General features: G+C 40.6%; 6 protein-coding genes and 1 long non-coding RNA gene across 20 annotated transcripts; 3 read left to right on the top strand and 4 right to left on the bottom strand.

Moving 5' to 3' along the window:
• Positions 1-4,125: 4,125 nt before the first annotated feature.
• On the bottom strand, positions 4,126-34,770 carry kdm4c (lysine (K)-specific demethylase 4C). Its single transcript, XM_082537472.1, is given in 23 exon segments — positions 4,126-5,234; positions 5,380-5,472; positions 7,226-7,345; positions 8,152-8,322; positions 10,755-10,949; positions 16,675-16,783; positions 16,906-16,961; positions 17,336-17,412; positions 18,803-19,046; positions 19,458-19,639; positions 20,772-20,883; positions 20,982-22,330; positions 22,333-23,004; positions 23,185-23,408; positions 24,012-24,205; positions 24,457-24,594; positions 24,868-24,971; positions 26,624-26,673; positions 29,702-29,895; positions 31,607-31,721; positions 32,462-32,637; positions 32,882-33,048; positions 34,642-34,770. Coding segments are annotated over 22 exon segments (4,887 nt in total). The 5' UTR covers positions 33,026-33,048; positions 34,642-34,770; the 3' UTR covers positions 4,126-5,066.
• ecpas (Ecm29 proteasome adaptor and scaffold) lies at positions 34,770-54,171 on the top strand. Of its 8 annotated transcripts, none has more exons than XM_082537465.1 (50): positions 34,770-34,854; positions 36,155-36,251; positions 36,976-37,106; positions 37,364-37,480; positions 37,793-37,911; positions 38,034-38,183; positions 38,301-38,478; positions 40,328-40,467; positions 40,694-40,772; positions 40,885-41,004; positions 41,169-41,254; positions 41,351-41,426; positions 41,518-41,567; positions 41,667-41,733; positions 41,878-42,000; positions 42,116-42,219; positions 42,408-42,531; positions 42,625-42,705; positions 42,841-43,057; positions 43,337-43,428; positions 43,608-43,742; positions 43,845-44,016; positions 44,238-44,410; positions 44,587-44,688; positions 44,956-45,094; positions 45,402-45,547; positions 45,783-45,837; positions 45,941-46,055; positions 47,695-47,763; positions 47,929-48,046; positions 48,128-48,295; positions 48,436-48,515; positions 48,670-48,775; positions 48,906-48,953; positions 49,037-49,155; positions 49,387-49,537; positions 49,623-49,688; positions 49,801-49,890; positions 50,036-50,102; positions 50,194-50,285; positions 50,375-50,441; positions 50,564-50,761; positions 50,991-51,202; positions 51,281-51,324; positions 51,409-51,601; positions 51,708-51,864; positions 52,213-52,318; positions 52,406-52,494; positions 52,580-52,651; positions 53,325-54,171. In XM_082537465.1, the coding sequence occupies exons 2-50, from the start codon at positions 36,230-36,232 to the stop codon at positions 53,462-53,464; spliced, it is 5,565 nt and encodes a 1,854-aa protein (XP_082393591.1). In that variant the 5' UTR covers positions 34,770-34,854; positions 36,155-36,229; the 3' UTR covers positions 53,465-54,171. The 8 variants fall into 8 exon arrangements, with proteins under 8 accessions (XP_082393591.1, XP_082393590.1, XP_082393594.1 ...); XM_082537464.1 differs by having other exon boundaries at positions 34,782-34,854; positions 36,152-36,251; XM_082537468.1 differs by lacking the exon at positions 34,770-34,854 and adding an exon at positions 35,626-35,715 and having other exon boundaries at positions 36,152-36,251; positions 44,956-45,079.
• A 562-nt stretch (positions 54,172-54,733) lies between these two features.
• Positions 54,734-64,327, bottom strand: smc2 (structural maintenance of chromosomes 2). The gene is made up of 25 exons (XM_082537473.1): positions 63,968-64,327; positions 63,248-63,397; positions 63,038-63,160; positions 62,908-62,946; positions 62,711-62,821; positions 62,573-62,617; positions 62,220-62,453; positions 61,883-62,032; positions 61,548-61,781; positions 61,236-61,395; positions 60,998-61,115; positions 59,601-59,739; positions 59,379-59,498; positions 59,029-59,233; positions 58,734-58,869; positions 58,380-58,504; positions 58,092-58,285; positions 57,796-57,939; positions 57,230-57,304; positions 56,898-57,017; positions 56,562-56,762; positions 56,360-56,476; positions 55,545-55,705; positions 55,312-55,459; positions 54,734-55,170 (listed from the first exon to the last, which is right to left on the bottom strand). Exons 1-25 carry the CDS (start codon positions 64,133-64,135, stop codon positions 54,994-54,996), a joined length of 3,594 nt encoding a protein of 1,197 aa, XP_082393599.1. The 5' UTR covers positions 64,136-64,327; the 3' UTR covers positions 54,734-54,993.
• A 235-nt stretch (positions 64,328-64,562) lies between these two features.
• LOC309708207 lies at positions 64,563-68,514 on the top strand. Its single transcript, XR_014277208.1, has 3 exons — positions 64,563-64,758; positions 65,027-65,176; positions 68,466-68,514. It is a non-coding gene; the product is annotated as an uncharacterized lncRNA (long non-coding RNA).
• exoc1l (exocyst complex component 1 like) lies at positions 65,589-80,725 on the bottom strand. The gene is made up of 4 exons (XM_082536017.1): positions 80,644-80,725; positions 68,391-68,513; positions 67,989-68,164; positions 65,589-66,894 (listed from the first exon to the last, which is right to left on the bottom strand). The coding sequence occupies exons 2-4, from the start codon at positions 68,509-68,511 to the stop codon at positions 66,625-66,627; spliced, it is 567 nt and encodes a 188-aa protein (XP_082392143.1). The 5' UTR covers positions 68,512-68,513; positions 80,644-80,725; the 3' UTR covers positions 65,589-66,624.
• A 65-nt stretch (positions 80,726-80,790) lies between these two features.
• clockb (clock circadian regulator b) lies at positions 80,791-97,772 on the top strand. 5 transcript variants are annotated; one of them, XM_082536015.1, is made up of 24 exons: positions 80,791-80,889; positions 82,723-82,814; positions 83,151-83,295; positions 83,590-83,678; positions 84,222-84,281; positions 84,586-84,734; positions 85,360-85,451; positions 85,654-85,743; positions 85,933-86,053; positions 86,399-86,512; positions 86,787-86,905; positions 87,018-87,100; positions 87,993-88,099; positions 88,204-88,351; positions 88,563-88,638; positions 88,982-89,126; positions 89,289-89,392; positions 90,919-91,047; positions 91,267-91,425; positions 92,079-92,279; positions 92,968-93,173; positions 93,287-93,419; positions 94,001-94,135; positions 94,403-97,772. In XM_082536015.1, the coding sequence occupies exons 4-24, from the start codon at positions 83,662-83,664 to the stop codon at positions 94,661-94,663; spliced, it is 2,649 nt and encodes an 882-aa protein (XP_082392141.1). In that variant the 5' UTR covers positions 80,791-80,889; positions 82,723-82,814; positions 83,151-83,295; positions 83,590-83,661; the 3' UTR covers positions 94,664-97,772. The 5 variants fall into 5 exon arrangements, with proteins under 5 accessions (XP_082392141.1, XP_082392139.1, XP_082392138.1 ...); XM_082536013.1 differs by having other exon boundaries at positions 80,801-80,929; positions 83,154-83,295; XM_082536012.1 differs by having other exon boundaries at positions 80,801-80,929.
• A 1,287-nt stretch (positions 97,773-99,059) lies between these two features.
• Positions 99,060-118,666, bottom strand: kitb (KIT proto-oncogene, receptor tyrosine kinase b). 3 transcript variants are annotated; one of them, XM_082536239.1, is made up of 21 exons: positions 118,406-118,664; positions 115,374-115,649; positions 115,005-115,289; positions 113,135-113,274; positions 111,827-111,995; positions 111,476-111,665; positions 111,267-111,382; positions 110,883-110,997; positions 109,827-110,014; positions 109,271-109,377; positions 108,425-108,551; positions 108,222-108,326; positions 107,187-107,297; positions 106,474-106,612; positions 106,315-106,382; positions 106,082-106,173; positions 103,770-103,892; positions 103,270-103,381; positions 102,956-103,055; positions 102,209-102,314; positions 99,060-102,044 (listed from the first exon to the last, which is right to left on the bottom strand). In XM_082536239.1, the coding sequence occupies exons 1-21, from the start codon at positions 118,458-118,460 to the stop codon at positions 101,901-101,903; spliced, it is 2,868 nt and encodes a 955-aa protein (XP_082392365.1). In that variant the 5' UTR covers positions 118,461-118,664; the 3' UTR covers positions 99,060-101,900. The 3 variants fall into 3 exon arrangements, with proteins under 3 accessions (XP_082392365.1, XP_082392366.1, XP_082392367.1); XM_082536240.1 differs by having other exon boundaries at positions 106,315-106,379; XM_082536241.1 differs by having other exon boundaries at positions 101,930-102,061; positions 118,406-118,666.
• Between the last annotated feature and the right edge of the window lie 3,230 nt (positions 118,667-121,896).

Below are 121,896 nucleotides of genomic sequence, written 5' to 3'. Positions count from 1 at the left end.
ATAATAATAATATAGTAATTAAATCACAATATTTTACAGCAGCTTAACTTATTCTGACTGCAGAGCTGAGTCTGGTGTACTAATATGGTCATTGTACAGACAGACAGCCTTTCATGCCACCCTCTGGTCATACCAAAAACATTTTACTCCCCAGTTAATGGAAAAATGTTCAGAATAGCAACATTTTTTCTCCTTTTTTCTCTCTTTTTTCATCTCCGTGCTTTAGATCCAGCAGTTTATCAGCAATAATGTGTTTGGATGTGCAATGAGCACTGCAGCCTCACGGGACTTTGTGCTATTCTTTTAGTCTTGTTAAAGTCATATTAGAAAACAGATTCAGGCAATAAGTGGAAAGAGCTGAAGCTGATGCTTATTCATGTCTGGCTCGTACTTCAGTATAGGCACAGAAAATAAATGAGCCTTTTTTTTTTCTGAGGGAACATTTGAGAGCTGTCTTTTGCTAAATCACCAATGTTTTAATGTTTGCCTATGCTATGAACTATCATCTCACTTCCCCTTGTTTGGCCTTTTACATCATTACACTTATCCCCGTGCTCTCTGTTTTGCCTCTTTTGTACTGGGTTTTGCCTTCAGAACTGCCTTAATTTTTTCTGTGTTGTTTAAACATTGTTCAACTGATAGGCAAAAGAAAATATGCCCCATCCCATTACACCCCAACTACCAGCCTGAACTGGATGGATACAAGATACAAGAAAGGATCCATACTTTCACATTGTTTGTTGCACCGTGCAAATTCGGACCCCAGTATCTGAATTTCAAGACAGAAACTCTGTAGACCTGGGAATATTCTTTTTATCATCTATTGTCCAACTTTGATGAGCTGGTGTGAGTTGTAGGTCAGTTTCCCGTTTTTGGCTGACAGGAGTGGCACCACATGTGGTCTTTGCTGCTGTAACAAAAACATGTTGTGCATTTGCAGATGTGCTTCTGCCTACCTTGGGCATTTATTTTAAGTTATTGTTGCCTTCCTATGAGCTCAAAGGTCATTCTCCTCTGGCCTCTAACACCAACAAGGCATTTTTCACCAAGAGAACGGCCATTTATTTTGTCTTTCATCTTCCTCTGACCATTCTCTCTAAACCCTGGAGACGGTTGTGTGGGAAAATCCCAGCAATTTATGAAATACTCAAACCAAGCAGTCTAGCTAAAATAAACTTCCATCTTTGTGAGAGGTTAAGCAAGTGCAAATAGAGGTCTGGCTTACCTAAATAACTCTGCCCATTATCCTGTCACACTTGATAGTGTGATAATAGAGGAAAAGTAATTCAGCACTTCCTGACTGACTGTGAAACGTATTGTAAAGAGAAAGCACTGAGTGCATAAATTTTATTAATGCATGTTACTGAAATTCCTAAATAAGTTATAGCCAGGGCTGGACTGGGACAAAAGATCGGCCCGGGTATTGACCAGACCACCAGGTATTATAGAAAAAAACCATAAAGCCTTTGAACAAAAACAAACGTTGTTGTGACAGTGATGTACACTGTCATGTTGATATATATGTATGATTTGTATACAGTGTATCATCTTCATGCTTCCCTCTCACCAGATATCCAAACCGATATCATGACCAGCAGCTTTTACAGCTGTGGCTCCAGCGAACATCAGCTGATATTAGAAAGTAATATTAAATAAATTCAAACAACAGCTGATCAGGATTAAACGTGCTGCTGTTGTTTAGCGCGACATCCGCTGGTTTCCTCTTTCTGGCGCAAAGTGGGCAATAAACAGACAAAAGAGACGATCAGCTGATCATTGATCAGTTTCATGATTGAAGTAGCAACAGGAGAGGGAGGGGAGAGAATGAGAGAAGAAGAGGCAGCTGTGCAGCAAAGACACAGAATAACTCCAGCTTTGTGTCTTTTATTGTTGGCTAATCCACCACCTTTCATTGTTTATACGTTACAAAAACAAGCAAACATAAAAATGAAAAATCACCATCGGCCCACCGGTATGCCCAATGGCCAGTCCAGCTGTGGTTATAGCTTAAAGTTTGAGCTGACCTGTGAGTTCTGACAGATTAGTTAGAACAATAAATAATCGAGTCATTAAGTGTGACAGATTGACATATGATGCACTAATTTTTTTTTTAAAGCTTTATAGTGACAACGACAACGATAACTGGCTTACAACTCAAACTATGCAAATAAGAAATGTATCTTCAATTAGATTTGAATTCTCTGTTCAAACCTTCAGTTTAACTTTTCCTCTTTATTCTCAAGAAGGATCCAAAAATTCTAATATAGCTGGCCAAAACATTAGACTCCTAACAAAGTCTACCCTGGTAAAAGGAGTAAACCTTTTCAATAGCACAGCACCCAGTGCATAACTTTGAATATTTACCAGCAGCTAAAAGGCCTGCTCGGATATGTTTTTGTCAAAGGTTTAGAAAAAAAGTCCTACAGGACTTGAAAGAACAGCAGGGGTAGCGTGATTGGGTATTATGGGCGCACAAAAGAACGGTGTTAAAAGGATGTTTAGCTCTCTTTTTTGGCATTTTTCATCAAAGCTGACTTGTCTTCTTGCTTTGGCTTCAGTATCACAAAGAGCCATCTGAAGCTGGCTGTGACGTGGTTTCCATGGGAGTACAAAGCTTTTTGAAGCCAGTTAAGATACCGCATGGATTTCACTTTCCGTTTGCTCTGCCAAGCTGCTGGGAACACTCTGCTCCTTATCGTTCAGTGTGAGGCGCCCTTATACAGTATGTACCTGCAAGGGCTGACCCCATAGTTCAGAGTATCCCAGATTAAACATATGTAACCGGTACTTCTGACTTGCACTTGAAGCTTTGGTTTCTAAAAGCATTTATGAAAACCTGAACACATCAGAAAAGTTTAATATTTAAACATAATTTACTGTTATATCTTTGAAAGCATAACAAATTTAAACCACTGTGCCAAGAGGTGAGAGCATGACAAAAATAATGGTTTGAAATAAATTCAGTGATATTACTGAAGACAATAATTGATCATGTGATGACTTCCTGACATCAGCCTCTTTTCATCTACTCTGCAGTTGTGTGAAAAAGAAAGTTTCACATGGTTCTTTGCAGTCATGTGCTGGAATTAAAAGGGTAAGTAGCAGCACTTAATTGACTGTCAGCAAGTGTGAGCACCTCTGCAAAGCAGAAGTTTGCGGATCAATCTGGACAGGTTATAATGCCATTTCCGAACAATTTCAAGATGATCATTCTACTAGGAAAAAGATTATTTCCAAATGGAAAACATTTGAGGCACTCGCCAGTCTTCCTGGGAATAAATCCCAAGGTCAGACAGTGCATTGCTCAGAAAAATTGCAAAAAACACCAGAAGTACATCTCAGAGTGTACAGCCCTCAGTTAGCAGTATAAAAGATTAAAGAAGTATGGCTTGTTTGGAAGGGATGCCAGGACAAGGCTTCTTCTCTTTAAGAAGAACACGGCAGCACAGCTTATGTTTGCAAAGTTGCATCTGGCTTGTTTTGAGTCACACGACCTGGGCACCCTGCAGTCTCCAAATTAACCATAAACTCCTCTGTATACCAAAGTATTCTAGAATCAAATGTGAGGCCAGCTGTCTGATAGTCTGGCCAGAAGTGGGTCATGCAATAGGGGAGGATGCCAAGCACAGCGGCAAATGTACAACAGAGTTGAAAGAAAAGAATCAAGGTGTTGCAGTCCAGAGCTCAGCCCAACTGAAATGCTGTGGTGGAACCTTAACAGAGCTGTCATAGACAAATGCACACAAACCTCAATGAAGTGAAGCAACACTGTAAAGAAGAGTGGACCAGAATTCCTCAACAACAATGTGAGAGACTGACAAAGTGATACAGGAAACAACTGCTGCAGGTTATTGTTGCTAAAGGTGCTTCTACACACATATGAATCAAGAGGTGGGCTTTTTATTTTTCCCCAACTGTAGATGATTTAATGTCAGTACCTAGTGGCAATGCCCACAAACCCGTAATCTATCACTAGTTTTAAAACCTTACATTGTATACTCTAATGCATATACTATTAAACACCCAGGGATTGTTTCAGTATTTGTGTTCATAATAGCTTTGAAAAGCTTTTCAGTGGCTCCTAAACTATCATTTCTTTTGGAGTTAAAATAACTGAAAACTGAATAGAAAAACATATGTAATGTTTTATTGTTTTCCTTACAGCAGTTAGCAATAGCTTAACTATAGCAAGCCAAAAATAAATACAAATTTTAAATAATTTCAACAATGTGTTTCATTCAAGAGGGCAACAGTAGCATTTCACGTTAATTGGACGAAAAGTCCAACACAAAGCTATGGCTTCCTGTCTGTTTTTCCCCACAGGAAGTTATGAGCACGTGGTCATTTTTCTTAATGCTTTTAAACTTGAAATTACACAATTCACATATGTATTTATTTATTTTTTATCTGTAAGGGAATTTTTTTTAAAAAAAAATGGGCAGAGAGGAAGCCATTCTTGCGTAACTGGACTCGGCCCGGCAGAAGCAGTTAAGAGACGATGCTGAACATGCAGTAAGACATGAGGAAAATACTACAGGCAAAGAACGTAAACATTGAAAATCAAAACTTAAAAGATCACCCAAAAGGCTACCGTATGTGGGCTAATTAGAAAAATCGCTTTTTGAAGTTTTCATGTACAAAGCAAAAAATGTTATTCCAAAAAAGGGTGATGTGACCATTATAAGTCACAATTAATTTCCCTGACGGTTGTGAGAGCATTAGGCAACTGAGGCAACAATGCCCTCTGTTAACCCATTCTGTAAGAGTCCAATCAAAATTCCTCCCCTGCCTGTTACACCATCCAGTCACTGATGTAAAATGTAGAAGCACACGCAAGTCAACATCCACCTAATCCACATCACCTCATTCAACCCCCCTTTACATCATTTCCTCAGAACTTTTCACAGGAAACTTGTGTGGGCAAGAGTTAAGATGTAAATAGCAATCCCCAAATCCCCAAAACTTACAAGCACACACACACACACACACACACACACAAACAAGCTCCCCTCTACATCCACTGTTAACTCAGTGCATTCATTTGTCATTGATGCTTCTCCATGACTTCATTTCCCTTTGTGGCTGCGTTGCTCCCATGTGCTTTTGGCAGTTGTACGGAGGCCTGGCAGGGCCACATAGTCTTTCTGGAAGCGTGAATTTGGCGTTCTCTGTCGTTTCCTCTCCCCCTGCGTGGTGAAGAAAGCATCCTGGAAACGCATGCTCGAGGCCGTTGACTAGAAAACAAGACATCAGAAAGCACCAATGAGTAATAGCAAAATGTTCCACATGGCATGAGAATATTCTGTTTGTTTATGCCAATGAAGTTTGAAACTTATGCTTTTAAAGTTTATGTGTAAATCTTGTAAATCTAATACTTACAAGTCTGCGCTTCACCTTTTTGGGGAGGTCTTCGTCTAAGGTGTAGACATCTTCTCTTTTGGCCAGCACCTGAGAGCCGTCTTCAAACTCCACCTGAGATAAGGTGAAACCAATCAGCAGCTATCCAAGAGGTTTTAAAGAAATGTGTTGCATTTATACAGTTTTCATGCACATGCACACTCAAAATCTTGCCACCAAATTTACTGAACATTTTTGCTTAAAAAAAAGCCAAAAAAACCCCCTCCTATTTACATTTAACTGTCTTCTAAATATTTTTTACTTAATCATCTTTGATACTGCAGTTACATATGGTGGTATCTGTAGGTTTGTTGCATTAATAATGCAGAACAGTCTAAGGAGCTGGGAAAGAAGGCAACTGGACTTCTTAAAGTTTCTTGAAGAAATTACACCTCTCATCCAAGAGGCTTCTTCAGATCTAAAACCCAATGCTGGAGTCTCCCCGGTATTTAAACCCTACTATTAATCATACGCCTTGTCACATGAGCCCAGGTGTCAAAATAGCATTTCCCTCATTGCCGAGCTTCAAAAATGCCGGTTTTGATTCTTGTGAAGGAGTCCGAGTTTGGATTCCAGCTCAGCTCAGCTGGAACTCTGGCCAAGCAGGTACTAAAAACACCTAATAGAAAATCCAAAAGAGAGCAGATGCTAGTGGCTTTTGGTTGCGGCAGATGGCCGCATCTCAGAGAGGCTGTTTCTGCTGGCATTTTCTTCCTGTTAAAATGAGTTTTTCCTTCCCACTGTCAACAAAGCGCTAGCTCAAAGGGAGTCATATGATTTTTGAGATTTTCTCTTTTCTTTGTATTATTGTAGGTCTTTACCTTACAATAAAAAGCACCCTCAGGCAACTGGTGCTATATAAATGAAATTGAATTTAAAATTGAATGTGGTGTCATAAGCCACCCCCTCTGCTCAATGATGGTCATTCACAGTGGGAGTCCAGTTGCTTTCTATCCAAGCTCCTTAGAGTACCATGACCTGGATAGCTGAGAACCTACACAGGCACTTATATAACACAGGCTTTTTTCTGTGTGTTTTTCAGGCTACCATTATTACAGACTATAAGAGGCCACAAAGAATTTCTTTCCCCTCACTTTAACAACATTTTTGCCAGAATGCACAAGTGTGCCGTTCCACCCCTTAGCTCTAATAAAAAAAGATCAAATAAAGACCATCTTCATGTTACCTCTGCTCTTTAAACATTAACGCTGGAGTTCTTGGAAAAAAGCAGGGGCTTCATCTCTAAAATACACCTTGACAATGGAAAGTTCTTGTCCAGCCATTTTTTCCCATCTTAATCTGACCTATATTAAACCGTCTTTGCGTCACAGGTGCATTTGTGCATAAGTAATGGTTAACGCCCAGCTCGCCTAAATAAAGCTTAAATGGAAGCTGCATGAGTCTTAGCTTAGTTAATATTTCAGTGAGTTTGAATAATGCAGATTGTCACCTCCTTCTCTTCTTCCGTCACTTTTCACTTGCTCACTCTCCGTCTTTTTCCCCCTCTCCCCATTTTCTATCTCTATGTCCAAACAGCTTTTGCTTCCTACGTCTGTCTTTTACCCTCCCGTCATCTTTAATCTCCTCTTGATCATCGTGACTTCAGCGCTTCCCTCAATCCCCCTGTCTTTTCTGTCCACACGTAGACCAGGGGACATTGACAACGTCAGCGTTGAGGGAGTTCAACAAATTTACTGCTATGCCGCTTTGACCTGCAACTATGCCTGAAAGTCTATTCAGCACAACGTGGCCATTTGTTTTTCTCTCCCATGCTCACTCACTGCTGCCGTGACTGAGTAGTTTACAGATGGATCGCATGTTCAGGTACCTGGTACATGTAGGAGACGTTGGATCCCAGGTATTTGGCACTGTAGAACAGCCCATCAGGCCATTTTACTTGAACAGCTTCCCCCACTTCAGGAGCACCCAGGTTCACACAATCTCTGCTCTGAAATACAAGAGAGTAGTAGATGGTCTGTAAGTGTCTAAGTGTTTCAAAACAATTTCAAAAAGACAGAAGAAGTCATTCAAAGTGGGTGTCAGGATAACTGCTAAAGAGAGTAATTCCCTTTGATATATTTACCTGCTAAAAAAAACTCAAGTGGACTGACAACAGCTTTTGCTATAGTCGAGAATTTGACAGTCGAGTGCTGTTGAGATCTAAACTCAAAGCTGCATACAAAACTTCTCAGCCCAAAATGGTTGAGACACTATGGTAATGTAAAGAGCAAATGGTTTTGTTTCAGTGTTCAGACAGCAGGACCTCGTGAATGCTTTGTGCTACCGTGACACACTGAATATCCCCGAGAAACTTGTTTTCTTGTCTTCTATGTAAGGGGCTTCAACACTAGACAATCAACAAGCTTTAAGGTGTACATAGCTTTTTAACAAAACAAGCACAAGGCTTCAAAACATACACATTCAGTTATTTTGGTGTAATATACAATATCTTTGGTAGCTAGCTGAGGCTCAGGACTGAATGCTCTTAACTTTAATGTGCTCTTAAATATAGAAACACACGTTTAGCTGTCAGTTTCCATACTCCCATCGAAACCCCTGGTGTGTGATATTGTATTTTTCTCTGAAAGGCCCTTTCAGAAACCCGCTGAAAGATTTACAATGAGAAACACTAGAGCATATTTTCAAAGGAGAAAAAGAAGTTCCTCTTAACGAGGGGGATTTAAACAACTGGTTTGACCTCATACAACTACGCAGTGACCTCTTGAGTGTGCGTCTAATTAAACATATCCTCACCACTATGTCCTCGGGGTACGTGTCATTAGAGAAAGAGCCATCATCAAACATGACCTCGTAGAACGTCTGGGAGGTGATCTGCGTGACCTTGGAGCTGTAGTAGCGCAGGTTCTTGTGTTTGGAGATCACCGTCTGGCCAAGTGAGATAGAAGCTTGGTTTGCTTGCTGCTTCTAGTGTAGACAGAGAGTAGCAATTAGACTAATGTATGGCAATACAGAGTAAAGTCAAACTAAATTCCACTGGGGTACAGCAATGTTATATAATAAGTGACAACTGAAATGTTCTGTTAGATTTATTTGCATTATAAAAGGCTCTGATACCCAAATCTCTGCTTTTAATACAATCAGGTTTATAGATCTGTCTCTCAAGTCATCTTGACAGCTTCTTGTACCGAGGTACAACTTTTACTTTTAATTAAGCTCAGTACGAACAGAGTATGGTTGTTATCTTTGCATTTAGAAGGGAAGAAATTGCACCATGCAAGTTAGTTGCAGCATAGTGAAGACAAACCTTAAATTAGTGTGAGTTTAAGTGTAAGTTGGGCATCAGCTCTAACAAGACCCCAAAGAAAACTTTTCTTCAGTACCAGCACAAAGAACTCATTTGTGAAAGTACATCCTTGACATTTTAGATACTGGCATTCACTCACACCACTGTGGCACAGTGCAAATGTATGCTGCGCTCACTTAAAGCGGGAACTTTCTAAAACAGCAATTAGTCTTCTAAACGAGCAGTTAATTCTGTACGGCTGTTCCAGTAGAATAACTGTTAAATAACTGAACTCAGTAATAATGATCTTTTGTGTCTTAAGCTGGTTTATCCATAAAAATAAAAAAAATGCCCAAAACTAAAACAAAAAACAAAAAACAAAACAAAAAACAAAAACCCAAAACAAAACAGACTTACTGCACACTTTTCTCCTCCTTTTCTAGCATAATGTTGCACTACTAACCGCACTGTCATGGACAATGTTTCAGTTTATACGTTTAATTCAGTTACCAGCATTATTATAGATGATGCAAGTGAACAAAGCAACGAGCTGAACTTGAACCTACAAGTGACTGCAGTAAATACTTAACGTCAAACTACATTAACTACCGCAATTCCCCCCAAAAACAAAAAATGCTGCTGGAACGCCGTTTAAAATGTGACTATAACCAGAATGATTTACCAAATGTCACGTGGCTCATGTTCACATACGGCTTCTTCTTGCATGATAGAGCTTTAGCGTGCATTTACAGATGGCCCAATGACTGTGTTCACAGACAATGATTTCTGACAGCAGTGTTTCCATGACAGAAACATTTCTGTTTTAAATGAAGTGCCATCTGAGGGACCAAACATCAGCGGCATCCAACATAATCTGATTTTTCAGCCCTGTCCATTGTCCACAGAGATCTCTCCAGATTCTTTAAATATTTTGTTATTATGAACTATAGAGGATTATTCTGTAATTGTTCCACAAATTATAAACATCGTTTTTAGCAATGCTCTTTTTATTCCCCATCATGCGGCTAACCAGCTGCCAATTGACGTAATTAGTTGCAAATTGTTCATCCAGCTCCTTCTTTTCAGCACCTTTTACTTTTCCAACCTTTTGTTGCCCCTTGCCCCAGTTTTAAGAGATTGTTTAGAGTGCTGCTGCTCTCAAATTCAAAATGAGCTGCTATTTTTCATGAAATATTACCATGTCTTAAGTTTTAACATTTCATATGTTTTCTTTATTCTATTGTGAACGAAATATAAACTTTTGAGTTTTTTTTTAAATCACTTCATTCTGTTTTTATTTACATTTTACACAGCATCCCAATTTTGGGGGAATTCCACAAGTTCAATTTTATTTGGGGTCAAATGAGAATATGTTGTGCAGAGCAGCAGTTTGTAAAGTGGGGACATTAGTTTACTATCTTACGCTTTATTTGTTTTAACTGAAACAAAATATTGAATGATTTATTATGAGCTTGTTTGTATTAAAATACAGAACATGTACATTAGAGAAGGAGGAGATCCCACGCTAACACAGTATAAAGTGTAAGGATTTTCCTGGTGTTGCAGAGACATTCACATCAGAAATAAAAGTAATCCATTGGATCTTCATCTTCTTTTATGCCAAGAGTAAATGAACATGCTTATGTTCATTCTTGCAGCCAACAACAGAACATTTGGTGTGCTTCATTAATAGAATATAGAGTTAGAGTTGGCAGAAAAAGGCTCTAGCAGGGAAATAGTAGTTGTTCATTCTTTGTTTGAGTGCAAACAAGCCACTGTGCACGCATCACGCCGATGTGTTGTTACACAGTGCCCTGTATAAGTTATGGAAGAAAGACTCGACTACAAACAAGGTGATTCAGGCAGTTCAGCTGTAGTATTTGCAACAGGTAAAACAGAGACAAAGGCATAACATAAAGGGGCCCCTTTAACAAGCTGTTTTCAATTATCTGGCGAGTAGTCATTTGTGCCACTTCCTTAATTACATTAACACAAATTATTAAGTGCTTATAATTGAGTCAGTTATTTCAAGCGTGTCAAAAACAATAATATGTCTATTTATTCCGGGCACTGGTTCAGATCAGCTGTAGCAAACACCTGTCCTATAACTTACAGCTGACGAACTCCGCGACTGGTGTCTATGGCAGGTGATTGACACAACATACGGCCAATCATCGGGCTCCATGATAACACCGGCAGCATGGGCACAGGTCACATGAAAGGAGGTGGGACACCGGCCACATGAGCACTGGATACAAGCCCCTGAGTGCCGCTTTCCCGCACAGCGTTTACGACAATAGATGCACTTCTGTAAACACATAAGGACCAGACCAAACTGTCAATAGGCCTGAATTAACTTAGGTTGCACACGAAAAGCTGGGAAAATGTTATTACTGCAAAGGAATTATAAAAACAATTGAGAGACGCCAAGAACCAAAAAATGGCCAGTGGTCTAGAACGATCAGCAGCTGCTTTTAGACAAACCAAAGGTGTTTTTAGACTGTATCCAGCTTGTTTTGTTTCAATATAACTAGATTTAAAATGCTGTCAAAGTGTTCTTCAAAAAACATTTTTTAAACAATAAGCATGTTCTTTAAGTACGTCTTTACCAAAATGTTTTCAAGCCTTACTGGAAATTATCCAAAACAATATACACAACGAATAAATAAAATCTCTAGCCTTATCGTTACAACAGGAGTATTTGTCCTCTATATCGTTATGGCTTGCGTTCTAAAGACACATAAAAACAACAGCTGGGCCGCCACTCTTGGCTTTTAGAATATATGGTCTTTTTAAAAGCATGTTGCTAACAGTTTAATAACACTAAAGTATGAATAAGATGGCCAAGCTCATCGTGACCAAGAAAACTTGATGGTTGCAGTGATTGCATTGAATTTTTTTGCTGTTGGAAACTGATTGCAAGTACATGTTGTGAAAAACTTGTTGCCCAGAGGTCAAGGATGCAACACCCTCAACTTGTGGACAACACAAGATAATTGCACAGGTCGCATTGTGGGAGGCAACAATCCCAGTACAGCTCAGACTGACTGCAATCACTCTCAGACAGATTAGCAAAGGATTCCAAAAAACTACCATCTAATTTATAATTGCAGATGGGGACTCAACTCAACTGGTTGCCAGCTGATTTATTTTCTAGTTATATTCTTATATAAAAGCAATGTCACTGAGTATCTTTATATCATTTTGCAAATTAATGTCACTATTTGTGAAAGAATTACTGAAACAGTGTCAAAACTGATGTTCTAGCTGGACTCTGAATTTAAATAGTTCATTTCTGTATATGTAGACAGCGACACATTTGCAACAGACAGCAATAGATTTGCGATTTTCACCAGTGTATCAGTAAAATGCTGTATTATCCATGACAGACTGGATGTAACAGCCATTCAGTCGCAGTCTGGCACCAGACTTACTCCATCTTCCTGTTGCTTTATCACCATCCTGACCAAAGTTACTTTGAAGAAATGAATGAAAAGACCAAAACAGCTCTGTGTTGCTTTATATTAACAAAGATTTCTTGATCAGTACCCAGGACAAGTAACATATCATCTATATAACAGTAGTTTCCAACAGCAGCTGCTGACTCATACTGGACCGTCATATCGGATATCTCCACGACACCACTTTTGGATCTTGGCACTGCTGACATCAGTTTGATGAACGATGAACAACGATCAAACTTTTTGGTTAATTAGTACATTTGTTGTTGTTGTTTTTATATAGAAAATCAAAAGACACTGATAGAAAACATGAAATACTGTGCTTCCAGAGATGAAAGGAGAAGTTGTGATGGACAGCAACATCCTACACACACTTAGAGTGGCTGAAGATATTATTTACACAAAGGGAAAATCATTTTACCCCAAGGGTAATAAATAAATAAAAATTCACACTGTAAATGGAAGCCCTTCAGTCGGATGTTCTCCTTTTTAAATTTCAAATGCAAACTACTGCACAATACACCTACTCCCAGTGACTGCCTTTATTGCTGTGGAGGAAACCTGACCTTACTCACTAAAGCACCCATGTCTGGTGTAAAATAAAAAAAATAAAATAAAGTAATTTAACATTTGCATTTCCACTCCAGACTTTAAAGGTTGGCTAGGAAAAACAGCAAATTAGTGACAAGTGAATCACCGCTCAGCTGTGCCGTGAACCTCTAACATAATTTAAAGCCAATATGTGCTCCAAAAAAATTATATCTGTGAAATCTGCTGTTATTGGATACGGTAGTGTAAACAAGTCATTGATAGCAGAAAATAAAATGAGAGACCCCAGTTTAATAGTCAACAGAAACATGTTATTGGACTGCTGCAATACAAAGAAACCCTCAACTTAAGCCAATCAGATGACATCATTTACGCTTTCCACAAATAAAAAGTGCTTCAATCTGTATGTTGTGGTATTTTCTTTCCTCGTTTAAGCTCTGTGAAGAGTACACAACTGCACACTGGCGAGCATAATACACATACACATCCTACACACAAACACTGCCATGCATCCATGCACAAACACACTTGAAGCGAAATTTTGTAAAAGACTATCTCTCGGGTTTCTGCACTAAACAGCCCATCAAGTCAGTTCCCTCTACTGTGGCATCTCTCGTCTGTCCTCTCCAACGAAAGGGAAAATATGACGACATGCCTCCCATTATAACCCCACTCGCTCCCTCTTCCTCTTTCACCTCCTTTGCATGCCTTCCATCTCACTCCATTTTCTCTAGTCTGCTCTTAATAAAACACCCATCTACGCTCTCTTCTTCGCTTCCCTGCCCTGGCTTCTGTCTTTGCAGCTTGGTTTCACATCTTACTGAAAGTAATTTATTCATTAATCTAATTCCCCGGAAATCCATGCTATAATATCGACATGTAATACGTCTATATGCAGACACGTTCCAGTGCCTCAGTGAGTTTAAGTGGGAATTAGCTGGTTTTTTAATATCTATTTCTATAAAAGGTTCCAAATTACCATATCATTGCTATATCTTGTGCATAATATTGTTGTTTACATATTGTTTAAACAGCACGTGTTGAAATATTAAGAAAATACAATATCAAAAGCACCTTATGACAGTTTAATTCCCCTGTGTATATTTCTATATAATAGGATGTGATGATGCCCAGAAACAAGAGAAGGCATCTGAGAGGTAAATAAGAAGGTGACGCTGCGCAAGTACGAACCTTTCTTAAAGTCTCTGTCCTTATCAGCTAAGCCACTGCCCTTTGTTCATTTATTTGAACAAATCAATAACTGATCTAATTAGTTGGCTCAGCGTTAATTAAATTTAACCTCTACAGCAGGGCTGGCTTCGTCTTTACAATTATCAGCTTAGCCCTCTTAATGCAGATATCAGTTGGGGATCAGTAGGTATTGTGTATAGTGAGAGACTACCCTCTTTTCCTCTTGTGAAGAAAACCAAAAGGCAATATAAATGCTGTTTTTAAAACGGGATGAAAATCCTACGTTTATCCTCCCCCACCCCCCTAATAATGAAGTTTCTTGTCCTTTCTGTTCCTGAGCTGAGGGAGAAGCAGTCAGTGCTTTTCTCGGTGACTAACTTGGCCTACATTTCGTAAAGCCTTTTCCCATACCTCCTACATTATGGACAGCACTGCACAGATGAACTGGCCCGACTGTCTAGTCCACTTATTGAGGCCAGCATAACAAGATTCTAGCTGGCATGCACTGTGTGCAAAATCTGTGTTCGTATTTCTGCAAATGAGCACTTATGTACATATATTGGCAGGGGAGGGGACAAAATAAAATAATGCCAATTAGATCACAAAGTAATATAAACATGTAAGAATAATTGTATGTTTTAATGCGTGTGTGAACTTCGCCAATTTCTCCCCTGTGACTTCTGCAGTGTGTATTCGGGTGCCTGTGTTGAGCCATGCGTTAAGAACATTCCCACAGTAAATTATGAATGTGTATGTGTGCACATCGGTGTGCGTGTGTTGTATGATAGTAAATTATGAATGTACTGAGCTGCTGCAGGGGCAACGGGTCCAATGCGAACTTCAGAACACGTGGCTCGGGGATTGAATCTACAAATGACAACGCAGACAAAACAGAAAGGTAGTCTGTACGCCATCCTCGAAACTTTGAGAGAAAGTCTGCATCACAGGCGCACACTTTCTACTGGTGTACATGTGAAGGACATATTGGTTATTCATGCACACTGTGTGATAAAGCATTTAACATCTAAAGCAAGGAAGTGCCACTTCCTCTAAAAGGAATTTAGGTCCTTCATATACTTATATTTTGGCCATCACGTAGGTCATGTCAGAGGCTTTTATGAGCACCCTGCCTCTTCCCCGTCTGGACTATAATTTTCATTTTGTTCAGATTTCAGCCTGCGGATATGGAAACTGACTTTGTGGTTTGTGCTTTCATATCCAAATGAGCTTAATTTCAATGTGGTGTGAGAAGATATGAACCATATCCCTGTAAATACCCTATGGGTAATGTCACTGTGTCCACAGAGTTAGCATCCCATTCAGTGTCAGTGCAGCAATATTCCTTGAACTATTTTTGGGTAAGCAGTCATGTATAAACCTAAATATGCTGGTTCCCTGTGGTGAAGTATGACATTTTAGTTATAACTGAAGTCTATTCACTCAGATGTCGTTTTCTGAGGGACTGATAACTAAACTCAAACTGGATATCATTGTGTTACGCTGAAAAGTCTTCTTACCATTTCTTTAATTTGGAAGTGGAGGTACTTCCAAATTTCCCCTGACTGCAACCTCCAGCAACCAGGTATAGAAAACACACCTTTCCCAAGTGACTGGTGGTTAGCAGGGGGTCACTGACGCGTTTCTAGGCTGGCATGGCCGAGGCTTTAGGAATCAATTTCAATGTAGCTGCCAGCAACCTCCAGCAACCATGTGCAATGTTATCAGGGAATACCTCTTTTTCCCTCATGACCAGAGGTTGCCAGATGGTTGCTGACAGGTCTCTAGGCCTTTGTATCCGAGGCCTATACTACCTTTTTCACAACCCTTCTTAGAAGCCCAGATCTGTCCAGTTCATCTGTGCATTTGCAGTTTGACTATGGACAAAAATGAACTTCATTTTATGTCGGGGGACAAATGAGATCTAGTTCTCTGGCTATGAGCTAGAAACCCCTGAGACCTGATTCATCTTCCTTTTTTTCTTCTAAATACCATTCATGGTGTTGTATATTCTTCCTTTTTTGTGACTGTGAAGGCATGGACTTTTACTGTAACATCCTCAGGCCATCGCAGCTGTGCTGTGCTGTAACGAAAGCTCAAAACAAGACTTCTAAAAACAGCAGCAGGGCTGGAAGTGGCGCATCACTGCATTCAAACACAACTTTGGAAGGGACAACGGCCAGTGTTAAATTGAGCATGGCTTTTAATTTTTGTTGTATAACTTTGTAATCTCAGCTCATATATATTAATGATGTATTCACATCATTGTTACTTTCAGCTCACGCAACCCATTTTGAACAATAAACTGATTTATTAATGTATCTTTTGTCATGAGCTGTTTTAAGGAGTCCTAAACTGTGATTTATTACATATGCTTCTAAGAAGAATTGAACTTATCCCATCTCTGTGATCCATCTTATGTGAGGATGTGCTTCTCCAACACTTTGCTTTCTGCTGACTTATCACAGTGCCTGCAGCAGAAAGCTAAGTATAGTGGCAACATGTCAGGTCTGCTGAGACGCACTGCAGCTCCCTCATTAAACAAACACATACACACTTAATAAATGCACAAGCACATGCACATGCACTCAGGGAGGCAGACATACACCTGCACACATATAGACAAACATCAGCACACAGAGTCTTACACACTTACACACACACACACACACAAACCCCCCCCACTCCCACCCACCAGTGGTTAATTATCTAGCTTTGATTGCGGGCATGTTCGTCTCACATTGTTAATTAGAACTGTGAACACTTCATTAATTAGACCAGGACAGTCCTCAAGGAGTGTGTGTGGTGTGCGGGTGTGTGTCTGTGTGTTCTCACCAGTTTATATCGCTGCATGGGGATCCTGCTGGTGTCGATGGGACTCCTCTTGGATTCATTGCTGAACCTCGCCTCTGGCAATGCTACTGCACACATCACGTGAGCCCATCTATACACACAAACAAATTAATACATTGTGATGATTAAGATACCCAGACAATTCACTTGGCTGAGCTCTAGAGATGAGGGATAAGTGTGCAGAGCTAATCGCAGAACAAAAGCTCGTCTCACTTGTCGTTTTGGGTTTTCTTTAGAGCGCCACCTCTGAGGTTGCAGAGACAGCATTCCTGGGAAAAGAGAAAAATGAGTGAGAAAGACGAAATGCAGATATTTTTCTTCTAGTCACCAAAATCTATACACGTGCCACAGAGGAAGATATTTCTGCTTATTAAATAGTCAGAAAGAAGAAAAAATTAGTTGTCTTTATTGTATACAGTGATCACACTGCAGTGTGTCAACTACCACATATGAATATGGTCATCTATATTTTTAAGATATTACTGACTGTTCTGACTAGGGTCAGATCTTTGGGTGAGCCATCATCATCAGCTATAACGTATAATCATTTTAACACTAGTTCACATTAAAATTTTAGGATAGCACTGCTATTCTCCTTATACACCACAGTCATACTTGAATCAAAGGTATAAAATTGTCTTACTGCTGTAAAGTTTCCCTCGGTACAGCGATCACATGACCATTGTTCACTGATGTCGTCTGCAGAAACACCGTAACAACCTAAAGTAAGAAGGGATGGATCAAAAATCTGTAGCAAAAATACTCACTGACTCCTCAAATGCTATTAAACTGTTGTGTCAATGGGTTGGGAGAGAAACAGCAGACTTGACAGTAAATGGCAAGATAATTTTATGTTATTAAGGAAACAAAATGTCACAACAAAAGACAGAGTTGGTGTACAATTCATCGTTGTTTACGAAGGCGTCCGTCTGTGTGGGTTTATCTCATATTAACGTGTGTCATAGCACGCTGTCATTTTAGACACTTCACAGCAGCAACTTTGCTTTTTGGTCTGAGTCCTTGCGTCCAAATGTTTTTCCAAAATAAAAAATGGCCTTGAACAGAAAAACACTGGGATTTCATTTAGTAAAACAAACGTGATCTTATTCAAAGCTGGCAGCTGATTACAATCCATGAGCTAGAGGCTTTAGACACGTAGGTTGGGAATTTTTATTTGAAAAAACACACTTGAAGTCTGTATATGTGTGCATGTCACTATTCTTTTCCTGCATTATCCATCAGAAAACCAAAAACAAAATCTAAGCCCACCTCTGTTTCCTTTCCAGAGTTCAAATAACAGAACGGGCAGAAAGCTACATCAACATGTACTTATTGTTGGGGCTCGAAACCGAACTTGTGGCTTTTTCATCAGTGTCAAATGACATACACTTCATCTCTAACTCCCACCCCACCAGACTTACAGACACACACACAATAAATGCACAACATCCTAGACCAAGCAGACTAAAAATATGGCAAAGTGAACGTTAGGAAGAGTGACTCAAACTGACTGAAAGCTGGGCATACTGCTGTCTAAGTCTTTTAAAAGTAGCTGCGTTTGCGCGCGCGTCTGTGTACGCGCGTGCGTAAGGCCGGCTGGAGGCTTAAGATATCGAAATGTGCATGATTGGGACAGAGATCCGTGTGAATGAGGGATTACGACAATGCACAATGTGTCGTGTCTGAGTAGCCTGGAAAAGAAAAGCTCCAGGGATTTTTTCTTCCCTTTTTTAAGAAAATGTGTGAGAGCTTGTTACTGGCTTGGGGATTTTGAACAGGAACTGTGTGTGGCGGAAACAGAGGATTCACCCCCAGTCTGACGAGGGAAATAAAATACTCCAAACCACAAAGAAAGGGGGGAGAAAGGGAAACAGAGAGAGGGTGGAACATACAGAAGAAATGAGTCAGGATTTAAACCCACTGACCCTCTAATAATGACATCAGTAACACAAGCACAACATGTGAAAATGAAGAATGTCGCCTGGTGGTAAGTGGTAAACAGATGGCATGAAGTTTAAAAACTATACACATCAGTTTGTATCTTCTACCCCCCTCCTCTCACACAAAAAAACTCAAATATATGTGCTACTGTTGCCTTGTGCATACATACTTGCATGGACCTGCAAGCAACAGCTCTGGCAGTAGAGCAGAGGGGAGGTGCCGTCTTCCTGCAGCAGTGGGTTAGTGGGAGTAGGGGGGCAATTCTCCTCCCGAAAAGAAAAGCAGATCTCTGGGATCAGGGGCTTGCTTCTCCTAAACCCTCCACCATGAGGTGAGGGACCCTCCATTGGAGATGAAGATTGGAAGGTGTCTTTAGCTACCATAGGCTTATTATCCTCTGCTTTGTCTTCCGCCTAGGGGAGGAAGAGACTGTAATTTTCATGTATAAAAACCTCTGACAGACGAAAAACTCAAAATTGTCTCTCCAGACTGAACTTTAACTACATTTAGAGCTGGAAATGTGCTGAAAAGCTGCAATTATCAGTAAAGCGGTTGGATTTTAAAAAAAAAAGAAAAAGAAAAAAAAAAGACATATGAGCTCAACACAGGATAAGAACCACTGACCAGTGCAATACTGAAACAACCTCTAATTGGAGTAGCAAAAATGCTAGCCAAATGAGGCAAATGATGTAAACACAGAATGAAATGTGATCTTTCAACATTCTCAAGAGAAGAAAGTTGCAATGCGCACTCAATTTACACCAGTGGAACTGTGCATGTTTTAAAGACAATCATCTCCCAATTTGTGCTGACCTCCCCTTTACCTGATAGTAGGGCATGAAAAGTGTGCACACTGCACAGTACGGCTGCATGGTGGCTGCATGAGCATTGTACTCCCTCTCTGTTGAGAAGCAGCTCTTTTTGTTCTGCCACAGGTAGACAAGCGGCTTTGCCCACGCTTCCATTTCCTGCCCCTCTTCTTCTGCCAAGCTTGCTTCAGGTGGCTCTAAATGGAGACGAAATAAAGCCTTACTTACTCTGTAATCACTCATCTATTCAAACGGTGGTTTCTTTTACTGGGGCGCGGACAATGATTCATGCAATTCCAACCACGAATCTCTTGCCTGGTAGTTTGTTAATTAAGCCTTTTCTGAATGTGAAATAATCATCTGGCCAGAATATCAAAAAACGCAACACAAAGTGAATTCTGCAGCATTTTCTGCACAGAATCGCTGCAGAAGTCAGAGCTAATCCAGCCGCTGTGGTGACAATTTCCTCCAGTGACTTTAAAAACATTTTCACGGAATAGACGCCTGTCAGTTTCCAAATTTACTCAAAAATAATTAAGCACTCTCATGATCATAAAACAGGCTTCTCACAGCCATGGTCATTTCTTACTCGCAGATAAACAACTACAACGGCTGCTGAATTATTCATCCTTTCTCACAACTACAGAGATGATAAATGTGACTGTGTGTGTATATGCACATTAGTGGTTGTTAATGGAGGCCCCCCTCCCCCCACCCCATTAAAACCATGAAAACAAATAGAATATCTATCACTAGATCATTTTACTGTGGTAGGCCCGAGAATTAAATGTGTTTGGTTTATGTGTGCATTGACGTCAAAAGAATCATTTCGGAGGGACATAAAATTTGAAAAATGAGGAGGGGAAGTATGGACCACAGGGTGGAATGGCTCACTGTGGAAAAACACAAATTTTACCTGAGTGTACTTTATATTTGTCAAGACTGTTGTTCATGCTGCTAACAGAGTCAGTTCTATTACTTCTGAGTATATTGTGTTAGAAATACAAACTTTTACAAAGTATGCGTTATTGTTTTTGGACTACAAAACGGATTAACATCTAAATGTTGTGATGATTGCATTCTTGTTCGCTCCAGTGCAACCAAAAAGAAGTCTAACGATCATGGGTTCTGGCCCGGTGCCACCCACCATGCAGTACTAACCACAACAGGAAATGTCCCTGGGTTTTTTATTGAAATAAGCTTGACTCTTGGCTTATACTGTGTGCATGTGTCGCTGTCTAAATGTCTTTTTTAAGGCTCAACCATAGCAATACCTTTCATCGAACTGTGTTAACTGTATATATGCGTGTGTTTTTTCAGTGTGCCCACCGTCGTCACTGGCAACCTGTTGTTTGACAGCAGTTGGTACAGCCCTTGCGGTGGGTTTCCTGAGTGGGTGACGCCAGCTCTTAGTGGTCCTCTTCATTGACAGGGCAGGATACTGGCATGGACAGGGATTGATTGAAGGTGTTAAACATTATTTTTTAGTTTCTGTAATGTGTAAACTATTATAATTGACTATTTAAAAAAAACACTCACAGCACAAACCTCCCCAGGTTCCAGGCCTGATTCATTGCACTTATAATTATTTGTATCATTTATTTCTTCTTCTTCATCATCATCGTCGTCATCAGAGGAGTCACTACTGCTCTCTCTCTTGGCACTGTGCTGCTCTGCCTCATCGTCATCAGATCCTCCTTCTTCCATATCAGACACCCTATCCTGTTCTCCATCTCCCGTTCTGAGAGGTGAAACAGCAGTATCCGAATGGAGTCTCTCCTCAGCTTCCCTTTGTCTCCCCAGCTCCCTGCATAGGGACAGCGCGTCAGCCCCATCATCTCTTTGCAACTCGTACTCTCCACAAAGCCCCAAAGGCTCCATAGCACCAACTGAAACTAGAGAAGTGGGCTCGAGTTGAGCCCAGGTGAGAGGCCCACTTTCTCCTTCCTGGTTTTCAGACTCACGTAGTTCTTGCTCAGGGTTTTCCAGGTCAGTGACCTCTTTGCACTGAGGTTCAGTCCACATGGTGTAAGGTAGAGGGTCGTGGGTAAAGTCAGAAGGGAGCTCTGGGTGCAGACTTTGGATGAGGACTGCAGGATTTTGGGAATTAAAGTTTTTCCAGATACTACTGGAAAATGTTTTAGGCTCTGTGTATGTGTGCTGGGGTGTACAAAAGGAAGAGGAGTATGTAGTGTGATGCTGTAGTTGTAATGCTGAGTGGCTGTCACTTTGAGTGCATAATGGAGGGGCAGGGGCTGGGATGTTTTTGTTCGAGGTACTGAATCCGCCTTGTCTTTGAAATGGATCTTTGGAATTATCTTTATTTGCAAACTCTTGTAAGTTGGGTTTCTGTTCTCTTTGAGGTGCAGTGCTCTGAACAAGCTGCCCAAGGGAGGCATTGTTCGGTGCAGTAAGATTTTCCAGCTTTGCGTGATCCTTGTCAGCAGCAACTGCAGGCATTATCATCATTTCATGGACACCACCAGATGTTATTTTGTGCATACCACTGGCAGTTAAATGAGCCGTTTTTCCTTCTGAACCAGACACCGCTGCCCCTTCACAATTATATGGGGAATTTAAATGCCAGTTGTTGGCATGTTCTCCTGTATGAAGTTCTGCTGACATCACTAAATCAGCCTCTTTCTCTTCTTGTCTGGCTCCATGTGAGGATGAAGAGCCAGTTGGCATCTCCCTTTGAAGCACAGGTGCAATCTGGTGACTACACGATCGAGATTTTGAAAAATCAGTCAGGCCATCATCAGCAGGCGTAAGCGAGGGCATCTCTTGGGTCAGTTCAGGTGGCAAAGGGCAAATTCCAACCTTATCTGCAGGCTCCGGAGTGAGTTGTGGCATATCCACTGCATTCCTCTGCAGGAGAGGGGGGGGAGATTTTCCTCAGTGTTACTTTTTAAAATGCGATTGTGTGTAGAAGGGGAGCTACATGATGTGCAGCTACCCCCCTCTACTGGCTCACTTTTTAGATCATAAAGTGCTTCTGTAGTGGAGTGTGGATTGATAGGCTTCAAATCAACAACTGCGTCCGTTCTCTCTGCTTTAAAGCTGTTGTTAGAGTAACTCTCTGTACCTGTGTCCATGCTGCAATCAGTGTTGAATATTTCACTTAAAGTGTCTTCTCTGCATACTGAAGCAGATGTGTGAGCTTTAGAAACAGGGGAACACAAGTTCACCACAGTCTCATCAGCAGTGCTTGTGTGGGAAGTTGAGTTGTGTTCACTGGCTTCCACAGGAGGCATCCTGATTGAGCAGTCTTTACGAGATGAGAGGTCTCTTTGTTCAGAAGTGGGACACCTTGGCTCGTTAATTCCTGGATCTGCCTGAGTAGCCTCGGGCCTTTGTCTGAGACTTTCAGCAGTTCTGCTTGTGAGACCTGGCCCTGAGAGGTATTGTGGGTCAATATGAGTGTCTGTTTCTGCCTTAAGGTCATCCTTCAAAGGTGAGGCAGGGGGACTATCGTGAGAGTCATGAGAGTGGTCTTTAGAAACCCCCAAACTTTTACTCTCTACACGATTTACCTTGACCACACACATCTGTCTGCAAGGACCTGTTGAGAATAAAAGAATGGCTGGCTAAAATATGAAAAAAAGTCACTGCCAAAAGTTTTTACAGACCTCACATGAAGGAGTTTACAAATATAAGAAACCAGGAACACAGACAGCTATGTACATAAAAAAAAATTAAGTAATATCTCAAATATCTTCTTTATCATCTGTCAGTTTCTTACCAGAGAGCTGAACAGAGTTTTGACTCTGGTTGTGCTTTGACTCAGCTTCCTTTTTCTTCTCTTTCTGCTCTTTTTTGCCGGTTGTCCCAGCCACAGACCTTCGTACCTTCGGGCTGGGAGGACCTGCCGAACTTTTCCTCTTGCTTTTCAGCGCTGAGGTGCCATCCAAGTCAACGGGCTCTTCTGTGGTCCTGAGGCGCTTGGAGCGCATACGAGAGTGGCTGCTGTCAGAAGGTGAAGAGATCAAAGAAGATTAAAACTCAAAACCCTGAACGAAACCGAAAAGCAATGAAAGCATTAAAAGCGAATGTAGAAAGATTTGCCTTTTGAGAGGGCAAATACTAGATCACCAATGACTGCACCAAAGCTACCAGTCGTTAAATTATCACAATCCAATGCATATATGCACTCTCTCTTTCCTACTCCAAATGAAGTGCCCACTACCACCATTAACCCTACTCGATGTAATAATGTGCCACAAGCTGTTTACGCATGAATTCAAGAGGACAATATTGGGTGAAGAATGTTGGGACATTGTCTGAAATTGTCAGCCACATTATCACTACTGAAAATAGCCCATTTGGCTAAGACAAGCGTGTAGCATGGATAGTATTTGCAGCAGACAGGACACACGCCACCGACGCTGTGAATGCTATCTGACATATGTACAATAAGACATTACACGGATTTTCTACTACTGAGCTGGAACGTTAGAAACTCACGTGTACCTCCTGTTGTTAATATCTAGAAAAGTTCAGGTTTTCAGTGAAGGTGTGAAAATAACTAAAGAAAAGAGAATAAACATTGCATGAATATAAACAAAGTACCCTTTGTTTCCAGAATTGGTCTTGCGGCGCCTCTGCAACCAGCTCTGCAGCTCTGGTGTTGTACTGGGAGTGGCAAGTGTGTGGTCAATTGACGTTGAATCTTTACCCAGCATCCAATTAGCATATCTGTCAGGCTGAAAACGCTTCACAAAAGGCTCCATTGATATCTTTACCATGTCTTTGCTACACGTGCACTACAGGAGGAAAAAAAAAAGAGATCTCTAGTTTAGATTTATATTAAAGAGATTTCTTTCAGCATAAGACTCCACAATAGACTCAAGGCTAAATAGCAAGATATTCGTTTTTTGTGATGATCTTTGGCCAAAACTTTACAACAACATTACCAAAAAACTTGGGATGCTATTCAAAATGTAAATAATTTAGATCTTAAATCCATATATTTGAGATCTAAATTATGATTATACTGAATTAAGTGCACTCTTACCTGTGTAGCAACCTTTCCATAGTCGATCCAACGTAAAGTGGCAAAGTTGGTTGACTCTGCACAGTTGAATCCATGATTGAACCCAGCATGGTAACCGTAAGGAAAGGTGATCATAAACTCTCCGGCTTCCTGAGTAATCTGGCAATTTGTCATATAAGAAGGAAAGAAAGAGGAGCAAAAGATTGGTTTATATGTGTGTATGTGAGTGATTGACCTTTAAATGTCCTCGTGGTTTAAAAAAAATAATAACACAGAAAAGAAATGAAAAGTTTAAAATAAACCACTGAGGATTTCTGCAACCAATAAAAATTAACACTGCCTATTTTAGAAGCAGCAAAAGCTGTTTTCAAACAGGTGGTAAATAAAGGAACTAAGACTGAGAGTAATTCTTCAAAGGGACAGAGAACCTACCTTATCAAAGGGAATACCATACTTCTTCAGTACAGAAGGGGAGATTAGAGTCATCTTATGACGAAGGAAAGCTTCACACCCCTTGATGCTACTGGGAAAAAAACCTGACAGAAACACACACATACACAAAAAAAACCATTAGAGAGACTTAATCTGTCAGAGAGAAAAAACAAAACAAAAACAGGTGAATGAAAAAGCCAAATCGAAAAGCTGTGTGAGAACTGGCTTATTATCGACTGCTACATTTTTAATATTTATCGAGTAGAGTGACATTTTTTTCCATAATGGAAACCAAAGATTATTTCAATTATTAGCTTATCTTAAACATAATTACTTTCCCTGATAAATGGTGAAAGAAATACAGCAGTATTCTGTTTAGAATGAATTCAACTACAGCCAGAAAAAACCCTAAAACATTGTACTTAAACTTAAACAACAGTCAGCAATTAATTTTGTATCTGTCAATTCACTGATGCATTGTGCAGTCACGTCAGTACCATCTATCCTAGAGAAAGAACTGCAATTATTTATGTTCTTTTTTTTTTTTTTACAATTTAGCATAGTGGACTGGACTCTCATATATAAGAAATTGGAAATGGCTGTCTGTAACAAAAAATTATTTTGGGTCATAAACCACTTTTGGATTTGCAGTTTCATGTGCAAACCATGGCTGTAATGTGCAAATACTAAATGACACAGTTTCTCTTAGAAAAGCTGTTCCAGCTGCAAAACAAACACATGCAATACATTCTACTAAAAGACAGTTTTTAGTTTTACTAACGTCCATGAAAATGCTGTATGGAGGTGTCTTGGGAATAGCAGGCTTTAACGGAACAATAAGACAAAAAGATCTCTGTCTCTGTTCATCCACTCAAAAAAGAAGATCATTGCAACAACCAGTACTTTGTTTACAGTGGTCTATATAGTCTGACAAAGCAAGGATGGTAAACTAGACAATGACTTCAAGTTTAATTATTCAGACACCATTTCAGCAGAAAAAAAAAGACTAACAGATTAAAATTGAGCTCATCTGATTTGTAAGGGTGACCTTAATACATACAATACAATCCAGGATACAATCCAGCTTTATAAGTCGCTGAGACCCCAAGCAACATCAGTACTCTCAACGATTTATGAAATAGATAAAGTGAGATATGCAGACAAAGAAAAACATAACAAAAACCATCAGTAATAATTAATTGGAAACTAATATTAAGTCATTTAAATGCCATACTGAAACCGAAATGTATAGGCATGGACATACGGCTAAACCAAATATTGTGTGGTTTTTCATTAAAACTATCCAACATTGGTTGGATTGGTTCAGAGATTTGTTTGAATGTCTTGATGTGACACATGAATAAACACAAAAAAACAAATGTAGGACAGGAGTATCTATCAGCAGCTTTCATTTTGTAATACAGCTTTCAGTTTAAAGGAGGCTGGAGAACCCTGAATTATATGTATTTGTCTTTCTTCTCAAATTAGTTGTCTTTCAACTTACTGAGCGAGCCAATCGGCATTTCGACTGCATTTTACATCTATTTTACATGGGCTTATGTGTTTATGGATTTGTCAGGTTACATCTCTTTGCAGCCAGAGTTCATTAGCATGCTACATCTAGGTTGTTCTCTCGAGCGCACTCAGATTAATTATGAAGTGGATGTTGTTGTTTAATGCAGACCTGCCTCTGTATGCTGCGATCACGATTCAATATTTGTTAAATTACCCAACCCAACTCCTTTTAATCTTTTACCTGTAGCCAGGCGCTCCAGTCTCTTCCCATGCTCGGGGGGGATGGCATACCTGTTAAAGACAGAGATATGGAGCAGAGAGTTATTTTTGACTGTGTATGAACATGCTCTGTTAATTATGTCTACGGGGCACCATGTGTTGACAGTTGCAAACAAACTTTCAATGAGCATTTGCAGTTTCAAGACTGCCATCAAGTGGTGGACAAGTGAAAAACTTCAGAAAGGTGGATCAAGCTTTTAATACACTGCACTGTTATTTTATATGTAATCTTAACAACAAACAGCATGATCCTATCATTAATCCCCCAGCTGTGCTCACACTCCTTTACAATTACCCATATTTTTCCAGCATATGTGACCATTTAAGGTTTGGTCTTCATATTATATTAAATCTTGGCCACTATAATATTTCAAAATTCAAGCCCAGTTATGTGTCCGATAAGGACACAGTAACCATCGGTGATTGCTGCTGAGTTATGAGTTTGCAGAATTTCAAGATGACCTTATTCTGTGTCTTCTCGTTCATGCTGCTGATGCAACCTGAATATATAATCTTCTCAAACTTCCCTGCAAGAAATCCATGAAGCGTGACAAGATTCCCTCTAGGTTTGACTAGGCATTCCATTTGACTAGTACCATCCACCCTCAGGTGTGTGGAATTTCTATCATCATACCACCTGTCAGTTTAACACGGCAATGAGAGACAGGGTGAGAAAAGGAAGCAAACCTCAGGTAGAGGTGACACGGGGAGTTTGGGAGAGGAGGGGGAGGGTATACAGGATTGAGAAGAGGTGAGAGAAGTGCATCTTTTAAGCTGCTCCCCTCCAGGGACAAGATGTCAACACATCAGTGAGATGAAAGAGTCTACGTCAGTGAGTGTGTGTGTATGAGAGAGTACTAGATGATAAGGGTATGCATGTGTGTGAATATTTGGTACACCAGGCTGCTCTTTCTGAGTGTGTATGACTGTTTCTGTGTGTCTGGCTGTGACACTGATCCCTGTGGGGTTGCAGGGCTCACTGCTCTAATGAGCAAAACTCCCTCCAGGGCAAGAGAGAGAAATGGAACAACCAAGCTGACAAAGAAATGAAAAGCAAACTTCATTCTGATCTACCTGCATTTCCACTTCTTCTTTACCTTTATTACTCTAGTCCTAACCTCCTAATGACTAAGCTCTGATAATTCCTTTCGCAAATACCAATCAGACCTGTGCAATAGGCACTCTGTGATGGATCATGATACCTTTCACTGCGGTCAATACAGTACGTCCTCTAAAATGAAGAAGATAGTTTGATGAATTGAAAAAAAGAAAAATCTGTTCATTAAGCTGGCTCAATGAAAGAGTAACAACAGAGAAAATTCCAGTAATTATATCCCCAGACCCCAATTAATCTGTAAGAAAAAAAATCAATGATGCTTGCTGGGATGCCACACTTTCAAAGTATAAGACAAAACCCTCCAACACGGACGATTTGGAGCTCTAATTGTCCGTACTAATGCAGTTCCGTTCAATTCAAAGACAATGAGAAATCTCAGGCTTAACAAACTACTACTACTAAGAGTTTATGGTTTTGATCTGTGTTAAGCGTTTGTGCTAACTGTGTACCGTATTGATTGACTTGCTAAAATGCCAAATTTCACCTTGGTCTGTTGTACATACAGGAAAGACAGCTTCCGAGAAGTCAATTTAAATGCTTGCACCCGTGGAGAATAGCACAGCTGCCACACATTCCCTGCCTGCACATGTAGCCTAATTGCTTCATCTGTTGTTCCTTTACAGCTCTCACCACTACTTAGAGACTCAACACTCATTTATTTCTTTGTGTGCCAAAAACAACCACAGGGAGAATCCTCTGAGGTCTCTATGCATTTGAATTGGCATGTAAATCAAATTAAACCTGTAACACTGTAAATACTTGCTATTTAAATCCACTTTGGACATGATAAAAGCTATTTTCCAGCTCTGCTAGAAATGTAAAGGATATGCATCTCCTCTATACTTTCTCAGCCTTAAAATAGTCCCCACTATGCCCTGTATTTGTTTAAACATGTCACATAAAATTGTTTCTTTGACTATTCACAAATCCACAAAACTTGAGTTAACTCTTTACCTTGAGAAAAAAAAAGTATAGACAATTATCTGCAAACCAGCCACTTTTCAGTGGAGGAAAACTTCCCTCTTTTTTTGTGAATAGTATTTATAATAGTGTCCTCTAACTTAAAGGAGAGACTTGTTAACAGAGTTGAAGTGTTCAATGTATTGTATTATTGCACAGCAGAATTCTCTATTCTTTTTGCATTTGGTTCCTCTACTGAAATCTAGAATTTGGCTTTCCAAACCATCTACCATCCACCTTCAACCACTTATCTGGGTTTGGGTTCATGGAGCAAGCAGTCTAAGCAGAGAAGCCAAGACCCCGCTCTATCTGGACAGCCTCCAGCTCATCCAGAGGGATGCTGAGATGCTTCCAAGACAGTTGAGAGATATCATCTCTCCAACCAGTCCTGGGTCTGCCCCAGGGCCTCCTCCAGGTAGGAAGTGCCTGAAACACCTCGCCTGTATCCTAATTAGATGCTTTCTCCTCAACTGGCTGCTTTTCAGTGTGGAAGAGTAAAGACTCCAAGTTCCTCCTGAATGACCAAGTGTCCTTACCCTGTCTCGAAAGTAACCCAGCCACCACTCAAAGGAAGCTCAGTGTAACCATGAGGTCATCCTTTTGTCTCACAAGACACAGCCCTTGGCCATAAGTGGAGGTAGGAACAAAGATCGACTGGAAAAAACCCCCAATTTGACTATTCTTTAATGATCAACGCCTTCTGTGCTCTGAACCTTGATTGCATTTATTATTTAAGGACTTCGATATAATGCTTTTAAAGGGCTGTAATCACCTTTAGCTTCAAATTTCTCATTTTTGTCTAATTTGTCTGCCTGGTTAATAGAAAAGAGAAAAAGGACTGATACAATCTGTGAAACATTGTTAGATTAGACCTTCTTGCTGTAGGAGTCAGATTATAACTCAGTGACGAATAGAAAACACAAAAATGATTCCATCTCCTACTAATCACTGTTCCTTACTCACCAAGATTTGGGCTCTCCAAAGTGAAGGTAGTTGATGCTGTAAAGGTCCATATCTTCGGTGTGCCAGGAGAAGGTAGTCTTCCACATACCAAAGTATAGATATGGAGTGTTGACACCCTGAATGGAAACACCGCAGTCCTCCTCTATAACATCCAGGATAGAGTTCAGGTGGGCAATGTTCCACTCATCCACATCCTAGAAAATGAGAAACAGGCTTTAGACCTGGGTTACAGATTGGTACCGCAGTTGATGATGGCATTTTAAATCCAATCACTATCAGCTCAGCTACACAAAGAGACAAGTGCGCTGTGTCGCTAAAGTGCTGCTCGACATGTTTTGACCTTCAGTTGTTCAAGCCAGCAATGAAGAAATGCTACTCAGGCTTCCAATCACTCTATATTAATAGAAACCGCACTATTCACTGATTTTACTGGGGGTCAACAATGCAGTGCAAAACTGGAGGATTTGTAATGACTATTGAAGTCCCTGTGTAGAAGATCCTTCTGATTACTTTCATTATTCTGGTGTATTTGTGTGCATGTAGAAATGTCAAACAGTTCCAATATTGATATACAGTAAAGTGTGAGTTGTTGGACAGTGACACGTTTAAAATGTCAATTTTCCCTTTGTACTCCACCACAGTGGATTTTAAATCAAGCAATCGAGATATGATCAAAGTGCAGACTTTCAGCTTTTATTTAACAAAACTATTTGCATTACCAAACTAGGAATTGCAGCTATTTGTATACATACTCCCTCATTTTTAAAGGCTCAGAACTAATCGGTGAAAAAAAGCTAACCATTATTAAATATAAGGATTGGTTTTAACACTTGGCCAAAAATCCTTTGGAGTCAATCATTGCCCGAAATCTTGATCTGACAGACGTCACCAAATACTGCGCTTCCTCCACTGAGGTGCTCTGCTGAGCCTTTACTACCTGTTTCTGGGTATTTCCGCATTCAGTTGTGTATTTAATAAGTGAAAAGCTGCTCTATTGTGCTGGGGTTAATTGACTTTCTTGTGCATTGAATGATGTCCCATTTCTTTCCATTGCTTTTGCAGTATGCTTTGTCATTATCCACGTGGACCATAGGCGTCAGCCTAATTACATTTGGCCCGCGAAGCCATACCAAATTACTATTAGAGCTGGCCTACTGGTATTATACAGCTAATATATATATTGTTTAGTATTAAGCTTTGCTTGTTCCATATTCAGTTTTTCAGCAAAACGTGTTTGAGTCCATAAGAAAAGATTCATTCTTATATCTGGAGGAATAAATATATTTCAATAAATATTAACGTTAGCCCGCGACTTTGTTCCAGTTTTGAATTTTGTCCCACTGTGTATTTGAGTTTGACACCCCTGACGTGTACTGTGAAGTGCTGTCTAATCAGCTTTGCAGTATTTGCCTGAATCTGTTTCTTCCTTTCTCAATACTCTTCTCTATCCATCATTGTGGTAAAAGTGAATTTTCATTTCATGTATCCAAATGATTTTTCCAGGACTGTTCTGGCTATTTTAGATGTTTTCTGTCAAAGTTTAATCCAGACTTCTTGTTTTTGAGTGTAACCAGTGATTTGCACCTTGTTGTAACTCTCTGTATTTCCATTCATGAAGGTAGACTTTGACACTTGTTTCACAAGTCACTAAATACATGTTCCACACTCATCAAGTTCAAATATTATCTGCTTCATTCGTCATGAAATAACAAAGGAACAGGCCATGAACCTGATCGTCAGTCAATTTAATTTTGTTATTATTTTGCTTATGATAAAACGAATTGTAAAAACTCAGCAGGGAATGTAATAAGAGAAAGCTAAACTAGAAAGGTTGGCTTTAGCATCAGCATGCATTTAAAAAAAAAAAAGAAGAAGCAAAAACAGAGAGAAGAAAGATCCATCTACCTCATCGTAGAGGCTGCCACTGACATCAGCACCATATATGGGTGAAACAAAAGTGAGGTTCTTCCAATACTTCCTCTCAAGGTCTTCATAATTCAGGTAGCGAGGCGTACAGTACCTGTGAGAAAAAGAAAGAAATTTCATTTGACATTAGACAGCGATCCTTGTACAAGTACTTTGCTGTGGTCTAAACCGGAGACGCAGAATCAGAGCTACTGACACCAACACCAAAGCAACTTATTTCTACTCTTAACTTTGTTTTAATAATATTTGCTATGCTTGTGTTTTTTCGCTAGATTTAGTATCCTATTTTTATTTTACTTTACTGATGTGAGCTTCTTTACATCATGCTTACTTCTCTATTCAGTTTTTACATAGTCTTTAATTTAAACATTTACCTTTTTTAAAAATTCACTTTTATTGTATTTTTGATTTTTATTTATGGCTTTTTGTATATTAAGCTTTTCACATTGCTTTCTATGGTATGTGCGTAATTTTTTACATATTGAGCTTCTTTGTTTGATTCGTGTTTATTTACTGCTCTTTCTGTTTACTTGACCTCCTTTTTATGTAATTTTAACCTTATTAAGCTTTCATTCATTTCATTTCATTCTCCTTTATTCTATTTTGTTAATGGTCATGTTTAATACTGTTTTGCCAGCTTGTGGTCAATTTCTCTTTATTAGTATAAGACAAAACCTTACAGGCCTTTTACAAAGGTTTGTAAATACTCAAACTCTGAAGAAATTGGGTTTTGGCTGTGACAACATCAAAATGAAACATTTGTGTGAAATTAAGAACTATTCCTCCTGATTATTAGAGTTAACGAAGCATGTAAACCAGTTAGTTAAAACTCACATGTCACTGTTGGCCAATCGTCTGAACTCCTGCACCGTCAGAGGTTTTTTCTGGATGTTGTATTGAATGAAGAGCCCTGATTGGCCAGCCACCATCTGCTGAATTGGAGCATCGATGACCAAATCATCTATGTCATCATAGGTGCGACGGGGCTTCCAGCCTTTAGGAGGAATTACCTGAAGGATAAACAGAGGAATCAAAAACAACGATGTAGGAAATTTATTCAAAAGAAAAAGTCAGTTCCTTGTGCATTTACATGTCACACTATACATCATTCTTCCTTTTCTTCTTTTGATTGACTAAATCCAACTTCGGTTCAAACTACGTATAAAATGTAAACCCACTCACTAAGATAAGGTAACAATATGATAAGTTTAAAAAAAAATAACTGTCCAAGGTCTGATTCAACTCACTACTTACCTTAGCCAGGCCTGCCCGATGTGCACCCTGAGACTCCATATAAACCAGATACTTGTTGAAGTCCTTGAACTCTTCCATAGTGGGCCTGAAGGTCATAATCTTGCAGGTGGGGTTTGCAGCGGTATGCACCTCTGCTCCCGCCATCCTGCCACCTTACCAGGTAAAACCTGAGGAGAAAGAAAAACAGAAGATATTGATGATGTTCCAACATTAATGTGAATTTTGTATGAATTTTAAAATTCACATAAAAAGTATGTCAAAATACTTTACCCCTATACTGTCTATGGTTAGTGAAAATGCAGGGTATTAGTTAGTTATTTAGAGTGAATTTCAAGAGTGGCGCAACAAGAGGACAGATGGTTTTGCACCCCCAGCACCAAGTCTTGTTACAAATGCAAAATACAATGCAAAATGCCATTTAACAATTGTTCACCTCCTATTTCACTTTTTCCACACTCATCACAATGATATATAATTTCAAACAGCTTCACTATAGTTATAATGTTAGAAATTCTTTAGTTTTTCTGACGATTGCAAAAAATACAAATCGCATTACTAGAAGATCTTGTGCTCATTAGCAGGGTAACTGACTTGCGTGTAACCGACAGGTTCGCCACTAGATGGAGATAGAGATTCGACAACTGTGGATGTGATCTAGTGATCCTTTTGCTCATGCCAACAACCCTTTTCAGATTTTTGTCCCTTCCACCCATCCCACTCCCAACTCTGAGGTTCCTGTGTATCCAGACAAAGGATCAACGGGTGAAGCTGTTGTGTTTGTTTGGCCTTATACTTCTTTATAAGGCTACTTCACTGCAATCTACATTATATGCGACCCAATTAGTGGTATGCAACCTAATTATGTAATAGGCAATCACAGGCTGGAGCAAGTTTTCTGGGAGGGGAGTTAAAAAATGCTTAAGCACAATGTTTACATCCTTACTCTTTGTCGGGGTGTTAAAACAATCGTTTTAAAACCCTGCATAACCTCTGTCTGGCATAATATATATATATATATATATATATATATATATAGGGATAAATATCTCCATTAAATCACAGCAGAATTGTACTTACGTATTAATAACACTGCATGAACGCTTCTGGCTTTGCTGATCTTTGTTGTCTGCCAACAAGCTAACTAGCCAACTAGCCTACGTTTTGTTAGGATGCCAAATAATGGCTGAACAAACAGCGCAGCTTGCTAGCTCGGCTGACTAGCTCGCTTATATTTAAATGATACCCACCGGCTTTAATTTAATGTGTGCTCGTGGGGCATTGCGGCTCAACAGTATTTGGTGCTAACAGTTAGAGAGGGCAAAGCATTACAAAGTGTTAAGTTAAGCCACCTATCGCGTTAGCTAACTTCTTACTGCACGAGTCAATGAGATTTAAATGCCCCTCACAAGAAGGCTGCACACAGGCCTGTAGCTACCCCCTTCGCCACTTTATGTAGTGCAGAACATTTCATCTAGCACTTCTCTACTGTTATGTGTTATGCAAGTTTAGCAACAGACCAACAAACAAAGCCAAAACATACACCGCGAGAAGTCCAGTGGCATGAGAGCGTGCCAACTTGTGTTTGTGGCAGTGCTAACGCTTAGCTGTTGATAGCTCGGCTAATTCTGCACAGGAGTCACGAAATGCACCCTGCTTTCACACAAACTGGCGCAAAGCTAGCTTCCTCTGCACAATTTTCGCCGGTATTTCACATCATGTCCGCATTAAAGTGTACAGGGTTTTGTTTTGTTTTGTTTTACCTTGATTTAGAAAGACTCGGGTCGTGTTGTTGTTTATCCCCTTCCTTGTTCGTACAGCTGATTCACATGACAGCTGCTGCTGATTCGTGCCGTGCAGAACGGCGGTGTCCCACACCGCCTCCACAGGCACGGCCGTGGTGCAGTAACCTATCCAGGCGCTGTGAGATCTGCGGATCGGGAGGCGAGCCCGTCAACTGGAACGCAGCCAGAGACGTAGGTAGTAAGTGCACCTGCATCCCCAGCGCTAAAAAGTCAAAAAGTGCTGGTCTAATATTTTGTCATTTCTATAGCTGTACCTTGAGGCCCAGAGGTGAAAGTTATTTTTGTTTTTAAAGCTATAAATAAATTTAAAAAAAATCTGGAGTTAATTGTGCAATTTGTAATATCAAGGGCTAAAACAATTAAGCTTAAGTTAAATCCCAAAGGATTTTTTAATAGTAGCTTAACTTAGCCGAGGCTCTTTTAGGCATCTGATGAAAATAAGTTTTGGGTTGCCTGGTTGTGAGAGGTTTGTTAGGTTGGGATTTAATGCTCCAGAATTAGTACGGAATTAGTCATTTATGAATAATTGTACAAAAAAAAGTTATTTCGTGTATCCCCTGGACTGAGGAGAGTAGACAATGAGATTTTGGTGGTGGAAGGAAAAGGTACAAGAACGCATTTGAAGGAAGAGGATGACAAAGAAAAAAGGGGCAGCAGTACTGGAACAAAAGCAAAGGACACAGCTTATAGTGAGTTGTATGCAAGGCTGGACACTAAAGAATAGAGAACTTGTACAGGTTGACTGGCAAAGAAGCTGGTTAGCGTGATTAAGGACAGAGCTGCTAATGAGTGTGCTAGGACGATGGAAGGAGGAGCTGATGGATGAAATGTGAGACATGCTATGATGTATGGTTTGGAGATGATGGTGCTGACAAAAAAAGAGATGGGTGGAGCTAAAGAGGTTAAGCATTTCAATGGAAGTGAGTAGATCAGAAGGACAACTCAAGTTGAGCAGTTTGGAGACAAAGTCAGAGAGGACATGTGCAGAGGAGCAATATATTTGACAAAGGATGCCGAATAACAAGGTGCCAGGTAGGAGGAAAAAAGGAAGACCACAGAGAAGATTCATGAATGTAATGAAGGGGACATGCAGACAGTTGGTGTGACAGAAAAGAATGCCAGTGATAGGGCGATACTGAGTCAAATGAGCAGCTGATGGGAGGAGCAGAAGAAGGGAAGAAGATTGAAGTACTACCTGTCCCCAATCTAATCAATAAAATCTGGAAAATTAATACTAATAATATCTATCTATCTATCTATCTATCTATCTATCTATCTATCTATCTATCTATCTATCTATCTATCTATCTATCTATCTATCTATCTATCTATCTATCTAGTTGTATTTGTCGTGAGAGCCTGTAGAATAAGAGCATGTAGGATCTGTGCTGCACAATTTAAATGTACAAAACTTCCTTGTGATTCCTTGTGTGTCATTTAATAATTTTTGGTGTCTGGGGTGATGAAGCAGTGGCTTAGGAGTGGCGTCGGTGGATGCAGTAACACTCTCTAAACTGTGGGGGTCGCTGATTGACTTTCTGCAAACATGGCTGCCCAGGATGAACTCAGTAAGTTTCTTTTTGGGTTATTGGCGATTCATATATTTTGTCAAATGTCGCACTCGTGGTTTCTAAAAACGTATCCAGGAAAATGCCTGATCCGCCCTGACAATTGGGGTGTTTTTTTGGTGTAACGCTAAAGCTTCTTGTAGTTAAAAACCAGGGGTAGGTGCGATAGCTAGCTACTAAGCTAACCAGAATGCTATCGTCAGGAGGCCGTTTGCCCAGTCATGGTCAAAAAGAAACTATCACGTAGGCTATTAATATATATCCATTTATGAAACTTTGAAAGTGCGCAGTAACTGCTAGGATATTCGGGGTATTGGGGATTTGACCTGCAGGATGTGACCTTAAGTGAAAAGCTAGTTGAATAATACAGAAACGATCAAATGCGTGAATAGTCTTGTCAGTTGTTGTAGCTAGCTGGGTGCTTGGTGAGCCATGCCAGGAGAAGGAAGGCAGGGCTGGGTGATGGTCGCACCAGCACAGCAGCTGACAGGACGAACTTATCAGCAGAACTGCAGCACCATGCCCGTGAGACCGTTTTAAGCATGCATGTTGCTCTATGTTAAACTGAAGGTCGTAGTCTTTGTGTTGCAGATACCTTACTACTGGGTGAGATACTTGAGTAGAAAGATATTGCGAAATTAGCCATGATGGGGCCAATAATTAGCGTGTGACAAATACCGCCTGGAAAATGAGTTAACAAGGGTGTTATATGTATTTTTGACAGATCAACTGGAACGTGTGTTCCTTCGCCTGGGCCATGCAGAGACAGATGAACAGCTGCAGGACATTATCTCCAAGTTCCTACCCCCTGTTCTCCTCAAGCTCTCCAGCGTTCAAGAGGGGGTGCGGAAGAAAGTAAGAAGGGTGTAGCCTGTCTCTGTTACTTAAGAGATTATAATGACTGCATTACAAGGGAGATGTGTTTATAAACTGCAGTATCATTACTTCAAAGTTCAGCCCAGAAAAAAATTATTTGAAGGTATAGCAGAGATATAGACTCAGTTCTCTAGATGCAAAGGTTCTTCAAGGGGCTTAGATCCCTTTTACTTTGTTTATGCATCTGTCTTATTTAACTACATAATAAAATGTGGAAACTGCGTATTCTCTGCTAGGTAATGGAGTTGTTGGTCCACCTGAATAAGAGGATAAAAAGCCGGCCTAAGATTCAACTTCCAGTAGAAACTTTGCTTGTGCAGTACCAAGACCCTGCAGCTGCCTCTTTCGTTACGGTAAGAATCTCATATTAGGATGTTTGCCATATAGTGGAGGATCTCGTGTTTGCCTTGTGGGCGTGATTGCCTTATGGGCCAATGAACATCGTTGGTAAGGTATCACACAGTTACCACATGGGATTTAATCAGATCAGTGTTTTTGTCCCTTTGTTTTGTTTTGTTTTAAAAACACAATTTAATACACATGATTGAATTGACGTTTATGTGGGGTTTTTTTTAAAATCTAGTTAGTGATCCTAGATTGACTTGTGTTTTTAAAAATTGGCCTATTATTGAGAGCAGAGTTTTGACGGTCACATTTATACGCAGAATTTCACCATCATCTACATTAAAATGGGCTACCCTCGTCTGGAGGTGGTAAAACAGTGTGAGCTAGCCCCGACCCTCATCACTGCCATGGAAGGAAAACCACAGCCACAGCAGGACAGGTAAGGGGATGTATCCAAACACCCATTTTGGATATGGTTGTGTGACATGTGTGTTAAGCAATCTTGAGATATCAGCTTATTATTTTTAATTTAATTTGTCTATACTCTATGTTCTCTCTTAGTCTGATGCACCTGCTGATCCCTACTCTTTACCACATAAAGTATCCTACTGACACCTCCAAGAGTGCTTCTCTGTTTAACCTAACTGAGCGGCCAAAGACAATGCACCTGCTGTTGGAGTTCATGTTAGATGTTTTACTGATGCCTTATGGGTGAGTTGACGATTCATAAGCGAATAAGGGTTGCAGACCTACCTCTGGTGAAATTAATTCCTTGCGAGAAGTATTTTTACCACAAATTGTTGACCTGTAGTGTCCTTCTCCTCCTAGGTTTGTGCTGAATGAATCTCCAACTCGCCCCGCTCCCTCCTCCTCCCAGGGTACTTCTGGAGATGGGACAGTGGCTGCGAGTAGTCAGGGTCTCCCACAGCCTCCTCCAGGGATGAGTGTTTATGCTGCCAAGAGGGTGATTGGAGAAGCCCAGTGGAATGCTGAACAGCTGGAGCAGGTATACAAACTGAACTGGGAGGATGAGAACTGGCTTTATATGTTTATCTGTTTGGAAAGGTAATATGCTCAGTGTTTGGGCAGGCCGGCCAAGTATATTTATGCCCATCTGAGTATGTTTGGTGACTTGTTTTTTAGGGGTGCAACGATACTCGTATAGATATTGAACCGTTCGATACAGTGCTTTTGGTTCGGTACGCATATGTATCGAACAATACAACATTTTTTATTTATTTTATCAACTTTTCTTCAGTGGATCTGCGTTCGACTACTCTGCCTAGGCTGCACTGTTGAGTGCAGTTCCACTGAGCGCAACGCAAGCTAGCAAGACAGAAGCTAAGCTTGCAACATGGCAACTGCCTCAACGCTACCTGAAATTGAACCTCCCCCACCCTCATTCAGATCTGGCGTTTGGAACTATCTTGGTTTTCATGTGAAGCATGACCTTGATGGTAAGCTTCACATGAAAACAAAAGTAAAACAGTATGTCAGATGTGCCAAGCAATGCTCAATTTGTGGGAACTAGTGCGTTAGCGCAGTTAGCTCGTTAACGTGTTGACGCCGTCCAGCCCCACGCACGGGGGGCGATCCGCGGTAACTCGTTAACGGAGATTTGCCGCGTTATGGCGTTAATGTCATTTTAACGAGATTAACGCTGACAGCACTAGTGGGAACACAACAAATATGACTGCACATTTACGCCGACATCATCCTAGTGCAAAGACAAGTGGAAGCAGACAAAAACAACAAGCATGCATGCTACAAACTTTACCCGAGTCATTTAGACAGCCGTTAGCACATGATTCTCCTTATGGGGACCTGATATGTTTAATATGCTGCTGAGAATATAGCCCAGAAGAAGCGTATAGTATAGCTTTTATTTTGGAAAGAGCCATTTCTCTGTAATAAACTCTCTTTTCCAAAGATGAGTGATTCCTCAATCAGATAGATTTATTTTGTTGTTTCAGCAACATTAAGTTTAAAAACTGTACTTTTGAGTTAAAATATATATTTATAATTTTAATAAATGACAAATTAAAAAGGCATGAACATTTTTTTTGTATCGAAAAAATATTGAACCGTGACACCAAAGTATCGAACCGAACCGTGAATTTTGTGTATCTTGCACCTGTATTGTTTTTGTCTGTCTGTGTGGATAGCTCAATGTCCTGTTGATTTGGTAGATTTGGTCCCCCTTGCCAATGTTTTGAAAGTTCAGTTGTTTACCAACTAATCTAGGCCATCCCAGTCTTTTGCTAGTCAGGTGACTTTAATGACAATCCTGAATATCATTCACTGTCATTCATTGGAATAGTGCCCAACTATACCATTGTGCACTGCAGTTAACAAAGACAATCCCTGGGTTTCATTGTAACTGAGTTTCATGTTCATCAAAACATGCAGTAGGTGGATAACTATACTGAGATCACAGATGATGCAGAGAATGACAAAAACGACCAGCTGCAGTTCAGCACTGTGCATTTGAAGTCCATCTGCAGGCGTAAAGAGTAACTGGAGATGATTATTGCTGTACACATGCAGTGCTTGTGCCTCCGCTTGTGGATGCATACAGGTTATCGGCACAAAAATATTCAAATCTGCGGGAAACACTGATATGGAGGGGGGTTTTTTGTAAGGCAAATCTTTGAATAGCTTCTAAACATTCAGGTTAGAATCAGTTATGTCTATAAATTTTCCACCTTCACCCCTAATTTGACTGTTTGGTATAATTTCTTCAGAGCAATTTCTTCTGTAATGTATATTTTTTAATATAAATGTGGACGGTGAAGCACCATGTGGCATGTTTACTATGACTAAATAGTTCCTTGTTGTGTACTTGGTTCCAACAGTGTAAACTGGGAATAGTGAAGTTCATTGAGGCAAAGCAAGTCCCAGAAGTGGAGACGGTGGTCCACCTGGTGGTGGCGTCAAGTGACACCAGACACAGTGTGGCCACTGCAGCTGATCTGGAGCTGAAGAGCAAACAAAGGTAGGCCATGAAACTTGATTTATGTCTGTGTTTGTATTTGCATCACCAAGTCCTCCACTTTTAAGTGCTCCTTTTGTCCGGTAGTTTATACAACTTAACAGTTTCCTAGATTTTGTAAAAATAATTTTTAAAAAGTCAGACTTTTTCAAGTATTTCTGAGGAGCTGAATAAACTGTCAAACTGTCATTCCTATCATTAGTAATGCACTTGTTTTGTAATGTTTCAGCATCATCGACTGGAACAATCCTCTAATTATCAACAAGATGTTCAAAGTGTATCTGGGGGATGTCCCTCTTAAAACAAAGGTTTGTCAACTCAAACTCAACATTTAAACTCTCTTTTTTTTAACATAACCTGTGAACATAAGTATTTTCTTGACCCGTAGAAATGTAAAATCCCTTTATATGTATACTGTAGGGGGGCGGCATGAAGCAAGAGCTGAAACATGAGCCAGTAAGCACAAGAGTTAAGCTGAAGATCCTGCCGCATCTTCTACGCTCACGTCTGGCTGCAGAGTGCTTTCCAGCTAATATCCAGGTACGATCTGTGATGCTTCTGGCCATGTTTTCTTTTTTTATTCAGTGTGAAGTTTGTTTTAGTATATCCAGATAACTCTGATATATGGGTATTTTTCAGGTACTGCCATGCAAAACAGTAAACTTTCCAGATTTTCTCACTAGTTTGCTTTCTGTCCTCTGTAGGTTGTTTATGACGGTCTGTTTGGGGCCAGCACAAACAACAAACTGCTGTCTCTCACCCTACAGTTTGTCCATCATATCTGCATGGTGTAAGTCTTTTCTTCGTCTTCCTACAGATACATCTGTCTTCATCAGTGTGTTTCAAGTAATTAAAAGCTGATTCTGTCTCTCTGATTTTTCATTAGATGCCCTGACACTAATAAGCCTTTAGGGCTAATGTTGCTTAATGGTCTTACCAAGCTCATCAATGAATACAAGGAGGTAAAATGCAAGACATAAATAATGTGAAGTTCATACAGGGTCGCGCACTTTAATTTGAAATATACTTACTGGGAAACACTTGTCTTTGCAGGATCCTAAGTTACTGTGTGTTGCTTACTCTGCTGTTGGAAAGCTGTCAAGGTATAAGGAAATAATGAACTATTTCTTTATTTAAACATTTCCAGTTTTGCATTGTATTTCAAATGATGTAATACAAAATATCCCGGTCCTCTGTTCTAGTCGTATGCCTCAGCTCTTCACAAAGGACATTGCACTTGTGCAGCAGTTCTTTGAGTCCATGTGTAAGGTAGGGGAAAGACGTTGCAGTGAAAACTGAGTACCAAGCAACTAATGCATTACAAGATATTGGCACTCACAGTCCATATAAAATTATTGCCTTAAACTCTATTCTTGTGCATCTGGTATTGAAATTTCTAAAATTCCTCTTCAGGAAGAAGCTGATGTCCGTCTAGCTATTCAGGAGGCTTTGTCTATGATGGTTGGAGCTTACGCTAACCTCCAAGGAGCACTGCTCAACCTAATGGAGGCCCTGGTGGCTGCATATATTGGAAAGGTGAGAGGCAGAACTGGTAGAATAAACTTTAATCTTGGTGGGTTTAATAAGTAGAAATGAGGCAAATCAAACACTCGTATAGTTCTTTGTTGTTTTTTGTTTTGTTTTGTAACAGCCGGAGGTGCAGGTTCGCCAGGTGGCCATGAAGTTTGCCAGCACGGTCTTTGCTCCTGATCATGTGCCATCAAGATACCTACTGCTGCTGGCTGCTGGAGACCCGTAAGTTTGAAAAACACAGTAATCTTTCGTGTGGTGGTAAATAAATGACAAGAACACACAGTAAACATTTTACTGGGTCATGAAATTATTGATAGTACAAAGAAGAAGCTTTGAGCTTAAACTAAAATGTGTCCTAGGTGTACTTACCTGCAGAAAAGCTTGAAGTGTCTTATTTTTCTGTGTTGTAGAAGAGAAGAGGTGTCTGGGGAGGCCCAGAGGGTGCTGAGGGCTTTCCATACCAAGAGCTCAGAGAAGGAGGGACCAAAACCTATGCCCTCCTTTCCTGATATGGTGGCTTATATCCAGGAGAAAGTGAGGCTCTGAGCATGTTCTCCAAGTTTCTCATGATGGTGTTTTTACTAAGACGTTTTAAATCTTAAATCTCTGCACTTTTGTCTTTATTAGGCCGCTCAGCGAATCAAGACTCCAGCTAAGTACATTGTGGGAACTTCCACAATTCCTTTCAACCCCTCTGCATTTGGCGAGGTAAATATGAATTTGTTATGACCTCACGGCATCTATTAATCGTGACACTGGCCCATCTTATAGTCTTATACCTCTTATACCTGTGCTAGATGCTTGTCTTCTAATCCGTCTCATTTCCGTTTCCTGTTGTCCCAGATCATGCTCTACCTGAGGATGTGTTTAGCCCACAGTGCCGGGGCCATGCCCATGTCCACACGCTTGTCAGACATGCAGGATGATGCCCCTGCCATTGGCCGCTATGTCCACACGCTGCTGTTTTCTGACTCTCAGCCCTCAGGGTCAAAGGGCTCTGAAGCAAATCCTGTACATGTCTACATGGATCTTCTGCAGCAGCTGCTCTCTGCTGTAGGAGGTGAGGAAGCACTTAGTTATTAAACAATCAAGCAGTTTTTGGAACTTTTTTTTTTTTTGCTCTGAAAATGTGCAGTGAATATTTAAGTAACCAAAAAATCTCTTGACTCTTAAAAATTGCAAGTATCTTCTGTTCAAGAAGACTGTCTCTTTGATAAAAGACTGCAAAATTCAGTTTGTGCTTCATGTAAATAAGTTGTGTTCCTTTAAGAATCCATGTACATTTCCAGGTATTTATGTTTGTCAGGAAATTGTACTTAATGTAATAATCTCTTAACAGGAATCCCTGTCATGTACTGTTTACTGGAGGTTGTGTCTGTGTGCCCGGAGAAACTGGCTCCCAGATTTGCTGATAAAATCGACTGGATTAAAGTGAGTATCATAAATATGTGGGATGTTAGTGCCAATATGGGTATTTACTATTTCACAAATGAGACAGATACCAGATAATCCAGCTGCTCAGCTGTGTTGTGATATTGTAAAACCATCAGCCTAGTGCACATTTTACAGATCTCATCGCTGTAATAGCAGATGTTTTTTTTCCCCCCCAGAGTCTGATGAACACAAACAAGGAGGACATGAGGGAGCTGGCAGCCCAGCTGTATGCTGTTGTGGTTTCGACTATGACTGGCAACGAGTTGCAGAAGGCCGTGCAGAACCTCGTCAAAATCACCAAAGACAACCACGTAATGCCACTTTGTTGCTACACAGCCGTTCGTAGCTTCATTTATTTTATAGCTGTGAAAATTTACCTTGCATTAATGTTTACTTGCTTTGTCAAATCACAGAGCCCTGAAACTCAGCATGGTGCCATCTTGGCTCTTGGCTATATGGTCGGAAGGAACATGAGCAGGAAAAAAGCTGCCATATCCATTGATTCGACAGAAAACATGGGGCAGCAAATGAACATCTCTTCCCAGGAAGATGATGAACTTGCTGCCATGGCAACAAAGACAATTGGTATGTAATTATTTCACATCAGCTTCATTCATTTACTGATTTGGTAACTGTTAGAGTACCAAAAACTGATGCTAAATTTTATTTTGCCTATACTGTAATGATTATACAGTATTTTTTTTTTAATTCCTTAGTTTTTAGTTGACAGTTTTAAAGTTTATATCATAAATAATGATTCGCTTCTTTGTATGCTGTTTGATCCATTTTTGTTCATGTTCGTCAAGGTTCCTTCCTGGACAACAGCAGTGCAATGCTGGCTATAGCAGCCTGTACAGCTCTGGGGGAAATTGGGCGTAATGGCCACCTGCTGATCCCTGCAGAGGGAGAGGGCTTGACTAAACTCTCTGTTGTAGAAAACCTGCTGGCCCGCATTCCCTCTGGCAAGGAGAGTACAAAGGTATTCTAGAAATCTAATCGAAAAAATGGCTACTGAGAGGCACTTTCCAGTGATCGTTACTGGCACACATTATATCAGTGGTTTATTTGCACTGTATAAATTAATGATATGTCGGGTCCTTAGATTTTCTTGCCTACTTTTTTATCTTGATCATCATGTTTGTGTCTTTGTTCCAGATGAAGGAACGAGCCATCATGACCTTGGGTTATCTGCCAGTGGGAGATGAAGATTTCCCTCATCAGAAGAAGCTGCTGCAGGGACTTATGGACTCTGTAGAGGTATGAAACATACTGATGGATAGTACATTTTTAAAAGACTAGGTTCAAATGAACAGGTGTAATTGGTAGCTTAAGGTTTGTTTGTTTTTTAACATTTTACTTTTTGAGGTCAGGGTAATGAATCGGGCTGTATTGAGGTGGTTATTTTTGCACAGATATGCTGGTATTGTCTCTAAACATTTCTACTTGAGCTGTCACTCGGCTTAACAACTCGTTGCTGGCAGCAGTACTCAAGTTTGTTTTTTTTACATTCTCAATCTTTCCAAGGCCAAGCAGGTGGAGCTACAATTCACAGTAGGAGAGGCCATAACAAGTGGTGCAGTAGGGACCAGTTCTGGAGCTGCCAGAGATCCATGGACCTGCACCGAGGACCATTACACTCCACCACAGAGTACATTTCTAAAATGTAGTCCCAGCTTGTATTGTGCTTTTAACATTTTTTTTTTATCTGTTAATGAATTTTGCCATTTCTGAAGTTCACACTACTCTGATTTGGTTCTCCAGTATAGTGGCACGCTTACTGTCGACTCTGCATGACCATATTCAGCTTTATACCAGCAGTCGTCCTAATGAAATCCATGGTTATCTTTTCTGTCTGACATTATTTTGAATTTTCTGAGCATAAATTCACCTGCAGCAGTCCATTTTTATCTAAAAGCTGAATGTTTTATCCACAAAAGTTTTAATTTCCACTTTTTCCTTTCTGCTGACAGATGTAAAAAACAATGATGTGGTTCCCTGGGTCCTTAACGCCATCCTGACCAAGTATATAACCAGCCAGAACCCCCACGTCCGGCAGGCAGCCTGCATCTGGCTGCTTTCCCTTGTCAAGAAGCTCAGCCAGCACAAGGAGATTACGGTGTGTATTTTTAACCCCAAAATTGAGACTCGGGGTGAAATGTAAATTAAAAACAGAATGCAATGATTTGCAGATCTTGTGAGACCGTAGAAAACATATCAGATGTTTGAAATGTGAAATTGTACCTTTCTGGGAAAAATATTCATGTGCCAAAGTCTTTAGTGTGCAAATTTAATTTCTTTATGCACGTATGTCAAATACCCGTAATTTTGTTTCTCTTCTTTAACTCTTACAGTCACATTTGAAAGAGATTCAGGGGGCCTTTATCTCTGTTCTCTCAGACCCTGACGGTAAGATCAGAGTCAAGTCTAAGTGAACTGTTTGATCAGCTCATTACTTGCTAGCTTTGTGCCTGTGCACTTCCTCACGCTTCACTCTTCCTCTTTCATTCAGAGTTGAGTCAGGATGTGGCATCTAAAGGCCTTGGTCTGGTCTATGAGATGGGGGGAGAGGGTGACCAGCAGGAACTGGTGTCCACTCTTGTTGAAACGCTCATGACTGGTAAAAGGTGAGTGGATGGTTGGGTTGAGTACAGATTCAACAGCTTCAAGCTTGTGCATGAATGAGGGAAAAATCTAGAAACAGGTTTATTGTTTTGAAACAAACTGTTAGACCGTAGTGCATGTTGAATGAGGTCCTCCACATACCCAGCTGAAAGCTAAAATGGTCTAAAGATACAGTTAATTTTATTTTTTTTACTGCAAGTGTTGATAAGTTTGTGTAAAGAATAAAAAATTAGAAGAAATGGGAATGGAATATTATGGACTCACAAAGATGCTGCTCAGTTTCCTGGGTTAACCCTTTAAAACCGATCGGAGCGGGCACGCTCCGTTTTGTGCAACTACTTTAAAATCCCGGTAGCTCTGCAACCATGTGAGCTAGCGCAATAATTTTTTTTTGCATATGAAACTGGAGGAGTTGTACTTACATCTTATGCCATCAGCTTGTCCTCGGTCACAGTTTCCTTCCACATAAAGCTTTGCAAAAACTGCATACAAAGCGCTTGCAGCAACAAAAACATAATATTCCAGAAACACGCCTTGCCGATCCGATCAGCTGTTCATAACACTTCCTACGTTGGAATAGACGTCAGCGCGAACTATCGCATGTCCGCCATGACCTGCCCGAAACCGGAAGTGACGTAATTTTTGCGGAAATGTAGTTTTTATTACCGTCAGGGCCTCATGAGCCTATACTGGTGTTTTTAAAAGTTATGTTTGACTTTATGACTTTCTGTGTTGTTTCTGGGATGCTTAGGACTCATATTGCACTGCTGGAAATATTTTATTTTGATATATATGCTGTTTTTGCACTATAATATTTATTTTCGTTTTTTCTGCAGTGTATAAAAATTGGTGTTTTTCAAAAATAAAACTATGAAGACACTCAAAATAAATTTCCTGTGTTAGGAAACTATTTTGTGCAACTTTTCTGTATTTACAGTTTTGAGGGATAAGCCTCTTAAATTTCTCTAACTAGAAATATATGTTAAAAAAAAAACAAAACGATTTTCAATTTTTTTGTAGTTTATTGCACTTTTTTACAATTTATGTAATTACTATGCACTTAATGCATACATATTATTAAAATTTAGGCTGTAATGGTTGTAATGATGTATAGCAACTTGAAATGCTCCCAAAAATGGCTCCACAGCATGTAAAAATATAATATAAGCTCTGGCGGGCTTTGTTCTATGGTAGGTCTTAAAGGGTTAAGACCTCTGAATGTATCTGTTTCACAGAGCTGACTGACTCGACTTGGATCATAAAGCAGTGGATTCACAAAATGTTTAAAAAAGAAGTCTAAAAATAAATAATTTAAATGGTCCATTAAGCACTGTGGGAGGACTAATGATTAGCTAATGTGCACCATGGGCAGGATGAACACATGCATCGAGCTTCTGTCAAATTTTGCGCTTTTAAAAATAGAACAAAAGCAATATATTGTTGTGGGTGTCCTTCAGTTTCCACCTAAAGTTGTGCTCGATCCAGGCAGGTTTGTTGGTCTCCAGTGGTTTGTCAGGGAAACTTGAAATTGTGATTGAAACCAGTGTTAAACTGAAGAAGGACAAAGATTGTAACAAGCTTACAATCGTGTCTTGCATTGGGCTAATTGTTAAATCATTATTTATTTTTTTTTGTAAACAGAGTGAGACATGCAGTCTCAGGGGATACAGAGGTGTTCCAAGGAGAAGGTTTGGGGAAAACACCTGATGGGTAAGGCATATCACCTCTACTGGCATTTTTAGCTCCTATTTCAGTGAAAGTGTAATAAATATATTCATGCTTTTTAAAATGTATTTAATCTTTGTGCTCAGTTTGCACACATTCACCCTTCTTGGCCTACTTCTGTACATAATCTGTATTCATGGTTTCTGGCAGTCACGGTTTGTCCACATACAAGGAGCTGTGTTCATTGGCCAGCGACCTGAACCAACCAGATCTTGTGTACAAATTTATGAACCTAGCCAATCATCATGCCATGTGGAACTCTCGCAAGGTATCATGTTTGTATTCACCAGTTTTTACATCCGTGACATCCATGCCCCTTCCAACCTGATCATGCCTATCCTCCTTTCAGGGAGCAGCTTTTGGTTTCCACATGATCGCAGCTAAAGCCGGGGAACAGCTGGCTCCATTCCTGCCTCAGATAATTCCTCGTCTGTACCGCTACCAGTTTGATCCCAACCTTAGCATTCGCCAGGCCATGACAAGCATCTGGGATGCTTTGGTCACTGATAAGACCCTGGTAAGAGCTGATTGTTGTACATTTGCATCCATTAAAAAAACAAACTACAAAACATTATTTGTCTTTAGAAAAAAAATGGTTGTAGACATAGTTGTTTAGTTACATGTGCCTGCTTGCTTGCTTGTTCTGATTTATTACAGGTGGATAAGTATCTCAAAGAGATCCTTCAGGATGTGATTTCTAATTTGACCAACAACGCCTGGCGAGTGCGAGAGTCCAGGTGCATGTACACTTATATTAAAAAAAAATAAGATCATCAGCCTTGGCTTTTGACTTTGTTAACTTGCATTAGAATGGATGCTTTGTTAATAATGTTTGCAGTTTGTTTAGAATAAGATTTAAAGGCTAAACGTTTATGTGAATTTTTCTTTCAGCTGCCTGGCCTTAAATGACCTGATTCGAGGCCGTCAGGCTGATGACCTTATTGATCACCTGGCAGAAATATGGGAGACCCTGTTTAGAGTCCTTGATGACATCAAGGTAGGAAGGAAGTGATCAGAGATCAGTGTTTCTTTCATTGATGTGGCACAAAGGTTTGAATTCGTTCACTGATGCATAACAAAAAAAATAAAATGTACATTATTACAAAGTAAAAAAAATTTCTGTTTAGGAGTCTGTGAGGAAGGCTGCAGACCTAACACTGAAAACACTCAGTAAGGTAAAGCTGTTTGCCACAACTTTGGCCTGTGTATGTGTTTGTGTGTACATGTGTGCTTGTCTGAGTACCTTTTCTCTCTCCAGGTGTGCACCCGTATGTGTGAGTCTACAGGCTCTGGAGCCCAGAGAACTGTGGCGGTGATTTTACCCACCCTACTGGAAAAAGGCATTGTTAGCAATGTCGCAGAGGTTCGCTCACTCAGGTAATATCTTGGTTTGGTTTTTCCTCTGTGGCAGTCTTTTAATGTAAACTTGTGCTTTAATTCTAGTTTTAATTCTAGTAAAATGTTTTAGTAGTAGTACCTTTCCGCTTTTCCAACATGGCACGATGCTAACTTTAATTCATCATTCGGTCATCACGTTACCAGGTCGTAATTTTTTGCTGTATAATTGTGTGTTCTGTTCTCTCAACAATCTCTTTTTTTCCAAATCAGTATCCAGACCCTGGTGAAGATCAGTAAGACTGCCGGTGCCAGACTAAGGCCCCATGCTTCCCGGTTAATCCCAGCTCTGTTGGAGTCCCTCAGCACTCTGGAGCCTCAGGTCCTCAACTACCTGAGTCTCCGAGCCACAGAGCAGGAAAAGGTAACCTCAGCACTCGCCTCCATAAAAAATCGAAGCCTATAAGTTTATTAAAAGTTGTCATGAGTTATTATTACTCTACTTCTAGAGTGCCATGGATGCTGCCAGACTAAGTGCTGCCAAATCCTCTCCAATGATGGAGACTGTTAACATGGTAAAAAACAAAACAACCTTACTAATTAATTAAGTAGATGTGTCACAAAGAGGTGCCTTATTTAAAGTGTTACAAAAGCATGTGACATATATTTTGCTGTCTTTGTATTCAGTGTCTGCAGCACCTGGATGTTGCTGTTCTGGGAGAACTGGTTCCCAGACTCTGTGAGCTGCTTAAGAGTGGAGTAGGTTTGGGCACCAAGGTAAAAAACACAGTTATTTAGCTTTCTTTGCATCATCATACCGATCTTTCGTACATTTGCCTTTTTTCCACACAGTGGCTCTTTCCTTTCTTTTCTTTTTTTTCTACCAAGGTGTTTACCTGCTACTCTTTGTCTCTCCTCACAGGGTGGCTGTGCTAGTGTAATTGTTTCCCTCACAGTGCAGTGTCCACAGGATCTGACCCCACACTCAGGTACAGGACAAGTTTGAATCTGTTCATCTAGTTTGTGTATTGGATGATGGAAGTGTGGTGTTAACTGTGATAACTGTTTTTGTTTCCTCAGGTAAACTTATGAGCTCCCTGCTGAATGGCATCCATGACAGAAGCACTGTAGTACAGAAAGCTTATGCCTTTGCTTTGGGACACCTGGTCAGGGTGAGCAGCAATTGTGATAAGTAATCTTGTTGATGATTTAGAAATAATGATTTGTTAAAGTCATAAGGACATCTGTTTTCTCCCATCAGTCAGCAAAAGACAGCAGTGTAGAAAAACTACTGCTGAAACTCAACACCTGGTACTTGGAGAAAGAAGGTGAGAAAGTAAAATATGTCTATATTTCTCCCAGCTGCTCTATATTTGAAAACACAAGAAGTTGGTTTACTAAATTCAGTGCTAGCTTTCAGACTCTGCTCTTTGTGTTTTCTTGCTCCCAGAGAATGTGTACAAGTCATCCTGTGCACTGACAGTACATGCAATCAGCCACTACAGTCCAGATGTGCTGAAAGGGCATGCGGGAGTGGCCCTGCCACTGGCTTTCCTGGGCATGCATCAGGCACCGGGTCCTGATGAGGACAAAGGAGAGAGCCATGATGCCACGCTGTGGTCTGAGGTGTGGCAGGAGAACGTTCCAGGTGAGGAAAATCCAGACAGCATTAATGAAAATTATGCATTACTGATTAATCTGCTGCAATACACTGAACATATAAAGGAAACAAAGCAAATCTTCCTGTTTTACAAGGTTTCTGTTTTACCAACGAATCCTTTCAGCTTCAGATGTGCTGTATATTTGTGATGGTGTCTTTTTGTGATGACATAAAGATTTAATTCTGTTTCCACTTCTTTAAACTTTTTTCTAATCAGGAAGCTTTGGAGGCATCAGACTGTACATGACCGAGCTGATTGCCATCACACAGAAAGCGCTGCAGTCCCAGTCCTGGAAGATGAAGGCTCAGGGTGCAGCTGCCATGGCAACTGTTGCCAAGGAACAGACAGGCTCACTGGTGGCGCCACACCTCGGCTTGGTGCTGACAGCTTTAATGCAGGGTCTATCTGGGCGCACGTGGGCTGGCAAGGTAATGATATGTAATATACCTGAAGAAAATAAGAAAGTGTTCATTTTATTTTTCTATTTTAAACTATTTTTGTTCCAGGAGGAGCTTTTGAAAGCCATTGGATCTGTAGTGTCCAAATGCAGGTAAAAAGTCTCTCACAGCCTTTTCTTTGTATGTTTTCTTCCAAGTACATCACAACATTTCTTGTCACACTTCTTCCATTTCAGCACAGAGCTACAGAAGCCTTGCAGCGGCCAGCCCACCATCTCTGAGGTGTTGGAGGTTGTGCTGAAGGAATGTCGTAAGGAGAATCTCGTGTACAAAATTGCTTCTCTGCGCTGTGCTGGGGACGTGCTCCACAGCAGCCAGGAGGACCGTTTCGCCGACATGGCAGAGATCCTTTTCTCTCTAATCAAGAAGGTTGAAACCTCCCTACTGCCTCTTGAATATGAATATTAAAATATTGATGCCATATTTTGCAAAAGTCTTTTAATGAACTCAACCTGTCTTAATAATTTTACAACAGAGCAGTCCAGAGAGTGGTGTTGGATCCCCAAGATCACTGGAAGACGACGACGACGATGATGATAAAGATGTGAAGGAGAAAGAGCTGCAGACCGAAGCTATTATTTGTGCTTTTGAGACTCTTGGAAAAGGTTGGCCAAGAAAGCCCGAGACTCAGAGTAAGTTTATTCTCACAAGAGACAAAACTGAACCCCAAATTTGTTTTGACATATTGTATATGGCATTTAAAGAAATGGGAATGTAGGACCAGCTCAAAAATGTTGTCCCCTTAATTGACACCATTCTTTCCCTTTGTCTACTTTTTAGACGTATTATAAGCCACTACATGTATCTTGGATTTTTAAGTTATCTGGCAGAACTTCCACAAATTTCTTACCACAGAATGGGCAAGAAATGTGTTTGAGCTGATTGAAAGATCTGCAAGTAATGTTCTCAACTGTGTGTGTGTGTGTGTGTGTGTGTGTGTGTGTGTGTGTGTGTGTGTGTGTGTGTGTGTGTGTGTGTAGCACGTTTCCAGGCAGAGGTGTGCAATCTGATGTGCGAGAAGCTTAAGCTGAGCACCTGGAAAGTGCAGCTGGCTGTTCTTCAGTCTATGAAGGCATACTTCCAGGGGTAAGCAGCGAAACAAAGAGAAGGTGTTCGACTGGCTGTGAAGAAAAAAAAATGATTAAAAGGCATTGAGCTGTTTTTTCGTTGCAGGTTACTGCTGCTAGAAAAGGGTAATGACGACTTGAATTCATTGTCAGAGATTCTCACAGAGACCTGTGCTGCTCTCACATATCCTTTAGGTAAGCCCTTCACTACGTCCTGGTACTTTGTTTTATAGTTTATACGCATGCGTTTCATGCCCAACTGTGCTGCTTTTCTATCCAGAAAACAAGAGTTACTCCTCTGTGAGGACCGAGGCCCTGTCAGTCGTGGATGTGATCGTCAAGAGAACTGGAGGTAAATATCGATTCCTGCTTATATACAAGCATGTATTTTGTTTTTCAGTTTTATTCTTGGGCGATGTAGCGTTATTCTTTTTCTAGCATCTCCATTTGATCATAAGGTTTTACAGTAGTGAGGTTTGCTCTGAATTAAGGTTCAGACTTGTTCCACATATGCAGAAATGACATTTGTAAAGCCTCAAACACCCTGAAACTTGTATTATTTGCAGATGATATGAACGTGTTTTGTTCAGGTCAGAGTTTACAGCAGCTTTTAGAGGGAATCATAACAGAAAAGAATAAGTTCAAATGTTCTTTGATATGAACAAATAGTCACTAAATTTAAACAAAAGAAAGATTGTGTGGTGAGGGAAGAGCTAAGTGTAAAAAAAAAAGTATAGACAGCAATGAGGAGCATGTGTAGTCTTAAAGCACTATATGGATCAAGCAGAGTATTAAAAATTGATGTGGTTGTATTATACATTAAAAATTGATAATTACATATTATAAAAAGGAACACTTTTGGATTGCTGTAGTTAAAGAATTGTAGATCGTGTGTACATATTTGTGTTTGAGTGATTTCATGTTTTGATTTTTTTAATGTGTGATTACATTTATTACTCATATGTTGAAATAAAGATTTGATCGATTGACTGATGATATTTCTGTGCTTTCTCTGATATGAACAGAGAGTGAACAGTGGGATTGTGTGTCTGTGAAGAGCCGGGAGCAGCTGCAGCGCTCCCTGTCGACGCTGCAGTCCGACAGCAGGCCTGATTTGCGGGATAAGGCCCAGGAGCTGCGCAGACACATCCAAAGCCAACCTTGAGCGCACAGCGGCAAGAACATACAGCATCGGTGTCTCTTTTTTTCCTTCTTCATCAGTGACCATACATTAGCACACTTCCCCGACCTCTTTGATGCTCTGAGATTCACAAATATCCCACTCTATAATAATAATAATTCCCATGAGCTGCGATGCTGGGTTGCCCAAGAGACTCCCACCTGTTTATGCAGACTGTTTCATGTTTATGGCTGGCAAAGCTTGAAGAGACTAACAAACCTTGCTCTACATCTGCACTCAGTGACATGTTGAAGGGCGAGGCTGTTATCGTAACTTGTTGAGATTTTTGTTTAAATGGACAGTAAGCTGACGATAAATGATATATAAACCAGTGTGTTAGGTTTGTGGACACTGTTTTCCTGTAGCCCCAATTTTGGGAGCTTTACTGCTGTCGTGGGTTTGCCTAACATTGGAAACTACAGAAGGTTGCGCACCTTAGTCGACAAGGATGGAGGGGGGGGGGCTTTTCAGGGGTTGTGAACACCATCACTGCTTAGTGGTGAAAGGACGGGGGCTACTGGAGAACTCTTGGGATCTTAAAAAAAATTAAGGTTTTTTGCCTGATGGATGAGCAAGATGTAAGGCTATTTTGTGAAGTCTTTTAAAAACAAAAACCTGCTGTCAACTTCAAAGAGATGCTATAGTTGTTTGAATTTGTCCCTGAATAAATAAAATCCCCTTAATAATTTGCACCAATTACTCTTCACTTAATTCCAAATAGGCTCTGTATTAAAACCACATGTTTAAGCGCTTTCAGCCTCAGTGGAAGGCACTAGGAACAAATGCACTCAATGAGTGTAACTCCTCGTAAGGCAAAACACCTTACGATTAGCTTTTTTTTTTTTATGCTGATATCAGCCTGCTATGGTGTCACTAATGTCTAGGGCAGGGGTGGGGGAACGCCAGGTCTCAAGGGCCGAGTGTCCTGCAGGTTGTAAATGTGACCTTGATCCAAAACAGTTTATTTAAATGGCTAAATTTGCCCCTTAACATGTCCTGAAGAGGCCTGGTAATGAACTAATCATTTGATTCAGTTATGTTGACCCAGGGTGATATCTAACACGTGCAGGTCACCTTGAGGCCTGGAGTTCCCGTCCCCTGTCGTAGGGTTTTGTATCGAAAAAGATTAAAGTGTGTCGTACAGTTTTCTCTGTGCCCTTTTATATCACATATTACTCGATATGTTTGAGTAACAAATTGAATTATGTACTCCCCCCCCCTTTCAATGGGAGAACTAACAAGACCAGACAAAAATGCATTTATTCCTTTATTTACTAAAATATAAACTGCACATAAATCAGATGACAGGAAGCAGGGGAACGTGAACCACAAAAGAGAAAGGATAAATAAGGACAGTTCAGACAAAATAAAGCTCGTTATTGTTTGAAATGCAAAGATGTAAACAAAGAAGAACACATGAGATAAAGAGAAAACTCTTATTAACCGATACCTCCTTAGGTTATGTTACAAGGTTTTTAGATGACATAATGTGTGATGAAATTTCAGTGCAATGATTAGCTGATGAGCTGTTTGCTCCTCTTCTCTTTCTGTGATGGCTTTTCTTGGATTTTCTTGGGGTCGCTCTGGCTGAGCGCGGTCCGCATCACTGTGGACATGCCGTCGACAAACTTCGTCTTGAATAGGACGTTGGCATTTGTGAACATGCCGTCCTTTAGTGACACGACCACAAACTGCAAAGACAATAAAAATTACAAGGTTTGGAAAAACTTTACCCATTAACTTGGTTTAAAAGAGGAATAATGGTTTACGGTATTTCACGACAGGAAGTGTATTCTGCGAAATAAAGTGAAAACCTTCATGCTTTAACTTACCTGAGAGTGTCTAAAATGCGTCCGCAGCATCTGCCCAATATTTTGTGTGTGAGACAGATCCAGAGCAGCGTCCACTTCATCTAAGATGTAGATGGGAGCGGGTTTGAACAGCAGCATGGCCAGGATGAGAGACAGGGCCACCAGTGATCTGAAAACAGACACAACTTATTTACAGTATTGTTTAGGTGCAATCGAAGTGACACTAAAAGGCCATACTGAATGAGGTTACTCACCTTTGCCCACCACTGAGCTCTGTGAGGTTCTCCTTCCAGGTGTTACCCAAGGCCACTTTGAACTCGAGGCCCTCCAGGACACCGCAGCCCTGCGGAGGAGCCAGCTTTGCTGTGGCTCCTGGCAACAGGGTGGAGAAGATGGAGCCAAAGTCCTTGTTTACCTACAGTGAGAGATAATGGGCAATAAATTAATTATTCTAAAGTTAAACAAAAAAGGAACAACCAAAAGCCAGTATCTGAAATGCCACAACTACAGGATACTAAGAAACAAACAAAGAAAACTACAACAAGACAGGAAGGAGGCAATGATATATGTGTCGTATGGAGGCAGAAAAAGAAACTATGTGACTCCTGTAAAACAGGCAGCCAACCTGCTTTCTTCTTAATGGCCACTAGGGGGCAAAACCTACAGAAGCCTGATGTGATTCTTGGCTCAGTCACCCGTTTTGGATCAGACTGAATAAAATGTTAGGATGACTAAATATACAAAAATGACCTGAGTGTAAGAAAGGAGGATTACCTAACATATGTACAGTTTCACTGTCTGACCTCATTTTAAAGATGGGGTGGTGACACTCTTCATACAGCCTATGATCCTAACACCTTTTTATATTCATAGTGACTGAAACCTGTTAGAGAAAGACGCAGAAGTGGCTGCTGCACAAAATAAGTCCTGTTCACTGACATTACTGATTTATAACATCCACAGATATTAGATTTATTGAAAATCCTGCAATGGTAAGTTTAAAACAAAGCAAGGTGACAATAAGTATAAGTAAAGGAGAAAGAATAAATAAAGGTGCTGAGAAGTATACCTTCTGCCACGCCACGTTAAGAGCCTCGTTTTTCTTTTGGTCCAGCTCCTCAATGGTCTGCAAAATCTTTGCCTTGTCGTTCTCCACAATCCTCTTCTTCTTCATCAGATCATTGTACTGCAGAAGGGAATGATGTTACATGGAGGAACAGACAGTAGCTGAGGCCTTTGAGTTACAAATATACTTTTTCGTCCCTCCTCACCCTTTCCTCTGCCTCGTTCAGCATATTCATAGCCCTCTTGTTAACGTTCCTCTCTAGCTTGCTGGTGGTCTCCTCCAGCTTCTTGAGCCGCTGGCCTGCTTCACGCGGGTTGTTGGTCTTGAAATCATAAGAAGTGTTCGGCTGACCGAAAAAGTGGCGCTCTGAATTGATCCAGTCGTGCTCCTCCAGCATCCGAGTCACCTGAGAGATGGAAACGTGTTTATGATGCTCAAGTCATACGAGAAAAGATGAAACTCACTCCAATCTTCTGGATCAAGACAACATTAAGTGTTACTGCAGTGGGAGGACTGTGGGCTAATGAGAGTTTGCGTGTACCTTGTCAGCAGCATCCTGGCTGTCTTTGCGGTGTTTGCTGATGTTATGTTCCAGCTCCTTGATCTTCAGCTGGACCTCATTGTTTTGTTCTCTGAGCTTATTGGCCTCAGTGGACTTTGTCTGGAGGGTTGAGATGGACAAACAATTCAGTTAATCAGTCATATCTGAAAGTTCTAACCAGTTGTGAAGCTCTCAGTGCTGAGGAGTGTGAAATGTTTTAAAATGTTTGAGTCAGAAACTGAAACTGTTGCAGTTACAACAACAATCCTCCTGTGGAAGGCTTGTAACATTATTTAATTAATAAATATATATAGATGTATAGATAGATATACCTTGAGCGCTTTGTCTTGTGACACAATCACTTCCTTCTGTTTGGCCAGCTCCTCCTGGGCTTTACGCACTGCCTCCTACATTACAACAGAAAAAATAAATTAGGAAAGCATTTGGATACTTAAATTTATAAACATCACATTTGATGGTGTTTTTTGTTTTGTTTTTTTTACATAGAAAGATGGCACATGCTCAGCCCAATAATCCACAAGAGAAAAACTATATAATTCATAATGAGGACCAAAACAACTACGTGGAAACCCTGTAACAGCCTAATTAAAGTTGTCAGACTTTTACTTAAAAGATCTGAGTTAATAATCGACTGGGATTCGTAAGAGCTTAACAAAAGAAGGAGAGTCCAGTCGCCCTCTTTTTCAAGCTCTTAAGACTGTCATGACCTGGATGACTGAGAACCCACACAGACAAATTGATTGTGATAAATCATAACACTTTTTAAGTTCACGTGAACGAGTTCCACCCCTGGAGTGGAGCAGTAATAAACTCATCTAAGTCTATTTGCCAAAAGACTTCTGGGAGCTACTTTGCATGTTCAAAATGGCCCAAATACCTTGTTTTGGGATACAGTGCAAGCCATGCTGTCAATCTGCTCCTGGATGGCCTTCATCGCCTCGTCTACAGCCTGAATCTGCTGCTCGTAGCCAGCCTGCTCCCTCTGCAGCTCCTCCAGCTCCAGGGCCACAGCATCAGCCTCCTGCAAACATGAGCAAAGAAAGAGTTAAATAAATAATAAATAAAACACAAAACAGACAGACACACACTGGCTGACTAAAATTCTGGCTAAAATTAAAAATATATTATTGTATATTGTAGCAATTATTCAAAGCAGTCAAAAGTTCATTTAACCTGCTGCTTCTGCTTCAGCTTCTTGTTGAAGGCATCGGCTTTGGCCTTGGCTGTATTGAGTTTCTGCTGGGCAGCTTTCAGCTCCTTCTCCCTCTCAGCTTCAGCATTCTTCATCTTGTTCTCCAGCACCTTGTATTTCTCTTCAGCCCGCTTTTGCACCTCCTTAGTAACACGCAACGTCTCCTCACTCTCCTCTGGATTAACAAACAGCACATTTGATCAAGTTAGAAAACACAAAGTGCAGACTGGATGGTTTTTTGTTGCCCCACGTATTTTGATTTCTCTGACCAATTGCTTTGCGCAGCCTCTCCAGCTCCTCTTGCTGCTGGTGGAAGGAGCTCTGCTGCACCTTGGCCTGCAGAATCTGTTCTTCCTCCACCTTCAGTTCATACTGCTGCTTCAGCTGACGATACCTGCAAGAGAGAGAGAGAAGTGTGGTGAAAAGAACAAGGAAATGTACCAGGGTAGGTGAGAAAACATGCTGGCAGCTACATCACAGTGTGTTTCTGTTGTGTTTTTTTCCCACTGCTTTTAAATACTAAACGGCGTTGTGGTGCATTAAGTCTTAAAAACAAGGTTTTTAAGAGTTTTGCTGTAAACAGTTAAAACATGGGCATATTTTGTGTGTTTGCATGTACATACTTCTCAGCGGTTCCCTTCAGGCTGGCCAGTTGCCGTTCAGTATCCTGAAGTTGGGCCTCCTTTTCATTCAGGTTGTCCTGAACCTCCTTCACCTCCTTCAGGCTGGACAGAACTGATGCAGACTGGGAGCGAGCACCTGAGAGGAGGAAAAAAAGCCAGTTTACTTTTTGAGTGCTTGAGTGAGTTCAAATAAAACCATCGCTGCAGGTAAAATGTTCAAAGTCATCATAAAACAGTGGCAACAAAATCCAATAAATAACACATGACAGAGCACACACGTCCTCCTTGCTCTCACCTCCACTCAGGGTTCCCTGTGGGTCAAAGATGTCTCCACCGAGTGTGACTGTCTTGGTCATCACCTGCTTATCGAAAGCCACTTTTTTGGCATTGTCCAGAGTGTCGCACACCAGTGTGGCGCCAAACACATACTCCATGGCTTTACGTAGGTCAGACTCATAACCGACTAAGGACAGAGCTGTGTGAACATTGTCCACTCCAACCTGGATGAAGATAAGACAGAAAGAATGCAATAAGAGTCAATGGTAAGTTTCAGTAAACGGGGGGGGGGGAAAAAAAAAAAATTAAGTGCACTTTTACAACTTCTCCAAACATTTTCAAACCCAAACACTCAGAAGATTCTCTCACCAGGTTCTTGGCAGCGTTGATCACTCTGTCATTAAGTGTCTTTGCAGAGATCTTGTTCAGGGGAATGATGGTGTACCTTCGCTGCAGCTCTCCCTTCTCTAGCAACTTTTTGCCTGTCACCTACAAAAAAACAAAAATCAATAACTTCAGTTATGCCATCCCACTGATCTGTGAATGAAAATAAATAAATAAACAACACACAGACTGGTCACACACACCTACCTCTGTGTCAACAACAATGTTATAAAGCCGTCCTCCTGCCACGACCTCCAGCGCTGTTGAATAGGAGATGTCGCTGACTGTGATCAGGTTAGCTAGAAGCCCCTTCACTTTGCTGCGGTCCCACCCTCGCTCAGGGTCCCTAAAGAGGGACATTAAAAACAACATTAACCTCCTAGGACCTGGCGTCCACATATGTGGACATCACATTTTGGGTTGTCTAGAGCAAAATACTAAATTTTGCTCTAAAGGGCCTGATATCCACTTACAAGGACATTATACTGCCACAGTTCTATCAAAATTTAAAACGAATGTCCTCAGATGTGGCTCTCATTGTTCTTAGAAACAAAAATCAGGTAAAAAAATAAATAAAAAATCATCAGGTATTTCTTTGTTTTTACATTCATTGGGTCCCAATATGCCCAAATATCAATGAGAAATTAAAAATGCATGCCATGGAAGAGTTCAGGTCTTAGGAGGTTAGCACACCTGAGTTCATTAAGTAGTGTTCACTCCCTCTAAAAACACATAAACCCTGTTTTTCAAGGAATGATTTAATCTCTAATGATTTTTTTTAAATCCCGTTTTCGAGCATTGATTTTTTCATATTTTGTTTGGCCAAAGTCTTTAAGATAAGTATACTGAAGAAATTTGATGAAGTTATCAATTAACAGAGTTGGAATAATTGGAAATTATAATTATCGAAGATATTCTGAGGTAGCTAAGAGATTATTGAAATACATATTTCTTATGTTTTTTTATTTTTAAATTTTCCACACAGTGTCTCTTTCCTGCCTTTCAAAAGAGAGGATGTGATTCATTTGTTCGTTTATTCTTATAAATTAAATTTTGGGCTTTATTGGGGATTTATCCCAACATCATAACTGCAAACCGCTTTCAAACCCTACGACCCAGAAATGTAACTACATGTTGTGTTGACACACTCCAGAACTATTATCATTGGACTGTTCAGTACTGTGGGCACACACACGGGCACACACACACACACACACCAACAACAACAACAACTGACCACAGAGAGTGGGGACCCAGGAGGGAAAAGAAATGTCCTAGCATTTTATTAGCTTGTGTCCTCTGGCACCACATAAAAACCCATATATATCTGCCATCATATCAATATATTAACAAATGGCTAAGACTCCCCTTCACAGGTACAATACAACAAAGCTAAAAGGTGAGGGAACTGTCAGCCAAGTGTGCAAAGGAATACAAGTTTATAAAAATAAATAAATAAATAAATTTACACACCTCTACATTTTTAACATGAAAGTTTCTCAGTGCTCCTTTTTAATTTTTTTTAATACTTCCCTAATTAGAAAATCATTAAATGTCTTTATAACATTAGATGTGGTATAATTTGATGAGATCTGAGTTCTTACTTGTAATCAAAGCGCAGGTTGGGGAAACGTGACATAAGACGCTCATGCGTCTCTTTAAGTTTAGTTATCTCTCTGGACAGCTGCCTTCTTTTTTCCAGCAGACTTTCTTCCTTCCCATCTGCAGAAGGACATAAAAAACCCTCCAGTTAGTACACAGGTTTATACAGAAAAGGCACCTCATACGTGAGTGCATGTGACTCCTGTTTAAACAAATACATAAATAATCATGAATTAGTACCTTCGTAGTTGAGCTTGGCTAGCTCAGCCTCTAGTTTCTCCCTGCTGTTTTTGACAGCTTTCAGAGTGTCCTGGTCTTTTTTGTAGCCACTGTCCATCTTTTTCACCTCTGCTTGTTTGGTCTTCAGCTCAGCCTGGGCATGCTTAAGCGTCATTTGGGCCTGAGCATAAATAAGGAAGAAAAAAAATAGATGGTTGGAAATTCAGGATAAAATAAGAACCCAGGGAATAAGGTCAGTGAAAAAAACGTTTTCCAGTCACAGAAGCATAATCAGCCTTCTGCAAAAATATTTATTCTAAAAGCAAGACTCACCTGCTTGGCCTCTGTATCTGCTTTGCTTATGTCATTCTTGCAGGCCATCATCTGGCCTGCGAGTGTGGCTTCCTCTCCATCCTCGTTGGTAGAAAGACCTGCAGACACAGCTTTGAAATGCTGCTCAGCTGCCTCGAGGGCAGCGCTGTCATTCTTTCCCTCCTCCTGCAGAGCCTGAAGCTGCTTGGTCAACACAGAAACCTCCTTTTCCTTCACCACAAGCATTTTCTTGTCCTGCAGATCAAGGAAAACAACAGTTTGAATAAATGATTCAGATGTACACATTGCCCTTGTTTGCAAGTCATAGAATAGCAAGATTTTTATTAATCCATTACCTCTTCCATGTTCTTTACAAGCTCCTTCCTCTTCTTGGTTTCATCTTTGAGATTTGATTTTTTTAAGTCAAGTGCACTCTGAGCTTTGGCGTCCACACGCTGAACATCAGCTAGAGCCTCCTCAAGAGACTTTAATACTCCATTTACTTCCTACAGACGAGCAGATTGATACGGATTACTTTGCTGCAGTTTGATTAAAACATACAGAGGATGGACCTATAGCATACAAATTATTTTAAAGACTTCAACAAAGGTACTGAAAAAATCTGCCCACTATTATAGAAAAAGAAAATCAAATTGTGAAAAATCGCTCCCTTTCTTCCCCAGTGTAAAGTACCTGGTCTTTTTTCTTTTGCAGCTCCTGAATCTGGGCTGTGAGCTCCTGGACTTTGCTCTCGTTCTCTGCCATGCTGGCTTGCATCTTGGCGATGTTGTCCTGCATCACTTTTAGATTCTCTGCTGACTTCAGCTTGGTCTCCTCTGCACACACAAACAGCCAGGCCACATACAGCCGCGACAAGTGCTGGATCTCACGCATCAGCTTCTGGTATTCCAGATATGATGATCGTTCCTGTGGACAGAGGAAGGTTCAGAAATGGATATTACAACAGTAAAAACAAAAAGAACACAGGCTTCACGGGTTGAACCTGTGGAGAGAGATAGTCGGTTCAAATCTTAATGCCAAACTACCTCCTGCAGTTTCTGCATGGTTGGAGTGATTTCCTCATCCAAAATCTGAAAGAGCAAACACAACAAATGGTTTGCTTCAGCAGCAGTTTGCTGACGAACAAGTATAGATAGTGATACAGTCAGAGTGAATTAACATACAGTCTGAATCTCCTTCAGCTTGGCCTCTTTCTTCTCAATGGTCTTCTGAGCACTAATCTTTTTACATTCATACATCCTGGTACCTGCTGCTTCCTCGATCATGGCAAGGATCTGAAAGAAGAGAAGTATTCAATATTATAAGTCCTAAGAAGGGAGGGAAATAAGTGTCCTCCTAATGGGCAAAGTGTTTGTCTTACCTCTGGTGGTTTCATATTCAGAACTTTGGTGATCCTCCCCTAATGTATTAAAACAAAAGGAAAATCTTTGAATGGGGTGACAGATCATATCCATTTACAACCACAACTACACCGCTGAAACAAGACTGACCTGCATGATGAGGAAATGTGGGTTGTTGACATTAAGACCAACAGAGCAGAATAAGTCCTGCACGCGAGTGTTGTTGGCATTGACTCCATTGATGAGATACTTGTTCCTGCCACCAATTACCACCTAAAAAAAAAAGTATATGCGTGTTAATACAAGGACTGCATAATAATCCTAAAGTCAGAGAGTTTCCTCCTTTATTTCTTTCCCCACCTGTCTCGTAACAGTGATCTCATCATGTGTTTCGAACCCCAGAGGACTCTGGCTTTTGTTGGAGTTGTCAAAGGTAATGGACACAGTGGCCTTTGTGATGCCACCCTGTCCGTTCTTGTACACCAAGTCCTGGAGGTTGGAGGCTCGCACCTGTCAGGTGAGATGAAACAAAAAAGGATGCAAATTTTGAATGAGAAACAACTACACATGCTTCTTACTTAGTTAACCTCAGTTCAGGGTCACTGCACTTTCGTATTATTCAACAGTTGTTCTTCATATTTTGTTTCTCACTTTTGTGGCAGTTCAGTTTGACCTGAGTCAGTTTTCAGAAAGGATATGTTTATTTTATTATTTTTTGTCACTTGCTATGAGAGAACAATATTGTTATAAACAAATCGTGACGGCTATTTACTTCCAGTCATGAAGCGACCGCAGTCTCAAAGTGTCGATGCCTTCTTATGCTTACTCTATTGACAGCTTCTACGAAACTACAACTAGATGTATTTCTTGTATTCATACTTCATTTTATTTTTAAATTTGTTTCGCAAAATACAGTAGTTTTCAGCACTATAACAATTTGTGACTTTCGCTTGTTACTGAGAGGAATACAACCACTGCCATTATCAAACTCAACAAAAACTCTTAAGTAATCAAATATAAACAACTGGAACACTGGATTTGATAGCTTTTAAGCTAGCTTACGGACAACAGCACACTTACATGGGTGAGATTTGAAATACCCAAAAGGAAACATATCGAGTCCAAAATATTGGACTTGCCGCTGCCGTTCAATCCTGTGATGGCGTTGAAGAGTGGGTCAAAGCCGTTGATCTCCGTCCTTTGCGCGTAGGACTTGAATCCTTCGATAATAATAGACTTGATGTACATCTTTCGGGTTTCCTCTCTCAGCTGATTCCGGAGGCAAGATTTGTTACAGCCAGGTGACAAACCACCACCTTAAACAGAAAGCACCAAATATTAGCCCCGTGTTTACAACCGACAACTGGGAAACAGCTTCTCTCTTCTAACTTGAATTTTGGCGGCAGGCGTGCAGACCCTGAGCCGCGAGTGCGTGCGTCCGTTGTGTGCCGGAAACAAAACAAAGAAACCTAACTACATTAAAAATATGCAGACACACAACAAGTATATTATAATGATCCAATTTTAAAATAAATAAACGTCAATGTAAACTCAAAGAAACAACGATTCTTAAACATTTATTGCGATATATATTTATTTTCGTCAGGCAACTTCCAAGGCAACTAAAACTCTTAGACGCACGCGCTCGCGCGCGCGTGTGTTTGTTGGCGCCACCTGTAGATATGAAGTACAAGTGCATTTAGTAAAATCGTCCCGAGTCAACCTGGCCGGTCGAGAAAATACTGCATTATACTAAAAATAGTTTTAATTAATAAAGATAATTTAATTATGCTAGATATTAAATGTTTCTTTATATAAAATCTGAAATATTAAATGAAATTGAAAAACCTGTCACTTAGAAGCGCTATGAGGTATGACTGTTAAATAACGAAAAGTAGCTCCTCTTGCTAAAAGCATTGACTAGAAGTTATAGCCTTGAATTCAAATACTAATTACACCCACGGTTATTTAACCTATGTAACCTATTGTGCAAAAGTCTTGACCCACCCCTAATTTCTTTATCTTTTGCTTCCAAGCTGCCGGAACTTCTTGTAATTGTAATAAAATGCCAAAGATAACACAGTTGAACAGGCATGAAGTAATATTTTCTGATTCACCTATTAACTGAAACCTTTGCAGGTCTTGGCGTGTGTGTGTGTGTGTGTGTGTGTGTGTGTGTGTGTGTGCCTGTGCCAGATATCTGGCTGAGCCCTCATCAGAAATGGTCTCAGTGGAGGGGTGAATTTCAAGAAGCAATTCTTAAGGAAGGAAAACGGAGAAAACGCTGAGGTATGCTAAATTACATAAGAACTGGACTGAAAATCAGTGGTAAGAGGTCTTATGAAGTGATGAAACCAATTTTTTTTAATAAATCATTGTTAATATGTAGAGAAGAAGTCAGGAAAAAGGTGCAACAGCGTGTACAGCCATCTGTAAAACATTATAGAGACTCTGTCATGGTTTGGGACTACAATTCAGCCACTGGTGTTGTGATCATGTCAAAATTAATGGACTTATTAACACAGAAAAGTGCCATAAGAGTTTGATCCACCACGCAGGCATCTTGAAAACATCTGATTTGTAGGGGCTTCAGCATGACAGTCATTTCAAACACACTGCCAATGCACTAAAAGCATATCTGGATAGAAAAACATACAGTGGAACACTATCAGCTATGGCGCGACCTCCCTGGAGTCTGCCCCTTAACATTATTGAAGCAGTGTGGAATCATCTTGACAGAGAATGGAAGAAAAGGCCTTTTCTTCCATTTCCTTTTCTTCCGGCTGCCAACATACAAAGAAGAGTTTTGGATGTCCTTCAAGAAGCCCAGAGAGCTATTCCTAAAGACTACTTACAGGAATTACAAGTTTTCCAAAGATAATTCAGGCTATGTTAAAGAGAAAAGCTGGTCATACAGAATACTAACTTAGTATTTAGTATTAACTAACTTAACTCAGGCTTACTGGAATTGTACAAACTCGTTTTTTTTCGCTGTTTATTGTATTTCTGTGCGTGTTTGCAGATGTTTAAAAATTTGTTGCATCTATTTTCCCAGCAAAATGTAAAGAAATGAGAGGTGGCTCAAGAGTTTTGCACAGCAGTTCATGTACACCAATGTTGCTTGAAAGCCTCTCATCATTGGAGTAATACATCTATTGAGGAAATACCTAATCATTTATTTATCTAGAAATGGCATAGAGTATACTGGAATCAGAATCAGACACTGAAATATCCACCAAATACATTTTAAGGTTCATTAAACTAAATGAGATTTTTGCAGCGCAGCTCCCTGTGACATGTGCTGTTAACAGTACTGTGCACTGCATAAAGAGGACAGAATACATGATTCGTACCCTGTGTTTAAGAAGATAAAGGGAGAAAAAAGCGCAAGGAATTTGCAGTTGCTTTATTTCTTTTGTGCTACATTTATTTTGAAATTCAGCACATGGAATATAATATAATAACTTCCAGGGTTATATAATTAAAAGTTAACAAAATTAGATGATAAATATGGCACATAGCTAGCATTTGCCATGAAGCTACATTTAGCAGAGCATTAATGCAAAACATATTTCATTGTAAATATGAGTTCTTCAAAGCCCAGCTAACTGAAGCTACGAGCCTACATTTGCTTCACACTAACTGATATAAGCAATATACACGTACAGTATTTGCTACAACTTCGTAATATAAACACCCACCTTAACTGGCACTCTCACAACAACTGCGTACTTTTATTATCCATCCAGAGGCACATGACACATGGAGAGACAAACCAAATTGATTGCATAGAAGCATATCTGTGACAGAACAGCGCAGTCCCCTTTGTCTGAGTAGAAGGCGGTGGGCTTGATGTAAGGCCAGTCAAAGTTCCTCAGGTTCAGTGACCTTTGACAGTACCGGTCACTGAGGGCAACCAGGGCACGCACCATAGCATATTTGGCTGAGCAGCTGATGGCCGTCACTGTACGCACCTCGTCGAAGTGCAGCAGGAAACAAGGGTCATCCTGAAACCAAAGAAAATTATATTTATGGAGCACCTTTAAGAATCACTGCATTTTTTTTATTGTGTTTGTTCTGTAGAAAGCTTACATTATTATAGGGCAACTAAAGCCAAATGACCATAGACCATTCATCTTTACCTTGTCCCTTGTTAGCCCACAAACATTATGTGTTTAAGCAACTGTAGAAATTTTCCAAACGATTAATTAAAATGTGAAAAATAGATAAATAACAATGTCAAATTTATTGCTGATGAGTCACGGGAGGGTGCCAGAGCAGGAGTAAAGATTTTAATAACATAACTCATCTAGAATTTAATAGCTAAGGAGCTTGGAATTATCTTAAATTCATTTATGATTTTATCTTAATGTATTTACACCCCTGTGTGTATATGGGATACATACAGTGCTTAACAAATTTATTAGACCACTTGTCATAAAAACAAGAAAGCACCAGTATTTTAGAAATCTGTCAAAAACGTGTTTAAAACTAAAAGTTATATTATTATTTATTAAGCAAACACAAAATTTGTTTTCACATTTTTATATTTGAAAAATGCCGGTACACTGGACTTCTGCATAACATTCAATCACTAAACCTTTTCTGTTTAGGAATGCAATCACTGTAATTTGCCATCTTAATAAAATAAAATAAAAAATTAGTGTGCTTTAATATAAATCACGGATGAAAATAATAATAACAACAGCAATTTTAGCATTAAAAATATCATTTTCATTAAGGAGCTTGGTACTTACTGGTAGATTAAACATTCCAGAAACATAAAAAATGACATGGATAATTACAAATATTGTTAATTTAGTGCAGCTGTGGCATAAACAGAACATTATGGTGGTGGTCAAAGTGCAGTGACTTGGTGCACCAGTTTGGTTGGTGAAAACTGTGTTTAAATGCACTTTATAAATACATTTTAATTACTTAGTTAATAGGTACTGATAAAGCAAAATGTCCACAGAATTATTATTATGCGGTCTATGTGGTCATCAAGAATGCCATCCACATACAGTTACCCAAAAGACAGTTTGTCTCTATTTTAGCCAGTTAAGAACAATGGAAGTTACAGAAGAATTTGGCTAATTACCACGTCAGGATTTCTTCCATCAATCAGGGTAAGGTCTTTCAGGGACCAGATCTCTGCCCTCCGGTAGCACTCATGTATGCAGGAGCGTTTGGTGAAGGATCTCTTGGATGTAGACTTTAGGGGCACAGACATCTGACAGTGCACTATACATAGCTGGACTTCTTTGTTTTTTGCAACTGCGGAAAAATGGAAAAACATCACAAACAGGTGCACTGCAGCACCGGGCTTTTCATCAGCAAGCCAGCCTTATAGATTTAACACACCCTGTGTGGTGCAGGTATACACAGCTTTTAAGGAAGTAAGTTATTAAACACATTAAAAATGTACATTTTAAGGAGGAAGATATTTACTCCTGTGTAAAAATCAAACGCACATTTCTGAGTCAACAATCAAGCTGTTTACCTGAGGCACAGAAAAAATGTCTTCCGTGCGATGGCTCTTCAATTTCAATGAACTCCACCAGTCTCTCTTTTGCAGGTCGAAACAAAACTCTCTGCATCTCCTCCCTCAGAAGAGACGACATCACTGGAGAGAGGGGGAGAAGAATCGGAGCGTCCCAAAAAACAGCAACGGCAAGAAGGGGGACCAAAGAGAGCGAGAGAAACTCAAAAGAAAGGAATGAGATATCCCCCCCAAAAATACTGTGACACTGGAGAACCCTGGAATCCAGCAGTGGCGGGAGGGGAGGGAAGTGGTGATGCTCCCCGTGCCCAGACCTTCTGAAAGCATGCAGGGTTTGTGGGTTGGTTCTGTGTGAAATAAGCTCTTACTCTACCCACAAATGCACGCACACACACACCGTCCACTCTGGATCGGCATGGTCTGATGATGTATGTTAATCTTTGATTGAAGTGCTGCATTCATACCAACTTGCCCAGGAGGGAGTGAGTAGAAAGGGGGCAATAAAAGGCCAAGCTCTTCATCATTTGCGTTTTTATTGCTTCAATTAAGATCCATTATGTTATGACGGTTTCCTGCAAATATGGATTTCACTCTTGCATTTGTAGCTGACAAAAATATCTTAGATACTGTTTGTATATCATGGTTGGATAAGCATTTGAAATGTATATTTAGCATTAATTATATATGATCAGTAACTAGGGGGGTGTGGGGGGGGGGGGGGGGGGGCAGCTCTTCTCATATAAGATCAATGTTTTTTTGTGCATGTTCCCTGGCAGATGGAATATTAACTAACTGCGGTTCCATGTGGTTGCATGGCTCCATTGCAGCGCACATGTAACAGACGGTCTCACTTTTTTTTTTTGTGGTCTTTTGGCCTCTTCTCCACTCACTCACATATAGACACTGATACATATTGTGGCAAACAGCCCAGTGTTTGTCCGTGATTAAACGGTTGTTGTGTGGGAAACGGATGTCCCACAGCACTCTGCATGGTTTCCATTACCATGTAGTAATTCAATCTCTGACAATATGTACAAGTACAGTGAAGCACTTAAATGGGGAGATGAGGGGTGGGGAGGTGGGGGTGATTTTTATAAGCATATAAAGGAAGCTGCTCTAGTGATCATGGCTCCACAAGGTAATTTACTAGACATGCCAGGCTGTGGAGGACATCATTTTGCACCTATGAACGAATCCCAGCTGTTGACAGATTTGTCAAAACGTTGTGGGAGGACTTCTCTACAGGCCAAAACCACCCCAGAATGAACCAGACCGGAGCTCTGATCCAATTTGTTAGCACTAAAAAGTGTGGCTCCATTGGATTTGTCACATTTATGAAAACAAAAATGGGTCGCTCCTCTGCTAAGTGCTTTATTGTTGTTGTTGTTGATGGTTTTTGTGGGTGTTCGCTTGAAAGGCTTTTTGCCTCTGAGATGGAAAAATGAGCGGAGAGGCAGGAAGTATAGGGAGGAAAGCAAATACATACAAGTGTTGAATCTTATGAATAACACATGAGGTTTTTTTGTACTTACTTATCATTGATTTATCCCAGTATATATGACACATACATTGAAAAGATTCATATTTGCACATTTGCTGGGGTAATCCAAGGTTTAGAGTTTTGTTTTGTTTTTTTTTTGGGGGGGGGGGGGGGGGGGTGCAGCATGTGCTGGAATACACAAGTGCACGTAAGAAATGGAAATCATTGGGATAAAACAGCTATATTACTGTTAGAAGGTAACATGGGGGGAGTTTGGAAATGCAGGTATGCTTAATTGAACAAGACAAAGAGATAATGAATAGAATGGAACATATAGCAACAAGGATGAGGAAATCAACTATGTGATGCTGGAATCCTAAATAATGAAGGCTTGGGGGAAATGAAAAGAAGAAGGAATCAGCTGAAGACGCAAGGAATGAGATGCAATAAAGTTACTGAGGAACCCACAAGGTGATTGACACGAAGGGTGCAGAACAAGTGTTAAAGTGGAATGCTGGAGAAAGCAGGAAGCAAGAAGGAAGACAAAAGCAAGAAAGAAAGAAGGAACAGAACACGTTGAGTAAAGGAAACCCAGAATGTGAACGCGACAAGAAGAGATCAATTACAGAATGACTGAATCGTGCATAATATGCAGGGGTGCTGTGTGAGGGAAAAAGCAGAAAGGAGAGAAAATAATAGATAGGAAAATGTGGATAATCCTTTAAAAAGCAGATAAGGACTAATCTCAACGTACAGTGAGGAAAGTGAAAGTGATGACAGAGAGGAAAGTGGAGGAGAAGTTGGAGTTCAGAAGAAGGAGCTTGACAGCGGGAATAAGAAGCTGAGAGACTGAGAAAAATGAGCCCAGGCAGGAGGAATGAATTAATGAGATATAAGAGAGCTCAAGAAATAGTCCAATATACATACCACATTCTATGAATTATAATCATAATAACAACAAGAGCACTCAGAGAATGCAACACCCCCGGAATAGCAAGGGCTATACTAAAACTCTTTTATGATGTCTTTCGTTTTATGATGTTTTGATTACAGTACGATGACAACGGCTGATTATGGCTTCATTGTGACGCCCCAGGGCGTCGCATTGATCAAATAAAAAGTGTGTTGCACAGCTCTCCCCATGCCCTTTCATATGACACATTACTCAATATGGATTCTTCAAATTTGTTTTACAAGGTCAACTTTGACCTAAAATGCTAATGAAGGTCAACCCAAGTACTCATGTCTCCGAAAGGCTTCATATATTATTGTGAGGTTTGACCCATAAAAATGTTATTCCTTATTTCCTCCTTTGCTCTGATCTTTACAGAATTTTCAAAAAAATGATATCAGCTTGAGCTGTTACTGGTATCTACCACTACGCAAAATTTGAAAAAATGATATCTTGCAAACTGTGGATGCTACGCTGCAAACATACAATTACATACTCCCTGCCTTCGAGGGGAGAATAAGTATTATTATTTCAACAGTTGTAACATAAAAAATTCTTAAATTTGGGATTAATAAAGCATTTATTTTGCATAAATAGAAGGTAACTCAGTTTAGCTCATTATTTTTTGTCATTTGGCTTTTTCATCAGTTCGGTTTAACGTCACCATTGTCAAATATAAAATTCCATCCATCCATCATCATCATCTTTTGCTTATCCAAGTTGCGGGGGAGAGATATAATCTCTCCAGCGTGTCCTGGGTCTCCCCCGGGGCGTCCTCATGGTGGCACATGCCCGGAACACCTCACCAAGGAAGCGCCCAGGAAGCATCCTTATCAGATGCCCGAACTACGTCAACTGGCTCCTTTCAATGTGGAGGAGCAGCAGCTCTACTCTGAGCCCCTCCTGGATGGGCTGAATTGCTTGACCTATCTCTGAGAAAGAGGCCAACCACCCTTCGGAGGAAGCGCATTTCTGCCGCTTGTATCCGTGATCTCATTCTTTCAGTCAGTACCCACAGCTCGTGACCATGGGCGAAGGTAGGGACGTAGATCGACCGCTAAATTGAGAGCTTTGCTTTTACACTCAGCTCCCTCTTCACCACAACGGACTGGTACAGCCGCAGCATCAATCCGTCTGGCGATCTCCCACTCCCTTCTTCTTTCACTTGTGAACAAGATCCCGAGATACTTAAACTCCTCCACTTGGGGCAGGAGCTCATCCCTGACCTGGGGTGGGCACTCCAGCCTTTTCCAGCTCAGGACCATGGGCTCAGATTGATTGATTTTATGATTGTTTGCGCTGTGAAAACCATTAATGGATGATTGTTTTTATGTTATGTCTTATTATAGCATGTCGTTTTCACCCGGAGGCATTAGTGAGGAATGAGTAATGGACACAGTTACGCTGAATGAAGTCAGTGTGATTAAGAGACCATCAAACTGGTGCATTGCTCATATGGAAGAAAAGGGCAGGTGGACTAGCAGAGACTTGCAGGAAGGGAACATGATAATTGTTTAATTTAGAGGTACTTTTGGTTGTAAAATTATTAAAGTTATAAAAAAAATGTTCCTCTGTTTTTTTCATGTCTCACAATTGAAATCTTTACTCCTGTCATAGAGTTGCTCATAGAAAGGTTTTCACAGGTTTATTTCATAATTTCTTTTTGGTTTTCTTTTTTAGTTTAAAGAAAATATTGCATGTATGTAAATTATGGGTGACACAATGATGGAGTGGTTAGCACTGTCACCTCAGCCAGGTTGGAAACTCAAATAATGGCTTTCATGAAATTGTGTGCACTTTAATAGTTGTCACTAATTCTGAGATTTTAGGGGGCTGAATACAACACTGATCTCCTATTATCATAAAGGGGTAAGTGTCATTGACGTCACTAGATTTTGGTTCTGTTTGTTTACTACCGCGAGTGTTGGCGTGAGGACCTTTGTCATCCTGGCTTTGTTTTTCCTTTTTTCCTTTTAGATAAGTCTTTATTAAAGTTCGGGTAACAGGTATTTCTTTAGCTACCTCTAAACCTCTAGCTACGATATCGTGGCGTTTCATGTGGGTGTCTATCGTGGACACTGCCTGATGCAAAAGTTTTTCTTCATAGTCGTCTGAATTTTTTCTCATAAGTTCCTCACATTCTTCTTTCAAAAGTTTTTCTCTTTTTTTATGTTCTGCTAATTCTTCCTTGCGGCGTATATATTGTTTTTCCTGATCCTGTTTAATTAGGTGTCTAAGATCCGTTGCATGTGATTCAGATTTTTCGTCGCTTTCTTTTGAGCTGGTTGGATCAGAATGCTGACATTGTTTGCGTGCAGCTGCTACAGCGACTATTAATTCGGTCTCATCGTAATGAGGTGGGGCTGTAGGCTGAACGGCTGAACATGCAAGACTAGCTTTTCCTGCGGTAGGTTTATGTTCTTTGCTAGAGCCTGCACTAGTTTTATTTGATGTTAAAGCATCTACACCTGGTTCCGGTCCCTTTTTCCATAGTGGTAACATTTGATGTATCACGTCGCGGCATTCTATCATGTATTTTCTACAGGACTTTTTAAGCAGACTACTTTTCTTATCACAAATGATATTCAACATTTCTACTGACCTGGTTTCTGGCGATAATCGTTCGGGATAGGGCTCCGGAAATAAATTATAAATACAGTGCATAAAGCGTTTTATGAATACTAGGATAGATTCATCAGGCTTCTGTTTACACATAGTTACTGCATTTAAGTCAATTTTGTCTCTGGACATTGTTAGCAGGAATTTCTTTAGATTCTTAAAGAAATCGGTGATTTTGTCATTATTTACCCACAAAAACTCTGCAGTTGTGGATGCTTTATCATGCTGACCTCCACCACTCAAAGGTGCTGCCTGAATTGTTCAGGGAATGCCGGCCTGCCTGAGGGCAGTAGCAGCTTGCTCTATCATGATAAGGGACTGCGAGAAGCTCACACTCTCACATGACACTATTCTACACACCAATCACCAGGTCACGACCATTCTAGCAAACATAACTACACAACATATGCAAATCTCACTATAAAAGCGAGCAGCACACCTGATTCGCCAGCACATTTATTGATCCTATGCTGTGTTGTTCTGACCGACAGGATGGCTCAGACAGGCTTGATGATCATGACTGCATGACACGTATACAGGAATCCACAGCACCACGTCCAGATTTAGAGCAAACACCTATCCCAGACTCAGCCACGGTTTATGTGGACGGGTCCTGTTCAAGGCCGAATGACAACTCATTTCTTTGTGGCTATTCAATGGTGACATTGCCTGACATCATACTAGAGGCTCACTCATTACCATTTCACTCAGCACAAAAAGCAGAGCTCATGGCTTTAATACGCGCCTGTGAGCTACATTTGGATAAGCATGTGACAATTTACACAGACAGCCGCTATGCATTTGGCGTTGTGCATGACTTTGGCACATTGTGGAGACAGAGAGGATTTAGATCTGCTGATGGAAAATAAATTGCTAAATTCTGATTTTGTTCAAAGACTTTTTCAGGCTATACAGCTACCATCGGCCGTTGCAGTTGTAAAAACGAAAGGACACAGTACAGCTGACACAGACGAAGCAACAGGTAATGCCTTAGCAGACGTGACAGCCAAGGCTGCAGCTCCCACCTCCACAGGAAGTATTATCTGTGCCCCTACAGCTGCCACTTGTTACACTCCCAGACTATTTAGAAACAAATGTTGATTTAAAATTCATACAAGAGCAAGCCTCTGCATGTGATTACACCTATTGGGAGAATAATGACTGTACCTTAGATGACAGAGATGGCTTATACAAAATCTTAAGGGTTTGATTGCCCTCCCATATTCCCTGATGCCAGTCCTTGCCCGACATTTTCACTGTGTGAGTCATGTCGGACAAAGAGGGGTAATAGGGGCAATAAAATCAAGATTTGTAATTGAGAAAACATCACATGCAGTAAAAGCATATTAGCAACCTGTCTAACATGTGCACGAACTAATGTAGGAAAATCAAAAGCAAAACATCAGCATTTACCACAACCAGATTTTCCATTTCATACATTACAAATTGATTTTACACATATGCCAGCGCAAGGAAGCATCAAGTACTTACCGGTAATAGTGGATCAATTTAGTAAATGGGTAGAAGCTTATCCAACTTCAAAAGAAACTGCAGAAGTAGTCTGTCAAAAGTTGAGCAATGAAATAATACCCAGATTCGGAATACCTCACCAGATTAACAGTGATAGAGGATCTTCATTCACATTAGAAGTAATTCAAAAGTGTGCTAAAACTTTAATGACCTGGGTCAAATTACTTCCTCAAGTCCTCTGTGAGATTAGAATGACTCCATCTGCAGTAACCAAATTATCTCCATTTGAAATAAGATTATTTACAACACCATGGTCAGCTTCCAGAGGGGCACCGCTAGTAGAAGGTGATGTATATTGCATTGTCCACTGATGTTCACAACCTGGTAGAAAAACTGAATAATAACTATCAGAAAGTTTGTCTCTCTCAGCCTTTCCCCTGCACAGTTCCACCAGTGGAGACAAGGAGATGCGTGTTGGAGAAGTCACTAAAACCAAGGACACTCTGGGAGGCCGCGCGTGTTCCAGCCCCAGACTGTACTGGCAGTGACGAAGAACCAGCATCCTCACAGACGGACAACCTCAGTGGATTCATGCCAGCAGGGTTAAGACCAGCCCAATCGGACCATCTCAGGCGTCGGATCAAGCAGATGACATCTCCGGCGGGCCAACGCCCGGAACCAGAGCAAATAAACACACGGGTAGACGACATCTCCGGCGAGCCAGCGCCAGGATCCAATGTACATACACACACACAATCACTGATTAACACACAACGCCTGAAAGAACAACAACAAGGTACTCAAACATCCAGCAGGAACAGAAAGCCAAAAGTACCACATGATGTCTAACCTGATAAAGCTAGACTCATTCCATCCTGATAATGGAGAAAATGAAATGCCCATTGTCATCATACGACGCTTATTCTATGTCTCTCGAACCTGGGACCAGGCCAGGAGACGACTGAAGAACTGTTTTTCTTATATATTTTCTTATATATTTAGGTTATTTATCATATCTATCGCATTAACTTTAGGATTTTTCTTTGCTATTTTGTATTGTAAACCGCAACCATGTTCACATTTCTGCAGGTCATATTTTGCTGACTATACCTCATGTTCTATTTTGCAAGACACCTACTTAATGCACTCTTCACGTTCCCTAAAATCAGTAAATGACAACATAGACGCCACTAATAAACCATTTTATGCACCCCATAGAGCAGGAGTCAACTCCTGGTATGAAAATGCCAGAACAGCCGCTCGTGATTTAGGAAACAGTAACTGTTATGTCTGTTCAAAGGCTAATCCCCCTCACTGAGGGACTAGAGAAAATCGGCGGAGATAATGCTCTCCTTAAAGACGCTTTACAGTTGACTCTGAGCCCTCTCGACTGCCTACTTAGACACACACACACACCAACTAACCCTGAGACTCCATTAGGCGAATTATTGAAGTTATCTAATGACACCGCAGGGACCTGCGCCCCAATGAAACGCCCTAAGAATAGGTTAAAACCCTCACTGCCCTTAGGACAGATCCCTTTCCATTTTAATACTAGTATGATATGTCTGCGCAGACTAAAGTTAACTGGCCCAGACACACACATAGATTATACAAAGGATAACTACACATTCTTCTCTGACTCCCCAGGTGCACGCTGTAATGAGACATGGCTAGCTGTCTCTGTGGCTGAAGTTGTATCATATCTGGAGGAACACACACACAGTTCAAGTTCGAGCAGAGACTCGATCATTGTTCCCCCAGACGGTGTCTTAAATGATACTGACTGGGGGGAGTTAGTTAAATCACACATGGTCACGCGCCTAACTAGAGCAATCCCTAACGCTTATTGGTTGTGCAATAATACCCTTAGATTAGCTTTACCTGTTAATTGGACCGGTACCTGTGGTCTAGTGACCGTTGATGTATGCTGTACTTTCATTCCCAATAATACCGCTCCTAACGGTTCATTCACACAAGCTATGAATAGACTTGAAGCATTGAAGATAGAACTAATTGCCAATACAGGCCACGGTCAGTGGCTAGATAAGTGGCTACAGGACACGTTTGGAAAATGGAGGGAACTAATTGTAGCCTTTGTAACCGTTGCAGCATGTTTTTGATGATTGTCTGTTGTGTGATACCATGTATACGCTCTCGGAATTTTTGATATTAAGCTTGCTCGAAGGACCAGTTACAGTTATGATTTGTCTTTATATTATGTTATTACATTCTGTCTTTATACTATGTTATCATTTCATGATAAAAGGAGAGAACTGTTGTGATATTTTGATACCATGGTAGCATTTACAGGATATTGTTTTATTGTGATATTATACAGAAAAGAGTTACTCAATAAGGCCCATTTAATAGTTGTTTTTCTCTTTCTCTCTGACCCAAGAATTGATGTGTAAGACTCACAAGCTGGTACCCCAAGGTCGAAAATACCACAGAGACGAGACCACTTCCTTACTCCCATCCTCCCTTTTTCTTTATCTCTTAGAAAAAGGCTCGTTAAAGGCCAGGTGGTTTGTTTCAGAATTCACTAATGAAAGAACTCTGTATTCTATGTCTAGGAGTGTATTTTGCTGGGATGATCATAAATTGTAGCTGAACTGATAAACTACACACAGGATACTTCTTTGCTCACAAGGCAGGAAGACGTTTCCTTATTTGGTCTGTACCGGTTTGAACTGAGAACTTGCTGACACACGAACCTTTTTTTCCTCTATATAAGCTGTTATGTACTAAATAAACCTTTGAGTCGATTGGGAAGGCAACCTAAAGCAGTCTCTGTTTTCTTGTTCTCCCAAGCTGCTCCCGAGCTCGTACTAACACGCTGAATGGCATACCTGAGTGTTACTTTAAATAATTAGGAATCTTAGAAGGAAAGGACAGAACTCTGCTTATCGCTCGTGCCTTGGAGGGAAAACCGGGATGGACATTTTTTCCTTCAGATAGGGAGGCAGATGATCTGCTGTGGTGAACCCTAAAGGGAGCAGCTGAATAAGAAAGAAAGAAACAGCGAAATAAATGCACAGAACATAGCACTGTATGAAAGTTATATATGAGTGAATGACCTTATGGTACTGTTGGATTAAAAAAAATACTTTATTAAGTTTTAGCAAGTAACAAAGAGTCTGACACACATCCAAAAGAATGACCAGCCCACCCAACATCCCACTGCAGTCCTATTACATAGTTAACAAATTCACAAACATAAATAAATAAATAAGTTAACTTGTCATCAACAGCCATCAAGCTAACAATCAGAGATTCTGGGATATTACCGAGTACTCCAGAAGCAAGTATTTAAAGCCAGAAGGTGGATAGTGTAGACAGAGTGACCAGACCCTCAAAAACAATTTGTCATGACTCTTTATAGTCGCTTGTAGTCTTTCATGTGGAAGAGCATTAAAGATTTCCCAGTTCCCAATGGTAACACTAGAACCTTTAATCCAGTTGAGTGAAATACACTTTCTGGCAATTACAGGGAGTGCAGAATTATTAGGCAAATGAGTATTTTGTCCACATCATCCTCTTCATGCATGTTGTCTTACTCCAAGCTGTATAGGCTCGAAAGCCTACTACCAATTAAGCATATTAGGTGATGTGCATCTCTGTAATGAGAAGGGGTGTGGTCTAATGACATCAACACCCTATATCAGGTGTGCATAATTATTAGGCAACATCCTTTCCTTTGGCAAAATGGGTCAAAAGAAGGACTTGACAGGCTCAGAAAAGCCAAAAATAGTGAGATATCTTGCAGAGGGATGCAGCAGTCTCAAAATTGCAAAGCTTCTGAAGCGTGATCATCGAACAATCAAGCATTTCATTCAAAATAGTCAACAGGGTCGCAAGAAGCGTGTGGAAAAACCAAGGCACCAAATAACTGCCCATGAACTGAGAAAAGTCAAGCGTGCAGCTGCCAAGATGCCACTTGCCACCAGTTTGGCCATATTTCAGAGCTGCAACATCACTGGAGTGCCCAAAAGCACAAGGTGTGCAATACTCAGAGACATGGCCAAGGTAAGAAAGGCTGAAAGACGACCACCACTGAACAAGACACACAAGCTGAAACGTCAAGACTGGGCCAAGAAATATCTCAAGACTGATTTTTCTAAGGTTTTATGGACTGATGAAATGAGAGTGAGTCTTGATGGGCCAGATGGATGGGCCCGTGGCTGGATTGGTAATGGGCAGAGAGCTCCAGTCTGACTCAGACGCCAGCAAGGTGGAGGTGGAGTACTGGTTTGGGCTGGTATCATCAAAGATGAGCTTGTGGGACCTTTTCGGGTTGAGGATGGAGTCAAGCTCAACTCCCAGTCCTACTGCCAGTTTCTGGAAGACACCTTCTTCAAGCAGTGGTACAGGAAGAAGTCTGCATCCTTCAAGAAAAACATGATTTTCATGCAGGACAATGCTCCATCACAATAATAAAATTATTCCTCAAAAATACAACTTGCCTAATAATTATGCACTCCCTGTAGAAGAAGCTTCTCCAGAAATCTGTAGTGTGCTAGGTGCAACTCGCTAGAGGGTAGACCTAAGAGGAAAACACCAGGATCTTTAAAAAAAAAATAATAATAAAGAAGCTTATTTTAAACATTCCACTAATTTCCTTAGACATAACTTTCCAGAACCTGGAAATCAATTTAGACTCTTGTGCAAAACATCAGCGGTGATATGCAATCTGTGAACACTATTATACTGAGTCTCTTGCACATGAAGGTAGATTTGATCAGGGTTATAGCTTCCTGCCAGTCATCCTCTATTTATTCTGTGCCTAAATCCTTCCCCCACGTATGAGCAATATTTACAGCTCACATCAGAGGAACAGAGAAGGAAGTAGACTAGTGCAGCGGTCCCCAACCCCCGGGCCTCGGACCGGTATCGGTCCGTGAGTCGTTTGGTACCGGCCAACAAGAGTAGAGGCTCCGGTGTGAAATGTATGGTTCTCAGGGTTTTTATCGGTTTTCAGCGTTATTTTGTTATCGTTTTTATCATTAACTTGGTTTTCCTGGGTCTTTTCACGTGTGTTATGAATAAATCTTCTTTTTTTCGGTACCGGTACTAGTTTTATTTTGTTGTATTTATCCGCGACACCTTAAAGGCCGATATTGTCGGGCATAAACCGGTCCGTGGTGCAAAAAATGTTGAGGGCCGCTGGACTAGTGAAATAAAATGTCTCCCAGTTTGGTGATATTGTTCAATTTATGGTGTGACACTTTTATATGATTTGTACTGTCTTGATAGCATCTTGTCCATAAAGACAGTAACCAGTATAGTGTAGATATCTATCACTGCAAACACATGAAATTGATGTAGAATTCCAGATTATGCCTCATAAAAAGAATCTCTAAAGCCTAAAAGCACCTTTAGAAAAAGTTAGGGGGAACCTCGACACAAAATACGGACAACGTCATGGCCGTGAATGCCTGCGATTGAATGTCGATAAAAGGGGAACCCCTTGTCATCAGGAGGGCTGTCTTTAACCTGCTTCTACACCCCTGTGGCGACCGTCCAATGTCACATTCACAGTTAATACCGTGCAACCCAAATTACAGCCAGTAGAGATATTATTAGTTTATCTAAATATATTATTTAAATATTGCTATTGAGGTGCTTTTAAAACGCGAGTAAACTGTGTATCTATTTTTATATATCACTATTATCCAGACTGGCGTCAGCCATTTTTAAACATTTTAAATGCCTTAATTTTTAATCGCTACCTCGGTCGCTCGGACAGTGGAGTAGTTTGTGTGGAAAAGCCACATAAAAAAACGCGGAGTCATTTCCCCTTTCGAAGATCACTCAGCGATTCCCTCAGTTTTCCCTCGGCTACTGTACTTGCAAAATAGTGCGCCCTGCTGTCTCTATTGCGCATGACTGTACGTCGTAATATGAAGTAGGCCTCCTGTTTTTCTCCCCAACCCGAAGTCCTCCTGGCCCCCACCACCTCGCTGCAACGCTCACAAGTAAGCAAAACACGGAGGCTGCTCTCGATTATTCGTCAAGGTAAGGGTTTTTAATGCATACGCGAAGCTGGTGGCAGTTACCGATCGTGAAATAGCACGGCAGCCGTGGTTTGTAGACGGTGTTTTCGGCGTGCGGAAGCGGTCGGACTGCAGAGCAGGCTTCGGGACTGTTTCCGCACGCTTGAGGGAGAGCAAGGCCCAGTGACCCACATTTGGAGCAGCCAGTGTCTATGTGTAAGAGTGGGCGAGCGCGTGCGCGTATCCTTGCCAGTGTGTGTGTGTGAGCGCGCGCGCGTGTGCCCGGGAACAGTGTATGTATGTGTGTATGTACATCTGCCGCGAAAATGTTTCCACCGTCGTTGGTTTTATAGATGTGTCTCCGCGGTGGATAGGCATGTTTTTGTCGGCTTACGCGAGGACCTTGCCCCGCGCGGATGTTCATGCGCGGCGTTTGAGGACCCGACGGTAATATTTTAGATTATTTCATCTTCAGTGTCAGTTGTTGCGTGACAGCTTCGGGCTCGGCGCCAGCTTGCTATGATAGACATATTTTTCCTCTTGTTTATTTTTGACAAATGTGAAATGCTTTACCCGTGAGTGTCATTCAGTGTTTTCGGAGTGTGAGCATGAGGAAACTGGGGCAGTAAGAGCATTAAATCTCTGAGTTAAATTGGCAGTTTTCGGTAGCAAGCTTAGTTAGCCTGCTAGCTAGCTATATGGGTTGCTCTCTTTTAGGTTGTATAACTAACACCTGTGGCATTAAATTGTATATGTTAAACGCTAGATTGCCTTATCTTATGGCTCGTTGCTGTTTTGGGAGACGGAAAAACATTCGGTCATGTTGCTCATATGAGAGTTAATTCATTGGGAATGGTTTACAACGTCTTCGTCCAATGAAGAAGCTCAGTTTAACGAGGCTTCACTTATTGGCCATGAAGAGAACACCAAGTGCAGGTCAGCATCCCGAAATATAGCCTTGGGACCACCAGTGTGATCTCCTTATGATGGTTTTATACACATGAGGGAGATATGAGAGGGCATCTCCTCTAGTATGCTGTCCACAGTTGTTAGTGTAGTCTTCGTGACCTCTCTGCCCACACTTATATACAGCAAAATCCTCTTAGAAGACGTTGATTAAGTGGTGGTCTGTTGTCCCTGTGCCGGTGGGACTACTTGACGAGTTTGGAAGCGACTCCTATAGACTAATCTTTTAAGCCTTTAGCAAATGCTGAAATTGATTATTCGACCCTTGTGCATGAGTTTGCTTGTTGAAAAAAGCACTAACACTCACAAGTTATTGCTGTTCAGTTGTGGTGCTGGTTGGTGTTAATGTAAAGAGTAAATCTTTAGACTGTTTGTTTTAATAAAAAAAGAAAACGCACACTGAGCATTGATGCGAAGACTAGATTGGTCATAACAGTTTGAGAATCAAAACAACAGAACTGTTGATTAACAGGAAAACAATCAGCAACTACTCTAAGTCATCACCAGTCATTTTTCATGGCAAAATGCCAAGGTTATATTGGGTCCAGCACCTCAATTGTGATCATATATCTCTGTAAAATGATTGGACTGTTGCTGAGATAATGGGGTATTTGTTGTTAATTTTTTTATATGAAAGTAGTATTAAATCCCTTTTACTTTTAACCGTTTCTTAGACAGAGCATACTTGTTTTTGGCGTTTTAGTGGTATGACAAATCTATGTGTAAAAGCTGATTACTTGCAGCTCAGGTTTCCTGTTTTGTACTTTGCAGCAACTAACATCTGCATTTTTCGGGTGACTTCTAGAATTTCTGTGCATGGTAAACAGTGGGTGTATGTTTGTGTTGCAGGTGAGGTGTGGTTTGCACACACAAGATTTGTCAGCAACTCAAAGGCTGCGATCTCAAACAGCTAATTATACCAACAAGTGACATTCCAGAATGTAAGTTACATGATGTAAAACTATTGTAAGTGCAGAAGTAAATTTCATTTCAGGGTATTTTTTTTGTATTGATTTATGTTATTCACACTTTGAAGATGCTGCCGCATGTTATACTGTAATTTAATAATCTTAATTCATAAAATACATTTATGTCCATAATGTATATTGTACCAAAATTAAAAGGAAGAAACTGATTTTAAAGGGGGAAAAAAGAATAAATAAAAATAAATCTTGGTTTAAGAAATGGCAGACAGTGCACTAGGAGATGGTTATTATGTTTCCAAACTCTCTGGTTGGTCTCCCCATGACCATTAGTTTCTGCTCTGATTTCTCCAGCAGGTTTGCTTGACCACCATGTCCTTCCTGTGGCCTGGTGCCCTCTCATGACCCCAATGACATCAGCTCCACTTTTGACCCCAAACCCCTTCTACAACCCCCTGAGAAAATACGTTAACTGAGCACGTGCATAGGCTGCAGTGAGGTGAGAAGTTAATACACAGACACACAGATTTAATCTGGTGCATGGAAAAGTGTTTATTAAATGTCAGAAATTTTTATTATTTAGTGTGTGCATGCATGTATGGAGATGTAACTGTGTTTTTTAAAAAGAAAGGAACTAGTTAAGAGAAAAGATATGATCTGCAAATGTTATGGTTAGAAAAGGGACTACCCTTTCAGGCTTTCACTTCAAAGCCCCATTTAGTGCCTTCATATACAATATGAAAAATAACTAGGAGTTAAACTAATAAACTACCTGCTCTTTTTGTCTCAACAGGTGGTCTTCCAAATGCCTACCTCACGCCTAAAGAACAAATCACTGCAGCCACAGCCCTGATTAGCAGCCACCATGACATCAAGCATGGGGTATAATGCTGCACACAACACCTCAAAATGTTGTGTCTGCTGTATACAGAATATGTTCATAGTCACATGTACAAAATCACAAAATATATGTATGTAACATCTGGCTCAAAAATTAAAACTCATTATTTTAACTCTTTATATTTCTTTACTTTTGAAAGAATATTTTTTCATTTAAAGAAAGAAAGTTATGGATAGCATCTATGAGTCCCCATCAAATGATTTTTTTTGACCTATATTAATTGAAACGTAGTACACAAATGCGCTTAATCTTCTTGGCAAACAAAACGCATTCCTTCTACTGCTCTCTCTCTCTCTTTCTCTCTCGCTCTCTCTCTCTCTCTCACCCGTTTTCTGTGTGACCCAAAAATAAACCTGCTGCTGGCATGTACAATAGGAATTCTCTCATTAGCCAACATCAGTCATTGGTTATTATTAACAATGCATACCTGCCTTCAAGGCCACCGCACATGCAGGAAAACGTAAACAAGTAAGTCTTGAAAGCTGTGAATGGCTGTAAATATGTTTGCTTTCTTCCTTCTTTAGGGATGATTGTAGCATCTTTGATGGGTTGATGGAAGAAGATGAAAAGGACAAAGCAAAACGGTAAGATAAACATGCTGGAGAGGAGATTAGTCTAGTATGGACTTAAAAAAGTCATAGAATATTGATTAAACATGAGTTAGTACATTTTTGTTAATACACAGTGTCAGAGCTGACTTTGTCCTAATGCCATTCACACAACAGTCATTCTGCCTTGACTTTCACATAACCAGGGTCACTTATGATAAAGTTACATTACTGTTTTTTTTAAAGGTTGTGTTTTTAAAGCCCAGTCAAAACACTGGATGAAAACAGAACCAAATAAAATGTCTTAAACCTTCTATTTCAAAACTATTTTTGCTTGCAGCGTGTCCCGTAACAAGTCTGAGAAAAGACGGCGAGACCAGTTCAATGTCCTCATCAAGGAACTCGGCACAATGTTGCCTGGCAACACTAGAAAGATGGACAAGTCCACCATCCTGCAGAAAAGCATCGACTTCCTGTGTAAACACAAAGGTCAGAGCTTTCTGCCGTGCTCGTCTCACTTCCTGTTTTTGCTAAACACCTCACAGGGTGGATGTTTTTTGTATATTTAGCTTGATCATTCCGATTTAGCCACACTTATCAGGGTTTGCTTACCTTCATCACTAGAAAGCGAAAGTATGTTTTTATTGCCTTTTTATGAGACATTGGTGCTGTAATTTTACATTACAAAATGGTAACTATTTGAACCAGTTGTGTATTTTTGACCTAACAAGTTATTCTTAAAGTAAATCTACCTTTATGTCTTTTAATAATTATAAGGGTTTCAGCAGTTTTAACTTTTTATGAATACTGATATTGTGTTTATGTTAAATTATTTCATCACTGTTTATAGGTCAGTGATCCTTTTGTTTTTATCTAGTGTCATTGACTTGCAAGATAATAAAATACCAGCTTCCGCCTAGTATGTTTTTAACTGTCTTGTTTTCATACTGGACATAGCAGTCTCAAAACATTTTTCCACCCAGTTGTTTACTGTTAACTTTATGCTGTTTTTGTTGTCTTTTTACATGCCCTCACCTCTCGTGCTCTTATTCTTCCTCGACGTTTTCCACTATGTCTGTATTAAGTTCTGACTGAATTCTCTGTCCTTCACCAGAGATTGCAGCTCAGTCTGAGTCGAGTGAGATCAGGCAAGACTGGAAGCCTCCATTTCTTAGCAATGAGGAATTCACCCAGCTCATGCTGGAGGTCAGAAATCTTAGGTTTCGTTCTGTAATCTTGTTTGTTGTGTAAAAACACAGGCACTTGACCCACAGTTGTATTAATGCAGTGGTCAGTGTCACCTCATTTTGTACAGTATAGTTATATCTGAAGTTAAATTTACAATTTTAAGTTTGTCCTTATGGGATTTGACACTGTTTTTTTTTTTTTTTTTTTTTTTTTTTAACAGGCTCTTGATGGGTTCTTTATAGCAATAATGACTGATGGCAACATCCTCTACGTGTCTGAGAGTGTCACTTCACTACTAGAACACCTCCCGGTAAATCACCTCCCCCTGCAACCGTGTCTGTATTAGTCATACACTTTATTATAACAAAAGCTTTCATAGGATCTTTTGTGTGGTTCAGATTAAACATGTCAGGCTGACCAGTGTGTATTGAAAAGGGCTTGTCTTAATTTGTATTCCTCTTGAATGTGTGTGTGTGCCTGTGTGTGGGTGTTTTATCAGGCGGATTTGGTGGACCAGAACCTGTTAAACTTCCTGCCGGTTGGGGAACACTCCGAAGTGTACAAGGCTCTGTCCACACACCCCTCTGAGCTAGAGAACCTTAGCACTGATTACCTAAAGTGTGAGTAACACACCGTCATCTTGTACCATAAAACCTGCTTATTTGAAATGATATGGTTTACAATTTTTTTTTTTTTGTATGTCTGATGATTAAACAGGATTATTTATTATTATCAGATTAAAAATGCTCACAAGTAAAAGTATTTCTCAAATAAATTGATAAATAAATAATGTTAAAAAGGATTCAAATTTCAAAAACGTCACCATAGTGTGAACACACGGCTTGTCAGAGTGAAGCTGCTGGACTGGACATGACCTTTGTGGAGCACATGAACAGCATGTTTTTACAAGCAGTTGTATTTTTTTTCCTTGGTAATTATAATCTCTTTTTCTTTTTTGTCTCCAGCTAAGAATCACATGGAGTTCTGCTGTCATATGCTGCGAGGGGCCATTGACCCCAAAGAATCCCCTGTTTATGAATATGTTAAGTTCATCGGCAACTTCAAGTCTCTCAATAACGGTATGTCCCTCGCACTGCATGTGAGGAATTTCAGAAGATGTTTTTTTTTTTTTTTTTTTTTTTAATACTATTTTCCAAACAAGCTTGCATGTATAGATACAAACTAGCATTAAACTCGTGTGTTAAACCCATTAAATGTTAAAGTCAAAAAGTGGAAAATAAGCATAATTTTAAGATATCATTTACTAGCCTAGAAAGATATTATTCTGTGTACTGCTCTGTGAACCACATTTTATATTCTTTGACATGCTGAGTAAGTAACACTGTTGTGCAGTTCCCAATGTGACTAGGAACGGTCTGGCAGGGGTGTTACAGCGGTCGCTACAACCTGCCTTTGATGACCAGGTGTGCTTTGTAGCCACGGTCCGGCTAGCTAAGCCTCAGTTTATCAAGGTATTATTCAGACATGAACTGACTTTACTCATTAGACTGTCAAGTATTTATTTGTCAATTAGCTATTAATTATCTCTCAAAACATCTAATTTTCACAATTTTATTTTCATAGGAAATGTGTACGGTGGAGGAGCCCAATGAAGAGTTCACATCAAGACACAGTCTAGAATGGAAATTCCTCTTTTTAGACCATCGGTAGGCAGATCTAGTTCTTCTCCTGTATACTCAATCACAACGGGTTGTTGGGTGGTTGAGTTGCACCCACATGGCTGCTGTCTTATATAGATGGCTGAAACACACATTCACACACGTTATGATTGGTCAGTTTAGCAAATGTGAGACTTTATTCATGCATCTAACCTCTTAAGTTCTGTCTTCATTCATTATTGACAAATTTAAATGTGAACTAGAGGATAGTACGGTCTTTTTCCAGGTCATAGTTCAAATATGTTTCATTTCAGTTCTTCACAAACTGTGTTCTTGTTCTTCAATTTATTTCTCCATTGAGATTTTCCTCCACACTTCTAGTTTCACTTTTCAGGACACCAGAAGTTAAGAAATCATAGAAAATAAATAAACAAATCATAAATAAAATAAATGAGGGCGGCACGGTGGTTAGCAGCGTTGCTGCACAGCAAGAAGGTCCTGAGTTCAATTCCACCATCAGGCCGGGGTCTTTCTGTGTGGAGTTTGCATGTCCTCCTCGTGTTTGCGTGGGTTCTCTCCGGGTACTCTGGCTTCCTCCCACAGTCCAAAAACATGCAGTTAGTGGGGATAGGTTAATTGGTCAATCTAAATTGCCCATAGGTGTGAATCTGTGAGTGAATGTGAATGCGACTGCTTGTCTGTGTCTCTATGTGTTAGCCCTGCGACAGACTGGCGACCTGTCCAGGGTGTACCCCGCCTCTTGCCCTATGAAAGCTGGGATAGGCTCCAGCACCCTCCGCGACCCTGGAAAGGATAAGCGGAAGCGAATGGATGGATAAATAAAATAAATAAATGTACATGAAAATAAAGCATTTCTCTAGAAAAAGTATCCGTTCAGCAATTTTACATCAGAGTAAGAAAATTCTTTTACCTTTTACAGAGCGCCACCAATTATAGGCTACCTGCCTTTTGAGGTTTTGGGGACATCAGGGTACGACTATTACCATGTGGACGACCTGGAGACGCTAGCGAAATGTCACGAACACTGTGAGCACTTACTTTAAGTCAAACTAGCAAAAATCTTTTGTAAAAGCCTTTTTCTGAGTGTTTTTGGTAACATCTTTGGCTGTTTCTGCCCCGCTTCTGTTCAGTAATGCAATATGGTAAAGGGAAGTCATGCTACTACCGTTTCCTGACGAAAGGTCAACAGTGGATCTGGCTGCAGACACACTACTACATCACCTACCATCAATGGAACTCTCGACCTGAGTTTATTGTCTGCACGCACACAGTAGTCAGGTACAAGTATGTTTATTTTATTCCCCTTTTCCAGAAGATTGCTGATCACTGGACTTTTTCAGGAACGATGTTGAGTTTGTGTTAACAAAAGACTCTTTATGTCTCTATTTTTATAATGTTTTTATTGGTCAACCATCTTCTCAAACCCCTCCCCCCCCCCCCCCTTTTTTTTTTTTTGTTTGTTTGTTTTTGTTTTTGGTCTAAAATGCAGCTATGCAGAGGTGAGGGCAGAACAGCGCAGAGAGCTCGGCATCGAGGAGGCAAATCCAGAAGTTACTGCAGATAAGGTGAGAAATAAATAAATCATGTAGCACGGTCCTTATAATTACAAACATGTCAAGCACAGGAGTAAAATTGAGTCTAAAAACAATGTTGTGGTAGAAGTTGTTGCGTAAGACTAACTGAAACAGATGAAAGCAAAAATACCAGAAATATATTACATGTTGAAGTACAATATTCAGCTTCATTAGGAGCTGTTACAATGTTAGATTATGAAATTTATGCTTCAGATTTTCTGCTGGTACCTCAATTACCTTTTAGGCCTGTAATTTCCACTTGTATGCACTCCATTAGATACAATGGATAGGCTTTCTTGTTTTTTAAATCTTTGGTATTTTCTTATTTTTCCAGAGTCAAGACTCTGGCTCAGAGTCACAGCTCAATACGTCCAGCCTGAAGGAGGCACTGGAGCGATTTGACCACAGTAGAACACCTTCGACTTCCTCGCGGAGTTCCCGCAAGTCCTCATCGCATGTGTCTGACAACACCTGCACTTGTAAGGACACCCACAGTTGCACAAGTAATGTGACATACACTGACATACTGTTAAGGGGAGGTGGTGACATATCCTCTCTGTATTAAAATTCAGTGGCTAACTCCTGTAGTAAAATGATATCATCTAAAAATAACCATTGACTACCAATTACTTTCTCTGCAGCGACAGCTCCCAAGTTACACATGGACACGGCCACGCCCCCTCGGCAATCATTAGCATCTACCATGGAGATGACATCACAGCGCCGGTCATCTATCAGCAGCCAGGTGAGACAGGACACAGCTGGCTAATCCATAGAAAATCCTTACAAAACTACTTCTGGCCATAACTAACACAGAAATTGGTCAAGAAAACACTGTTTTCCTTTTTGTTTTATGGATTGGCATATCTGGTTCCTGGTGGAACTTTTGTGCTTGACTATTTCCTGAAGCTTTCTTACGTAATCTGAGCACAAAGCGCAGACAAACGCTTCCGACTTCAAGAACAGTGTTAATTCTGCTGACTAATAAATAATAAGTAAAGTGCTATACAAATGCAGGCCATTTACTATTTTAATAATTTTCATCATAGTTTTTGTCAACAACCTGTTTCTCCCTGACGAAAACAAAATCACTAAAATAAAAACGAATGCATGAGGATAAAAACTGCGATGAAATCTACGGACACTTGTACCAACGAATAAAAACAAGATGAAAATGTTCTGAGAGGCGGTGCGAGTTTTGGAAGTGATCCTGTCAGTATTCTCTGTGTACATCAAGGTTGGATGCACAGAATTTCGCTTTTTAAGTCTGGGAAAATAAGATGCTTTGCAAACCTTGTGGAGTAAAAACACAAACTTTTACACTTTATATTTTAGGCAAATAAATCAACTTCACATTTAGGTTTTGATAATCTTGTGATATGTAGTTGACCCTAAACTTAGATCCCTAAATTATAACTAAAACTAAATGACTCTTCAGGCAAAAATTCAAAAAAAATTGCTGTCACAAAAACACTTGTTAAAGACAGAGAGCTAAACCAGAGTTACAGTGAAGGCCTGAAAGAGCATCACTGGGGAAATTATAAAGCATCTTTTCAGCTGCTTAAAGTCTGGGCTGTACATAAAACCTGTACGCGAGTTTAAATTTCCATTATATCACATTATGTTGAATGTGACCTGATTTTACCACCATAATTTTCAATACATGTAATCAAATTTCTCAGCTACAGTTTTGATTTCAAACTTCAATGGAGAGCAACGGGCAAGGTTAATATGCTGATGAGGTTTCAGTAGGCCAGCGGTTAGCATCAAGACAGTACTGCAGTGTTAGCTGGGATGGTGAGAGGTTCATTGTTTTGCATCTTCACTTCAACAATCTTTCAATCAAAAATACATAATTACCATAAAATCTGTGTTTTTCAACTTACGTACTAAAGTTGTTGTGCTTTGAATGGGCGTTAAGCGGCGTCAAAACTCAGAGATGTGCGTCGCACTGTTGCCTCACAGCAAGAAAGTTCCTGGTTTAAACCTCAGCTAGGGACTTTCTGTGTGGAGTGTGCATATTTTCTCTGTTCCTGTGTGGGTTTCCTCCGGGTAGTCTGGCTTCCTCTCACAGTCCAAAAACATGAATACTAGGTTAACTGTTATTCTAAATTTTCCTGTGTAGATGTATGTATCTGTAAAATTAGAAAAACACTATATAAATGCAAGTGTATTTCAGTTTTAAGTCTTGAACATGTGCATATAAAGTGGTGTAATACAATGAAAAATTCATGCCTGTAATCATAGTTTTTGTTTTCATTATATTTGCAGTCTATGAGCTCTCAGACTACAGGGCAGAGTGTAGCTCCTGGTATGATCAATCAGCAACAACAACAACAACAACAACAGCAACAGCAGCAGCAACAACAACAACAACAGCAGCTCCAGACAAATGTGCAGGTGAGACATAATTATGTGGAGAAGAGCTCAAATGGTTTGTTGACAACAGGTTAATTGGTGACAAACGTTTTTTTTCAAATGCTTGTATAATGTGGACTCTGAGGTCTTGGACCTTGTGGCATTTAATTAACTGTGCAACCCAACTATGGAGTTCGATTAGCCAGTGTATCCTAATTGCATACACATTGCACAGCTTGTTCTTTTTCTCTCCGTCTGCAGCCAGTGATGGAGTTCTCAGCGCAGGTGAATGCCATGCAGCACTTAAAGGAGCAGCTGGAGCAGAGGACCAGAATGATCCAGGCTAACATTCAGCGGCAGCAGGAGGAGCTCAGACACATCCAGGAGCAGCTGCAGAGAGTCCAGGGGCAGGGTATACAGGTAGGCTGTAGATGCGTATGCAAGATTACTTTTAGGTCAGCACTGCTTTATGACATAAAAGCCTTTTCTTACAGTAGGTGTGTTTAAATCCACTTTACTCAGTGTCTATTTATATCTCTAGTGTAACTTACCTTGTGTCATCCTCTATTACTTTGCTTTATTTCTCTCTATTCATAACTCTTTCTCTGTCTTCATGTCGAAGTTAAAATCTGTATATTGAGAAAATGGTGTGTATGACTGCACCTAGTGTTTACAGCAAAATAAAATTAATTATAAAAATAAACCAACAGGGTGGATTCTGTTCACAGGATACAGATAGAGCCAAGAAGTAGTGTTGATGTAATATTTTCCACATGTGGAAAAAAAAAATCACTTAATCGAACAAGAAATGTGACCTCTGTTCAGACCAAGTAGGTGAATTGTCCTGTACCTGGTTTTGCTTGACCTAGATCAGGACTGGAATCCTGCATGCATTATATATTTCTTCTATTCATAGAAAACAGTAAACTGCCATCTCCTGATTGTGTAAAGATAATTTATTTCTGTTGATTATTCTGTTGTCACGCACAGATCTGGTAAAAGTAACACGCACACATTGTAAATCTCCTTACTATCTGAATGTGGCCTGACATTTCATGTGTCCATTCTAACAGATGTTGCTGCAGCAGCAGGGTGGACCCATGAATGTACAGCTTCCTCAAGTAGGATCAGTCCAGCAGACAACTACGTTGACCAATCAGGTCCAGCAAACAACAATTAACCCCGTCCATTCGGGAACACCGCAGCTCACCATCCAGCAGCAGGCTCCTCCCACTCAACAGAGCTTACAACAGCAGACCAACACCCTTATGCAGGTGCGATACCGGCAGACACACGCAAGCAGACAGGCTATGGAAATACTATGAAAATGGTTTTGAAAGTTCAGATCAGATGAAAATGTTTGTCTGTTTCCTTTGCATGTCCATGATTTTGTCATTTCCTTTTAATCTCAGAAGTTGCCTGTGTGTGCATGTAGTCTTCTTTCAGCTTTCTCTGTGAACAATAATCTTACCTAAATTTGGGACAGTATTAGTCACTTTTATGCAGATATTACAGTGCTATGCTGTGAGGATAAAATGTTAAAATCTCATGCTGTTTGCATTTTTAATAATGTGACACTTTAGGGGTCACTCAGTGATAGTGGAGGCTTTCATTAAACCCCGCCTTTCCTCTGAATAGACACAGTTTAAATTTCCATGTTGTGAATTATTGATTATCTCATGCAATTTTGAAGTCAGCTCAAAATGGTGAGTGTGACAGCAGCAAGACATTTCACCGATTTCATTTTTGTGTCTCAAAGTTAGAAGACAGAAAACTTACGAAAAACCACTTTGACTTACATGCTGATTTATTTTGTGTTATGTGTAAATTTCACACATGACAGCGTAAAAGTGGGGAAAGTGAAACTGGAGAACGAATCCACAGAAAATCTTTAAATAATCTTGTTAATGCTTCGTTAATTTAAAAGACAATGTCATGGCCTTTGCTGTTGCTCCTCTGTAGCCCCAGCGTCAGACTCAGCAAGCTTCTCAGCCTCAGCCCCAACCTCAACCCCAGACCCAGGGCTCTGTATCTGCTCCTTTATACAACACAATGATGATTTCCCAGCCAGGACAGCCAAATGTGCTGCAGATCAGCACCAGCCTGCCGCAGAATAACACCCAGCAAGGCACAGCTGTGGCCACTTTCACCCAGGACCGACAGATCCGGTTAGTGCAGAACAATCGAACCTGATTCCCATTATAATGACAATCTGACAGTTTGTACATTTGAAAAGCTGATATTTACTATGATGGATAAATATATCTAGTTCTTTCTCCAGCTTCCCAGCAGGGCAGCAGCTTGTGACCAAGCTTGTGACAGCTCCAATGCATGCATGTGGTGCAGTCATGGTTCCCACTTCTATGTTTATGGGGCAGGTGGTTACCGCATACAACCCATTTGGGAGCCAGCAGGTAAACACAGTTTGAATGATGTCTGTTTCTTTTGTTTTGCCTCTCTCTGTCTAAGATCAAAACTATTTGGAGTGAAGCCCATTTAAATGATTATATCTGAGCCACTCAGGGCTGACAAACTGCTCCTGGCATAGTAAAATGTGTGTTCTTTAACGCTTGGTGTAATGATTCTGGCACAGTAGCTTTGAAAATGCTCGTTAGCAATAATTTTCTAGGTGTTTGTAACTGAAATGAAAAGGGGAGGGGGAAAAAAGACTAGTTAACGCAACAGTGTGGTTCTGGAAGTAGTTAACGAAGAGATTCAGGATGATAGAAAAAGTATTTTGGGTTTAAAAAAAACAGCATAACCCTTTTAATAATTAAATGAAACCCAAAAGCACGCTTGAAAAATCAAAGACTTGCAGGTTGTTGGGTAATTACTTAAATAGTGAAAAAATGGCACACATCTTAATAATTGATAACGATAAAACTAAGAGTAGCTGCTCATTCACCCTGAAAGCAGTGAGTGAGTGAACTTTTTAATTCATTTTTATTCCTTTACCTCAACATATTCCCTTTGTTAACCCTCTGTACCACTTCAGCAAGGGGGGCAGACCCAAACGCTGACTCTGCAGCCGGCCCAAGCACCTCAAGGACAACCAGACGGCCAAAACCAGACAGCTGTAGTGGCACAAAGCAACCAGCAGGGGCAGCAGCAACAACAGCAATTCCTACAGGTATCACTAGAGGGCAGAAGATGTCATTGATTTAAAATATTGTAGAGGCATGGTATGATAGGATAGCATTCATGTTTAATTTTACTGTACAGATATTTCATTTTTATGATATTGCGAATAATTATGAAATTATATAAAGTGTGTCTTAAGTGTACGGAGTGTCATTTACACTTGTAAATGTTTAAGACTTTCAGTGACACTAGAGAATGAGCAGAGGGAGAAGAATTTCCTTCATTGTCTAATATCATTGCATTGTCTTGCTGCCAGGGCCCTCGTCTTCTCCACAACAACCAGTCTACGCAGCTGATCCTGCAGGCAGCTTTCCCACTCCAACAGCAGGGAACCTTCACCCAGGCAACACATCCACAGCAGCAACAGCAACTGCAGCAGCAACAACAACCGCAGCAACAGCAGCAACAACAATCTCACCACCAGAGGCACCAGCAGCAGCTTAAACCACAGCCCCAGAAACAGCAGAAAGCCCCGTCATCGCACAGGACTGACGCTGTCAGCAGCCAACAGCAGTGAAGCGAGGAGGGGAGTGTGTACAGCGAGAACATGTGGGGAATTGGAACTCTTAAGGGATTGTTGCATACGTTTGTTTTTTTTGTTTGTTTGTTTTTCCCCCCCGAAATCGTTCCTTCATCTGAAAGAAACAAATCATAGGAAAGAGGAAAATGAGTCCACAAGGAACTCACCAAAAGACTGTCACCATGGCAACAGGATGGATTCAAATCCCCATTTCCTCTCATGAGAAGCGGTGTTGTGAGGGAAGCTTCAGTTTCCGTGAAAACCTGAATTAATCACTTTATGGTCACTTTTTTTGTTTTTTGTTTTTTTTTCTGAGAAGCGTGTCAAAGCGAACTGGCCTTGTACAGATTTACTGTATGATACAAACAAAAACTTGTAAATATCCACCATAGCCTAACAGAAAACAGAAATGTAGTATTTTATATGATTGCATGGAAAAAATAACTGTGTAAGCTTTTATTAGTTGCTTTAAAAAAAACAAAAAAAAAACAACATAACTTTTTACTTTGGTCAAGTGTGGTCAAAGATGGAGCACTGACTCCTCTTAGACCTCCCCGCCCTACCACCACCACCACCACCACCACCACCCCTCCCAGGAAAAAAAAAAATTAAGTCCAGAACAAGGTTTTAAAGTTCTGAGTGTTTTAAAAAATGGCTGGGCTTGGGTGTTTTTTGTGGAAGTTGTTTTTTGAACACTGTGTCTCTGAGACAAAAAAAGGCTCTCTTTCTAATTACAGATCATGTTTAGCAAGAAACTAGATTACAGTTTAACTGTATTATTTACAGGATAATTACTGTACATATGACGGGTTTAGTGATTCCAAGTGCCAATAACATAGTCAAAATTTTTTTTTTACTTTAAATTTCAAACAGACTATTCAAAGGCATATATTTTCCAACAAGATATTACCCCTATTAAAATTAATGCGTGTGTATATAGTAGGGATTATTTTTTAAAAGTTAAAGAGCCCTATATGTAACAAAACAGTATATCCTCAAGCTCCTCAACTTTAGCACTTAACGTGGTTGTGTACGATAAATCACTGTCGACCCTGTTGTTTGTAATCTGTTGTGTGATTCTTTGAGCTAATGAGTGTTTCTGAGAAAACCATCTTTGTGTGAATGAGTGAACAAGAGTGTCTGTGGCTGGTGTGTGTGTGTGTTGCCCCTTGTGTCTTACAATAATTGACTTAGTAAAGGGTTTGAAGTTGTTGGATGGTACTTGTATTCTCAGGAATGTGGAAAGTTTTTGCTTCTGCCTCAGTCTGGAACCAGACCAGAAGGATTAGACAGTGATGCTGCAAAGACCATAGGAAGAAGATTCATAAAGGAAGTGGTGACTGAATCAAATTTGCCCCAGATTTCTTTAGAGCCTTCGTTGTTTATTTATCAAAGCATATAAAAATATGCTGGTGGGTTTTTTTTGTTGTTTTTGTGGGGGTAGATGTTGAGACGCAGTAGAGCAGAATTGCAGAGAAATCCTTCTGTTGTCACTCTTATTGGAATACGCTAACCTCACGCTACCCAAGCATCTGAATTTCAGCTGACTATCTTAAGGTCTCCTGTATCATCAGTGTTTCGTCCTTCTTCCTAGGCCTCAGAAAACCTCATGCAGTCCAGTTCACTTGACTCTCGGTTCTCAAATAGCAGTCAAAAACCAGGACAGGGTCCCGCTCCACTTTAAATGGTTTGGGCTCAGCCTGTGTACTTCAGTGATTAAGCCATATCATACAGAAAAGCCTTGGTTTGGAGGAAGTGAAATGTTGGCAAAGGAGCATTTAGAATGTGTTTTGTCTCAGAGTGTAGTAAAAGTGTGCATGTGGGTTTGTGTGAATATAACATCTCCTGTCCTTGATCCTACTTCTTATATCACTTGGGGGTCAGTATTTCTTTCCCCTGGCGATAGCCAATCAGTTCTTGCGTTGCAGTATAAAGGAATTGTAATTTTCAAGGAACGTCTGCTCTCGTTGGGCGCAATATTGTGCGAGCCCGTGTGTGGGACGGCTCAACTTGAATATGTTTGTGTGAATGAGTCTGTGTGCATGTTAGCTGTCGCTTTATCCCAGTATATTTTCATGCACAGAAGTGTGACTGGAAAGTGGTTATTAGGCATTGCAGAGCACTGGTCACCTGCCAGGCTAAAGAAGATGGGTACTATTATTGTTCTGCAATAACAGACTGCTCACAGTGACTCTAGTACTATCTGACAAGTCTCAAATGTTAACCCTTGGACATAAGCTTAACTTAGACTAAATTGCTGTTAGCGGGGATAAAACCTCATTTCTTGTTTTCCCCCATACAAATAAGGAATAGTGGCGAGATTACACAGTGAGGGCTTTAATATTTGAATCAGGTCTTCCACTCGTCTCACATTAATTGTTTGTCCTGTATAGATTAGTGTGTTTGTGTGTGCGTGCGTGCGTTTTAAGGCATCTCTAAAGGGTAATGAAATGTTTATAGTTTGTGTCACTGATGCCCAGCCCAAAGAATGTAATGGTGTTTTAAAGAGACTAATGGATGTTGTAACTGTGCGCCTGTTTGACAGGCTTTATGATGAAGGAAATGGAGGGGTGTGAACGAAACTCACAATTCACTGCAAGAATCCAGAACTTACAATCTGAATTTCAGTCTATCGTAAAAGAACCTCTGAATGTTTCACCATTACAGACTTTATTGGTTTGCAGCAATATGTTTCTGACAACATCTTGGTTGGGAAAAGGGTTCAAAATCTCTTCAAAGTTGAGGTCTAGGATATTTGATACGGGACGCCATTGACAAGACGGCGAGCTCCCCCTTCCACACAGATACACAGGTCACCTTTCCACTACACCGTTTGGTTCTAAACAGTTCTAGATCTAGTATAATACTGTACACATACACAAAGTTAAAAACACCAGTATTCAGTGTAAAAACGGTGCTATGCTAACCTGTACTGTATGTATTTCTATCCCTTCTTCTGCTCTTGAACTGTGCTCCTTTATCTACCCCAAAGTCAGATGTAATCAATATTTTGAAGCAAAATGTTTGCTAACATTATTATTATAATCCCCTCTTCTCCCATCTTGGTCAATTTGAAAATAAAAACAGTTGCAAATATTAAATGTGACATGTGTGTTGTACTCAGTTTTTAAGCCAGTGATGGCCTTCCTTTTGACCCACAGTAAAGTACACTTATTGCCGGTCGTTTACCTTCACATGCATATGAACTTCTTAATCCATAAGGTTTAAATATGATGTCAGCCCACCCTTTGCAGCTCTAATAGCTTTATGTCTTCTGGAAAGGCTTTTTACAAGGTTTAGGAGTTCGTCTATGGGAATTTTTGGCCTTTCTTTCAGAAGCGCATTTGTGAGGTCAGAAAATGAATGTTGAACGAGAAGACCTGGCTCACAGTCTGTTCTAATTCATCCCAAAGGTGATCTATAGAGTTGAGGTCAGGACTCAGGCCAGTCAAGTTCTTTCACACCAAACTCACACATCCATGTCTATATAGACCTCTGCTTTGTGCAAAGCTGTGCAGTCATGTTGGAATAGGAAGGGGTCACTCCCAAGCTGTTCCCACAAAGTTGGGACCAAGATGTCCAAAATTTCTTGGTATCTTGGTATTCTCAAGCATTAAGAGTTCATTTCACTGAAACCAAGGGGTTGAGCCCAACTCCTAACCCCCCCCCCCCCTTCTCCTCCAAAAACCCCCATCCCTACCCACAATTGGCAAATTGCACTGAGACAAGTACCATTCTCCTGGCAACTGCCAAGCCCAGACTTGGTCATCAGATTACTAGATGGAGAAGCATGAATCCCCCAGAGAGCACGTCTGCACTTGTTTAGAGTTCAGTGGCGCCGTGCTATACTGTGATTTTATGCGATCTACCACTTCATAGCTGAGTTGGTCTTGTTCCCGATCGCTTCCACTTTGCTATAACACCACTAATAGCTGGAATTTTTACTAGTGAGAAAATTTCACCACTGGAGTTGTTGCACAGAGTTGCTGGAATTCACTGAGCTCCTAAGGTGACCCATTCATTCACAAATGTTTGTAAAAGTTGTCTGCATGCCTAGGTGCTTAATTCTTTACACTTGTGGCCATGCGAGTGACTGAAACACCTGAAGTCAGTATGGGTGAGTGAATACTTTTGACAACATAGTGTATCTGGCTGGCAATCCTAGTGCCCATCTGAGGTTCACATTAGAAGTTTGACTGAAAAGTGCTATTACTCCTACAGTAATTACTGCCATTAAAATGCATCCATGGAACAGGGATGGCAACCTTTCATCAAGAAGCATCATGCGACACATGATGGTTGGACCATGTTGGCAACCTGAGGCAACATTTCACAAGAGTTTCTTTTACGACTCCATGTTGTTTCACAGAAAACAATAAAAGACTTATTGCAGTTAGTTTGACCATCACAGGTACATTCTTTATTATTACAAGTCAACCAACTGTATCAAAACTGCAAGAACCCGAAAGCCAGAGTGCAGAAACATTTTTCTGCTCTCTCACCAATAACTGTCACAAACAAATGCATTCACTTAAAAAAAAAAAAAGTCTAAAGGCACATCTCTAAGATATTTACATTGCATACAGGTTTGACATACAGTAAAAAGCACACAATCAGTCCTAAATCCTTGGCCACACTGGCTTTGCTAAAGAGACTAAAGTTATCCATAAAAACATACAGCAATTGTTGTTTATAAGTCACAGTTTTCAAAGCTACAACGCACAGGTGGAAATTCGTGTTTATGTAACTTTTATGGCTTTATCTTTTTCATTAGGAATTATCGCTTGCATGCCACTCTGCTATGGCTTCTCTTCTTCTTTTTGTTTCCTCTTCAAAGACACTTTGTACTACCTTAGAGAAACGTGTTCATTTAAAGGCCTGCTGAAAACAAGTTTTAAGGTTTTAGGATTTGACATTTTGGGAAAATATTTTTGCTGAGTGACATAAGAACAATTAACCTTTCCAACATCCAGTCTGCCCTCTTAGGCAGAATGTTTTAAGCAAGATGTCTGGATTGAAAGGCTATGCCTCCTAAACACAGCAGCGACACATGACATGTTCCCCATTTCAACCCTCCAGCGCCACCACGGGCGATTTCATGACGTCAGTGATGCACTGTCAACCATGGAAGAACCCTGAGACCTATTCTTGGGTTTGTGAAAGAAGGAAAGGAAATGGGTCAGACGGGCTCGGCACGTGTGTAGCCAGCGGATGGGGCAGCATGTGATTGATGGAATACCTTAAACAATGGCAGTGTCCTGGTTTCTAAATCACATGATTCCTACATTACTCGGTAATGCAGAGGTATTTCCGGAGAGGCAGAGGGTATGTAGGAACTTCAGGAAGGATACAAATGATGCTCACGCACAAGCAGCAAAAACTCCTGGAAGGATCTTTGTCTTCAGGCACCGAGCCACTCTGGGTTGGCAGTGTTGCTCTGAATGACCTCATCTCTCCCCAGTGAGTTCAACAGCAGAATCAACCTCCTCTAGAAAAACAAGAATCTTTCCCTCACCGAAGTCCAGCAGGATTTTGTCAAAAATCTTCTTCAATCCTAACATTCCTCCACAAGATTAAGCTCTTCAAGCGCCATCACAGTGCAGCTACCATGTCTCATAAGAAGGATCTGCCCCAAGTCACCACTGAATACCAGCTAGAAGCCACCGAATAGCTTCTGTACAATCTGGTGCCTCTAATGTGCAAAAATCCATTACTGAGACTTCATTAACTACCATGGCAACTTCTAATGAGTGCTGCAGTGCCATCATCTTTGCTCACATAGCATTGGAGTCACAGAGAATGAGAAGGCACTTCTAATGGTAGCCTTTAATATAAGCTCTATCATTTTAGTCTAATCTTAATGGCAGAGATGGCGTCAGCCAACCAAACACATAGTAGGATCTTGTTTTAAGTTCCTTCCTCCAGGAATTCTGATCAAATGGATGCTTTTTTTAGGCATATATCACAATTATATATCAGTCCAGACTAGAATTAGCAAATGTGTGGACTAGTTTTTCAGCATCCCTCTAAGGCAGGGTCTCCTAACTTTGACAATCTTGTGCAGATTAGAGAAGGCACTCCTAAACATTTCTTCAATGTCTGTGTTAAAATATCTATCTTAGATCTTCACATTAATAATGAAGGCCAAAGTGATGCCATCCAAAGCAAGTATCTGGTTAGATGCCTTGTTTCTTGGGCCAAACTCTTACAGGCCTTAACGTCTTTAAGACAAACTTGTAGTTCAACTGATTGGTTTTATCGGCTTTCACTGGTAAATACTGATAGACAGCAATAAAGAACATATGGAGACGAGTTAAAGACTGCACAGACTGATAATTTTGTATGAACCACACCATTCAACACCTACAACAGCAGCATGGTGACAGTTACGTAAGCACAACTCAAAGCTGTACACTCTAAAAAGGCAAAACTACCACAGGCATGCAGCTCAGGGGCTATTCTACTATCTTACATATCTTTTACTCAATGTTTAGCAACTGCACAAGTGTCCAAGCTTTAGAAATGCTGGTGTGCAGATTTTGTTACCATTGGACCAAGCCAGACAAGCTGATTACCTGTGTATTGTGTCTCCTAAACTAGAAACTACAGTTTTTAAGCTTTACTTCCTCATTTGCATGCGGCGACACGAGGATGGTATAATTCTTCTCATCTATCTCTCAACAAGAAAGTCCCAAAATGTCAAAAATATTTCTATGAAATGGCAGACAAGTCTGATACAAAGAGGTCCTCTAGTCACAGCATCAACTCTGTTTATTTATTTATCAGTTCACTATCATCTCCCCTGTGCAGGTATGTACATGTACTGGCAGCCTTTTGTTTTCTCCAAAGCATCTTAAGATGTAATCTAAGGCTGAATGTGAGCCAAGACTCTTCCCACTGCTGATGGGTGATGTATCTGATGGCCGGTTAGTGCTGAGGTCTGCTTTATTTAGACGTGCACCTGAAATACCTACCATGGAGATCAATATTGAAAGGGCAAGAGTAGATAGAGGCTGAGAGCCAAGTGCAGCCCTCAATATGTACAATATCTATATGTGTGTGTGTTTCTGTATGTGTGAGTGTGTGTGTGTATGGAAGATGCAGGAAGGCCAGCATTTGAGAGTTTGTTTAAAATGATCAGCTGTTAGTTGTAGTAGAGTGGAGTGTAGTTTGTGTGGTATGAGGTGAGGAAGGTCAGGAAGGTGGGGATTTATGTATGTGTCCAATTGGTGTGTCAGACATAGTCCAGGAAGACGTCAGCTGTGTTCTGCAGTAAAGGTTGGTTGGGGGCTGTTGTGCTGCAGACTGAGCTCAGTCTCCGTGATGGCGCCCTCTGCTGCTCTGGAGGACCTGAAGCATTACTCAGGGTCAGGTACACCTGAGGAGTAACACAGACTTGTGTTTTACGAAAGAAAGAAAGAAAGAAAAAAAGAAAAAAAAACAACATAATTTTTGTGCTTTGGAGATAAAATGTAGGGAAATGAGTGAAAAACAAAAAAGACAGATTACAAAAGTAAGACTAAGAGTCGTTCTTGCACTCACATTCTTGGTATTTTCTGACAGCAGCAGCTCTGTTTTCTCCACCAGCTTTTTGAAGGAAGGCCTTTTCAGAGGATCGTGGTTCCAGCAGGACAGCATCATGTCATACCTACAACGCAGGTCACACTGGCATTAGTTTATATGTCTGGGATACAGAGAAACAGCCAGAACACAAAAACAATCTAGCTATTTTATACATCTAAACTACAGGCTGACAGGTTCATAGCCTGTAACAGCTCATATTGCATCAGTCACGTTGTAGAAAATGACTTTAGTCATGGATATAAGGCAGCATCGAACAAATAATAACATATTTGGCTTTTACACCTTAACTGCTGCTGATTTAGTTCAAGTACCCACTGATGGAAAACAACATATAAATTAGATCCAAATAATTTATTTAAATAACTGATCATGTAAAATTATAATAAAAGAAGTCCAGGTTATAAATAAAAACAAAGAATTATTAATTGATCACCACAAAACAGAGTGATAATTTGTTTTGAATAAAACAGTTCTCTGCTTTTAGCTTCTACACTGTTGGCGTTGTTGGTTCTGCCCTGCTTATATCATCAAAGAAAAAGGTTGGGATGAAGTAAGTGCTTGACCAAGGCCTAAAACACATATTTTATTAATTGAAAAAATAATCTGTTTATCACCTGATAGTAAAAAAAAACAAACACACGACTTCCTGCAACCTTTGTGATGGCAGTATATGAAACAGACTCATTCTCACAAACATGCACTTACATCTCAGTGGGGGCATACTCAGGCCTGCTCATCCTGTGGCCTTCCTGAATCATCCTATAAAATGCAGATCCCACCTGCATCCCAGGGTACGGGCTGTTACCTGCAACAACAACTTTACATCATTTTTAAAGGAAAAAAATATTGATTTGCACGGTACTGTTGGCTTCTCAATCAATGCCACTTTGCGTGCGTGCCCTAAGCTATGTTGCTGCTTGTGAGCATTAATAAGCCTGTACTAAAGCCCCCAGTCAAATGGATGACAATGATGATTTGAAACAGTAAAAGGAAAGTAAAGCATAAAATGGAAATGTTACCGAGGGAGAATATTTCCCAGAGCAGGATGCCGTAGGACCACACGTCACTCTCAATCGTGTAGACGCAGTCAAAAATACTCTCAGGTGACATCCACTTGACCGGCAGACGAGCCTGAAGGAGGGAGAGAGCCATGAACTCGTGTCCTCATTTATAAGAATATAATATAGCCCATCAAAAAGAATCTAAATTTTCAGTGTGAAAAAAGTTATATGAAAGTTTTATAAAATACAATTCAATAAATAATGCCTTCGTGTACAAAATGAACAGAACTTTCTTCTTGTTTGGCCAGTGTAACTGCAAACTTTTCATCTTTTCCTTTTTAGCTTGCTGTCCAACTTTCTTCACAAAAATTCTACATGTATTGTTTCATAGAGCAGTTCAGACTCAGTAAAGAGAAGCGAGCGTGGGAGTTTTCCTGTCTTGGTTTGCGGAGACGGAGCGGGAACAAAGAACAAAGGAGGAGGGAGCGAAAGACTGACAGACGGAAAGACAGACTCACGTTTCCACGGAGCACATAGCTGGCATCGGTGGTGATGTCTCGTGCCAAGCCAAAGTCGCAGATCTTCGCCACCCTGCCGTGAGTCAGCAGAATGTTTCTAGCTGCAAGATCCCTGTGGATGCACTGCGCACACAAACGCGGCAGCAGAAACAAACACAGCGATGAGCATTGACACAGCAACCGGTTTCTGCAGTGAATGACAGGGCACGCTTACAAAGGAGGCGAGGCCGGTAAAGCTTGTGGCAAACACAAAAGGCGAACTGACGTGTTTACAAAAGAAGAAGAAGTAGAAGAAGGAGAAACAATGACTCAATATGACCAAACAAAATTCAAGAAAGCATGTGTGGGTAAACGGGTGCCACGTTTTACACGATCATTCTAAACAGTTACTTTTGTCTTATTTAAGAGTGTAACTGGTTAATAAAACGGTTTTAAGATTGCATCGTAGAGGGAAGTAAAACACTTTTTTTCATCTTTATGTTACAAAGAAAAAGTGTCACCAGCTTGGGCTCTCTGTTGGCCTGCCACCAGTTTGTGTCTGTGAGAAACGAATCAGCTGTGGCGAAAGACACCGTTAAAGCTGTGTTTGAGCACAGTTTCTTTACACAACAAAAGGGGAATTGTGTTATTACGATCATAATTTTAAAAAAGCTGGGCTGCTATGTAAAAACAAAATGCATGCATTTGCAAATCTCTTGAGTCCATATTTGAATGACAACACAATATAGGAAAAACATCAAACGTTTAAAAAAAGAAAATGCATTTAAGAAAAATCTAGCTCATTTCGAATTTGATTGCAACAGATCAGTAACATGAAGTAAAGATGGGGAGTGGTTCACCAATCGGCAAAAAAATGAATCTGCAAACTGTGGAACAATTTCAGAGTAATGATCTTCAATTCCACAGAATGTGGAGAAATCTGTATGCGCAATGGACAAGGCTGAAAATCATATGAAACTCAGGCAGCACTACATTTAAAACAGGCATGATCCTGTCATGGAAATCCCTCCATGGGCTCGTGAGCACTGTGAACACAGTTCACCGTGCACTCCACAAATACAGGTTAAAGCTCTATCATGCACATGATACAGAGACCCTGCTGTCTTCTCTGGGCCAAAGCTCGTTTAAAGTGGACTGAGGCAAAGGGGGAAACTGATCTGAGGGCAGATGAATCGAAATTTGAAATTCTCTTTGGAAAACTTGGACGCCAAGTCCTGTGGACTAAAGAAGAGAGGAATCATCCAGCACTCAATTCAAAAGCCTCGGATGGTACTGGGGGCAAAACGGTGCCCAACTTTTTTGGACTTTTTTGTAATTCATGTCATATTTTCTTTTAACTGTTCAGGTAACCTGGGCACAGAAGCCATGTTTCTACTGAAATCATGAAAAAATATGGTAGGGAATGCAATCCAAATGGATAAATTAGTAGAAATAAGCCATAAATTAAATAAATAAATAAAAGTACAGTCTGAGCAATTGAAGCGGTTTAAGGCTGACTGTTTGTATGTAACTAAGGTGGAGCTTCTTCAAACTTTAATTCATTTAATTTCCTTTCATTTGGAATCATGTTCCTGTCCACCGGATCACTCTTGTAGGATTTAATTTCTGCTGCGTCTACGTTTGTGTAGTCCTACAACTACCAAGTGCACTTCGTTGTTTTTGGTAACTAGCATTGACAAGGTAGCGCATGTAAGAGTTCTGCTTCTACCTGATTGTTTGAAAGTCGCTGTGAGAAATGCTGTAAATCAGCAAGCACTAATGCAGTGTGCAAAACATCAATGTTTGGATTGTGCAGCTTGCAGCTTGAGTGTTTTATGGTTGTATGGGTGTGTCAGCAAATACAGAAGTTTGTAAAGACAACACTGGTCCTGAGATGCAATCCAGATATGTGACATTATCTCGACTTGATTTATACGCCTAGTCGACTTTGTGCGTTGAATCTAAATATGGCATAAAACAAAGCAGTGCCTTAATGGCTAAAATGCTCCACACAGCCTGGGGGAAGATGCAGTTATGTGATAACTGAACAAATTCTCTGTAACTTCATCGTTACATTTGGCATTTTTTTCATTGCTGAATTGACAGCATTAAATAGAGACGCCTAATTGTTTAATCTGCTTGTGTGCAGTATACGTTTGAAATGCAGCAATGCCGTGGTTTCCTACTATAATGATGCCATTAGCTGAAAGAAAAAGTTCTGCACGAATATTGGCCCTGAGCCATGCCATGATTTATGAACTAGGAACAGCACTTTTAAATCTCTCCCATGACGAGTCTATATACTGTTTATTAACAGTCTGTAAAAGCCTTACATTCCTGGAAGTAATGTACTCCATTCCTTTGGCCACCTGGTAGGAAAAGCTGAGGAGATCTTCAGCATCCAAGGACAGCTCATCTATGTCATCTAGGCACACAATGCACTTCAGTTATATGCGAGAATTCCAGTTTTGATTCATTTGTAGGGAATTTTCATCCTTTGTGGAGGCATGCTATTGGTTATGCAGTGTATTGTAATTAGAAATGTAAAGAGAGAGCGACGTTGTACCTGACTCAGAGGACCTTTCTTTCTCAGAGGGACGCATGGGCATATATCCTGCACCAGTAGCCTCACTGCTAAAGAAATACACACAGATACAAACACGTAAGTAGAGAAACTAGCCACTTTCAGCTGTCATCGCCATGAAGCATTCCTGCACATACGCACCTTGTGGACTCTGTTGGGTTCGAGACATTGTGGTAGTAACCATCCCCAGCTCTGGAGTTTAGGAAGGACTCTCTTTTCCTTCTGAGGAAGTTGAGGAGGTCCCCATAGCAACAGTACTCTGTAATTACCAAAAGTGGTCCTGGCAGAATACAGGGACAAAAACCAAAACAATACAAAAACGACAACCATCAGTCACTGATTTTTAAACCATGACAGCACAATGAAAATGAGAAGAAACGGCAAGCAGTTCTGACACAGTGATGAGGCTTGACAACAAGGGTGTTTAAAAGCTGATCATGTTTAAACAGAGGAAACAATGTCACTATTCCTTGTTTCTCTCACAATAAGTGCTTATGCATACATCTGTGGAAAAAAACACCAAACTAAATTATAATCAATACTGAGGTCTAGACAGCTAAATAATATTGAACACACACACAGCAGATTTGTGGCAAGGTAAAATGAATCACGTCTTCATATCGAAGGCAGATGCTGATAATGGCCGGGTACAGCAGTGAGTCACCACATGAGGATATGGCAAATGTGTCTCCCAGACAATATTCATAATCATAAATCATGACAGTCAACAATAAAACAAGAGTGCAGATGTGTAAGGTTTATGTGCCCCCGACACGACAAAACCAATCCAAAAATATCTCACATGCAAATCTGATTCTGAGTGAACTAATTGTGCTCGTAGTGACTCCTCTCACCTCCGACGGTGCAGGCTCCCAGCAGGTTAACGATGTTAACGTGGTTTCCAAGGTAAATGAGAACCTTCAGCTCAGACATCAGCGCCTCCTTCTCCGTGGAGTGAGCGTTGGCTGAGATGACATCATCACAACATTAAAGTGGAAGACGTATAAGCACAAAATCAAAGGCCGTAAAGTGAAAGTATTCCTTTGTGACTGGCGTATTCTCATATTTAAAAGCCTAACGGCAATCAGAAATACAGAAGAAACAGTACCAGTAGTGACACTAGTGGCGGTGTAACAGTTATTTGGTTTTCAGCCCAGTGTTTTCCAATCTAACATAAATGTGGGGGATTAAAAGAATTGTAAAAAGAGAAAAAACAACTTCATATTCGTCTCTACTCTGAAACTTGTTTATGTTGTTGTTATTGTTTGAGTGTTTGTTTTTTTCGAGTCAGAATATTTGGACAATTGGTTGGAGTGCTAAGTTATCAGCTAACCCAAGCAAGCTCTGTCAGCAAGCAGGCCCCATAGACTGTAGGGGTGAGTAGCTCGGACACACATGCCTCCTAATTAGTGTGGAGTAAAAACAGAGCCACAGTCTTCTTATACAAGCTGTACCAAGCAGCAAGCCGTAATATTTGTCATGTAATTCCTTTAAAATGCTCCAAAAGACCAAAAGTGAGCGATCTAGTTTACTGATTTTAATTAGCGAAGGTTAGGACGAGCAGGCAGCTTCCATATAACTAACTTTACTTCTTGCAAGTATCAAAATGAGTTATTAAAAATAAAAAACAAAAGGCCCCACTGTATTCATTAACACAGAGTCTGTGTGCACTGACTTGCTTTCGGAGCCACTTAAGGAACTGCAATTTCTGTCACTTCCAGGTTAGATTTATTTTTCATCATTTTTCATTCAATTTTAAACATGGGATTGCTGTCAAACACTTTGAATTTTGGTGTTTTCACTCTTTAAGTACAGTACTGAGTACTTTGTACCACTTTATATAATATTGTTACAACACAGAGACGGTGATGGGGAAAATATAGACTTACGTTTCAGCATCTTAACAGCGACGGTTGTCACAGCGTCTGCAGAACACAATCCGTATGCCGTGGCCCTCACTACCTTTCCAAACGCCCCAGAGCCCAGGGTCTTACCTTCAAATAAACACCAAAAACAAACTTTAACACTTCATTCATGCTCTAAAAATGATAACAGTCGCTGTACATTTGCACTCTTACACACACTGTCCTACCAAAGCGCAGTTTCTGCCTGGGGAACTCCCATTTGGAGTCATATGGCAGCTGGGTGGGGTCAATATATATATGGTTGTTTCCATGGACAGTCTCGATGACCTTCCACTGAATCTGGAACTTTGGTTTCTGTTAAAGTTTGGAGGGGAGAGAAAAAGTGACGTCAGATCAGCTTCCCGGGACTGTTTGTTGTGTTCGACTGTATAGCTCATATTCCCTTTCACGTTGCTCTTTTACAAAGATGCACTTTAGTTGTCAGCCCGAGTCTAGACTTTCCCCCTGACGATCCCACTGCAGATGCGTGAGCTACTTCTCAAGGAGTCTGACTCATCTGAGAGCAATAAGCACAGCATGCTCAGGGGGGCAAATTAATGGCTGGAGGCGTGATCGCAGTGTCAAAAATCCTTTAACTACAGCATGTCTGCACTTCAAATGGTTGACTGATTCAACTGAAATTCATTAGGACACATTCATGTTGATTAAAAGAATTTACCGTCACTCTTGCGTGCAAAACATCACTGCCAAATGCAGAACGAAAGAAAGATGCTTCTAACTTTAACGTACTCTAAACACGATGGAGGCATGAGTCATTAGTAAATGAGAATGGGCCCTTTGCCAGAAACTCCCAAAGCCATTTACTTTCCTGGGATGCAAAGTGTATGTCAATGCTGCTTGATGATCCTGATTTGAGATTGATGTTTATAATCTTTGAAACTGATTCATGGGTTTGAAAGGGGCTGATGGCCAAAGAGTTTTGTGATTTACGTCAAATCTGTGACCCTACTTAAACCCGGGCTTAAAATCACAATAATCATAAGGCATGCACAGTTTATTTCCTTTTTCCTTACCTGCAAGTACTTATAAAGCAGCACCACTAACACGAGGCTGAGTAAGACCCCAGTAGCCACCATGCCGGTTAGAAGAGGCGTGAAGAGTTTATGGGGGACCACACGCTCTGAGAATGAACACCAACAAACCCAGAGTGAGAAATCTCATGGAGCATTGAAGTTTTGGTAGTTACACACACACACACACACACACACACACACACACACACACACACACACACACACACACACACACACACACACGGAGTGACATCCTCTACCGTTAAAACAGACAGCTGCAGCAGTGGTGTTTGTTTGTGTGACAAGGATTAGTGAGTCTGCGCCATATAATCCCAGCTTGCATAGTCAGCATACACTAATCTCATTCAATCTGTACCCAGTAACCACACACCTGGCCTGTGCAGACAAAGGGTCAATGGGTTTGTGTGTCTTTTTGAATTCTTGCACAACGTATTTGTGGCGCGCTATATAAGACAAATCCCCACCACGCAGACACTGACGCTTCACCTGTGTTACTCTCCTTGCAGCTCTATTTGCGGTCCGTACAGTGTCTTACCACTGATGGAGAACAGGGTGTAGGCCTCTGCCTCCTCTGTAGAAGCGACACACTCCAGTGTGTGGTACTGAGTGAACTCTTTGCTGACATTCAGTCGGCTTTCCACTTGACTCCTACCAAAGGTTGACTCTGAAAGGACAGTGACCTCTGAGGTCTCCCACTGGGTGGCATTGGGCAATTGTGAGCACCTGTTGAGACATTAAGGTTGCTTACGATCACTCCGTGCAAGAGCAGGTTTCAGCCTTTACAAATCAATTTATTGATTCAGTGCCTTTGGATCCACTCCAGTAGGAGAGGTAGGAAAAATAAGACATACTAAACTTACAGCTCCTTACTGTAAGTGCGTTAAAAGCTTTTCCATCAATTGCTAAATTGTCTAAAACAAATTTAAAAAGATGGAAAAATTAAAGCAATTTTAAGTCTAATAGATGTGAAACTAGAGCACAGTTCTGCATCTGAGTTACAGATGAACCAGCCAACAAACACATCAGAGGTGGTGTCGCTGATGTAGATCACCCAGTGGAAACCGGGTGCTGTTTCTGCAGCTCCTTCTAGCAATCGTCTCCATTACTTCTGTTCTAATAGAATAAAATGATCCTTTCTGTTCCTACGATCCTAAAACCTAGCCATTTATATTTGTAGCCAATTGTTGTTGTTTTCTTTTCTTTCTTTCTTTTTTTTTTTTTTTTACATATACATATCTTCATGTGGACCTTTAATACAGCTGCTTCTCGTCAGTGGGGCCAAATCACTATTTGTATCTTAGTCGCTAACCTGAGAACGGAAATATGTGAAATATAGTGTGCATATGGTTTGTTAGGATAGGAAAAGCTTTAAAACTTTTATTAAAAGGCATAAAGTTTTAGTGCTTAATAAAGCACAATGTACTTGAAGGCTTGGTTAGATATTTACTTAATAATATGTTACTAATAAATCAAATTTCAAAGGCAAACTGATTTCCTGTTTCATGATCATTTTTTCAGAATTATGATTTTAATTTCAGTGGGCCTAATCCTCTTTTGTAAGATCTTGATATAAGCTGCGTTTTCGGGATACCTTGTGCGCGGCAGCTCACAGAAGTACCAGCTGATCTTAGGGACGGGGTATCCTGCAGCAATGCACCGCACTTGTCCATCAACAGGCCCTTCCTGAGCTGTAATGACAGGCTTACCTTACGGAGAAAAAAGAAAGTCGTATATGAAGCATACAGCACATGTACAAAGCATCTCCTGTTGACTCCCAGTATACTGGCTACCTGTGGTATTACTACAGAAAAGTACCAGCTGATCAAAATGAGGTTTCCTTTAACTAAAATCAATGCAGGCGAAAAGTTTGTAAAACTCTGATTTATCTAGCTACTCTTCTGTACAGATTGTTATTTCAGCTACTAACTGTGTTCTAAGTATACAACCCAAAGGAACAAATGTGAGAGCTACTTACTGTTGACATACACATGAAACGAGTGATCGACAGATGCGTCTTTGTGACTGGCTGAGAAGTTGTAGATCCCGCCCTCGGAGCCAAGAACCCTCACTAGTCTCAGCTTGCTGCTGTATCTGATAGAACAAGTGTATTTGTAAAATCCTTTAACCCACAGTGACATACTAGCGTACTGGTTACTTGAAGTACTCACTTTTAACTAACTGTACCTGTATTTGTTTCGGTGGAGAGTGATGACGTGCTCTGTGGTGTTGTGGAGAATCTTCCCATTGTAAGACCAGGACATGAAGCTTGGTGCAGGATAGGCATCGAATTCAACTTTTAGGCTCAGGCTCTCTCCCTCTTTAACCTCTTCCTGGACTGGACTTTGACTTACTAACATTTTAATGAACCCCTGATCTGAAGAGCAGAAATGTGTAAGTTTAATATGTTTTATGAACAAAAGGTTGATAACATTCTGCACACATCCAGGTATGTGTGGCCTCAGAAATAACTATAACATTACTGGGGCAACTTGAAAATATATTTTTGAGTATAAATACAAAGCCCCCAATTCTTACCGTAAACTTTGAGCTCCATCGCTTCGTCACTGCGGCCTCTTTCGTTGTGAGCATGGCAACGGTAAGTCCCTGAGTCTGATTGGTTAACAGCTGGGATCAAGAGTGAGGTTGAACGCTCGTAACCCAAACCCCCGGACAGGATGTGTGAGGTTTGTGTTTCAAAAGGATGCTGCAAAGTGGCAAAGAGGAGGCAAAGAAGCATGCTTTACAGGTGTAACATGACACAGATCTGTTGTTTTCTACATAATCCAGCAACTGTAGTCTTACTGTAACATACAAAGTCTGGCTGTCAGCACCTCCTCCCTATGATCAAAAGTTGAGCGACCAAGCTCAGTACACAGTGACGTCTTAGCCTTCTTAAGTTTCTTATCTAGATCAGATGTTATGACATCACCTACCAAGGAGTTAAAATGACCTATGTGTAACATTTATGCGCCTGCAACACTTCAAATAATAGTATCATTTTAATTTAATGACAGTAGCATCTCATTTATATCCACAAGGCTCAATTTTGCATTTAGCACATCATGATGCCATCATGTTGCCTAGCAACCACCTAACAATGGGTTAAAATCACAGATCAAACAATACTGTAGCAGTGGCACATACTAGTATATAAAATGTCTATACTGGTAACTAAGAAATTGTAAGTAACAACCATATACAAAGTGTGGAATTTGTGCCAAATATGAATAAAAAGCACAATGTAACTATTTGCTACTCACAAGCTGCCACCCCAGCCCCCCGTCTGGACACTCCTCTGCACGTCAAAGGTCAAACCTCCAGCAACACTTGCAGTATGAAGAGCAACTTTGTTACTTCAGCCTATACCCTTTGTCAGTGATGACGGGAACAGGCTGCTGAAATATGCTGGCAGAACCAGAAAGTTGCTCTTCATGCTTCAAATGTTGCTGGACCATCAGCCTCTTCACATGTTTGCCCTTCACCGTGCACCTTGAAAGTAGGCGAAGTTACAACCTGTTTCCAAAACTTTTACGAATTTCTCTCCTTTTTTTTTGGTCTTTTTTCAAACTTTTTTTTCAATATTAAAATATTGGGTATAATTCTTCACAGAAAATATAGTTCTGCTTTTTGTTTACATGTTAAACAGCATCACAAATCTTTTGGAAACATGTTTCTTGAACGAAAAAGTCTCTAAAGCATTACTTGGGATATGAGCTCACTTTTCTCCATGTTAGCTTTGTGCAAAATGAAATCATTTCTAAAGGACGTTGCAAACTGTTTGACAAGTAGGCAGCCAAACATCCCTGACAAAGAACTGCAAATAAATCCCTGAATCATTCTCACCGCTGTTGACGGGAAGTCCCACTTGAGAATGACGTCTGCGTTGACATTGGAGGAGCTGCAGGTAAGCTCGAACTGCTCTCCTGTCCTCAAGATGACTTTGTCTTTCTGGGACAGCGTGATCACTGGGCGTAACTCTGGCACTGAATCAAGGGATTCAAAAAGCAACTGTAGCAAACTGCTGTATTTGTGAGTTCATCTAAACCAGCATCATATCATTTTTTTCACCTGTGCATTGTCACACAGACACTTCTAACAGCACGACATATGTGAGCCTGAAATCATTCTGCTGCACTGTAATAACTCTGGACTGGTATGATCTGAAATCATGAATCCCAAACGGCGGCTTTTCATCTGACCTGAAACAAAAAATGTGGTGGTTTTGTGCTAAAATGTAATAAAAATAAGTAAATTGCTTATTTAAACGCCATAATAAAATACCCCAATGCGGTTTGTACTGTGCAGCTTTATACTGACGTGAGCAGCATGACCAAATGCAGACACTTGTCCCCACGTAGGCAGGACGATTAATTTCCAGCATTAAATGCCTGCAGACGCCGCTTCGGTTGCTGTGTTTGTGCTGGACTAATTCTATTTAACCCAAACACAGCCTTCATGCTCTGTTACAGAGCTTTGTTCACTGGGGGAATCAAATCCCTCGGCTCCTCCCTTCCTCAACGTACTTCTCGCTTTCTCCCTCTTCCCATCATTCAAAAGGACACCATGCCGTACTGCCCCTCAGCTGGTCCGCATAAAGAGTGCTGATGTAATGCAGAGGACAGAAGCACAAACTTAAATTGTATCTATGATCGATTTTATTTTATTAAGATGCACGTAGCTCGTAAAAATGTAATATCTCTTTGTGGCTAAAAAAGAAAGTGAACAGAAGGCTTTTGGACTGTCTATTATTAGCCATGCTAGCTGCTCTGCATTTGCCAGTGTTGGTCCGCTATCATGTTCCAGTCTTAACCAAGACTGGATGGATTTCCCATAGGATGAATGCATATTGCATCTGCTCATGCTTTGGCTTTTTACGATGCTACAATTTCGCTTATTGGTGATATTGAGCAAAATGTCAATAGCTGCCAAAGTCTAGGCAGCTATGAATTTCATAAATTAAAATCCTTCATTTTGCATCAAACCAAATTCCTGCAGAACTAATGACATGCCATTATGCTTTTAGAGGCATCAGTGAAAGCAAATGCTGTGGTTTTAACTTCCAATTACTAATTACGGGTAAAGTATGGACGTTTTTCCACTTCACCATCGCCTCGCCTGCTAGTGACTTTGCAGTTTTCCCTTTTCCTAATTCAAACAGTTCCTCTAAAGATGCTTCTGTGCTCTCAGCAGCTGCTCATAGATGGATGTTTTTGTATTTCAGGTATGAAGAGAAATATGAATGTGGCAGTAAACCCATTGTTTTCTTCCTCCACATTTAGCTTCATTAACACCCATGAAACAACTTAAAGATGGTGTTCATTTAGTCACGCTGCAAAAATCAAGCTCCGATCACAACCCGGATAGATTAGGTGATAACAACAACATCTGAGTGCCAGCCCACATCAGCTGATGGCTCAGCTGGTACTCTTCCATACATCAGGCAGCTGCTGGACATCTTCCAGCTGCTCTGAATCCCACTTCCTTCCTCAGTCCTCTTGTTCAAGCTGTGTCTGACTTAATTAGGCTCCTGCCTGTTGTCACTGATGCCTGCTCTGTTCTGTAACAAGACCTTATATTTTCTATATATGCACACTGAAGGGAATATATCACCAGTAATTAATTACTCTGGACAAAAGTGACTAATCTCTCATTAACATGAATGGTAATTTCAGGAAACACGAATAATACATATCGCTTTTTGACTTTTACTTACCGAGTCGTACTTCCAGATTGTATTTACTTGACATCACTTTGACTCCGTGAAGAAGTCCCACACATACGTAGCAGCCATCGTATTCCTTCTGAATGTTGTTGATGGTGATGCCTTCCTGAAGGTCACTCTTATAACTCATACCAGAGGGCAGAGGTCGTCCATCACAGGTCTCCAAACCCAGGTGGGTGACCTCGGGGTCAGTAACAAGGCAGGGAATGGTGCAGCTATCGCCTTCTCGCACCAGTTTGATGTTTATCATGATGTGCAGGAAAGCATTGTAGGGGTCTAGGGAGATGACAGACAGGTAAAGATTTGGATTAATGTTGTGAAGACAAACATCCAAATGCCCCCCCCCCGTTAAACACCCACCTTTCACGTATACGTAGATAGAGCTCTGTTCCAGTGTGATGTTATTCACACATATATAGCGACCCATGTGGTTAAGCTGGGCGGCTGATAGCCTGACGAAAGCCACGTTGCCCTCCTGCACCTCTCCATCCAGCTTGCGAGACTTGTCCCTGTACCACCTTAACCTGGGCGGGGCGCCAGACGTTGTGGCATTGTCATAGCAGCGCAGCTCTAGCTTCCCCTTCTTGGGAACTACGATGTGAGGCCCACCGGGGGAGATGAGTGGCTCTGACCACACTGGTAGAGAGGAAGAACATTAAGGATGATGGATGTTGGACCTGTTGCTAATTTTGAATGGGTTCGGCTTGGATAAAAATCCACACCAGAAGGGAAAGAAATGCTGCTGCTTTCTGGTGTATTAATATAATAATAATATAATTAAATACAACCTCTGAAGAAAAAAACCCAGTGAAGACATAGCGGAGATGTTGTTCTTAATCGAAACATTTTTTTCAACATATAGCCTCATTTAAAACTGCTTTCATTGCTTTTGGTACAGATTCAGCAAGGCGCTGGAAGCGTTCCTCAGAGATTCTGGTCCATGTTGAAATGATAGCATCACAGATTTGTCAGCTACACATGCATGGTATAAATTTGCTGTTCCACCAAATCCCAAAGGTGCTCTATTGGATTGCTATCTGGTGACTATGGAGGCCATTTAAGTACAGTAAACAGTGAACAGTTTGAGATTGCTTTAGCTTTATAGGAGCAGCAATTAGAAGACGGGTGCACTGCTGTCATAACTATTGATACAAGGCGGGATGGATGTATGCATTCATGCTGTTTTATGTAAAATTCTGCAATCTGAATTTTGCTGCAGACATTTATACTGATCGGACCCAACAACATTTTACTAATCTTCTAATGTCAAGTTTAATTAGCCTGTGGATTGTAGCCACAGTTTCCTGTTCTTAGCTGACAGCAATGGCACCCGGCGTGGTCTTCTGCTGTAGTCCCTCTGCTTCAAGGTTTAATATCTTATGCAATCGGAGACGATCTTCTGCATACGAGAGTTCTAACAAACAGTTATGTGACTTACTGTTCCCTTAGCTCAAAGCAGTCTGGCCATTCTCATCTGACCTCTGGCATCAACAAGGCATTCGCAGAGAAAATTCCAGTAGATCAGCAGTTTCTGAAACACTCAGACCAGACCGCCTGGCACCAACAACCACGCCAGGTCCAAATCACTTACACCGCTGTCCTTCCCCATTCTCATACTCTGTTTCAAATTAAGTAGATTGTCTCAATCGCTGCTACACGGCAAAATGCAGTGAGCTGCTGCCAAGTGATTACTTAATTAGGTATCTGCATTAACAAGCAGGTGAGCAGGTGTACAGATTAAAGCTGATGTAGATTTTATTTTTCTGATTATTCCATTCGTAGCTTGGTTTCTAAAGGGTCAGAAAATTGTGAAAATAGCTACCAGGAGTCAGAAATCCTGAAGTACATGTTGTAACAAAAAACAGCATTTTCTGTTTGTTGTGTTAGCAGACTGCCACTCCAGAGATCTAAAAATACTACCACATGAGACTAAAAAGCAAACAATTCCTCATAGCTGAAATGCTGTAAGAAAGCAGCACAGTATCCTGGCTTGACTAGGACTGAAAATATCAAAATAATTGCTGTTATTTTTCTGTTGATTGATCGTTTAAGATCAGAGTGCCCAGTGTGGTGGTTAAACAGGATGGCATGATTGACAGAGACTCCCTGAAGAGAGAGTGCTATCTAACCACGACAGCTCAATTGGAGAATCAATAATTATGAGTTATACAGCCGCTGAGTAATCATGCATCAAGGTCCCTAAACCTATTCCCTTAAGATGAGTAAACCCAGCTGACATTTTAGTTTAAGCTCCACCAGTCTTCCTCCCACTTTCTTTCTCTCCTTTTCCCCCACTTAGATTTGCACATGATAAGAGCCATTTCAAAAACAGGATTTTCATGTGACTGTTGTGCCTCCAGGCTCAAGCAGAGCTCAGAAAGCAAAAAGGAGAAGGATGTGAATCCCCCCTCCCTTCCAAAATATCCACATCTGTGTTTGCGCGGGGTGTGAGGGCATGTTTTTAATGCTGCATCTCTCAGAATATGAGTTTGGCAACCAGTGATTTGAACTATTTGAACAAGCGAACGGTTTCAGTAGTAAAAAACAAAAAAACAAAACAAAACCCGAGGCAGTTATGTGACTAAACACGAAGCTTTGATCCTAACATCCAGAGCTGTTAGATGTCAAGATGCTGCGGGTGCTTTGTGGTAGAAGATGCGTATCTTTTTTCCCCTTCTTCTTCTTCTCCTCTTTCTTCTTCTTTGTTTCTTTTGCTGTTCTGGTAGGATGCTCAACCTTATCCTCTTCGTTTGGGTAGAATAAATAATTAATTCTCTTCAAACAAAACACTCAGGCACACACAGGGACACACAAACACACAAACACACACACACTTGTTGCCCGCCAAAGGTATTTCCAGCGCACCACTAAACAGTTATGCATACAAATGATTTGTAGACTTAAGCTGGCGGGTTGGCAAGAGCTTTACATTTACCTTTAGCACTAAATGACTGACTTGAAACAGTCCGGAAAAACAGTAAACGGACAGGAGGTTGCGCTAAACATGCGCAAAGATACACGCTGTTTTTCCTCGGCTGTTTACGTCTATACTCTAAGATATAGGCAAAAAAAAAGACTCTTTAATGGTGACAGCAGCACATGTCGCACAAGTGGGAGACGGAATAAGACCCGAAGAAGCACTGACTCTAAAATAATGCACGAACAAAGTACAGAAATAAATGATTTGAATTATTACCATAGGGTGAAAAGCATTAAGGATGCCGTCATAGAAATTCCACCACTATAACAGCAATAAAACGTAAGAATATCTGAAACTACCCACTCAAAGAGTTGGGAGAAAAAAAAACACAACAAAGCAATAAAGTCAACACTGAGAAAAAAAAAGATATCCACACGCCGCGCTGAAATAACATCGCAAGTGGTTTTCTTACCGGTTAGTGGCAGCAAAATAAAATACGAGGCACAAAGAACCCAGCGGAACCTCATTGTCGGGTGATTTTCAAGTCTTTCACTCTACCCCATGCGTTTCAAGCGCAGACAAAACCATCCTGTGTCTAAAACAACGAGACCTCGTCCAGCGTGATAACGCGGCACAGGTTCCTCCAACGTAATGAGCGCACGGACACAATGATCCAGCAGCCTGGCTCCCCCTGATGGATTTCATTGGAGCTTAAAGACACAGTGCATCGCCTCTCTCCCTCCCCCCCTGCTCTGGATCATTGCCACTCCTTGCTGTCCCGCATTGGTTGGAGTCTGGCCAAGGTGATGAGTCTGTTATTACTGAAAAAAAAAAACACCATAAAAATCATCTTCACTCAGTCGTTTGGAAGAATAAGTAAATTTTCCATCAATAAAAGTCCTGGTGGTGCAGGGATACAGAGGATCAACTGTTCTGTTAAATAACGTGATTCTTTTTTATATTACAGACATTGTAATAAAGTATTATTATGGCGGCAGCCTGTCCTCACACTTCGACTGGGCCAGCGTGTCCTGTTGTGATGACAGCTCTCGCTTGGCAGGAGTTTCCCCGCAGGAGCTCTTTCAGTTTGTGATGCACTTCATAGTGTCACATTTCCCAACTCTAATCAGCATTATGGCGGTTTCACTTTTCCCAGATTTAATCAACTCTATAGCCCAGAAAGAGCCAATAAACAATCTTAATTTGGCAATGTGCAAGGTCAGGCAAACGTTTTTAACCAGAATATGACGGAGGTTGACATGGTCACTTTTCCACATTAGATCTTTAGATGCCAGTAGGAACACAGACACAGGTCTGAGTTAATGGGCGCTGTAATTATACACACTGTTTACCACCAACATCATTAGAAATAACTGATCTTTTAATGCTCGAGAACAGCAGGAATGATTACAGCAAGCATGAATTGCTTGAAGGCTCGTGTGGTCTCCTGACTATTCTAACACAGATTTATAAAATGTGACCTTATTCTTAGAAAATCTCTTTAAGTTTGTAGACATCATCAAGTGCATTCACTTCGTTTTGTTATAATCTGAGATTTGCACGATGCACCTTAAAATGTGCCTTTCTTGTGCAGAAGAAGTCTTATTGACAGATGTTCAAGTCATGGTCGTGGTTTTTGGATTTTGGCGCAGTTTCTGCTCCTGTTCTTACTCCCCGTTAAGCCTCGCTTCTAGTCGCTTCCTCTCTTACTTTCTCTGTGTGCCTTTTGTAGTTTTGCTGCCTATCTTTGTCTTTCCCCCCACTTTCACACTTTCAAGCACAATTATTGGGTTTTATTGCTTCCACCTGAACAGTTTGTTCTGTGTGCGCTTTTTTTGGGGGGGGGGGGGGGGGGGGGATGAAATTTGAGCTTTTCCTGGAATCGTGTGGTCTTCATTTTGGGTTTCATTTTAAAAAACAACGTGTAAACACAAACCCCCTAAACCCCAAAAGCATCATCTAAAACAGTGAAAGTCCTGGAAATCTTGCTCCTCACATCTGGACATTAAATGTATCTACGCTCATCATAAATAAATGTGAGTTTTTTGCGAGAACAAAGCCTAAAAGGCTAAATGAGGCTCATTTTATTCAATGGTATCACAAAACATTTAGCAGGGAATGCTGAAAAGAAATTTGCCCTTCTAATTTGTTTTTAGGGCCTCCTGGTGGCTGAGAGACCATAAATAGGTGTTTAATTTGTTTTATGCCTTTCGGCTAGCTCTGCGTGTTTAAGTGTGTGTGGTTATGTGTTGGTTTCACGTGCCTCTTAAATCAATAGATAGATACTTTATTGATCCCACAAGGGAAATTATTGAATATTATGTTTTTTTCTGTACGTGTGCGTGTTTCCTGGTGCTCAAGAGTAATATTTGAGAAGACACTGGGATTGTTTGTGTTAAATTCTTATACACATGATTATCTCTAACCTCACTGCATCTCCCTGCAGCTGTTTGTGCCTTTTATAGCACATGATGGCGGGATGAGGCTAAACAAACTGGAACAGAGACATAACATTGCTTTTTATAGACTTTTTAAAGAAATGATTTATCTGTTTGTGTTATATGTTTCTGGAAAATGCGACTAGTGATGGTGGTATCAGTTGAATATTATTAAGGCAGAAAAATCACTGCAGGGCAAATCCATTTGGTTGTGCAGCCTTTCCTGACATGTATGAAGAAGGGCCAGAGCAGAAGACCAGCAGCAGTCATACATTTGTTGTGTCAGATGGGGTTAGGGGGTAGTTCAAATCTGGGACGATGAATGATCAGTCTGAGACCTGCAGCCTGTGGGGAGTGGGGATGGAGTGGGAGAATGGGAATGGGCAGTAGACCAGCAGCAGTCGGAAATGGATGCATTTGGTTATCTATAGTCCTGCTAATTCTAGGCTCTGTTAGAAGCTAAGCTATCCAACTGTTGGCCGGAACTTTTGATTCATTGACTAGAAACTGGAAACTGAAATCCCCTGAAATGCTGACAAAACCTTTGTTTTCGAGACGACTCCATCCAGCTGGCAGTGACGACCTTCGGTTGAATGTTCTCCACCTGTGGACAAACACAAACCTCAAGGTGCTGGTGTACAATCCACCTGTTCACCTGCCCATAGTCCAGCTGCTCATGTGCTCTGTGAAGATGTCACTGTGTGCCTGTGTGTGCGTCCATCAGGATCATCCATATGTCTACTATCCACTGTGTTCACATGTTATTTGAGCAGTTTATATGCCTTTCCCTATTTCATTATTCATTATTGAGGTGAGCATCTATAGCAGATCTGGGCTGACTCACTGTGACTTGGCGTGTATGTGTGTGTGTGTTGTGAGTGTGTATAGCCCTACAGCATGACTCACTCACTGCTTTTAGACAGATGAGGACAGCGGTCTCATTGAGGGCAGCCCAGGTTTTATACAAGAAAAATAGCCACTTAGATTAGATTACGTGATACATTCTTCTCTCTCCTCCTTCTTTCTCTTTCACCTTTCCCCCTGCCTCTCTCTCGCTCTCTCTCTCTTCTTTTTAGTGAACACACACACACACACACACACACACACACACACACACACACACACACACACACACGTTCAGCTATCTTAGTGAGGACCTTCATTGACATAATGCTTTCCCACTAATTGTAACCCTGACACTAAAACCACATTTTGAGTCTCAAAAATGCCTTCAAACTCATGGGGATGGGCATTTTGTCCCCATAAGGGCTGCTGGTCCCCACAAGTATAGTAAACTTCCAATTTTTGGTCCCCACAAATATATGCAAACATGGTGCACACACACACATACACAAACACACACCTTCGCCCAAACTCAATCACCTACAAATGGAGCTATCTTCACGCCCTCAGGCAGGTGCCTATGTACACCTTTGCCTGTTGGCACAAACAGGCAAACGGGCACACACACACACACACACACACACACACACACACACACACACACACACACACACGCAGACAT

This window comes from Aulonocara stuartgranti (genome assembly GCF_965226115.1).
Source record: "Aulonocara stuartgranti genome assembly, chromosome: 6".
Lineage (NCBI taxonomy): Eukaryota > Metazoa > Chordata > Actinopteri > Cichliformes > Cichlidae > Aulonocara > Aulonocara stuartgranti.
The sequence above is the reverse complement of the archived record's forward strand: the minus strand, read 5'-3'. Positions and strand labels throughout refer to the sequence as shown.

What these genes read in the sequence shown, in the direction of transcription:
- smc2 (XM_082537473.1), bottom strand. Translation starts at nt 64,135, where the DNA reads ATGTACATCAAGTCTATTATTATCGAAGGATTCAAGTCCTACGCGCAA. An exon ending in TGAATATGAAACCACCAGAG is followed by an intron (nt 62,822 to 62,907) that starts GTAAGACAAACA and finishes CTCTTCTTTCAG; the next exon opens with ATCCTTGCCATGATCGAGGA. An exon ending in TGCAAAAGAAAAAAGACCAG is followed by an intron (nt 62,033 to 62,219) that starts GTACTTTACACT and finishes GCTCGTCTGTAG; the next exon opens with GAAGTAAATGGAGTATTAAA.
- kitb (XM_082536239.1), bottom strand. Translation starts at nt 118,460, where the DNA reads ATGAGGTTCCGCTGGGTTCTTTGTGCCTCGTATTTTATTTTGCTGCCA. An exon ending in CAATCTGGAAGTACGACTCG is followed by an intron (nt 113,275 to 115,004) that starts GTAAGTAAAAGT and finishes CCCTTGATTCAG; the next exon opens with TGCCAGAGTTACGCCCAGTG. An exon ending in CGCTGTTAAGATGCTGAAAC is followed by an intron (nt 107,298 to 108,221) that starts GTAAGTCTATAT and finishes ATGTCATCTCAG; the next exon opens with CCAACGCTCACTCCACGGAG.
- ecpas (XM_082537465.1), top strand. Translation starts at nt 36,230, where the DNA reads ATGGCTGCCCAGGATGAACTCA. An exon ending in CACTGAAAACACTCAGTAAG is followed by an intron (nt 48,954 to 49,036) that starts GTAAAGCTGTTT and finishes TTCTCTCTCCAG; the next exon opens with GTGTGCACCCGTATGTGTGA. An exon ending in GTGGCAGGAGAACGTTCCAG is followed by an intron (nt 50,762 to 50,990) that starts GTGAGGAAAATC and finishes TTTTCTAATCAG; the next exon opens with GAAGCTTTGGAGGCATCAGA.
- clockb (XM_082536015.1), top strand. An exon ending in GAAAAGGACAAAGCAAAACG is followed by an intron (nt 84,282 to 84,585) that starts GTAAGATAAACA and finishes TTTTGCTTGCAG; the next exon opens with CGTGTCCCGTAACAAGTCTG. An exon ending in GTCTGACAACACCTGCACTT is followed by an intron (nt 89,127 to 89,288) that starts GTAAGGACACCC and finishes CTTTCTCTGCAG; the next exon opens with CGACAGCTCCCAAGTTACAC.
- exoc1l (XM_082536017.1), bottom strand. Translation starts at nt 68,511, where the DNA reads ATGTCGTCTCTTCTGAGGGAGGAGATGCAGAGAGTTTTGTTTCGACCT. An exon ending in ACATTTTTTCTGTGCCTCAG is followed by an intron (nt 68,165 to 68,390) that starts GTAAACAGCTTG and finishes ATTTTTCCGCAG; the next exon opens with TTGCAAAAAACAAAGAAGTC. An exon ending in ATGGAAGAAATCCTGACGTG is followed by an intron (nt 66,895 to 67,988) that starts GTAATTAGCCAA and finishes CTTTGGTTTCAG; the next exon opens with GATGACCCTTGTTTCCTGCT.